Source organism: Glycine max, chromosome 9, assembly GCF_000004515.6.
Source record: "Glycine max cultivar Williams 82 chromosome 9, Glycine_max_v4.0, whole genome shotgun sequence".
NCBI lineage: Eukaryota > Viridiplantae > Streptophyta > Magnoliopsida > Fabales > Fabaceae > Glycine > Glycine max.
This window is the reverse complement of record NC_038245.2, coordinates 44,839,326-44,978,774: the sequence shown is the minus strand read 5'-3', so window position 1 is coordinate 44,978,774 and position 139,449 is coordinate 44,839,326. Positions and strand designations below refer to the sequence as shown.

Here is a 139,449-nt window from a genome sequence, read left to right as displayed (position 1 = left end):
GTGTGTGTATACACGGGTTAAATTATATATACTAACTTTGTTTAAATACAAACTATAAGTATTTATGGCATCTTTTCTATTAGAAATATAAATCATTTTTCATAGATAAACTTTTAAAAGCATTTCTAACCTCCCATCCAAATAGGCTCACATACTATTTCTTAGTTTAAAAACTTTACATATTTCTTAGTTACACACACAATTGGGCTAAGGTAACAAGAGATTTTGTGTCAGAACTCAGAAGAGGCCAACTAGATCGATCTAGGCTTCAACACTTGGCGTTGTCCAGACACTCCAACGAGCAGTACTGTTAAACCACGTTCTAAGATGCCTGCATTATTTGAACTTAGAGAAACCCTTCTTGTTTGAGCTCTTAATAACAATCCCATCTTAGAACATTTCCAATTACTCCCTTTAAATAAAATAAGCTCTTTGCAATCCCATATTGAAACATCTTCGTTAGCTTAATTTCAATCAAATAAGCTTGTTAACTAATTTATAAACTCTAATTATCTTGTCACACGCATGCACATATGTAATCAGTACGTGTGTTTATTTTGTTATGAAGAATCATTATATATTTAATTTGAACAATTTAAAGTAAATACAACAACAAACCTTAAAATGGTCCTGAGAGAACAGGACTTGCATTGCCAACAAGTTCTATCTTAAATCATATGGTCCCTAAACATGTATGATGCATATACTAGCCGGGCATGAATATATATATATAATTGACTGCTTTAATTTGTTTGTACGTTTCTAAGGGCTAACTTTAATTAGATATCCTTTTCAAGTAGTTAGAGAGAAAAAAAGTGTTTCTCCATCACTTCGAATAATTAAAGATTTCTCAAAACCTTTTTATTGCAATTTCTAATACAAGATTGCTATTTTCTGTTTTCCACTCTTTAATTATTTAATTTATCATCTTAATTGAGCATTGATATCTAGAAAAAAGTTTAATGAGCAAGAAAAAAATTTATGAGCTAGCTTTGTTGTATTCGTCTACAACTTCTTTTTTCTTTCTAATGCATGTTTGCAAACCGTATCTTATATGAGATATACTCCAGTATATATGAGATATCTCTAGTTATTAGAGTGTCATTTTTATATGAGAATGTGGAGAGGTGGAGGGGAGGGAAACCTGAAAGGGTTGTGATCCCTCTGAATTTTTTAAGTGTATCTAAAATCTAAATGCTTGAAAAATAACATTCTGGCCCCCATAAATTTATAAATAGATTTTTAGAAAAATGTGATATCTAGAAATTACCATGTTACTTGAAACTTAAGGAGAGAAAGAGAAAGAAAAAGAAAAAAGGGAAGTATGATATGTAGCATGATAGAAAAAAAAAAGAGATAAAGAGAAATTATAAGTTTTAGTGAAATATTTGTGGTATTAAGGTGTTTACAAATAATTACATAAAAATATTTTATCAATGTAATTTTTTTTCTCAGAGAATTATTTTATTACTTTATATATATTTATTTATAAAAATATGAGATATATATACAATATATTATAATTTTTTGTGTACTTTATGTATTTGAAAATTTAAATAATACATAATGATTAAAAATATAAGATGCCAAATTAGGTTAAAATGATTTAAAATACAATTCAAATCTATTAAAATAATCAAATTGGATAAAAATAAATGTGGTTGAGAGAAAAAAAATTCATTAAAAGTGATCAAACACATTCTCTAGTAGAATTAATCATTGATAAAATTGAAAAAAAAAATATTTTACACCAATAACATATTAATGGAAAAAAAATACACTGAATTTAAATTTTCGATCATCATTGACCACTCATATAAGCTGCGAAACAATAACACAAGATTAAGAGAAATTAAATAGGGTTTTATTAGCTTTACAGAAATACTATCTTCTACGAGGCTTTATAGAAATTTTGCTGACATAATTAGATTTTGACACACGCCTTAGGCTACAAGCTGATCGAATGATTCTTGTTGGGCGTTATACATACACCTATATATATTGCAATAAATGTTTGAACCTTTTTTTTTACTGCGTTTGAACCTTTTATGTGCAACAAACTTATAATTTATAATATCTTGATTGAATTCACCAAATTCATCATCCAGGTTTTTCACAATTGCGTGGCTCATTCCTCTTCATATATAACCGCACGCCTTCACTTTTCCCTTTATCTACTCAACATTTATTAAACCCACAAACCACACTAATTGATATGTTGCACAAACCATACTTATTATAGACATTGTATAGCTGGAGAGATTTTTCTTCCCAAGATATGCATATATGCAACGTTCAACTCAGGAACCATCTTATTTTTAACGTTATAGAGCATTTGATTGTTTAAGGGTTATTGTCAATGCATAATCTTCACAAAGATATGGATGGATAATATTTCTGTTGAAGCCAAATTTTCTGCCAACAACTACTGCGGATTCTTTATTCACCTGTCGAATGAGCCATATCTGCATGTCTCCCTCTTATTTGATCGGTAGACTATGTTACTTTCGGACCCTTTTTTTTTATCATAATTTTAATAGGTCGGAGATGCATGGTAGGAGAAAACTTAAATATTATATCTGTTGTTAATTACTTATCTATATTTTCAGAGAAAAATGATTGCAATTTTAAATAATTAATTTTGGGGATATTTAAAGCTCACGTAGTATTTCTATTTCTGTTTTGCTCAACAGTAATAATAGGCTTAGAATAATAAATTAGTCAGTTCCAAAGATAAACCAGATCTAGATAAGTTTGCTTTGGACTTGGAAATTAAATTAGATAGACATATATGTCATCTGATCTTAATGATTTGAAATATGTATGAGCAATACATGTATTGTATTTGAATATTTTAAGATGAAATTGTGTTTTTTTTTATAAGTAACATTTTAATTTAAATTATTTTTTAACATAAAATAAGTTATGGAAAAAAAACATAAAATAAGTTGGTATGATTATCAATACAAGATACTGGTATTCCCTAAATAACTCCAACTTAATCATGTAAAAAAAAAAAGCACTAAAGATTAAAAAGGTTTTGTTGGCAATTGTAAAATCAATATGTATATCAATTTTAAGCTCCACTCACAAATTTACTTGCAATTCTTAAATCTTACTCATGAGGTATTGTCTGTTTAGGTGTTTGATCGACTATCATAATTTTATCCTTATAAAAGACACTTTAGTGTTTATAAACGACTTGTAGTTTCAACTCCTGATCAATGTAAGACTTTATAATTATTAAAATAAGTCCTCCGGTTGAGATTAAGGAGTAAGAGTGTACTAGAACCTCCTTTTAGCATCAATATTCTGACCTCAAGTCCATAGGCATTTCAGATACTCACCACCACCAGAGTAGAAGAAGTATATTGTTAGGTCGAGAGACATAGAAACTAGTAAGAACACTAACTATAAGTTAATGATCAAAAGATATTTCTTTTTCTACATGAAAAAAATAGCATCAAAGATAATAAAAGAATCATTATCACATGTATATATTAACAAAGATATGTCAAAAAAATATTGTCTTTTGGAACAATCTTTTTAAAATTATGCTAACATAATTCCAAAAAGACTATTCCAAAAGTGTGTTAACATGTTTTTAGAAAGATTATTCTGGAAATATAAAAAAAAATTAGTGTCTTTTAGAATAGTCTTTCTGGAATGAGATAACATTTTCTACCTCCTTTGTCGTCAAGACACCATCACACCTTCATCCCTACACTGTAGACGTCAACGGTGGTGTTGGCTGTTGCAGTGCTTGAATGTATAGGTGGCTTTGGGTGGAGGTGAGACACAATGGTGTCAGGGTGGTTGGGTGCAGGGATAATTTTGTCTGTTGAGGTCTTTTTGGAAGTGCAGGAAGAAAAAAGGGGTTGCAGGAAGTAAAAGCCTCATCTTTTTTTGATAGAAAAAGCCTCGTCTTAATTGTTAGTGAATCAGCAGATCTGCACCAATTCTATCGATCTCTGGATGCAGGCCGGGCCCCTTCATCTTCAAGCACTATTGATATATATAGGCCGACAAATGTGTCTGCAAAATCTTAATCAAATTTGCAAAAAACAATGTTTGCAAAATACCTTTTGGACGTAAGGTGCTTGCTGAGTTACTTGTGATTGGAAAGAGAGAGTTACTATTGGTCCAATGCAAATTACTCTTGGCCCTTATAAGGGGTAGAATTTTTTTTTTATTCCAAAATTATGTTTTCCATGGAATCATGATTCCATTAGATAAAATGCACAACATAATCATGATTTTGTTGTATATTTTTATGTATGACTCAGATATAACAACAAAAATATGTTTTCATTGTATAAAAGGGGATGTAAAAAAATTACACAACAAAAATATGTTTCCATGTACAAAATCCAAAACGGAAACACATTTCCATTGTGTAATTTTTTCGTACCCGCTTTTTATACAACGAAAACATATTTTTGTTAGGTATTTTTTGTTGAAAAATTAATTGTAGAATTAAGTTACTTTTTTATGTGAATTAATTTTGATACAAATTATATTATTGACATCGCACAATACCTTTTTTAATAGTAATCAAATTAATTGTTACGTAAATTATATTTTTTTATTTGAATTTAATTTAATGATGTCATAAATTACTCTTTTTAATTGTAACCAAAATAATATCATGAATTAATTTAATTGCGATTGATAAAGGTAATTCTTATAATAATCAATTTGATTATCTTTATAAATGATAACTTGAATCCAATTAATTTAATTTTAATTAAAAAAAATATTGAATACTATTAAAAATGATAAATTATATCACAATTAATTTGATTACTTTAAAAAAGGTAATTGCATTTATTATTAATAAAAAAATTATTAAAAAAACAACAGAAATACAATTTTTTTGTGTGTCTCAACGAGATTATAATAAAATTGTGTTTTCGTTGTATATTTATTTTTGGTTTTAAAATACAAATCAGAAATATAATTTCGTTGTGTATCTCAACAAAGATTATAACACAATTGTGTTTTCGTTGTGTATTTAAAAGAGAGTGAGGAGAAGGAGGGCACGATTAAAAGGAAGGGGAGAATGAGGGATGAAGTGTTTGAATAGAATGGTAAAATAGTATTTTCTAGGGAATTTGAAGTTTTATAGGAGCCAAAAACAATGTTTGTAGGAACCAATACTAACTTCCTTAAAAGATATGGTCTGATTGGGCTATGGTGCATGCATGATCAAAGAAGGCCTTTTCTTCTACACCCTGCAGATTTTTAACAATTTTAATATTGTCCTTACGTATGGGTCATACGAATTGACAATCTGTATGAATCCATCTGGATTGTCAATCTGTATGGGCTCATACGATTATTCGTAATCTGTATAGGTCAATTCGGATTGCGAATTCGTATGGGTCCATATGGATTGCAAATCCTTATGACCCATACGTAAGGACAATGTTAGAATTGTCAAAAATCTATTGGGTGTAGAAGAAAAAGGATGGGTGCAAGAAGAAAATGCCTCTAAGAATGTCAACGTTTAGGGCGTAAGACTGCGAAAGGGGATGAAGGGGATTGCTATTGGAACTTCCCTCATTGCTATTTAAATCTCCATGTTGGAATTATTTATTATGACAAAAATACCCCCTCACCATGCAAACAACTTTGTTGTGTATTTTAAATAAATGCACAACAAAAAAAGTTTATGTTATTAATAACTGCGAAATATAAGTTAATTTGATAATCAATTTGGATTAATAAGTGGGTGTAATTTCTTTATTTTATTATTGTTTTTAATGAAATAATGAAGAAATTAACATCTTTGCTATTTTTTATTAGCAAAATTCAAGAGAAGAAGATTTTAAGTGCTTTAGAGGAAAAATTGATGAAAAAACTGGAAGAAAAAGCCTTGAAGAAAAATTGGAAGAATTAGAAAGCCCGCTTAGCGTGCAAGACCGGCCTAGCGTGTATTCTCGCTCAGTGCGCTACACACGCTTAGCGCGAAAAAGGCCCACGAAAAAGCCCAAATGCGCGCTTAGCGCGAAAGTCCGCACTAAGCGCAAAGTCAACGTAAAAAGTAAGCTACCTAGTACCTGTATAAAGAGGAGGAAACAGAAGAAAAAGAAGCCACACACTGGATCTATCCCTTAGGGGAAATCCTTTCTCTTTAGTCATCCATCATCTTCTTCCATTCACATCAACCCCCTAAAGTGTAAAAGTCTCTTATGACAATGGGAGGCTAAATCCCCCCTTAGTTAGGGCCTAACAAGCCTAAAAGGCTAGCAGATGTATTATAATGCTTCATATCTATCAATGCAATCAGGTATTTTTTTTCCTATTATCCTTTCTTATTTTAATTTCATGTATCATTCATTCTTGCATCATCTTTAGGGGTTAGTAGCTCGGAAGAGGATAATCTTTAATAGAAATATAAGGAAGGTCTTACATGCATTAGTTTTAGGGGTTATTCATTGGGAAATGCTAATGTCTAAAGAAATTGGGAAAACGCATCTCAACATTGCATTGCTAGGGATAAAGTGACTTTGTTGTGCCTCTGAATACATCTTTGTACTTAATGTTGTTTATGATTTCATCTTTGCAAAGAGATTTGGGAGAGAGAATACATAAATTAGGCTTTTCATTGTGAGGGATCCGGGTTGAGCATATTAATAGATGTAGGTAGAAAAAATTCACCAAATTGGTGGAGAAAAATCTAAAATTATACATCTTAGGCAAATAAGGCATGTTATGCTCCAACATAATTGCATTCTGATATCATCTTTTAATTATCTTTGTTTTCTTCTTGTTTATTATTCCATCTTTTTTTTGTATTTAAATTGTTTATTTTTCTTGTTATCTTTCTTCTCGTTCTTTGTCTTTTTCCAAATTTCACATTTACAATTCTTTGTCTCTATCTTATTCTCTTTCTTCTCATTGCTTAATAATTAAGGTTGCATCACTTAAGTATAACCAAAATTTATGTGGATTCGACACTTGAACTTCTATTTTAATCTTTATTACTTATGATAAAATTGATATACTTGTCAATCTGTTAACAGTTGTGTATAGAAATTATACACAATAAAAACTTATTTCCATTGTGTATTTACTACAATGGGAAAAAGTTTTTGTTATATATAAATATGGTGCACATACACAATGCAAACTTAGTGGAGATACACAAATATTTAAATCGTTGTGTAATTGGAGAAACTTTTAATTGTGTGGTTTGATATTTAATTTCTTTTTTAAAAGGATTTAAATAAAAATAATTTCTTAAACTACTTGTAAAAATTAACTTGATAAATACAAAAGGATGCAAGAATATAGAAGAAATCATACTAAAACCACACTACCTCTATTCTTTTGTATAAGAAAAAAATGACAGTATTTTTTATTCATAACTATAAGAAAAATATGGTTACTTTCAAATGTATTAACCCTTAATTTCCTTTTATACTTTTAATATATTGTGATGTCTATTCACGAATTTTTAATAAAAGTATATGTATTTATTGAACTATTAGTAATATGACTAATACTCATCGCTTAAAAAAATAATTCCTTAAATTATGTGAGTAATGTCATTATATCTAACCACCATTTAAACCAATTAATTTTATGAATATTTTAGAATAAAATTTAAAATTTTAAAAATATTAATTAAAATAAATTATTTTAACTAATTTTATTAATTTGAATGAATTAGATACTTATTTATTATAATATAAGACAAAATGGAGTATTAAATATATGACTTTGTGTGCAGCTAGCTCTAAAATGTTGCAGCATTTAAGCAGAAAATGCACTGCTTCATGCGACCTACGACAGGTTCAACATTACAAATTACCACTAGACGTCTAGACCACAATAATTATTTAGTAAATGCATGAACAATTAATACACACTTTAAACATTATTTTATTCATGCTATTCAACTCTTTTATTTTATAAGTAAATGTTAATTTGTTAAAATGTTAGTTTTATCAAAAAAAGAATCAAATTTGTGATCTTTTTTATTCTCTCCCTTTAATTATTTAATTCATCTTATATCTCATTCATGTTATTCAACTATATATCAACACACTTTTTAATCAGTGACCAACCAACACAGTATATTGATCGACTGTCTAATTTATAAAACATTAATTTTGTAAATAAACACATACTAAATAAAGTATAAAATGGAAAATAAAAAATAGTTAGCTTGCCTCGTTTTTCTCATGAGGGGAAAAGTTCAATAATTATAAAATCATGAGATAATCATTAAAAGTGACAATAATTACAGGTGATAAGTCAAATTGCTTGTGAGAGATATATTTCCTAATCCACATCGAAGTCTCGAGTCTGGTTAAGAATTTTTAGAAACCCAGTATATGAATACATAAGTTTTGAGAAATCTATTATATAAATAGCTAGTTACTTCTTAATAGCAAGTTATAAGTTTGATTTGATGATAAAAAATCATGAGTTCGATTTATTTTAGTAATAAAGAATTAATAATTAATACCTACTATTTGTTGATAGAAAAAAGTTACTTCTGAAAGATATTATTAGATTTTGGCATATTTGCAAAATAATAAAACGCCAATTAAAAAAACGCACCTTAATTCGATTTCTTTCTTGAAGAATGAATCACAATTTAGTTAAAAATTATTGATTTATGTGGGTAGCAACCATTATACCAATTAAGTTATTTTTTTTATTAACACATATATAATGGGTACGTTCTAGGAGAAAAGATAAATGCACAAATGCAAATTAAATGAAAACAATCTAACAATAAATTCGATCGTATGATGTTACAATAGATTCTTAATTATATTACACTCAACTTTAATTCGAAAAGAAAGTGTCGCTTTCGAGTCTGATAATTGTGTAAGCGAAAAGATCTTCTAAAGAAATTCACAGAAGTACTAGGTGTCGTTTGTACTAGGTGTGAGCGCGTGACCTCAAATTGAATCATAGGATATCGACGTGTGTATTGATCTTTCGGTGAGGAGGCAAATAAACAAGTGATCATATATCTCAAACCCATATGCTATTTAATTATTCAGGCTTGCCACTTGGGAATCAACTATGAATAGATGACCTAGCTAGGAAAGGATTGTCAATCTGTGATTATATCAATATCATAATCTGGACAAAGAAGTTATCAGTGATGGAAATGCCAGTCAAAGTGGTCCACTACTACACCCTGATAACACAATATTTCTATATTAATGTTTCTAAATATATAATTTCAGGCACTATCTTTTGTATCTAATCTGTAGATATCCATGATCAACTGTCTTTTAAATAGGTTATGATTATCAGTAGGAACTTTGCGGCATCAAAATGCTATTTAAATACTATATGGTATATAAATGATATTGATATATAAAAGGACAAATAATGAATCGCATAACAGTATATGTCAAAAGCGAAAAATGGTAGTAGATATATATACACTCTATTTATGGGACGTACGTAGGAGGTAAATGCTATTGATCTCTTTAGCGAAGAGGAAAAAAAAAAGAAAAGAAAAAATGTGGTAAATAATAATAATGTGGTAGTAAATAAAAAAATACTATGTAAATATATTAATACCGTAATTAAATAAAGTAAGAGAAAAGTTCCTTCTTTACTAAGAAACCTAATTTAGTTAGTTGAGTAATATTTGTGAGCTATTGTTATTCTTTTGTATTTGAGTTGAATTCTTACGAATTAAAAAAAAGAGAAAAAAATTGCTCTTTTAATTAAAGATGATTTACCAAATAACAATAAATGTACTCTTATTTTTGGGTGGGTTTATTTAGGTGGAATAAGAGTGAGATAATGAGAAAAAAATAAAGGAAATGAGATGAAATAATAGACATGCGGAATGATAAGATGAAAAATAGAGAAAGAGATAAGAAAAAATATGAGATAAAAATGTGATAGAAAAGAAAATAGACATATGATAATATTCTGGTGATTTAATTGAAACAAACTAAACTCACCAAAAGATTTTAGCTCTCCTCAGCCATGTATGAATTTAAAGCTGTTATTTATTTTAATTTTTAATTATAAAATTGTCACATTATTTTTATTTTAAAAATATTTAAAAGTAGTTAAGATAAAATAAAAACAATTTATTCATCATACAGATATTTTAAAATATATAGAGAGTACATACTTGATACTTGATGCGATCAAGTTTTACAGTGAATGATACTTTTCATCAATATGGTGACTTAAAAAACAAGTAACAATATAAAAAAAAATACAAAATAAATGAAATATATAAAAAGAAGGCGAAAGAGAAATTAAAGGAATATTTATAAAAAAAATTGTAAAAATATTTAATCACTCTATCATTAGACAAAAATACCATAAAAGTATTCAAAATGAAAAAGAGAAAAAGAAAGAACTAAATTTATTCAAAATTACACTACAGCATCGTATATTATATATGCATGCAAATCTAACTTAGTTAATTGAATAAAATTTATGAATTATAATAAACACTAGTATTTATTTTGTATTCTTATGAATTAAAAAAAATACATGCAACTATTCTCTCACATTCGGATACATTGCATACTGCCTGAAATATCCTGCAAAATCTATTATATGAGAACATGAAACACCATACATTTGTTTCTCTCCCAAAATACTCCCAACAACATATCACAACTTTCATTAATTGATAAAAAAAAATGAGAAAAAGATAAAGGAAAGATACATTTAATTCTGCTCCCATAATATGTAGGTAGCTAGCATTTCAAGAAGTCCGATTTGAATATATATATATATATCCGCAAGTCATGGTGGTGGTGTTTGATGTCCCACCCCGGGGCTATGACCTGGACTTGTTGGACGAAAGGCATCATCACCCGTTTCATCGTTCCTGGAATACCACAAATCAAGGGAAGGAGGTAGAGGACTCTTCAATAAGACTCTAGGGATAGCTGGTGGAGGGTGAATGTTTAGCATCCTTGATGCTTGCACTGATAAACTAAAGTTATGTTGCACAATAAGGAAGACAACAAGACATGTCAATAACATGGTTTTCTTTGCCATGAATTGGAAGCTAAGAAAAAAAATATATTAATGAGGCTCTTATTAAAGGAAGTGAATTAACACTTGCCGGTAGCCACTCTACTGAATAACTACTGATGCCTGTGATTGAGTAGTGAGAGCAGCTAGCTAGGGCTATTTAACGAGACTGCTACGGTCCCACGTGCATTCATGATATTCAAGTAAATTAGCCTTCAACATGAACATAAAATAATTAAGCGTTTGATGCACATGGTGACGTCTCTTTGAATATTGGTGAAATTGCATAAATAGAAAGAAATGCATTGGAATATTTTCCAGATTAAGCAAGTCTAGTGTGCATTTCTTGACTGCTCTCCTAAATTTTTTCTTACAACCATTCATTAGAATGATCATGTATGATTTTAAATTAAAGGGCATTGATCGTGATTAGACAACACTATAAGTATATAGTTGGCTTTAACAGTTAACTTTCCGATTTGCTATATTATATATTGGGAAATCTACAAAGATTTCTTCATGAGTATGCATTCCAATTAATTAGTAGGTTTTATAAAAGAAAATGCTTCTTCCACTAATTAAGTAAATTTATCGGAAATGGTTGATAGTTGATACAGACATCTCCTCCGTGGAGTGTTTATATGATCGATTCTAGCTCCATTGTCACTTTGATTGAAGTGCTAGCTATAACCATTCCAATAATTATGGTTTATGTTACTCAATTTGGAGAAGATCAAAATGACCAAATATATACACTTCGAATTGAACTGATCTAATTATATATATGAAGAGACAAGAGCCAGGTCTACGGAATTATTCTCAAAAATGTATTTCAACATAAGTATTCAAAAGTTGCGACTTATAGGACGTATACATGAGCATCGACAAATTAAATTAAGCTCACAATGCTATGGAAAGGATCTTTTATGTACGGTGTTTTAGATATTCAACGTCAGTTATAAATGGTCGTTGTAGTAACTAACATAATGTGCATAATGGCATAGAATGAAAAAGATGTAAACTTTAATGCATGCAAGCCCTTAAGTTCTGTATGAATCATGTGATCCTAAAATCATGTAGCTAGCAAGCTTATATTGGACCATTGATTATGTGCCTATATACTCAATAAAGATTAACCTTTCTTTAATATTTACTTTATATCAATATGTTTGTTTCGACTTTTATCTTTACTCTCCTCCAAAAAAGAATTCTCAATTTGAAATTTTTTATTGGTCTTCAATGAAATTGACAACTTTAAGACCAAAATATTTATGTCGGTGAATAATTTCATAGCATTCAATAAATTTTTTCCCTTAAAGTGCTTCTTAAGAGTATCACATACTCTCATTTATTTTCTCAAAATTCACTTGTCAAGAAAATTCACTTTCACTTATTAAGAATTTTCATTCCAACTAACTTTTGAAATGTGAGCATAAGGTAATAAAATATATACTCTTTCGTAATAATATAATATCAATGCTATGATAATTCGTAACTTGTAAATTCAAATCTTTAAGTACAAGAGTATAGAATTACAAATTTTATATATGAAAGATAAACATCATAATAAAATAGATCATGCTTATGGGTATAGAAATATCCTATCATGACATTTAGTCCTTAACTTGTTAAACTATTACTTTTCTATCGGGTCAAAAGTAATAATTCATTTATAACATTGTCTAGGATGTTATGGTTACTCTGAACGTGTAATTCATATAAATTTTCATAATATGTAAAATAAATGTTATGTTTACTAATGTAAATTATATTGGGATAAAGTCTTACTCAATTAGATTAATCACATAACTTTATGATAAAATTATTAAATTATGTTTCTTTTCTTAATTCTTATGGATAGATTAAAAAATATAATTTGATATTTTATCCTAATTGATTATACAAATACAATAAAAAATCTTGTGAGATAAACATTATATATATGTATAATCAATCACAATATTATGTATAATTCCTCATATGATCTTAAATGATTTAATATATAATTTTAATTAATTAAAAATGTTATGACTAATCAATAATTAACTGATTAAAATTATAAGGATCACTAAACAAATAAAATTATTTCTTCAACAAATAGATTCGTTTGATTTTAATACTAGTTCTTCATACCCGTGAAAAGAATGCGGTGAATCCAAAATTTTAGAAATTAATTCTTAGCCAAAAAGCCACATTTTTCCTATAGAGTAAATGCCAATAAAACTTATACAATATAATGATTGCGATTAAAAAATTCTTAATTATGAGCAATTTCATAATGTAACACGTATAACAGTAAAAATTGAACCCCTTCAATATTTTTAATATGCTTGCAAATAAAACTTTAAAGCAGAACTGAAATCATCAAAATAAAAGATAAGTGCAAGTTCTGTATTCACAAACCAAATTACGTGGACGCATTATCATATATACATCATTGAATAATAACTTATAATAATATATGTTAAAAAGAATTTAATTTTGTATATGCGGCCATAAAATATTTCTTTCTTGGTCAATCCAAATTAAATTTCAATTGAAATTAAACACATTCAATTAAAATGTTTAATAGCAATTAACTTGTAATGAAAATCAACAGTTAGCACAAACAATTAATAACAATTATAAAATGAAAATAACATATTCTCCTCTGGGCAATGCATACAAAAATATATTTTCATTCAATAAAATTGAAATCTGGAATTTATCTAATGATGAGAAAGTGTATGCATCCCCTCCTCAATTATCCTTTTAATCATGATACCTTCCATGAAGCAATCAAGGAAAAGTTCACGGTGCAACCATTCAATTGAAACAACCCAACTTATAAAAGTAGTCTCCTTTATTTTTAAATCACAAAACACAACCTCCTTTGTAATCACTCATCAACAAAACACTATTATTGTGCATCCTTGCAATTAATATGTGAATTTCTTAAAACATTCATGAATATTCAATAGCGAATTGGCTTATTACGGATTTTACCAAAAACAGAAGAACACATCATACTAATCAACAAACTTAAAATTCCTAATTATTTAATAATAAAATAAGCTAAATAACAAGACTAAAAAGATAGGCTCTAATACCAAATGTAAGAAATTTAAAACCTTAGTTTATGATATAAACATGAATAAATTATTGAATAAGCATAAATGCACACAAAAATATATCTCTTGTAACTGCTATCAAGCTGTATATCATATGTATTCTCACAAGTAAAAAATAGAAAGTATATCAATGCTTTTAGATAGAGAGAGATCTTCTAGCATTTATCTTTTCTAAATGTGTGAGAAGCAATGGAGCCTCACAACTCTTTATAGGCAAGACAAGAGACCTCTTCTTAAAATCCAAAATGTAACGATTGTTTTATTATTTGCCTCATCCATCAAAAGCCAATAATACAAAATAAAAATCTTGTAACAACTACTTAAATTCTATTTGAGTCACATAATGATTATATGCTAACAAATTAGATTTGCACAAATTCTGTTGTTAAAACTATTTTTCTAACTAATAAGATAAGACTATCCTCTACTTATATATTCTGATTTTATGTTTAATATTTTTGGACTTGATATATAAACAATATGATAGGTGACCTATTAATAAATCTAGGATTGACTCTAACATAATTTTAATTAGAATGTGAGTTTGAAAATAACTTGATCTAAAAGCTAACTCATAAGATATAAATTATCTTCTATTTATATACTTTATTTTGACATTATCTATATCAAAATCAAGTTTTTTCCTAATAAACAGTAACAACGTTAATATCAACCCCAACTTATAAGCATCACTGCCATAAGACAGTACAAATTGTAGAAGCCACTGTACGTGTCTGCATTCCAAAATCACTTCTAATACTAAATCACATCAGTGGCCCCAATCGTGTTTCATGCCTAAACATTTTCAAATTTAGATTCCATTTTGGCAAAGACATCAAATCATCTCTAAAAATATTAAATATATATACCTTTGAAGAGAAAAGAATAGGATAAGGGAAAAAAAGAAAGAAAATATATAGTAGAAATAATAAATAATGTTACAATATATATATATATATATATATATATAATAGAGTTGAATCATCACAGCTTACTTTCACATGTGCTTTTGTACGATAAAAAATATTAGCCTCCGTTTCTTATGCTTTCAAGGATATACATAACCTAGGCTAACCCAAATCAACGTTGTGGAGCAAATTAACCTTGTATAGTTTCATTGCTTGCCCAATTCCATGCCGGGAAGCTTAGCAGTCTGCACCATCACAACCATGTAACCTATTATATTAGAACATGGATTATATTTTGGAGCTTTCGGCCTTAATTACGCCATTCCTAAAAAAATAAATTCATACATAAATAAATAAAAGTTTCAGAAACACTTAATAATCAATAAGTAAAGACGTACAAAACTTGCTTATATAATCAAACAGTACTAATAGTATACAAGTGTCAATTATACGTACGCAATAAATTTGTAGGGGAAAGGACTGATTAAAGTTCAATCCTTGTATAAATCATTCTTAGAAAGTGTACATTAGGGCACAAATTGATTAGAGGTAGTTGCATAATTGATTAAAAATTAAAATTTATAGAGATCTTATCAAGAAAGATAAATTCTTATTATAGTATTTACCAAAAAATATATTAATGTATGAACATTAATTATAGCTAATTTCAGTCATCATCTTGTGTACCATCATTTTTCATATAACTAAATTATAGAAATTCAAAAGAGCTTAAATCACATCAAGAATTCATATATCAATTTATATAGATATTATAATAGATAGAAACTAGTATGAGTAGGCCAAATGACCTCGTAATAGCTAAACCTAGGTTTCCCAAAATTTGTTACAAGCAGGTGTCAGATTTCAACAGTAATTTAATATTAATTCTTGAAATTAAACTGTGAATGTGACAAAATGGGGTACGGTGACTTTAATGTAAGGTTAGCTAGGTTGACATTTGGCAACGCTTCTATTCTAACTAAGAAGAGATGAAAAAGGTGATACCCACCTTAGAGATTTTTGGTTTCTTTTAGTAGTTTTCGAGAGAACTAATGATAATAAAACAGACAAGAAAGTGTGGCTAATACTAGTGGCTCTCAACATCAATGGCTTTGCAACTTGCAAGTTCTTTTATGAAAAAGAGAGTTCCCTCCCGATGTATTTGTACTGTGGTTGTTAAAGAACAGCAACAAAAAGAAAACAAAATCAGGACATATTTGTGAGAAGCAAATTAAGCATAGTTGCTCAAAACAAATGATGATTTTAGCTGAGGGTTTGTTTAAGTTAATAACGAGGCTAGCTACAAGTTGTTTACCGTATGAATTCCTTTTTATTTTATTTAATTAATAATAAGGTGGTATCCAAATCTGTGGGCTTGAATAATCTCTTTCATACTAGGTCGACAAGAAGTAAAGTGCTTTCAAATGTTGCAACTCCATATCCAAGGAGAAATTAACCCCACTACGTACCTTGATTAAGCGACGAGAATGCTTTAATTAATTCAAAGTATTGTTTGTTTAAGATTATATTATCTTTGATCGTATCTGTTGGTTTTAAGAATTATAAATAATTAAAGAATATTTATGAATATAAAATTATTGTTGCATTAATTTAGATTAACTACATCCCTGTCTGTTTGATAAATACGTTTTTTATACTTCTCTATTCGATATATTTAAAGTTCTGTACATAAAAAAGATACATTGAAAGTTCTGATGCTCCAACATTAGTTTATTGTGACAGAATTTCTGAAAAGAGCATAAGGTTCTGTCTAAAACTTTTTCTTTTCATGTAGAATTGATCTAACTCTATTTTTTCTTTTTGTAACTACATCCCACGTTGCATTCACGTCCCACGTTTCCTTTTTTATTTTATTATTTTGGAACATTTAGTTATTTTGAATCTGGTCCATTTTCAATCCACATTCATCCCATATCTTTCTAAATATATTTGCAACCACCTTAAAAAAACCCATCATTTATCTGTACTGATAACTTCTTATTTCACGTCTGATAACTTCCTATCTCACCTTCTGCTCTCAGTTTTGTATCACTAAATCCACTTCTCTATTAAAAAGATACACTATCTATTCAGAGTGAGTAAGGGTCTGGAAGAACAAAACTGTCTTTCAGATTCGTGTGTGCGTCGCTTCCCGTTCAATTTGCAATGACTGGAGATACGCTCGTAATTCTTTTCTCTTGTTCTCATGCAAGTAGAAGATAAATGTTTATTTGTTCAATTTCCCTTTTCTAGTTCTCAGTGACTGACTCAATAAATTCAGAATGTAATAATCATCATCTCTGGTTGTTGTAGAAGGAAAATCTAGTTTATAAAGAAAATATAATTCAATTGATTGATTAAGATCATGTGCATAGTATATTATTATAGATTTTTTAATTTTTATGGATAAAAGAAATTTAAAAATTTTAATTTTATTTTCTTTTAACAGATAAAATACAAATTCTTCGTTTCTATTTGATAGAAGAATTATGTTTCTCTCCCACAAGATTATTTTTAAATTACCCTCACATTTCATATTTGCGAGTCATTATTTTATGCCATAATTGTGGACTGTGCGTGGGCAGTGTAAAAATATAAAGGTGTGAAATCAAGAATTTAATTTTAATTAATATACTTATGTAATAAATATATTTATATTTTCAATTAATTAAAATTACTTTGTATATATCTTTTAAAATATTATTATAAAAATTAATAATCTTATTATAATATCACCATGATGATGATAGTATAAAATTATATTCTTATATAGTATACAGGGGCACACAACAAAAAGTTGGGATGTATAGTGCTAAAGCAATTCAAATGAAGTCTGACGATGAATAATATAAGTTCCCATCTAAAGCGAGACAACACCGGGAAGCAGCACAAAACCTCCAAAAAATAATAATAATTATTAGGTGGTTTTAGTAATTAACTAACCTCCGATGTATAACTAAGTAATAGAATTATTAATTATTTTTTGTAATTCAAAACTTAAACACACATTATCTAAAAATGAGTTATAATTATAAATATATAATAATTTTTTTCTAACCCGTCATCAAATTTTTCACATTATTTTTAAAATTTTTTACAACCGTTAGATGTGATATTATAAAAATCGAAGGGTTGAGAATTTTTATTATTTTTATTTTTATTTTTTCATTATTTTTTCTCTCTTTCTCACTTTGCCCTTCTCTTCTCCTTCAACTTCTCCCGGCAATAGTTCCCAACGCCGCCGGGCACTGTCGCGGGCTCACAATCGCCGCTAGATACAACACTCTAATGCTGAGTCCTGCCGTGACGTTGTTCCACACGTCGTCGATGTCCCTCAACACCGCGATCCCGCTCTCGATGTCAGCATAGAGCAGACCATGACGCCGAGGCGGTTTCCGAAGGCGCCACCAGAGGGGTTGCGGCAGAAGGCGGCGCCGACTTGGTAGCCGCGGTCGACATAGAAAGTGAGGTTCTTGTGGCCGGACGAGTGCGAGGAAGCATAGAAGGTTAGGTTGTTGTCCCTGGAGGACCGGAGGAAGAAGAGGAGAGAGAAAAAAAGGGGGTAAATGTGGAAGGAGAGGGTGAGGGAGAAGTAAGGAGAGGAGCGGAGGAAGGTGAGAGTTAATAAAAAAATGATCTGACAAATTTACTAATATGTTAATAATTAAAGATTGATGATGTACATTTTATCTATCAGATTAATATCACATTATTATTTTATAAAATAAAATTTTCAGTATTAAAATGAAAGATACAAAAATGTCATATACTTAGATGGAAGATACAAAAATGTCATAAATAAAATTTAAGTAATAAAATAAAAATTACTTATTTTTTAAGTATAGAAAATAAGAAAATTATTTGCTTGCATGATAGGAGAGAGAGAAAAAAAAAAGAATTGTATTTATGCAAAAGACATAAACGACCTTAATAAAAATGAAATATAATAATTTTGTTTATATATGATATATTTATGAAAGATATAATAGTAATTTTAAATTTTACTCTTATTATTGTAGCTTTCTCTTCATATTGGAAAAACACTACTTATGCGGATTCCAAAGTTATTCTTCCTCCTTTTGGTTTTAGGTTAAATGGTAAAAGTAAGTATAATTAAGGTTTAATTACTCATTTAGTTTCTATAGTTTTTAAACTTATCTATTTTAGTTCATATAGTTAATAAGTGATTTTTTTAGTCTCTATAGTTTATCTTTTAATTCCTAGTCAGTCTTTACCATTAAAATTGTTTAACACACCGTCAAATAATGTTTGTCAGGACCTTTTCATTGCTCTTCTCGCATCGCACCGATGACAGGTGTGTTTGCTCTTCTCGCACCGCATCGACCTCCCTCTGCATTTTCAATTAGAAAATCCTGTAACACACCGGTCGTTGGTGCGGTGCGAGAAGAGCAAACACACCTGTCATCGATGCGCTGCGAGAAGAGCAACGAAAAGGTCCGGGCAATTTTAATGGTAGGGACCTATTAGGAATTAAAAGGTAAACCATAGGACTAAAAAAGTCGCTTATTAACTACGCAGACTAAAATGGATAAGTTTGGAAACTATAGGAACTAAATGGATAATTAAACCTATAATTAATTAGCTTATAATTTTAAAGGCAACAAAAACTATAGACATTCAATATTTTAATATAAAAATCTCAATTTATAACACTTCTTTGAGTTTTTTCTTTCATACTCTAAACGCGATCTCAACTATCATTCTAACTTAATTGGTTAAAGAAAATATGTGGATACTATAAATCTTTTGATATCGGATTCAATTCTTACCAATAAAAAAATATATCATATGAAACACTAATTCTTGCATCCTCCTCAATCTATTTTTCATATTGAAGGACCTTACCCATGTGAGTTGCAACAACATTATTAGCATTGTTCTCCTTTATGAAACTCATTGTTGAATTGACAAGAGAATCTGATAATCTCAACAAAAAGTCCCGCCAGTCAAGAGGTTTAACTCCTCCATTGGCCAAAGCCTTGGCGATGATTACTGTAGCTTCCATGACGCATGAAAATGGTTTAACATTAATTCTAGCAACTTCTATTGTGAGTTCATTTGAATCACACGTTAAGAGACATGTTTTTCAAATCCACAACTTGGCTTTAGAAAAACATGCATGACCTTTTTTTTCCCTATTCTACTGGATAACTTTTATTTTATTTTAATAGACATAAGCTTACATTTGGAACGGTCAAATATGGTTGCATTTCATATCCTTAAAACACAATGAATAAATCCTTTCTACCATTTGTACCACACTTAGGAGTTTTTGATTTATATTGGACAGATAAAACATTTGAAATATAGTTAATACTTGAGAAAGTTTTAACAAGAAACACTTCCTTGTCTTTGACATCAACACGTTCTCCATTCTAGGTCATGCAATTTGTGCACCCACTATTTATTAGTCATGTTTCTTTGCTACTACTAGGTGAATAATAGTAGTGACAAATTGCTGTTTCTCATCTTGTTGGTATGCTCAACAACTTGAACTTGTTGTCCTCACTGGTTTATTTTTGCAAACCTTTTTCATATGACCAAGCTTATTGAAGGCCCAACATTTAACTCTTTGCTTGACCAAAAAATATTTTCAGAATGATTGATCTTATTTCTGAGTCATTCATGGGTTGTTTAGTAAAATACTAGTAGGTGGATTGCTACCATTTTTCCACCACTTCTCAGAAACTCTAAGCTCCAAGTCCTCGTTTTCATAGCCCACAAACAATAGTTTAAGCTAATTAGCCCATGATTGAGTAGAGAAAACAACACTTGAGACTAAACTACAAAAATAAGCATCGCTAGCCTACAATTAGCTTTTTTCTAAACACCAGCAAAACCAACTTCGCGTGCAGTAAAAACTATATAGACATTCAATATTTTAATACAAAAACTATATTCGGGAAGGAATTGCATCATTGATTTACCCGAGTTCACAAGATATGATTGTGTGTTTAGATACACGTCTCTAACTCAAGTCTTAATATTCTTTTCCCGTCAGTTGTGAGAAGAACATAGAAAATACTCTTAAGCTTCTGCTTGAGGTGGTGGATCCATTGCTAATAGGTGAACTGAATTGTGGTCAATTGGTCATTCAATAAAGAATCTAACTATGATTGGGAAAAACTCCCAGGTTTTATTTGAAGTTCGAACTCAAGGCTGGCAGATGCTCATCATGTGGGGAACTAGTGATTCATTCTTGGATGCTTTTGATTTGATGAGAAAATTCTAGCAGCTTAAAATTTCTCCATAGATCCTTTAAGATCCTCACAGTTTGTGTTAATTAACTAGTTGAGAATTCAACTACCGCAACTCTGCAAAATACGCCCGTTTAATCATAGCTAGCAGCAACTTGTGCTTTGCTTTTAAGCAACTTGTGCTTTTCTTTACTCTGTTGATAAAAATTATCAACAAAAAGTATGAAGCCAAATCCTTTATTTATATCCCCTGTGACCTTCTTCCATTGATTTTAATAAATTTTTGTGATGACCGGATAAGGAAGGGAAAGGAAATTTTGAAGACTCCAAACAAGGTGATTGGTTAAGAGGTACAAATGCACAACAAAGGAAAGACCAAGACAATTGCATATTCATCCTAATATATACAGAAGAAAAGTAAGTATTGGGTACATCAATTTTTTTTATGTGTATCACACTTGTTATGATACTCACTTTACATGTAAGTATGTGAACATCATGTTGCCTAATTCAGCTTAGACAGCAAAAAGAGGCAACTAGAAGAAAGGAGGACAGAAACACAGAAGCAAAGCAAATCCACAGGAGTGTGTATAGCAGCCTTCTTACTTTTGTCAAACAACCCAATCAGAAGCAGCATCACTATGACGTGACCAAGCTTGGTTTTCAGTTCATCCACAGTTTTTATATCCAGCCATTTTGGTCGTTCCTGAAAAGGAGAAACAACACCGAGGAACTAACATCAACTTACAGATTATTATTATTATTAAGAAAAAGAAAAGCCATCATGGAATGTTTAAACTAAATCATGTTCTCTATTAATCTATTTAGGGCATGTTTTAGTAAACAGCTGAATTGAACACTTAGTCACTTACTCAATAATCTCTTATTAAATAAGAACTTAGTGATAAGTTTGATTATGAAACCTACTAAATAAACTACAAGTAAAAAGCTTATTTTAATAAGCTCTCTGTCAAGATTATTGAAATAAGTTATAAAAAGAGGTTCGAAGAAGGTCACAAGGCACTTTCATAAACACAAATAAAACTTAATATAACCTCTTCCTAATGCCTCCTTAATATTATCTGTTCACAAAATTATCTACCTACAACTTACAAGTGTCTAACTGCAGTAGTAACATTAAAAACGTTTAAAGTTGCATTAATATAGAACTCGTGCCCTGCCCTCCACTGAATTAAAGCTCAATATATCCGTTAACAATATCCAACAGAATAATTGCCCAAGAAAACAGGTCCCCTAAAAGTAACCATCTTGGAGGATTTCAACCAACATTAATCATCTTTTTAGCACACTACAGTGCAAAGAACTGCATATAATAGATCAATCGAATAAACCAGAGCTAACCTTTAGAGTGAATAAACCAAAGAGACTTGATCTGTGAGAAGGTTTTTGATCCACTCCAAGATTACTGACAAAGAGCTCATAGAGACCCATTCCAAAGACCAGCATCACAGTTCCTAAGAGATAGACATCTAGTTGAAAAATAAAGTAGAAGTTAGCAAAAAGAGAAGCACAAAGATGAGATAAGAAATCCTATTAGAACTATAGAACAACAAATATCCAAACACATAAAAGAGAAACGAAAGCAAAAAGAAAATAGCTTAAAAGAGCTCTACAGCACCTCTGCAATAAACCTCAAAAAACCCTTTCAAAGAAAAAACCCCCTTCATAAAACAAATATGCTTATTGCCTTACCTAACATTATGCCAAAATACCCTTCTGTGGAAATTTTCAAATTTAATTTCATTGATGACAGGGACTAATGCAATTTATCATCAACGACAGTAAAATGAAGAATATGTCATATACTCATATATCTAAGATATAATAAGATACGAATAATCCAATAGCTCAAACTTATAGGAGTTTAACTTTAGAGACACTCACCAATAGCTTCTATTAGCGTTTGGATTACTTTACTGCGGTTTACAAAGTATTGCATAAACGATGCTGTGACAAATGTACATCCCTGCGTGTTGAAAGGTCAATAAAATAAAATTATGCATTAAAACAAAATTCATCAGACATAGCATATAACGATTCTAATGTTGCTTAATTATTTGAAATTGATTCAATTAACTCAACCATACCATTTTAAGCAAACAAAATATCTTTTTAAGCATATTGTTATTCAATTTTTCATTTCAAATGTACAAACTTTCATTTATTCTTCCCAACTTCCCATGTCCCCTCCTCTTCCACCCATTTCATTTTTCCACTTACGCTTTCATCTCCACATAGAAATCTGAATGGATCAGGGGAAGCACATATACATACAAGAGGCTATTTTGTATACATTTTCAAAATTGAAAGGAAATGTTAGGAAATAGACAAGGAAAAAGACACCAGTGACCAAGCATTGCTTATTTAGTTGAACCAAGGAAAAAGGTGAGCACTACCTTCAATTTAGCTTTCAACTTTAATCTAAAGAAAGGTTCAAGGCTAGCATGTATTTATGAACTGGTCGAGATTGGATACATGTTTAATAGGACCATTGAGACATTTCCAATGTAACTGGTTGCAGTGGTTATACTAGATTTGGTGTCTGTGTCTGAATGAAACAACAATCAAGTATGTATAACCATTGCGACCAGCACTTGTTGGCGACTGAAGCATTCCTATAAAATTCTGATATGATGAGAGGATTTACAATTTTTCTTAACAAATTTCTCATTAAAGGGCAAACAATAATTTTGGTAAGAATGTATAAAAGGCATACCTTGATAAAACACAGAAATGATCCAGTTAAAGACCCAAATACTCCCAGAATAGCCATAAACCGGCATCTATAAATCACCTATAGAATCAATCAACAACCATGCTTAAAACATTCAATTCAAACAACCAAATATTGCAGCAAAGAATAAACTCTTGAAAACTCAACTCTCACCTTCTCAATGCCTTCCTCTAAGGCCTCCAACTTCCCTGGCAGCTCCAGAGTCACCGCAGAATCATATCCAGAATTGGAAGCAACATGAGGCAGCGGCGAAGGATTAGTCTCTTTCGCCGCCGCCGCCGGAGAAGAAGAAACAGCGGATCCCGAGTTGCTACACGCGCAACTCGGGAGCCGGAGGCTTTGGTAACCCAACACAAAGACCCTTTTGCCATTTGAGGACAAGATAGAATTTTGAGTGCGGAGTAACGCTGGTGATGTTGTTGAGAAGGGTGTTCGCACCAATGCCTGTGACAGTTTCATTGTCTGTGAAGTTATGAGTGTGTTGTATGTGTGAGCCACAAAAGAAAATGGAGTTGTAGTACGTACAGAGAATCTGGGTTCTGCCACTAGTCGCAGTGTGAGAGAAAGACTGAGACTTTCACCAAACCTATCTGTTACACCTGGAACTCACGTACAGTTCACCCATCATTTCGTCCAACCAAAAAAATCTCTGCACGGACCTACAACGTTGGAAACTAGGAATTTAATTTAGTTTACCCCGTACACGTGTTTAGTTAACTTTCGTCACTGCCGCCAAACTCAAGATAAAATTGGAAATTGCTGAATAAAATGCTATGAAGTTATGAAATATAAACGCTTTTTTTTACATGCTTTTCCTGATATAATTTGTATCCTTAGCTAGCGGAAATATTTGTGTGTTTTCTTTATAGTTGCAGATGAAATATTTATGTTGGTTCGTGTATATATATTCTAACTATCGGAAAAAATCTAAGTCTTCTGTCAGCTAAAGTTAGTACTAAAATAAGAATATATATCTTATAAACTAATTCTATAATGTTGAACTAGATTTAATCCTAGTGAATGTAGAGTTGTATCTTTTACTTATGTTAAGTTTATTTTTTCATATTATGAAAACATAAATGAACTTGATTCTTTTCAAGACTAATGACTAGAAAAGTAATGCTTTATAGGCACTTATATCCTACATTTTCATTATTGCATTGGACACCGTTCATTATATTTTGAAAAGTCCATTCGAAAAAATAAATTTAGATTTCGGAATGGACTTTCTAAAATATAATAAGGTGTATGATACAATTGCTTGATTTATATTTTTGGAAGCAAAAATGTCAGAATTTTTTGTATTATCTTGTAGGAGTATATTTTAGGCCTGAAACTCATTTGGGCCGGGCCACGAAGTCCGAATGAATGAGACCCAATTCGGATCATGACTCTCAATCTCGCATTGGAGGAAGTGATGGACCTACGTTGCTGCTAAGCACTGATGTGAGATACACATGGGATTCAGGGCACCAATTTTTTTAATTTTTTTTTTAAGTATAGTGATTCCAATGAATTTCAATGTAGTTAAAGCGTTAGCTTTTACAATAATGTATTTAGCAAATCATAAAATATAACAAATAAAAAATGTTACATAAATGTTTTATGGTTTATTAAAATACCAGACAGTATATTCGAACATGAAAAAGTACTAATTGGTTACTGCCTCGTCTAACTGCGAAGCCATTCCTGATTAAAGATTTAAAGCCAGGAAATGATCTGCAAGGAAAAGAGCAGGTGACCCGGTATTTGGCATGCAAGTTTGGTATTTACTTTTTGTACAATACTAATATTTACAAACAATTTTTTGCTTTATATTATTATTCTTGCACCATTTTTCACTTTGAAGTAAATAATATCTCTCATCAGTCATCACAACGCATTCACTTTTTCGTTCTTTTTTCATAATCAAGGGTAAGAAAAAGTGTAAGAAAACACATGTAAAACTAATTTTACTCGCCTTACAACAACATTAAAGCGCAAGATACCTTGTTGGAGAGAGCTGTGACCTACATAACAAAATAAAGAAAGGCTTTTGCTAACTATCTTATCCATATAATATTAATTAGTTAAAAAAATATAAAAAAGTCATAAACAAAAGTACAATTTTATACATTTTAATTAAAAAATTTCTATTTTAACTCTTTAGTCAACGTGTAAAGGACAAGGGGCATTACTAGTGGTAAAAAAATATAAAAAGTGGCATTAATTAGCACAAGGTAGTAATAGGAGGAGGGGAGACAAATGCTTTAAAGGTAGGAAAGGAAGATACCAAAACCTCTCCACGAATGAGAGATAAAGAACCCAAATTTGTTGTGCAGTTCCCTACCTGACTAAGCTTTGGCAACCCCAAACATAAAACTCGGAAATAAACCCTCATGGGTTGATTTTTGAACTCCATTATTGATATATATCCATCTCCATGCCGTCCCACGATCACGTGGCCGAACGCCAGCACCATAGACCAATCAGAAGAAGATTGGTGAACACTCACCACAGCGGCAAAACACACCCTCTAATCTGGCTAGCAGCCATTCTCTGCACCATCATAGCCATAGGAGTGGTGATAGCCGGCATAGTAGTGTTCGTGGGTTACATGGTGATCCACCCTAGAATCCCAGTTATGAGCATCACCAACGCCCACCTCGATCTTCTCAGCAACGACTACGCAGGGCTCCTCCAGACGCAGCTCACCATCATCGTCGTGGCTCAGAACGGCAACGCCAAGGCCCATGCAACCTTCTCCGACATTAGGTTTAACCTCAGCTACCAGGGACAGAGAATTGCGCTCATGCGCGCTCCGCCGTTCGATGTCCCCAAGAACAGCTCCAAATCACTCAACTACGTTGTTCGGGCGGCTTCCATTCCCTTAACTCCCCAACAGATGGAGGAGGTGGACGAGTCGTGGAAGCGTGACGTCATTGGCTTTGACTTGAAGGGCAGCGCCAGGACTCGGTGGAGGGTTGGCCCTTTAGGTTCTGTTAAGTTCTGGTGCAATTTGGAGTGTCAGCTCAAGTTTCATCCTTCTAATGGCTCTTACATTCATCACTCTCGCTGCACCTCTAAGTCTAAATGATTCTTTCTTATTCGACCAGAGATTTCATTCCTCCTCTAATTATTTTCTCCCATTTTGTCATGTAAACAGCAAAAGTAAAAATTGGACAAGAGTTTCTATACCTTCTTCATATTCAACTTCTTCTATACCTTAGTTTTTTTCTTGCTTCCCCCTACGTAGATTTTTACGGGTAATTAATAAATTTGAGTATCTTTTAGATTCTTTTCTTTTGCAGGAGATATATATGTTTCAATCCTGCTATAGCGATGCGACTCTGCATTGGACGCTCTTTTTAGGAAGCTTATATTATGGCTTTGATGATAGTGAATAATTTATAATGTTCTTCATCTTTGTATTGAACAAGTTATCAGTTTAGTTATATATTCACCGGAAAAGACAAAAAGGTTCACTTATCAAACAGTTTGTCTGGTACAACATTCGTTGTTCTTCCTTTAGTGATTTTGTTCATTCGGATTTTGTAGGTAGCTGCCAACATTAGGAAAAGGATACAAATTTAAAGAAATTTTTTTATTAATTTTTATCTTACTATTTTTCGTGGGCAAGATTTTGTTCTTGTAAAAGTATATCTATTATTTATTTAAAGTTATTTAAGATTACTACATATTTTAAATTCATTTTAGGCGTTTGCGTACTCTAGAGGAAAGTAGCAATGAAAATTGCAGAAAGAGCGTAGTATGTACGAAATTAATTTGTTGATGGAAGCTTTGGTTTTTGGCTTGTATGAGGCCATTCCCTTCAGAGCTAAGAAAACCCTCAAAGAGGGAAAATCTTGTGAAAATTGGATTAGCATTTAGCACCACCAAAAATAGAGATTGAACCGGGTGGAAGACGCTAGCTAGAAAATCCAGTCATACCCCCTAATGCAACATTTAAAGGGTACATTGCACCTTTACTTCTTTTGGTACCCTTCTATATATCGTGGCTTTTTTCTCAAGCCTTGTAAGCTTTAGGCGTCAATCGTACCCCTATAATGTACTTTCTCTAATTGTTTTATGTTGCACATCAGTAATACATAATACCCCTTTTAGTTTGTCTTTAAATATGTGTGTTCATGGAATTTGACTTCTGTTGTCTCTTCCCATATTATCTTTGTGTTATCCTTTAATATCATACAGCTTTCATAATTTTTTAAAATTAAATATCATCATTAAATATTATTACAACTATTATATAATATTATTTTGATAATATTTGATGGAACACAGGACAATATGAAAAATAACATGAAAAATAACAGCAGAAAAGTAAATCCATGTTCATGAGGATCACTTTGCAGAAAAATATGATGTAAAGAGTATCGGTTGGAAGCTACCAAAATGTCCAATTACCAGTTGCCAAATGCTAAAATTAAAGCAATGGATATTTTTATGTTGAATGACCACGTACACAGAATGAAATAATGTGCTGTCTCAAAAACAATCCCAATTCTTAGATGATAATTTTTTTCCAAAAATGAAAGAAAGATTAACTCTTCAACTTGTAGGAAATAAGTCACGGGGGAAAATGTAAGAAAGAGAATATTAGTTCTGATCAAGAAGATTCACTCACAGCAACTTGAGTTAAATTAAATGTATGTTTCTCACAATGAAAACAAAAACTGGACTTTGGAAATTGGGAGTGGCAGGGCTGCCAGGCCATGGAGAATAGTAACATATTAGATATGGTGATAGCATATGTTAACTAGAATTTATATTTAAAGAAAAAAAATGATAAATCTCTATTTTATTTTCAGTACAACTCCATAAGATCCAAGGTGGAATTAGACATGACAATGGGGCGGGTCGGGTACGGGTATTATTTTCCCAATCCCTTACCCCGACTCCTCAACATATCCTCACACCTGTACCCGATATTTGACGGGTTTGAGTTTATTGTCTCATCCCCGTACTCGTCGGGTATCCCCAACCCCGTTTCACACACCATTTAGAAAAATATATTTTTTTTAATAAAAATTTGATTTTAGGAAAAAAATAAATTAATTATTAAACATTTATTTTTAACTACTTATATATCAATAAATTTATTATAACACATGTGTCTACATAAATAGTTAAGAAAATAATATTAAATTATGTAAAAATTTTAAAATAAAATTAACTAGTAATAAAAATTATATACCTTTTGATTAAATTATGCAAAAATTCTAAAGATTTTAAGTGCCGGGACGGGTTCGGGTTCGGGGTCGGGACAGGTCTAGTAATCCCATACCCGTACCCTACTTTTGGTTATCGAGAAAAACCCAAACCCGAACCTATACCCGATCAACTTGGATATTACGCGTCAAAATCGAGATGGATTCAAGTGGGTACCCACGAGTACTAATTTTTTAGTCATCTAGGTGGAATCAATTTTACTAGATAAGATCCAACGTGGAATCAATTTTACTAGAAATAGCCTAATTTCTGCAACGAAACAGAGCCAGAACTAAATATGAACACAGAAGAGATCCCAAACAGGGACACTCATGAGAGCTTCAACAAGACACGTAGCTCCCAATCTGGGAAATGACGTGACCATCTTCTTTCTTCAATTAATCCAATCCAATCTTTTATACAGCATGCTACCGTCGTATTAATGGTATGCCTGCTACAATATTTTCTTAAAAAAATTGTTTCTGGATCATATTATTTTAAGCTTTTAGAAAAGTTAAACATATTTTTATATGTTTATTCATAATTTATGAAATCTCTTTTTCTCTACTCACTGCTTTAATTATTGAAATATATTAATTTTTTGATATTTTTATAAGAAATAAGTTTTAGACTAATTTGTAATTTGTGTTCCTTAATTTTCTAAATTCATATTTTGGTTCCATTGATATTATAATATTTAATCTTCAAATTTTATAAATTAATGATTTTTATCTTCTAATAAATTATTAAATAATAATTATAATTAATAGAATTATTAAATTAATTATAAATTGAATAAAAATTATTAATCACAAAAAATTTAATAAAAGATTGTTAATATAGATGTGGTGTCGCTGCCATGAAGTCGTGAACAGTAATAACAATAGAAGTGAAAGATGTATTTGCAAAAAAGAGAAAGATCACAATGTTGTAGATGATTAAGTTTAATAATTTTTTAATTAAAGTTTTAATAATTGATGATTTATAATTAAATTAATAATTTTATTAATAAAAAAATATTTGTTACTAATCTATGGGGAATCAAAATTGATAATTTATAAAATTAAGAAACCAATGTTATAATTAAAAATAACGAAATCATAAATTTAAAAAATTAGATAGAATAAAATTATAATTTAATCAAAATTTTAATATAAAATACACTAAAATTTATCGCTTGAAAAAAAGACCGGAGAGGGAACATTAAATATTAACGAATGTATAAATGGATTGATGTACCTTAACATATGATATATGTATATCTCTTGAGGAGGCTTTACGTGGCAGGTCGAGGACGCTTTCATTGCCACCTATGTCATGCACTCCCTTAAAACTCACATCACACTCTTCCTACTACCACATTACATACATTATCTTTCTTTGCACGCTCTTACTCGTTTCCTTTGTCTTTGTCTTTCTCTTTCGGCTTTTTCTTCTGCTCCACTGTTTCTATCCCTTCCTTTCTGTATGCAATGTAAGTGTTGGTTACTCTCCTCTCTTCCTGCCAATGGATTTCTTTGCCACACATCGCCTTCATTGCTTCTTTCTTTTTTTCCCGGTTTTTGCTTGATCATTTCGGAATTACATTTCAATCTTCTGTTTTCTTTGGTTGGTTGGTTGTTTGGATTTGAGTTTTCAGTTCAAACCCAACTTTGCTTTCACGTTTTCATTATCTGGGCTCTGTTCATTTCTTTTAAAGTTGATTCTTTTTGTGAATTCATGGCCGTGGACGATATTACTAGTTTTGCCTGCGGATGGTTTGTTTCATTATATTAACTTTTTTTTTTCTTTTTTCACATTTAGCCTCGTTCTATCAATCGTTGTTTGGGGAGGTGTTTGTGCTATTTGTGCATCTATGTGAAATGCTGATATAGTTAAGAATTCCCTGTTGTTGCCATTGCTATAATGTACTTGGTATCGGTATCACTAATAGACATGCAGAGGGGTTTTTTATTATGTTTTCTTGTTCCTCTCTCGCCGCTGCTCTAAGTAGATTCTTTAAAAATTGGTTTGAAGTTCTGGCTTACCTTTCACTTCTAATAGAAGTCTGATTCTGGAACTGGGTTCATTCTTTTACTAATTCATGAATCCAGTAAGCGCATCTAGTTGAAGACACTCGGAAATGAGTTTCTGTGATGCCCTTTTCTCAAATGTGGTTATATGTATCTTGAGCAAAGACACTTTGACCTTTGGAAAAAAAAAAGGACATTTGTTTTGTAAGCTTGGGATACAGTATTCTGCTTAAGTAAATATGCTCAATCCAATCAACTGTAGGAATAGTTTTCGTGAACGATGCCTAAGGATTTGAAGTCGGAGCATATTTAAATACTCTTTCACTAGGAGTGTTCAGTGCTCTATGGAAGGTTGATTTGAAAATGTGGCCAAGTTAAAAGCAGAAGAAAATTTGTTTTCTTTTTTATTTAGTGTCATCATTAAAAAATTTGTTTCCGAAACTTGCACCTCTGTATGTCAATGTGTATGTGTGCCTTGATCGGTAGGAAACTTGTTGTAACTTCCATGGAAGCTTGTAAGATTATGACCTTATATTTGCTGCTCATGTTGCCAGTTTGTTTTAGCTGTGGGTTGCGCATTTGAATTAGGGATAAATGTGTTCTCCACCATGGAAAGACTAGGAAAATTAGATGTTTGATTAGTGTTGGTAGTTCAAATCAAGACCAGCTGCTAAAATTGAGGCTAACCATTTGAATTTTTTTAAAATTTTCAGTATATTTCTTCAAGTGATAAACTGTTAGGAATTAGGCAAGGGAAACTTAGAGAGATAGTTAGTTAAAGACTTGAAGGGATCAACTAGATAAATAGGGGGAGTAAGCAAAAAGGAGGCATTCTGTCAGGTATCATTTGAGAGAACTAAGAAGTAGCACTGATGTGAAAGGAGAAATCCTTGTAGGATAAGGAGAATTCTTTCTCCTATATTCTGTTCAATATCATTCAAGCAATAAAATCAATCTCATGGTTCCTAATGTTGACACTAAAAGCCATCAAGTTTTTTTTTTTTTTTTGAAAAGCTTTTAAGTTGTAATGTAATATGGATTTCTTATTTCTAATATGAAGTCTTACAGTTGCATCATTGTCATCTAAGGGCTGTGCTTAAATCTATTTATTCCAGTGAAGATAAACAGTTTTCCACTTGTTTGTTTGCACCATAACTGATTAATCCCCAATAATTTTTTCACATGGATTTATTGACTTTGCAAGATGCTGTGACAAACTGTGTTAGTGCAACATCATGGAACTTTTCAACATGTAATGATTAAGAAGGAAGATCATTCATTTAACTGATTAATGGCACGGATTTCTGAGATAACTAACATAATACTTTTGGTGACAAGGTCTTTTTCTCTACTTAGATTGGCATGCTTGTTTGGTATCAGAATCGCATTAACTGTCATATATACTTGGACGGAGTTGATCAGGACTTCAATTAGCTTCCATGTAAACATAATATTAAGAATGATCACATGGACATTTGGGCTTATCTCCCTGCCTGCAAGAGTTGTGAATGCCTTTCAAAGGGAGAGGCAGGTTAGTTGTGTTTATTCTATTATGATATTTGCCCCTAGCATGATGCAATTCGTTTTTCCTTAAGTTAAATATGTTTAATTTGTAATTACAAGTTTTGATATCAGCATAATACAATTCATTTTGCTCAAAATATCAGAGGTAATAGAATTCCAACACTTTCCCTTTCATAGAGCTGAAGGATGATGGTATAGCTCTCTGGCCAGAACTGGTGCTTCATGAATAGGGTTTAGGTGTTGATTTTTTTTTTCATTTGCACCAAGGATATCCTCCAACCGAAATGATTTTGCCTCTTCCAATAAAGTCTTTTCCATATACATGGCCAAAAATCAAACCCCCACAACATGCTCAAGTGGGTTTAGTGTGTTGATTGAAGTCTGAAGATTTAGCATTGAATATAGTTTAAGATCAGATTAATTTAACTTACCATTGGAGCAAGAAGGCAGAAAACTATATAAGGAACCGTACCTTTGATAGACTAAGTACATGCAAATTTTTGTTTTATTAGGTTTGCATATGTTTTTTTTTTCCTGTTACCAAGAAAGGGGATAGGAATTGGGGATGGGGTAGGCTGGTGCCATTGGAGTGGTGTCTCCACTTTTTATTCTTCTCCCTAAGCATGAAGTTTATCTTATTTTTAGATCCAATGGTGTTATGTTATTATGCAGCTGGAACAAAAACTACATGAAATGCACATAGAGTTGGAGAATCTAGTGTGGGATAAGAAGGAACTTCAAGAACATTTTCAAATGGCTGTCAAAGAGCGCAAAATGATGGAGATACTACTGGCAGAGCTTGAAGAGGAGCATGATATGGCCATTGCAAATATTGAAAAGTTAGAGGGAAAGGTAAAATTTATCAGTTGCTTGATGCTACTAGCTGTAAGACTTTTACGGTTGAGCTTATGATAAGGTGAACTTGCTATATCCTTAATAAAATTAAATTCTTGAGAACATTTCCTTTTATGGATTTTTGTTCAATATTCATTGCATTTAAAAGTCTAATAGATTAACATTGGGACAGACACCAAGGCAACTGTTTTTAATTTATATCCAAGCTAGTAGTGGTTTGTTAGTTCCAGATAATTATAATAATTTTAAGTTTTTACTTCCTGAAAGTTATAAACCCAAAATACATTTTAAAAGAGGCTTCAAAAACAGTATTAAGTACTGCACCTAGTTGTATAGAATTGGCTTCTAGTTGTAGTTGACACCGAATAACAAACAAAATGGTAATATCTGCAATCATCAGAAATGTAAGTATTTGATCAGGTTGTTAAGATTAACATGTATTTTGCCAAAGTCAGATAAAATTTTACTAGAAAATACCATCCATATTCTGTAATTATATCAATGTTCAGATAGCTTTTCCTCATTTGATGCTTTGTTTGTCACTAATGTCTCCTTGACAGTTGCGGGATCAGACAAATGAAAATCTTCGGCTGAAAGAAATTCAAGGAAAGGGATACTGGAGCTCCAAAGACCACAACAACACTGACAGAGTCCAAACCATAGATGACAGCAACTACAACATTTCTCATCCTATACTCTCACTGAACTCCAACTACAACGGCAGTGGAATCACCCTTCAAGATCTTCTAATGCGCAAAGATATTTGGCAAGATGAGAGCAAAACCAGAAGTGAGTTGCTTAAACTCTTGAAAGCTGTACCAAAGTCCGGGCAAGTTAAGTCCGAAATGAGGGAAGCACTAGACCATCATCGAGACATAGCTCTTTCACAATCACTTTTCAGTGCCCTTATGTCACTTGTGGTTGGAGTCACTGCGTGGGAAGCTGAGGACCCTTGCATGCCTCTTGTGGTGGCTCTCTTCGCCGTAGTAGGCATGTCCTTGAAGAGTGTGGTGCAGTTTTTCTCCACCATTAGAAATAAGCCTGCATCTGATGCTGTTGCTCTTTTAAGCTTCAATTGGTTTGTTCTTGGCACTCTAACCTACCCTACCTTACCAAGGGTTGCTCGCATGCTGTCTCCACTAGCGCAACGCCTTATGGACCAAACCATGATCCGGTTTGGTCTCCTTTCCTTAGCTTGACACTGCTTTTTTTCTTTTCTGTTGTGTTATATTATTATGTGCAGTATAATCTGAATTTTGAGTCCTATTTACTGTGGTGTGCGTTTCTTACTGCTTGTAAAATATGATGAGGAATCTCTGTAATTTGGTTGTCTGTGATGAGATATTCTGCTTTCTCTGTTTCAAGCTCACAAACATGAAAAGGAGATAGGAAATCAGTTTTTGTTTTCTTTACCATTTTTCAGAGTTCAGTAAGAGCTATTATTGTTTTTGTTAACTTTGATCAATGTTCTGCAGGATTATTTAAGGATCGTGCATGTTTGATTTATTTACATTGGGAGAGAAGAAAGAAATAGTGATTTTATGATAGTTATATTGTTTCTATAGTTTTTTTTTATCCTAAAATACACTTTTTGTTCCCTCGTCTTATTTTTGTTTCAGTTTGTCTTTTTAAGTTCAAAAAGTTTCACTTTGCCTTTAAAATGTCTTTATTAAGAGAAATTCTTAAGGTGTTCCTAGACTACTATCTGTTCATGGTTTTAACTTATGTTTATATAATAGGTAGTGGTCTAGAATTAATATGACACTAGCAGGGACCATGGTAATACAGAAACACCTAATAATGCATCCTCTAATAGTCCAAAATGGTCCTTCTGTTAGTTATATACACTAACAATGTTGATTTTTGTTGATGCAATATTTGTCATAGTTTGTCACGTGTCACAGTCATCAAGTTAATCAAGTTAGTGTAGTAAACTGGTGAAAAGACCAACTTGTCTAACAGATATGCTTTAAGAAATCACAGTGAAAATTTTTAATCATAAGAAACTAAACTGAAACTAGAAAATAAGATGATAGACCAATGATTGTATTTAGCCTTTCTTTTACAATATTAATTTTTCCTTTATCTCTTTTTATCATATCATTGATATCAATCATGTAATTTTACAATTCTTTCTTTTCTTTTATCTCTATTATTATATACAACACAATTTCTCCTGTTATATCACTTTCATAAAATGAGAAGCTTTATATAAATCCAACCACTATTTAATTTTGTGATACCTCAACTTGTGGCTTTTAGGATGAGGTGCTGAAAGTAATGCGACAGTTAACCTTTACCAAAACCGTCAACCTCTAAGAGTTAGGATTTCCTTGTACTTTATCCAAAAATTTGCAACATTGTACATAAAAATGTTTAGTCAGTTTAGACATTTCCAAAAGGCAATGGCACATTGACACCTGTTAGGCTGGGATATGACTAATTGGTATGTGGTTAAGGTTGGGGTCCCATATGAAGGATACATTTTTCCTTGATTGTTGTATTATTATGAGGAAATGTGGAAGTTGCACATCTTTAAGGCTCTTTATGGTAGGCCTAAATAAAGCAACATGATGAGAAAATATGGCATAAGGTTTGCCTAGTGTTGTAAGAATATTATATGTCTATCTAGATCATTCCACCCCACTTTGCCACTCCTGTCACCATCTTTCTAATATTGAATTAAGAAGTGGATGGTCCACGAGGGACCAAGTTTTTTTTTTGGATTGATTTGTCCTTACAACGTCAACAATCTATTTTTGTAGGGGCTAAAGAAAGCACACAAATATGAAGTCGGTGTTATTTTTTTTTTTTTTAATCAAGCATTATGCCTATATATTCCAATTGAAGCATGTGCTTTGTTTTGGGACACTTATCCATGAAAGGTGAGATGATGAAGGGATTTGATTGATCATATAACTTTGACGTATGTACCGCACTTTGCAAATAAAATACTATAACCCTTATGCTGTTAGAATAACATGAAGGTCTTCTAGTTTTGTGCAACCTACTCTACTTTTGGCATATATTCTATTTCTGTATGGTTTATTATCTTTGAATCGGAAAGCACTGTCTGGTGGTAGCTATTTGGAGTCAGAACTTAGCACCCACAACACAAGTTTTACCACGATTTCAACAACAATAAATAAGTAGGCAACGGTTTTTCTTTTCTTCTCTATTGAACATAGATATGTATTTATGCATGGTCACTAAGAGCATCTCCAATACTAAACGATTGGAGATATTAATCTCTTTTCGGAGAAAAGTTGACAATTTGTTTTTCTATATAAACTCCAAATTTAAAAGATGGGAGAAAAATTGTTTTATTTGTTATAAGGATTAAAATATCTTTGTAACAGAATATCATTTATTTTTTTAAGAATGAAAATATCAACTCTTTTTCTCTTCTTTGTCCTATTTTTCTCAATCTAAATCTAAATTGTACTCATTTTTTTTATTTTGTCATTTCTTTATACCTTGCTTCTTTCTTTCCTACTTCTCATGTCCAAGTCCAACCAGAGCATTAGTGCACCCAACTTAAATACGTTAGGTTCATGCAGAGTTCAGTACACTTATTTTAATGCAAGTCTTCTTCATGTTAACATATATATTAGGTGGTGCTCCCATGATACTATGATAGTGACATTCAACCATTTTTTTTTAAACAAGACGAATAAACTTGCACTGTCATGAATGGCTAGTACTCTGCTATGGTGTTGCCCCATGTGGTGTAGGTAAGGCAATGCCCTGTTGTTAATCCATTCACCAACTCTAGACATCTAACTCCTTGACTTGCTAGAACATGCAAAGGGAAAGCTTCATTTATGCCCTCGTGTTTGTTGGTAATACACATTGTGTGGTGGATAGAATACGTCCTATTATCAAACTAATAATTAATATTTACTGATAAAAAAAAATAATAACAAAGGCAGAAATCAATAGTGTCTCAAGATCAAATAATATTGACTAAATTTAACATTTGTGTCTCAACTCAAACTTGGCATAGAGAAAAGGACAAAAAATTTACTGTATTACAATTAAACACATTAGAGTCGTATGTTTAGTTATACTCATCTTTCAGTTGAAATGTTTTATCAAGCCCCATGTTTTATAAGATGGTTGTGTCTTGTTAGAGATTGAAAAACAAATGTAGTGTTTTGTCGGGTGACGAAAATCCATTGGATTGGAGTAGCACTGGTCAGTGGTTTTCTTGCTCAAATACATATTTAAATATCGGATCGCGTGTCTTTCGATTTGGATTGAAAAATTGTCTCGTAGTGGAGTCTTCAATTACAATCCATCTAAATTAGATAATTAAAATATAAAAATGAATAAAAATTAACAAATTATACCATTTAAAAAACATTTTATCTCGTAAATTTACCCATTAAGCATCAACCCACAAACCAACCCATTTAATCCACTATTTGAACTAAGAAAAGTAAATCCTTAAAAAATCTAGATTTAGATCATTTAATCTTTTTTTTTATTAGACCAAAGATAATCACGTTTGATTTGAATAACATCATTAGGTAACTTTTTTTTTTAGTATTTGATTCAGTTACATAACTGACTCGAAAGACTTGAATCTAAGACTTTTAATTAAACTAGGATTACATTAGTTTTTTTTTTCTTGATCTTAACTCATACAAATAGCAAGTTAATTATACGACACAGTCTATGGACTTAGGTTCATTTATCCAACTTCACCTCTGGGGGCTGAGCTTTAGACTTTTCTATTCGTTTGAAGGCCACAACATAAAAAATCTAGATAGACGAAAGAAAGACTCCATTCCATCACAATGGTTGCAAATTCCAATCGCAATACGAAAAGAAAAGAGAGACGACAAAAGAACTACCTCGGGAACCAGATTTAATTCTTACATCCCCTTCAACTACGATATAGAAAGCAAAAGCAAGACATAATTATTCTCTCCCTTTGCTACTAACAAGGATTTATAAACATAAATTAATAGTTGATTAAAGAATATCCCAGCACGCCTTTCACACAAAATGGATTCAAATCTTTATCTGCCCAAATTGTCAAAAGTTAATCAACCGATCAGGCAATGAAAATATTACAATAGCATAAAAGTGACTTTTACCTCATGAAATTGTCCCCAATTTTTTTTTTCTGAAACTGCACTGCTTTTTTCTTAAAAAAAAAAAACTGCTTTTGGCATAAATTTTAACGCACGCTACATTTACCTTAGAAAAATATTTAATTTTGTCACTTATTATGTGGATACCGTGTGTGTTGGATTAGTTATAAAAATATCATTCCAATAACTTTTTTCTAGAAAAATACAATAACTTTGTAATTGATTATATGAAATAAATTTTATGTTTGAATAGGATAAAGGAAACGTGATTTCAAGATTCATTTATTTAAAAAAATTGTTTTTATAATAAACTTACAAAAAAAAATGTAGGTAGAAGTAATTATGTTTAATGGCATTTTTTATCCCTAATTTTTTAGTTTTTCATAAATTTTACCACCAACAAATTAATTTAACATATTTTACATTTAACTTTTAAGAAATTTGTAAATTTTACCTTTTCAACAGTTCTAAGTGAATCACTAAACCTAATTCTTAGTTTTCTTAGGGTGAGGATAATTCAAGTAACTCTGGGTTAATGGGTTTTGAATCTTCCCGAGTTTACATCAAGCCGTAAGCATCTCTAGTCGATCTCTAAGTTCCTTGACTTTAACCGAATTACTTCAATAATCTTGTATTGGCTATTGTTCTTCAATTTTTGAATGATGAGCTTAAGGCGATATTTAACAAGCCATGACAATAGTGGAGATACATTGTTCGGTCAAGACGTTGCACACAGTGGATGGAACATAAATTGGATTTGTATATGATTTGACATTGGGATTTCCTGGTGGTAGGGTGGTTAATTTTATAAAAGATTTTTAGGGTTTAAGGGTCAAGGAATCAAGGAATCAAGACAATAGTTTGGAATATACTGAAGTAGGAACAATGCAGGTATTGGCCTCATTTGTTCCACTTGAACTAATTTTAAATATAGGTTATTGATTTCCACCTCAACTAATTTAAGTATATATTTTTCAACTTTGGTTGTATTAATCATTTTCGGAAAGATATTTTAATTAGTTTTTAATTTTTTTACTAGATGAAAGACTTACTTAACTATTCTGTAAATAAATTTTTTTAATAATTTCTCAATAACTTTTAATTTTTTTATATTTTCTTTTTTTATCCTTATTATATTTATCAAATTTTCTGTTTATCATTTTTAAATAAATCATAATTTTATTATTTTTTAAATTATTTTATATTTTTTAATTGTTTTAACAATTAATTTTATCGAACAATTATAATTAAATAAATTAGTTTTTTAGTTTTCAACTACTTTTTTATTAGTTTTACCGAGCATAATCTTTATCAATTAAACCTAAATTAATTTCAGTAAGTATATATTTTTTTAGCTTTATCAATTTTACCTCTTAAATGGTGCATGGACTTAAAATAGTGGTGCATGAGATATGAGGATCCCCATTTTTTTGGATTGAATATGATTCAAGTTTTGTAATTCATTTGACCTATTTTAGTTGTGCTCTTACACATCCTTACGATTCAACTCCTCTAAATTAAATAACTCACTTTAAAAGATAAAGTAAATCATCTAAAGTACTAAAGGTTTACGGTTTAATCCACACACTGCTCAATTAATTTAGACTTCTTAGTAAATAAAGTAAGTAATATGACTATTTAAAAAAATCAATAATTATTTTATATAATTGAAATATCAACCGATAATTTTCATCTCAACAGATGATTTTAATTATTCTAGTTTTGGTCACTTTAGAAGATCTCAATTCACACCATTAAAGGTTATTAATCAGTTAAAAAAATCAAAGTTGAAAAGTTCATTTAATACAGTCTCTCTAGGATGGTTATAAGATGACTAATAGGTTGGCAATTTTGTCTTATAGTAATTTATTCTGTGTTACTTTGTTAGATGGTCTTCTTGTTGATTTGTGAGAAATTATTATTTTTGGACTTTTGTGGTATTTTTATTTTTATAAAAAAAGAGAAGAATATACAAAAAATAATAAACATCTTTTTAAGAGAAATTTTTTCAAATATACAAACTCTTAGACTCAATGTCAATTTCAATCATAATTAATTTTGTAAAGTTAAAATCTTCTCAAGCTAAATATATAAATATTCCCTAATTATCTCCCTCCAACTCGACCCAATCCACTATTATTGTGACTTACTTTCTTAAATTAGATCTCGTAACCAATCCATCGCTTTTGACTTACCAAAAACTTGCAAGCACAGATCACCATAACCAATGATATATGTAGCCATCTTTCGATCTAACTCACCTCCCATTTATTTTTCTCTCTGATATGCTTGCCAACTTTGGCAAAGTAGAGCCCAACCAATTCATCACTCAAATCTTGCCTAACTCTCACTGACTATATATAGAAACACAGCCTTTAAATTTTTTCCTTTAAAAAAAGTCCATGAAATAGTTATTTATTTCCCCATATTTATTTATTGTCGAGCAAACGGTATACAAAGTGCAGCCCAAAGCGGCCCAAAACGGCGTCGGCTAAACCGAACGTTACAACAGTGAAAAGTGTGAAAGTCGGGTCAGAAAACACGTTTGCAGTGGCAGAAACACGCGCACGTGCAGCCACGTACTTCAACACAAAACGGCATCACTTGAGTAAATCTTTCCAAAATCCATGTCCAAAATTTTCACGTCTCTCCCTGCCGCGCTTCTTCAGAAAAAATAAAAATAAAAAATAGACCACTTGCACAGTATTAATCGCATCGCATCAGTGAGAGCGTGTTATGCCACGTGTCCATATCTCCTTCGTCTGTGCTCTTTATAAATAACCCCTCGCTAACCCAATCCTCACCCGTTCACCACATAGGGTGTGGGTTGGGGTTAGCTTCGCGATTCTGATTTCTCTCTCACTCTTTCGTCTTCGCGGTTGAAGAGAGAGAGAGAGCGGTGGTTGGTGGTTTTGGTTTGGTGAAGTTCGATTCGATGTGATGCCATGCGATTGCGTTTGGGGATTTTGATTCTTTCTCCCTCACTGTGCGGTCTCTAATTCGCTTGGTGCAGGTCGGGAACCGGTTTTCGCGCGGAATGGAGGAGCGGTCGCCGGCGCCGAATTGGATCCCGCCTTGCATCAACTGAATCGGAGGCCGCGGTGAACCTTTGCTTTGTTTTCCGCTCAGATCTCATCTCCGAGATTCCACTACCCGTAAATTTTATTTATTTATTTATTTTAATCTCTGCTTATCAGATCCGAAACGCTTCTAGATTTAAGTTTATCGTTTCTGTGCGGAAAGCGTGGTTTATGCTATAGATCCCGATGCACAGAATCTACATCTAGGAAAAACCGGTTTCTGATTTGCTTTTTCCTTGTTTGGATTTTCACTTGACGTGCTACCTTTCATCGATTAGATTAATAATCAAGCTGAATTTTTTTTTATTCAAATTGAAAAAATCATGGATTTATTGTATTGGTATAGGTTAAGCTAATTGAGATTGCGAGTCGGTTGGAAAAAAAAAACATTTTGAGGTTTTCTGATGGTGTTTGGGCCTTGGTTGAATTAAACTGCATGCTACGGTTGCAAGTGTTTAATTCGATGCATTCCATTGCGGTGCTTGTGCGTATTCTAGTTCGAGCTATTTCATATTATTTGAAATTGCTTTTAGAACGGAAGCCTTAAGTTTAAGAAACAATTGTAGATGAATTGTGTAGGATATTGAGCAATAATGAATGACCTGTTTGGGGCATGATTTGAGTATTTGACTCTCAGTTTAACTAGCTTCTAGACATAGATACCCAAGTTAAGACTTGAGGATGGTTTCATATTGCATACTAGCTATGCCAAAGTAATTGATCTTATTTGTTTCCATTTCCCTTGAGATTGATTTGAATGTTTGATGCATAAAGCAATGGGACTTTCATATATCAAAATGTTTTGACTTCTATCCATTTTAAATCATGTGAATTGAAGTAACATTTTCCTGTTGTAGCTTAAGATGAATATATCTCATGCAGATAGTATCTATTACACTACCTGGTTCTAACACTCATCTAATAAAAATCTGGTCTTCAAATTCTAATATATTGTCAAATTGAGAAACCCACTTTTGTAACTGAGAATTCATATTATTTCTTGGATGGGGCAGTGGCCTCAAGGATGCCTATTTATGATTATGAGAAATTGAGAATGTGATTGAAAGTCTAGAGATTTATTTATTCTGTGTTTCTTGCCAGTTATGGTGCATTGATTGTTTGTTTCTTTTTTCACGGTTATCTTAAACAGACCGCTAACTTTATAAATTCATTTACTTTGAATGCCAAGTTATCTATATGTTACGATGTATGATTTTTTTCTGATCATTGGATCTCAGACTAATTAATTCTTCAATGATTGATGCATAATGCTATAACAGATAGCAGGTTGACCACTATTCTAAAGTTGTGAAATACACATGGCATAATTTATACTCCACATTTATAGATGCTGAAAATAAATCCCACACTTAAAGATTTTTATAATTAATGATTAAAAATCAGGAATTGAAGATTAATACTTATGTCAATAACAATAGAGATAACAGAGCAGGGTCACAGAGACTAGAAAGAGAACAGAAGCGAGCAGGGGCTTTGCTAGAAAATGCTGAAAGATGCCTGAATACATGTTGGAGAAAAGTGAGTGTTTGTCCAGAGGATGATATAAAGGATTAGAGAGAACCGAACAGAGCAGGTTGCAGAGGTGGGTAGGAAAATGCTGGAAATCATCAGAGAAGAACGGTGTTTGTCCAGGGAGACAACACAAAATTAGGTCACTGAAAGCATAGGGTTTCAGTTTGAACCTTTTGCTTTAATGAAAGGGGATGAGAAATTATGTGTCTGCCCCCTAAACAGCTGTAAATGATGTTATTTACTGCGGTGAAATTGGATTTTTGTTGCTGTTACCTGTCATACCACCTGCATCTTGCTACACAAACCACTATAGTGGTGGTGACCGCTGCATTGCCAAGCTGTAATGCAGATTCTTCTCTGTAGCGTCAAATTGTGTGACAGTGACACCATGCCATGATAGTGGCATGATCTAGCACTATTGACATCTGTGGATTTGTGTGTTAGTTATGGAGAGTGCGTTTAGGGAAGCACCAAGCTCACATTCATCTGAATCTCACGTGCCTTCATTTATTTTTTCTTTATTGTTTTTAATTTTGGAGGTGTTATTTTTTGAGTGGTTGTGTGCAACAGTGATGTGTTGGGGTTGTTTGTAAGACCTTCTTGTTAGTTATGTATCTGATGGGAAAATGCCTAGATACATAGTTTCCATAAGACAAGTTTGTTTCCTTTTGTATATGGTGTTTTTTGTTTTTTAATTACGTATTACACTGAATACAAATGGTCTGCAGCGAGCCTGAGTATCCATGCAAGCATGTTGTTGGTCCGATCTTTAAAAATAAAACGTCCGTGGAAACAACAAATTACTTTTTTAGTTTAATTATAGATTGTAGATTTTTCCCGTGCATATGTGGAAATGTGATTCTTTTGCCCAAAAAACTTGTCTCTCATAGTGTTTTTTCTTAAAAAAAATTTACATATAAGAATAGTGGATTTGTCTTTTTAATAGATGCGCTTACACAATTTATAGATGTGAAATAATTCACATCTGCGTTTACATAGTTTTGAAACAGCTTAAAGTTTTGATAACATTATGAATCTCAAATAACTGTTTTTAGTAGTTCTATTTTTGCTTATGGTAATAAACTTACTTGGGTAAAAGGTGCTGCCTTTCTCTGCTCATCTAGATTTGTGAAAGAACAAAAGTGTGCATAAGTTGTTCATGTTAGTGTGTTTAGTCATTTTGGCATATGAGTGAACTTTGTAGTCAACATTGTTTATAACTTGGTCCTTCAAGTTTCTGTCTCTCTTAGTTGCCGTATTGTTCTTTTAATTTGAGCTATCTCTTGACATTATGGCGTTATGAAATTAAAATATCATGTCTGAATAAAATGGAGGCTTGGAGATTATTTGGAGAAGACCCTTATAGGCTGGCAGCTCTTGAGACTATGTCCTGATATACTAATATAAGCAATATCACTACACTGTGTCTCTGTCCCAGGACTTGCACTTTTGTCTTTTAATGATAATAATAATTATAACCAAATAGAAATAAAATATACAAGTGGAATTAAAGCCAGTAATTATGGGGTGAGATCCCATGCTAATTGGTCTGTCTTATCTTCGCACTGTCCGCAACTGATGTGTGTGATGCCAAATAACGGTGTGTATAATTCAAGAAAAATTGGCCCTCTAGTTCTTTGGAGGGGAAATGATTTAATAGGGAAAAATCCAGAGTTGCATGATGAATCGGGACTTGATATCTGCTGTTTGATTTGTTCAGGAATTGCCTAATTTGAGATATTGATGTAGACTAGTATATATTGGCCTACGACTCAACAAGCCAAAAATGGTATCTAGAGACTACAGAGCATTTAGGGTGGTAAAAAGTGCGAATACTTGGGCCAATCTTGATAGAATAATGACTTCTTTTTTACTCCCTTTTCTCGTGATTATTTCATTTTACTATTGTATAAGGATCGCCTGGAAGGAAACTGAATGTTTTAAGTTTGATTAAAAACCATTATATGCTTTAAATTTTAAGGATTAATAATGTTTATTTTGATTCATGATAGAAAAAGTTAAGTTTGTGCAAACAAAATTGGATTTTGATATGCAGGTATTAATTGTGAAAATTGTACTTATTTTTCAAAAATAATGTATCAGAGTAATTTTTATTAAATGATTTTATTAAAAAATAAACATTTAAAGATGAAACATAATTTTTTTTCGATTTTAATCAAACAAATAAATTTATAATTTTTAACTTATCACATAATTATCTAATATTTAATACATATGATTCATGGTGGATCCACTCATTCGGTGTGGGGGCAAGTAAATTTTTTTACTTAAATATATTGAATAAATATTTTTTTGTCCCATAAAAAAATAGATCTTGTCTATACAAGATGATTTTTGTAATAAGATGATTGTAAATAGTTGTAAAAGATAAAAGAGAGAATATAATGATACTAATTTTACCCATTTTATCCTTTTAAATTTTATTATTTTTAATTTTTTATTACCATTTTTTATGAAATTTATATAATTTTTTGGTTGAGAAATTATTAGACTATTTTTTGTTCTCACTGAAAAGAATCTATGGATCCACCGGTGCATATGGTGATAATAATTTCAATGAAGATATTCATAGATAATTATAATTATACCATATAGTGATTTATAAGATAATTTCTAAGTAGACTTTATAATAGTGTTTTCGATTTCAAAATTAATTTCGATAATCATTAGATTTTGATAGTAATTCTAATAGTAACTAGAGATAGAGATTGCAATATTAAAGGTTTTGAGAAGAGATAGAGATTGAAAAAAAAAAAGTATTTAGAAAGATGCACTAAAGTAAAGAGACATGAATTTATAAAAAGATGGGAATGAATATATACATGATGACCTTTTAAACAATAGTCAATTTCAATGTGCGGCATTGTTGATATTTGAGGAATTAAGTAATAATGATTCAATCTATCGATAAACCGTCAAATGTCTTATTTATAAATTTTTAATATTATGATCAAATTTTATTATTTCGACACTATATAACAATATGTCTAGCAGTATTTCTAGATACACATATCTAATTGTGTAATTTCTTTACTAATATTTTGAAATTCAAAACAGCCTTATTTCTAGTGCTTTTAAACTCCACACACACTCTAATAAAATCATCAAAGTCTATTAAAATGAATTCTTTCCATGACCAACATAACTTCTCAAATTTTATTTTTAATATTGATTATTTTTCAATACACTCTTTTTTTTTCCGAGACAAGTTTATCAAAATCATGAAAATTTTATAACTCAGATAAATTTTACAATATCAGAGTTATCAGTAGGTTAATAATTTTTTGATATTACTAATCTTCTCCTTTATGATATCATTTTGTAAAATTCTCAAAGGCACACATTAACAGAGGGATGGGGGAGAAGGGAATCGATACATACATTTCCGGGTTGACACATTTACAATGTGTGTCTACGTCAAACCTCACGATTGCAATGGTATTATAATCTATTGCTGAGTCAACAACCCTCTGCAGGAGATGCTTATTGATTTGTTTTATATAGAATGTGTCTAAAAATCAATGTAATGGCGATTTTGAATTTCATTTGCTAGGCATCTTGCACACTATTATTAGTTTTTTTTTTTATAAAAAAGAATGCACTATTATTAGTTAGAATAAATAAAAAATTGGAATTCTTCTTCGTTTCTTCGTAAAGAATCAGTCAAATAAAATATACCAGAGCAGTGGGCATGTAATTTTATACAAGTTTCAGATTTCTGTCTGGTACCTTTTCACAGATGTATGTTACGTGAATTTTATGAACATGTAGAAATTTGATGTTCCTACTTATTTCTGTTGATACCGTGTAAACTCTAAACTCTAATTAAAAGGTTTCTCCACTACTAATTTTGTTAGTCCATACATACTTCATACTATTCCTGGATGTATTTCAGTTACTATTATGAATGAAATGAGGTAATTCCATTTCTGTCAAAAAAAAATTAAAAGGTTTCTTTTTTATATAGAAAATGGTCTATCAAGTATTTTTAGTACGGCTTCTGATTCCTTGGGGGAGTAACATTCGATTTCTCGTGTCACTATCTGGATTTCGGTTGATATGATTTAGAGTTGAAAGTTATTCCTTTCGACTAAAAGATGCATGCAAGAGTTGAATTAATGCAAGATATTTCCGGTATGTTGTTTGCTTATGCTGTCCTATTTTATAAATATTTTTTAAATTATGTGACACTGAATTCGAATGTCATATTTCAACCAAAGAGCTGTGCTATTTATGTTTAGCCTGACAATATATTGAATTTCTCTAAAGTTTAGAGGATATAGTGCACAAATTTTAACCCTTTATTATAATATAATGGTATAGTAGTACAAAAAGAGCTACCAATATTTTAGAGGTTTATTTTAACTAATGTAATACTTCCTTTAGTCCTTTATATATAAGTAACAAATGAGTGTATTTCCTTTAAACTTAGATATAAATAAGTAAAAAAAATAAAATTATTTATAATAGACTAAAAAAATTTGTATAATTTTTTTTCTTTTATATATTTATTATTATTTATTTGTGTGAAATAAATTACAACTACAATTATAATGGAATAGACCGACTATATTTATAACATAACTCTACAATCGTGGACATGCCAGTGCACATCTTTGTTGGGTCGTGCAAATTGGAGTATATTTGCTTAATGTTGAGGACTGGGCTAGAGGCTAGCACGGTGTAGTATATCCAATTCTTTTCAGTTATTCCAAAATGGCACTTGTTATTTACACTATCATTTTCTAAGTACATCCCATCTCTTCTTTTTAGTTTTTAATGACCTGTTATACCATTTTTCCTTAAATACACCCCTTGGAACCCCCCCCCCCCTCTTCGGTAAACTCCTCAAAGAAACACAGGTTCTTATTTTTCTCCCATCAATTAATATATTCATCTCTTTAGATATCTTACTAACATGATATTTCATGTTCATATAAAAAAAAGAAATAAAGTTGTGACGAGATAAAACAAACAAATAGTAGTACTGAAAATATCTTTTTAGAATAATGTATATCTATTCTAGAAATATATTTCTAGAACTATGACATGGTGGAGGAAGAGGAGGTGCTAGGGCTTTAAGTGTAGGGAAAATTTTGTCCATTCAGATTACATGGGGTGCAGGAAGCAAAAATAGGAGGTGCATGAGGAAATTTCCAAAAGGCTAGGGTTCAAATGACCCAATTGCAAAACTAAAATAAAAAAAAGGACAATGTTATTTACTCGCCATATTTTTGGAATATCAAAACTACCGCACCTTTAGAGGTATCTTGTAGAACTTTGGGATTCTTATGATGGATATGTTTACCAGAAGAAGACCCACCGATTAAGTGTTTGAAGATGATCAAAATCTTGATAACTTTGTTATAACTTATCCCGGTAATCTTTTGCAAAATTTGGACCATCGACTCATTCCAACAGATGAAAGCATCATTAATTTGAAGCGATTGGAATCTTAATCCAAATGTTGAGAAGTGCTTAGTTTCACTTTTTAGGATTATACTTGTTTTATGAAATCACCAAAAGAAAAAAATGGACGTGGTTGATGTCACCGGGGAGCTTAATCGAATTAGAAAGATCTTCCTTGTTTGTGAGACAAATTTGGATCTTCTTAATTCTCCACATATAACTATAGGACACAATTGTTTTTTTTTCTTTCTTTCTAAAAATAGTTTTAAGTTTAAAAAAATTCCATATATAAATTTATTCTTTATTCCTCTGTTTTTATGAATTATTTAAGAAGTATATGAAGTTTTCCCCTTTAAAATTAATAATATAGTAAAATTGAGGATTTTACATGCTTTATGTGCATTTAGATTTTCATTACAATTGTGATAATTAAACACACCCTTAATTACTTGCCACTAGCTTCGACTATTAAATGGTTTTGTTTAACGTAGATATAATTTGATTTTTCTGTCATCTTGCCACGTTTATAAAAATTCCAATCCTTAAAATGGAATGTAGTTCTTGAATTTCAGGTGTTACACTTGAGAAGAATTAAAGCTAAAATCAAATGTCACAGTTGTTTTGGAAACAGGTGTATGCAGCTTGATGTATTGCCAATAAACTTAAATCGGGTGCAAAATTGTCTACTAATTAATTTGCCCCAGTATTTCTCTAGCCATCTTAATAAACGAATTAATCCTTTATGTAATATATATGATGTTCATAACAGATGTAATACTCCATCCAATTAGTAGACTTCTTGTACTTTCATGATTTTCTAAATTTTTCTGAATGCTCACAAAGTATGATCCATATTAATCCACCAATTTGTTTATTTTTCATAGAATCATATTTCTAATACTGTTGAGAGACCGACCGATAATGATTAAAATAGGTGTTTGATGATTTACGAAAGATTTCCAATTTATATATATATATATATATATATATATATATAATATGATGGAGATTGAGTATTTAGTAACCACTTACCCTTGAAACGGCCTATTGGTTTCTAAATTTCACTTTCTCATTTAGGCAATATGAGATTGTTGATATTATCTGTCAACCCATTTGCTGTTAGGAAAATTTACTTCCTAGGTATGTGCCTGCGTTGATCAATTCATTAAAAAGAAAGAAATCAGGCTCCTTTTATACAATGACAAATATTTGGTATGTGTTAGTTTTCTCGTTTGCCCTACAGCTTCCCATCGTAGCTTCAGTTTGAACATCTTAAAATGTGTGCTAAGATCAAACTAAATGCACCCTTGATTGTTAACTCTGCAGAACAAAACCTCTATCTCCAATATAAAACCACAATATATGGACCAAGGATTGTGTATTAGTTTGCTTCTATTCTTACTGAGAATGACATTAGGATTTATCCTAGGAGAACAATTTGTCCCAGGAGAGCAATTTATCGCCACAGGTGAATTAGGATAGCTTAAAGAATCCTCCTGCAAGATATTTCCTATTCTAGACGTATGCTGAAGGCTAAATTTCCTAGAACTCTTGGATAGACTTAATTATGTTTTTGGTCTCCTTAGTATTTTTTTGTTTTTGGTCCAAGTTTATTTTTTTAATTTTAGTCTCTGTAAATTTGTGTTTTTTTAATTTTGATTCATATAAGATATTTTATTTATTTATAGTCTGTGTAAGTTTACGTTTTTTCAAATGGCGTCTCACATGACATATGTGAATTGACATCTTTATTTGGTTGTTAGAATAAGAATGTTTGTATGTTATTCATGTATCTGATGTACAAATGCCAAGATACATGAGTTTCCAAAGATTAGATTGTTTCCTTCTTGTATAGGGTGCTTTTGTTTTTGAATTGCAAATTACATTATGCAAATAAACACATGGTCTGCAGCGAGCCTGAATATCTATGCAAGAATGCTGTTGATTTGATGTTTAAATATAAAATGGTTGTGAAAACAATAAAATACTTTTATAGTTCTACCGAGGTTGTGTAGATTTTTCCCCCACCTCTGTTGGTGCATGTAGAAATGTGATTCTTTCCTCCTGGACACTTGTTTCTCAAAGTATTTTTTACTTTCTAGGATTTCTTCAATATAATGAGCTATCAGTATTTTTTACATATAAGAATAGTGTATTCTTCTTTATAATAGACGGGTTTACATAAATTTGAATCAGCTTAAAGTTTTAATAGCATATGAATATCAAATCACTGTTTTTAGTAGTTTCCTTTTTGCTTGTAATAATATACAGAACAACTTAATTGGGAACAATGTGTCACCTTTCTCTGCTCATCTAAATTTGTGAAACAACTTAGTATGATGCCAAATGACGGTATTCAAGAAAAAATTTCCCCTCTAGTTGTTTGGAGAAGTAATTTAATAAGGAAAAATTTCGAGTTGCATGATCAATTGAGGCTTGATATCTGCTGTTTGATTTGTTCAAGAATTGGCTAATTTGAGATATTGATGTAGATTCTATAATCTATATTATCCTAGGACTCAGCTTGCTAAAAAAATTATCTGGAGATAATTTTTGGTGGTAAAATAATGCAAATAATGGTCAGTCTGGATAGAATAATAGTTTTTTTTTACCGCATTGCCTCTCATGTTGCTTGGGCTCCGTCGTGGGTCTTCATGTATTGCTTAACGCACAATAACTTTTTTTTTTTTATCGCATTACCTTAGTTAGGACTTGGTAAAAAGTTAAGAGATGTATTATATATTTCATATTTATCAATGCAATTTTTTTTTCTATTATCATTTCTTATTTTAATTTCATGTATCATTCATCTTGCATCATCTTTAAGGGTTAGGCTTTCGAAAGAGGATAATCCTTAGTAGAAATACAAGGAAGGTCTTATATGCATCGATTTTAGGGATTGGTAATTTCTAATAAAACTCAAAGGAAGGGTTATTTTAATAAAATCATTGCTAGACATAGAGTGATTGCATTATGTTCATGCATCAAAGCAAATATCTAAAGCTAGAACTTCATGCATTTTATCTATTGAGTCTTCTCAAAGACATTTGACAAATAAATAGATAAGATAAACTTATTATCGCGAGACATCAGGGACAAGTATTCTAATATACGTGATAGAAAAAATTCATTTAATTGATAGCGAAAAATCTAAAATAATACATAATAAGACATGCTAGGTCCCAACATTATCACATTTTAGATTCATCATTTTATCATTATCGTTATCTTTTACTTTTCTTATCTTATCTATTTTATCTTCTACATTTCTTATCTTTTACTTTAATCTCTTATCTCTTAATCTTTTATTTTAAATTTCTTATCCTTTCTCTCTCTTAATTTTTTTAAATTTTATTTAAATTTCTTATCTCTTGCGTGTAAATTGTGTTTGCATCAATCTAAGTACAAACAAAATCCTTGTGGATTCGACACTCGACTTCCAAGTACTTTACTACTTGAGATAAATTGATACACTTGTCAACGAGTTAACAATATCCACTTTTTCACACTCTTGGATTATAATTCACACAAATCATAATACACTGGGAGAGCCATATTCAAAGAAACACCCAAACTACAAAAAAAAAGTATATAAAAAAATTAATTAAAGGGCTCAACAAGAAAAGAGGAAAAACCTTAAAAAAAAAGGTTTGAAAGAGATTTATCCTATGAGAGAAATTTATTGCCACAGGTGAATTAGGATCGCTTAAAGAATCTTCCTGCTATATATCTAATATTCTAGATAATATGCTGAAGTGGGATAGGGTTGGGTGTATATGGGAAAAACAAAGAGCTACGTGCGAGAGACATTTCCCTTATTACAGACATTATTTTGAAAATTCCAACTGTAGTTATGTATGAAAATAATTTTTGAACACGGTGTTCAAATTTCATGATGATCTAACGGTTAACGAGTCCGGGATCTTAATATTATTAGGACAAGTTTGAGTGTATGCGAGAAAAGAGAAAGTTGAGCGCGAGGGACATTTTTTCCACCATAGACATTATCTTGAAATTCCCAATGGTGGGTCTTTGCAGAAATAAGTTCCAAACCTCGTGTTCAAATTTCACGACAATCTAACAGTTAACGAGTCCGAAATTATTATTTTACTGAGATAGACTTGAGTGTATGTGGGAAAAAGAGAAAGTTTTGAGGGAGGGAGAAGTGAAAACAAACTTGAGAGAAACATGAAACATAGAGATGTATATCAGCTCAAAACTAACCTAATAAGTTTCTTTTTATATCTAGGGTCTCTTAGTCTATTATTTATTCTATTTATTGTTTATTTGTTTTTTAAAGACGAATTCTATTTTATTTTCTATCAAATGAATAAATAAAATATCTTTTTTATTTTCTTTTAAATTATTATTTTAATTAATAAATCTATTTCTCTTCATTTATTTAATTATAAAAACCTTATCATTTTTCTGAAATTTTATTTATTTTTAAATAAAAAATATTTTTTAATTTATTTTATGAAAATTGGGTGTTACATGTAACACCCAGAAATGTTTGAGTATCTAGTCTTAAGAAGCTGCAAAAGTGTTTCTGCTCCGTCCAATAATAAATGATCATGAGGATCGAACTGGGGATTTTCCACAAACTTGTTCTGCAATTCTCTCTTTCCATGAGAATATAGCTGCTTCCAGTCTATTAACAGTCAAGGACAATATGATTAGCTTTCAAGTTGAGAGATTAATTTAAGCACGTCTTCTCCGGAGCTTGATTCTTGTGTCGTTCCAGACTGTAACATAGAAACAGATTTACTGATTTGGTAATAAAGCAATGAAGATCACAATTTAGTTTATCAAGTGTACCCTTTGATTATGATTACTGTAAAGTTCTTAGTCAGCGATAAAAAGTTTGTCATGGTCAGGTTATAAAAAGATGCAATTTTCTTGTTCAAGAACTTAAGCTTATATATTAAGTGTCAACGATTAAAGGCCTTAACTACATTAAAGTTGCGCAAGATTAAATGTGCATAGTTTCAATTCAATTCTTATTCAAATAATCAAGTGTACCCTTCACAAGTCCATCTTGAATACCCGACCTACCACTATACATTGGTAAAGAAGCCTCTTTCTTGTAGTATACGAAAGACAACTGTTTTGTACTTGGGGTGATGGAAGCCACCTGGCTATGCTTTGCATTTCTGTTCCTTCCAATTCTGCCTGGCTTCCTCCCTCTGCATACCAAAACTTCGTATTCATCATCAAATCTAGTGCCTCCTGTCAGCCAAAACTGATGATGTAGCCTTGTAAGTTAGTTGCAACTTGAAACAAAGTTCCAAACATTGATGAAAATAAAGAGATCACAATGACATACAATAGAGTGTTAATCGAAGATTAAATATCATGTGAGGAATGACACTAACTTCAGAGCATACGAGGACATTGAGCCTTGATCATAGATTAAATGTTGCATCTTCTTGACTGCACTACTCTATCTGCATGGAGAAGAAACAATAGAAGCAGCAAACAGCCAGACTCTTACTCCAACTGTTAAAAGGTGCTTAGTTCACTATTCAAAATTGGACTTGCTTGTTCAGTGAAATCACCAAAAGAAAGAATAAATATGGTGGATGTCACTAGAGAACTAAGCAAAATCAGAAAAGCCTTTCTTCCTGGTAAGATAAATGGAAATGACTTAATAATCCACATATTGATAAAGAACAAATGTAGATGTGTCACATTGTTTCTTTTTCCTAATAGATGAACTGCTGAAGTAATCCAAAACCATCTAACTGAGTAATTTGTTCAAGCAACTTTCACAATATAATGGGTGCAAGGGAATGGCTTGACTGGCTCTCCATTTATTCAAAGTTTACTCAATGCTTCCTGTAAGCGTCTTCTTGTTGCTGCTAAAGACTGTATTTTTTACTGGTAAATGTCTAACTAGCTTCCAATATGAGAATGATTTGTTTCAGAAAAACAGCATAAAAAATTAGGAGAAAGGCATATGAAAATTATACAATTAGATTTTTTAGAAAAGAATTTATTATGGTTGAACATGTATATATTTTTCTTCATCCTGAGGTGTGATAGAGTGGCTTTAACCACGTGCAACCAGTCCAGACTTTCTACATGCACAACCTTTTTTCCTTTACATTGATCATATTGTGTAACATTCTGGTTGCTTTTCGTTATATTTCACCCTTATAATTCTCAAATTATCATATGCATCATGTACGCCACAAAATATACATTAATGTTGATGGATACAGGATTTATATTTATTTTAAAGTAAATGCACCTTTAAACTTCTCTGTTCTCACTTCCTCTCATGTCATGGGTTTGGAACTGATACCAAACGGTGATAAGATATATAATATGCTTCAAGCCCATTTTCTCTGACATATATAACTACAAATAAATAAAAACTGATCTAGCCGTGGTAAAATAGACTGACAATTATTAAAGGCAACACATGAAAAATTGTCAAGACCAAACTTTTCAATAGCATTAGATTAAAACACCAACTCCACTTGGTAGGGGCTTATATAAAGCTGGGCATGTGAAGAGTCATACTACTAGTGATGGAAAAATAGACAGGTACCATATTTTTCAATAGCAATAAATTAAAACACCAACTCCACATGGTAGGAACGTATAAAGCTGGGTTGATGGTAAAATAGACAAATACCATGGCAAAATAGACAGGTACCAACTTTTAAATTGCATTAAATTAAAGTTCCAACTTCACTTGGTAGAGGAAGGAACAAAATGCGCTTGTTCTATGATCATATTCAATCTAGCAGCCTCCAATTCCTCATCAAAATGAAGAATTCTTCTCTCATGTTACTTGCATTTTGGTCTGTATATGTCCACCTGTTTTGTCTCTTCATGTTAAACTCACTATGCTTTATCCCAAACATGACTACGTTTGCCTCAAGAAATGAGATTGACCATTTGGCACTACTCAAATTCAAGGAATCCATATCCACTGACCCATATGGAATCTTCCTCTCTTGGAATACTTCTAATCACTTTTGTAATTGGCCTGGAATCACATGCAATCCCAAGCTTCAAAGAGTTACACAGTTAAACTTGACAGGATACAAGTTGGAGGGATCCATATCTCCCCACGTAGGAAATCTCTCTTATATGATAAAGTTAAACCTAGCAACCAACAGCTTCCACGGGAAAATCCCACAAGAACTGGGACGGTTGTCACATCTGCAGCAACTCTCTGTCGCAAATAACTTATTGGCAGGGGAAATTCCTACAAACTTGACAGGTTGTACTGATCTCAAAATCTTATACTTACATAGGAACAATCTGATTGGCAAAATACCAATCCAAATTGGTTCACTTCAGAAGCTTGAACAATTGAGCACTTCTCGTAACAAGTTAACTGGAGGAATCCCTTCATTCACAGGTAATCTTTCGTCCCTAACTCTTCTCGATATCGGTAATAACAACTTAGAGGGAGATATTCCACAAGAAATATGTCTTCTCAAAAGCTTGACATTTTTAGCATTGGGTCAAAACAACCTGACTGGAACATTACCTCCTTGTCTATATAATATGTCATCTCTTACTATGATCTCAGCCACAGAAAATCAATTAAATGGTTCTCTTCCACCCAACATGTTCCACACCCTCTCCAATCTCCAAGAATTTTATATTGCTGTCAACAAAATCTCTGGTCCAATCCCACCTTCCATCACAAATGCATCAATATTCTTTTTAGCACTTGAGGCCAGTAGGAACAATCTTACGGGACAAATTCCAAGCCTGGGGAAGCTACAATATCTTGATATCCTATCTCTGTCATGGAATAATCTAGGTGACAATTCAACTAATGATTTGGATTTTCTAAAATCATTGACAAACTGCAGTAATTTGCATATGATATCTATCTCCTACAATAATTTTGGAGGTCATTTGCCCAATTCTTTGGGTAATTTATCCTCCCAACTTAGTCTACTATATCTCGGAGGTAATCAGATATCAGGAGAAATCCCTGCAGCAATAGGAAATCTAATTGGCTTGACTCTTTTGACGATGGAAAATAACAGCATTAGTGGGAATATCCCAACAAGTTTTGGGAAGTTTCAGAAAATGCAAAAGATAAATTTGGCTGGAAACAAGTTGTCAGGAGAGATTAGAGCCTACATAGGCAACCTTAGTCAATTGTTTCACTTGGAATTAAATGAAAATGTGTTAGAAGGGAATATTCCTCCAAGTTTAGGAAACTGCCAGAAGTTACAATACTTGGACCTTTCTCATAACAACCTTACAGGAACCATACCCTCAGAGGTTTTTATGCTTTCCTCTCTAACAAAATTGTTGAATTTGTCACAAAACTCATTAAGTGGTAGTATACCAGACAAAGTGGGCAACTTAAAAAATCTTGATTTACTAGATATGTCTGAGAATCGTCTATCTAGTGAAATTCCTGGAACCATCGGAGAATGCATAATGTTGGAATACCTTTATCTGCAAGGGAATTCTCTGCAAGGAATCATACCATCCTCTTTGGCATCACTCAAAGGGCTTCAACGTTTAGACCTCTCACGAAACAACTTGTCTGGATCAATTCCTAATGTTTTGCAGAAAATTACAATCTTAAAATATTTCAACGTATCTTTTAACAAGTTGGATGGTGAGGTGCCTACTGAAGGTTTCTTTCAAAATGCAAGTGCGTTAGTGTTGAATGGAAATAGTAAGCTTTGTGGAGGAATTTCAAAACTACATCTACCGCCATGCCCTCTCAAAGGTAAGAAACTTGCAAGACACCAAAAGTTCAGGTTGATAGCAGCGATAGTCAGTGTGGTTGTTTTTCTTCTCATGTTATCCTTTATTCTAACTATCTACTGGATGAGAAAAAGAAGTAACAAACCGTCTTTGGAATCACCTACAATTGACCACCAGCTGGCTCAAGTTTCATACCAAAGCCTACATAATGGCACTGATGGCTTCTCATCTACAAACTTGATAGGGTCTGGAAGTTTCAGCTCTGTCTACAAAGGAACTCTTGAGTTTAAAGACAAAGTTGTTGCCATAAAGGTCCTAAACCTTGAAAAAAAAGGAGCCCACAAGAGTTTCATTACTGAATGCAATGCACTTAAAAATATTAAACATCGAAATCTAGTTCAAATTTTAACATGTTGTTCCAGCTCAGATTACAAAGGTCAAGAATTTAAAGCTCTAATTTTTGAGTACATGAGAAATGGAAGCTTAGAGCAATGGCTGCATCCTAGCACACTAAATGCAGAGCAACCGAGAACATTGAATCTTGATCAAAGATTAAATATCATGATTGATATTGCTTCTGCAATACATTATCTTCATCATGAATGTGAGCAATCAATCGTTCATTGTGATTTAAAGCCAAGCAATGTCCTTCTTGATGACGACATGGTTGCTCATGTGAGTGATTTTGGCATAGCAAGACTTCTCTCAACTATCAATGAGACCACTTCTAAGCAAACAAGTACAATTGGAATAAAAGGGACTCTTGGCTATGCTCCTCCAGGTATATTCTTGTTTTTTGAATCATTAGTGTTTCTTTGAATTCTCTTTTTTTGTGTCAACTTGTTATTTATTAGTATTGTGTATCACTATTGATAGTTTTTTGTATTTATTTTAGAGTATGGAATGACTTCTGAGGTGTCAACTTATGGGGACGTGTACAGCTTTGGAATTCTTATGTTGGAAATGCTTACTGGAAGAAGACCAACAGATGAAATCTTTGAAGATGGTCAAAATCTTCGTAACTTTGTTGCAATTTCATTTCCTGATAATATTTCTCAGATTTTGGATCCACAACTTATTCCAAGTGATGAAGCAACGACATTGAAAGAAAACCATCATAATCTTAATCCAAGTGTTGAGATGTGTTTAGTTTCACTTTTTAGAATTGGACTTGCTTGTTCTATGGAATCACAGAAAGAACGAAAGACAATGAATGATGTCATCATGGAACTTAATCGAATCAGGGAGGTCCTTTCTACCTGTTGGTGAGTTAAATGAGGATCTACTTGAATTTTCCACATATACTATCCAGATTTAATCATTTCACTTTTATATAAGATGTTTTTTCTAAGATATGCCCTCTTGGATGTAATACTCGATAGACTTATTGTACTTCCATATTTTTATTTCATATACGACTTGTGATTTTCCAAATTTTGCTGCCAAAACATCAAAATGCTCTAGAACTATGATGCACATATGTAGCATTCCAATTTGTTTCTTTTTCTTCTGGGTTCGGGCCTTCGGTGGAATCCATAAACTCTAAAGTAAGTGCAGAAATAATTAGCTGAGATTTTTTTTTCTGGCTTAGTTTAGGAGGCATTAAATTTAGATAAAAATTTAGAAAGCCAAAACAGCAAACATAAACAGTAATAATATTTCATATCAAATCATAATAAAAAAAAACTGGAATTTTTAGAATTCTTCTCCTAAAATTCAACCTCCAGCATGAAAAACTCTTAATCAAGAATAATAATAAATCTAATAGACAAAGGTTCTTGATCTCAAAAATCCCTATTAAAAATACTCTTATAACAATTAATAAATACAAAAGAAAAAATGAATAGAAAAAAGTTTAGAAAAGCTTAGATTGAAGTGCACGATGTGTTCTCCTTAGAGAAAATACCGCTCTACACTGGTGGAAAAAATAATATACTCTTCTCTCAAGATATATCAACCTATCAGACCTAAAGCAAAGGATCCTCAAATTAAAGAACATCAATGCTCCCAAACACAATTAAATAGTAATGGAATTTTATAAAAGAGAGATATAGGCAAAATATTCACTGTTTTGTTGTCCAAGGAATATATATATATATATATATATATATATATATATATATATATAATTTTGTTGTCAAAAAGAGATTCTACTAATAGAAACCCCTGTCATCCAGAGGATAATACTTGCTCTATCCTTTCCAAAAATATTCTTAGTTTCTATTCCTTTCAGTTGCTCACACTTCTCTGATTTCAGTAACCAACTGCTTCAATGCAACATGACAAGAAATTCTCACTTTCCACTCCCCATAGAAACAACCGTCAGGGCCATGAGAAAATAGGAGTATAGAAATTATTTTCGTAGTAACACGTAATATATGATCTGTTAAAACCACAATATATGATCAAGGATTGTGCATAGTTAGTTATAAAGCCAACCAAAATTTATGGGAAGGCAAACCTATCAGTTTGCTTCTTTTCTTACTAAGCATGCCATGTAGTAATAACAATAACATTTACAAAAGTGGCCAAACATAAGCTACTATGGAGAATTTAGAGGAGACACACTTTTACAAGCCTCTCTACTAATGCACCAGACAGTACTCCTGTTTGGTGTAGCTATTACAGAGCTGGATTTTATATCAATAGATGGAAGTTCTAAATCAGAAGTACTATAGCAGCTAGAGTTACAATATTGCCGATCTGCCTTGTTGATCTTATCAAGTAAGGACTGCTTGATATGTGAACTGACCTCCCAAGTTTGAGAGAGATTAATCCCAGGAGAGCATTTTATCGCCACAGGTGAATTAGGATTGCTTAAAGAATCCTCCTGCAATATATCTCCTATTCTAGACAGTATGCTGAAGGCTAAATTTCCAAGAACTCTGGAATATGCTTCCAAAATGGAATGTCCAATATCCTATGGAAACCGTAAAAGAAAAACATATTAACACTGAATTTATGCCAGAAATCTCACAACTTGAATAATGAAAAACTTTTATGCCTCAACGAATAGGATTTTTCAGTTTTTTGGGGGTAGGCAGGAGGGTAAATGAAGCAAATATCATAAAACCTAAAACAAAGAGATTTATGAAACCTTACAGTGTGCTTGATACTTTGATTTCTATTTTTGAAACCTGTTTAATTTTCAAAAATACAATTAAATAAGGTTGTTCAAATAATTGGTGGAGGGTGGTACAAGGCACGAAAAGAGTGTGGAATTGAGAGAGAGGTTGAACAAGATGAAAACAGAAGAAGACGATGAGTAAACACCTCTAAGCTGTTTTGTTTCTTTATTTTTAAAACATTTGTTTTCGAAACAATTTTCAAAACTTTTCAGATTTTAGATAAGAAATTGAGCACTTGGTAGTATGAACTTTTTTAAAAAAAAAACAGTTTTTAAAATCAAAAACTGAAAAGGGAGAGGTTGAATACGATTATAACAGAAGATAATGAAAAAACATCTCTAAGCTGCTCTTGTGTTTTTTTTTTTTTTGAAATGCTGTTTTTTTTTTAACATTTGTTTTGGAATCAATTTTCAAAACATAATAGATTTTAGACAAGAAAATTCATTGCTGGATGGTATGCAACTGTTTTAAAAAACAGTTTATAAAACCAAAAACAGGAAAGGGAATCAAACAGACCATTAGTGTGTCTTCTCCAGTCAGAATAATTAATGAAATGCATTACAAAAAAACTCACCTTGCCATATTGAACTTTGGTAGCATCCAGAAATGTTTGAGGAAGGTTTGGATATCTGATTTTAATCAGCTGTAGTAGTGTTTCTGCACGGTCCAATAATAACTCCAGTTTATCAACCTCTGACATAGGATCCTTAACAAAAGGCGACCAGGAGGATCGAACAGGGGATTTGCCACTAACTTGTTCCGAAATTCTCTCTTTCCATGAGAATATAGCAGCTTCCAGTCTATTAACAGTCTCAAGGACAAGATTTTTAGATTTCAAGTTGAGATATTTAAGCATGTCTTCTCCAGAGCTTGATTTAGCTGTCAAAACCTTGTGCAATTCATGTCCAAGGTTTGTCTTTCCAGACTGCAACATAGAGGCAGATATAGTAATGATGCAATGAAGATCACAATTTAATTTATCAAAGTGTACCATTTGATTATGATTTCTATGATGTTCTTAAGCTGAGAATGAAAAGTTCCTCATGGTCAAGTTATCAAAAGATGCAATTTTCTTGTTCAGGAGTTATATTCAGTGTCAACAATTAAATTCCTTAACCTTAAAGTTGCTCAGGATAAAATGTACATAGTTTCAATTCAATTCAGAATGAAGTTACTCAACATTACAAGATTATCACCTTTGCAAGTGCATCCTTAATAATAGCTGGCACAGGCATTTCAAGCAACACACTTTCATTGATAGCTTTGGCAGCCTTGAATACTTGGCGTACCAACCTACCGTGATGAAGTAGCCTCTTTCTTTCAGTATCAGAAAGACCACTTTTTGGTACTTGGGGTGATGGAAGCCACCATCTTTTGCTATGCTGTGCATCTGTGTCCCTCCCTTCTGCCCGGTTTCCTCCCTCTGCATACCAAAACTCCGTATTTATCATTGAATCTAGTGCCTCCTGTCAACCAAAAATGATGTAGTAGCCTAGTAAGTCAGTTGAAACAAAGTTCCAAATTTTGATGAGAAAAAAAGACCACAATGTGACATACAATAAGCATAGAGTCCAACTTCTGGAGTGCTGGAAGATTCATGTGGATGTCTGCACGAGCTTTTGGGGTCATTATCTGTTTGAAGAAAATGACTCTCTTATTTTATTGCAATATGATGTTAAAAATAGTCCATCCTTTCATATCATAGCTCAAATGAAAAATACCTCAAAAATCCCACCATTGGAACTGCTTTGCTTAGCAGGAACTAGCTCGACCATATAGTTGGTAGGAGACAATAACCAGTCCATTTCTCTCTGCCATTTTCTCTTCCTTTCTTCAGATAGTGGTTCCAATTTCCACAGCTCACCAAAAACGGACACTGCATATGATCATTAAGTACTTAGATTCCTTAAAAATAAAACCAGAAGAAAAAAGAGAAATGAATAAGAAACAGCCATTTACTCTTGCAAGTGAAATTTTATGATTATATATAAGGTTTAGAAGAGTATCATAAAAGCATTACAAGTCATTCCTTTTTTGTGATAAACTTCACCACTTTCATGTAATTTTTAAAGGAACCAAAACCAGATAGTTGTAATTTGTAAAATGGAGTTAGAGCAGACCTGATAGATTTGTGATGGCATTAGACAGTGCCAAAGCTGTACTGAGGCCCTTAGTTCCTCCTGTAACATCTTCACCTAGTAAAAGCTTTGAAAAATTTTCTTTCATGGCTTCAATATCTGAATGTTGGATAGCATAAGGCTTCTCTTTGACACAAAAATGTTGAGGACTTTCTGAGAGTTCCCATTCTTCAAGTCCTTTATCATCCCTTTTCATTGTCAAACATTTTGAAGAGAATGATCCAAAAGCATCTTTGCTGGAGGAACAACTGGAGTCGTCGTCATCAAATGAATCAGTTATGCATTCATCTCCTCTACTTGTTCTGCTCTCATCTTCATAAGACTGGTTATTCAGCATGCAACTCTCAAGGCCGTTATATGTCATAATCCCTTTAAAATTCCATTTTATACATTAAAACTATGATTTCAAAAGGTGCTATACTTAAATTTAACAATATTACAATTTACATGTGGAAAAAATGAAATCCCCCTGTTATTTTCAAAATAATGCAAGAATATATTCCCTCTGCCATTTGACAAATCAGCAATGCAGGCAAACATCCAAAAGTAGCATATGAATAAACAGCATTTTACAATTAAAACCCAAATATAAATTGTCACATTGGTATTGGTACATAACTTCAATTAAGTGATAATATTTTTTTTCTGAATTCTTCCATATCTACACGCATATACAAGCTACATCGGAAATAAAAATCTAAATTATTTGCTTTTGTTATTCTCAAGTAGTTCCACTCGACACATCTAAAAATGTAATTCATAAATACTCAAAGACTCCAAATTTAAATAAATAAATAAATAACTATCTCTAATGGTTAAGAATTAATTGTATCACGGAGAATGAATAATTGAGATTCCACCGTATCTCTGTCACGGATATCGTTAACTTCCTAGTTTGTATAAAAAATTTATGCCTTCGCCCAAGGTTAAGTATCACTGCAACTGCAGATCCTCCTCATAGCAAATTAATGTGACCTATTGCAAGATTTGCTGACCAGAATATATGTTATTTTTGCCAAAAGTCATATTTGTTTATAGCCCAATACATAATATCTAAAGCACATGACAAGTTGAGTGCTGATAAACTTTTGATTTTTTTTAGTCTTTATTATCCACTATATATTATTGTCTTAAGAGTCTTTAAAAATGCATGGTAGATCTCTCACCAACAAGGCGATAACATTAAGAGAAGGGCACAGCCATCACTCAAATCTGTCCTGAACTCTATATTAATATAATGGATAATGAAGCATACATTGTCACATGCAAGTGTCATCAGCGAACCTTTTTTTTTAATTTTTAATTTTTCATTTTGGCGTTTGGCAATACAACATGAGTTCAGAATAAGATGTTTCAGCTTGTTTTCTGAACAATAATAACGCATCAACCCTTCAATAAGATAACGGAGTCGAATTTAAATTCAGATTTCTGAAGAAGAGCCTATTTAATCGACTTGAATGAGCAGCAAACTTCACCCTTCAAGCATTTAACTCAAATTGAATAAGATCACTATGAGTTACATCATACTAGTGATCCACACAATAAAATATTTACCATAATAATCGGGTAGCTTTTTATATTTCATATTTATGATGATTTATGCTTATTTTTGAAACATGAAATCTCTTGTGATTATGTTCACTTTAAATTTTTCTCAAAAAATGTTCACTTTAAATTATTAAATTTATATATATTAAAGTCGGGTCCTATAATTTTTTAAGATTTATTATATTTCCGTGTCCATGTAGTATCATATCCATGTCTTGTAATATTATATGTATGTACTTGTAAACTAACCAAAATGAGCCAGGGTTTGCACGGCAAAGATTCGAACAGAACAGAAAAGCTTCCGAGGCTATTGTGGCTATGACAGGATAGAACATCAGCGGCATCGAATTAAAGCTAAGGACAAAAATGCCTCAAAAGATATGTAAGAGAATCCCCACAAAAGAATCACATCTAAACCGCTGGAAAAATATTTTAAATTCTTTCTTTCTGAGGGCCAAAGTAGGGCAATGAATACATGGTGCAATGTGCATCCCCACTCTGCACCCATTTACTTCAATTTGTCAGCACCTATCTATCAAGAAGAGTGGCACAGCTAGTAGTTAAATAACATCACTCCCTGTGGCCCATGGTCAACAAACATGTCGGTCAAAGATGTTCAGATTCAGATTTAATATTTGAGATTGAGAAAGATAACCACCACAATTTCTGTGATTTTATCACACTCCACGCCCCAAAACTTCACATTATTCATTCAATTCTTCTAACACCGTCACAATTGCTCAAAACCAAAACAAGACCCATGTCACATCTAAAATAATGGAACAAAGCAAATGGTTCAAATTGTGGGATTCCACCATCTTGTTTAGGAAAAGGGGAAAATAAAAGGACAGAGAAAGCTCAACAATGTTAGTCTTATTTATATCATAAATAGTACGAAAAGATTGGAATTTTTCAAAGCTCAATGTGCTAAGTTTGACTTAAATTTCAGGATTAACAATAAATAATCGATAACCAAAATTCAAGTGGAATAAGTGAAGACTACTGTTTATCGTTTAGCTTGTGGCATTTTCAAGAAGAACGTGGCAATAATTGATCAGCATACAAAATTTGAAAATATGGAAGTTCCTTTCGTTGGTTCACACACATGACCGCAACAACCAGAAAATAACTACCTACTCTGAAAATGGGTATTTCTGACCAGGGTTGAAATAAAGCATAAGTTATGATACCAAGTTTCCTTTCACAAAATTTATTAAATGGTAGTCATATCAACATGTATATTTATCAATTCTACAAATATTTATAACACCGGCATTTACTTAGATCCAATGGCAAACCATACTTATCGTAAATAAATTTATTTTATTTTATTTTGTTAATATCGTTTACACAATTTTTACAGTCTAATTTGTTGAAGTTAATTTTACAGTTTTAATCATAAAAAATCTTTAAAATTACTCAGCCAAATCAATGGTAAAAAAAGCACATAAACAGAGTGAGAGTTTGACTAGTATGAACTTACTTTCTTGCTCATCATGATCGATGCTAAATTTCTTTTCCCTTGTGCAGCATGCTAGTCTTTTTCTCATCATCAACATCCCCTTCAATTTCTTGCCTCTTTACTACTCCACTGTATCAGTGTTTGATTGAGGACAAAGGCACTGACTCACTGCGGCTTCAATAACTCTTTACTTGACTCTTTCACCAACAATATCACAAAACATTACTCTAAGCCATTTTCAACACTCACATTATGCCCACACCTGATAAAATTTCGAGATTAATGCAGGCTGAGGACAACATGGTCCACCAGTGTCACCTCTACCATTCCTAAGCATTTAATTTGACGTACCACCAAGTCACGCTTGAAATAACTTCCACTATAATGTCCAGAAATTTTAGAAAGAAAAATTATACTATTCCATGAGTTTACACAATTTGTTTTTTTTTTATAAGTAGGAATGGAACTAAAGCACACATGCTCCTCAATCAACTGACTTAGATCTCTTTTCACACAATTTGTTTTACAACAAAAGAGATAAAACAGAGAGAAAATTTGAACATCTCTAAAAAAAATTGAAATAAAATAATTAAAGTCATAAACGAGATAAAAAGATACTATTATAATAATATTGGAAGAAATTATATTAATAATATACCTCTTTTAATAAAAGCAAAAATCACATTTAGCAGCAATGATATCTTGATCCGACTAGAACTAACTGGTTTGAATCCCGCAAAAAAGAGGATTATTTTTTTTATTTAATTAAAAAAAATGAAAATGAACTTTCTTGTGTGATTCATCGGCTACACGTATATATCCACCCCCTATTTTCTTACTCAAAGTATCATAAATTACGGGCCATGTTATACGGTATAAACATACGTATTATTATACATTATGAGATAAGAAACAAAGAATAGATGGACGTTGAGCATAATTACTTAATTACAAAGTAATCAGAACTAATAATTAATTAATCATAAGGGGGGGAAATAATACTAAAAGAGCACTGGGGTGGAGTGAAGTAAAAGGCGTTAGTTATAGTAACTTTACGAAGAGATGGTCAAAAAAGTAAGAGAGGATGGTCTTCTGAAAAGTAAAAACAAGGGTCACGCAGATAATCAAAAGAAGGTTTCTTTTTATAAACGAAAGTGAGGATTGAGGAAGATCCAATAAGAAGAAAGGTGAGTTGAAAAATTAGGGGGGAAAAAAAAAGAAGGAAATATTTGGTTCTAATTAGTTCTAACATGTGTTGAAAGTGAAAACAGAAGAGGTTCCTATAACGGCAATGTTAACGTACCTGGGATGGCATTGTTGTTTGGTGAATGGCGATGGCGAGCATAAGCAAAGAGCAATGGCACCGTACAGGGAGTATGAGAGAAGGAGAAGCAGAGTGAGGTTGGAGCTGGAGAGAGAAACTAGCAATGGAAATGGAGTGTGCGTGTTTAATAGCAAAGAGAGAGAGAGAAAGAGAGTAACTATTTTGGGCCGTTGAATGTAGTGGGGCCCGGTTCCCTTTCTGCGGTTTGGATTGTGAGCCCTATCTATCAAGATCATCCTTAAGTTGGAAATCATCTTCTCATAATCAAGATTTTCATTTCAATTTTCAAATTAAACTTGTTCCTATAGTCACTACTCCCTGCATTATAGCTAAATGCACTTTTCTACTATTTTTTTATAGGGTATATTATATTTTACTTTAGTATACTTTTTGCATTTTTTTAACAAGTTTCTTTATTCTTTTATTATGAAATTCTCTTTTTTTATATAACTAAACTTTCTTTATATGCTATTTTTTTATAGGGTATAATATATTTTACTTTAGTATACTTTTTGCATTTTTTTTAACAAGTTTCTTTATTCTTTTATTAATTATTATGAAATTCTCTTTTTTTATATAACTAAACTTTCTTCTCTTATTTTTCTGGTGAAGTTCTTCTTCTCTTATTTTTAGATTTATTTACCTTAATTATAATATTTTACTTTAATTTTAGGAGAAGTTAATGATAAAATAATAAAAAATATGAAATTAGAAGAAAGTAATCTATCCTTTTTATCGTAGACACATAATCATTAGAGTTTTAAAATTGAAAAATGGGAAAAGAAGAATCGGATCAGGCCTTCCATCGAGAAATGAAATCTATGGAATAAACTGATTTTGTGTAAGAAATACTATACTTTTACTGTTCTTGTTGGGGTTGTTCCAATGATGACCCTCCCTTCCTTGAGATTCCTCTAATCATGGCTAAAGGATGGTGGGTCATATGGGTGGATCCTAGTAAAAAAATATTGACAAATGTCTTTGCATATAAAATATTTTTCTCTCGTCTTTGTCTTTACTAGACGAGGTAATTTCTATTGTTAACCGATAAATATGATGTTGTGCTATAATTATAGTGAATTAGAAAGTCATTTGAGTGGTTCAAACTACTATATGAGTAGCATTTGTAGAAATTTTATAGCTTTAGTATTTTTGTTTTACTTTTGTGTTTTGTATAAATATCTCTTATAATTTTGTGGTGATTTTTTTTAATACAATTGATGGTTTTTTATTACTATTTGTAAGGAATTTTGGAAGGGTGAATGGAAATTGAAAAAAGGCTTTTTAATTGTAATCATTAGTTAGCATTGGCACATTCGAGTCGAGCAAGTTTGGATACAACGCAAATCTTGTTAAAGATTCTTAATTTTAACTTTTATGTCTAATTATATTCTCCCTTCTATAAATTATAAAAAAATGACTAAATTAACACTAATTTATTTTGTGGTGGAGACTTTGTTTAATTTATTCGTGCACTAAATTATGAGAAAAAAATGAGAACTAATTACGTGTTTGGTCTAGGGAAGTAACTTAAAGGAAAGAGAAAAAAAGAAGTAAAAAGTGACATAATTTTTTAAAATTATTTGGTAAAAAAGAAAGTTAAAACTTTTTTTTCTTTATTTGCTTGACAAAAATGTCCCTAATAAATGAGAAAATATGCAAAAATAAAAGTACCAAATGGTAGAAGGAAGAAAACTAATTAACGATTTATTCCCTCTCTTGCTTTTGCTGTTAAAGAAAACTATAACTCTATTTATTTTTTTTACATCAAATAATTTATAGCCAGAATACATTGATAAATAACAGTAGTTATTATCTAAGAAGTTTCAAACCAACGATTTCTTTTTTAAGAAGTTCACGTGCCTGATTCAAGTTATTGACTTTAGGATCCATCGTCTCCATTCAATATATAACTAAACAAACAAGCTAGATTCACGTGTAAGAAATAGAACTAGATGTTATGAAATTAACACTGATGTTAATCATCATTATTGTTCAAACACTGGGAACGAATCTAAATAGTTAAATAAAAGTTCAGAATTCAAACTTAAAACATGGTATATTAGTAGGGATAGTTGTCATTTGTCAAAGCCTATGTGCCATGAAATTAGAGATGCGCCTGCAGTCCTATGCCCTTATTTTCACTTAATTCCCCCATTTCAGTTCCATGAAAAGCGCCGGTACTTAGGGCTCCTGTCTCTTAATTTGAACTCTCATTATACTATTCACCAAAAGGGTGGCATATATGCTAGTATGCAGCAGAGCCAGAATATCTCCATCAATCAAGTGATCCGATTCCATGTTTGAATTTTGATTTTGAGTATAAAATCAATTATATTTTTTAAAAAAATATTTGTTTTATAGGTGTTTAGGATATTTGATAAAAATAAGTCAGTGTTTTTAATATTAAATACTTTGTACCAATGTTGATAAAGATTAAAAAAAAATACAATCACTCTCAGAAATTGAGCATGATGTATAATTATTCTTGTTATAAGTTATGGGCAATGTTTGGTACAAATATCTTGATAATATAAATATTAGTATTTTCTTGAAGTTTATATATTTTTATTACCAAACCTAGATTTACAAAAGTACATAGAAAAACTAAAAAGAAAAAGAAATTGTGCTAGATAAAAATTCCGAACTAGAATTTTACAAAACCTAAAAAAATTAACTAGAAATGCTATGTTTTCTAGTAAAAGGACCACCAAGTAGAAACTAGGGAGCAGGGCCAACATTCATTCTATTGCGTGCAGCTAGCTGTTAGGAAAATGGGGATCGATTATGAAGTGGCTGTATCTAATTTGTCTCCTTTTGGAAGTGGCACCAAAGTAGCTTGCCTTTGCCGCTCCTATTCCTATCATCACACACTTGCTATGCTAAGAAACAAAAAGCTTAAGAAGTTAATTGCATGCCCTACTGTATATCATATAATTGGCAACCCCACCACCACTACATTTTGTCTCCATTTTGCTATGTACTATCCTTGTGCTTGGGATAAAACTGATAGAAGAACATGGGGATTATATATGGTGCCTCTTCTTGGATTTTGATGTTTCAATGTAGGGGCATAAAATATGGGACAATAGTCATTTGTACAACCAAGGAACAACCTTTTATCCATGCGTTACTACATGAAAACATTTTCCGTTTAACCTCAAAATTTACTCTAATGTTAATCGGCTGTAATTGTGAAGATCAAACACCATGGTACAATTCAGTAAAAAAAAAAAAAAAAACCCACCATGGTACAAATATTATGTGAGTTACAATACTAATTAAGAGCAATTTGTGAGGATTTTATCTGCAATTTGAAAATACATTATTATTGTTTGATATGCATTTCCATTATAATTATAGCAAAAGTTTAAGTCGTTTATGGGTCCTGTAGGTTTTCCTTATTCATATCGAGGATTTGACGTATTCCATGCTAAAATTTCTAGTATTATCAATTTATTATACTTATTGTCATGTTTCGCTTACTGTCTATTTTAAGTTCATGATAGAAAGTGTGGTGGCATTTACCAATAGTTCAAAGCTCTCAGCTCTCAAATACTAAGGAATCATATTCATAAAAAATTTGTTAGTATACTTTGTGGTTGTAACGTTGTCAAATCTTGCACATTAGAAGAAAAAAAATATTCTTGCTGTAAAAAATACAACACGGTAGATGTGAGAGGATATTCTCTTTTATCTTGAGGAGTGCTAATAAACAGTAACACACTCTTTTTAATACATATTTTTCTATTAATTAAAACTTATTGAAACTATAAAAAATTAAAAATAGAAGAGAGACTCAATGCAAAGTAAGATTTACCCAAAATTGTGTTTTGAAAAAAATTCAATCAATGGAGGATTATTTAAAAGAGTGCTACCATTTCTCTTTCAACCAAATGAAAAAAAAGCTTTGAGCACTCTGCAACACTTAGCATATGTATTTCCTATTCACATGCATCGACACCAATTAAACCTGCCTAACTTCACATTGACACAAACGTGCGGCATATTTAGAATTCGGCCAATCCTTTGACTTTCTTTTAGGAGGAAAAATTCATACATGAGAGCTTGGTACCATTACATATATATAGTCAAATTCACATGTCTCAATACCTGAATCGTATCAATTTCAAAGAAGGTTTTTGAAAAAAGCAAATGCTTCACATGCACATAGCATCTAAAGGCAACGCCATTCCATCACAGATTGCCAGATTGGTTGTCTCTCTCGTGACAAGAAAGCACAGGAACATGATAATTCTTCTACAAATTATCAGTACAGTACCATGCTTTGTAAGATAAAGTTAAATATAAAATATTTTAAATTTTAATGTTTCTAATTAAAACTCGAAGTGTTATAGCAAAAAATTAGTAAAAATATATAATATAAAAACATTGCATTACAAGTTTGTTGATTTTTATAAAAATTATTTTAAAAATTATATTTATTATGATTTCTGATTGATTAATAATATAAAACTAACAATCAAAATTAAACTCTTATTTTAATCATATTTTTATTGTTTAAAATGTTACTTATTTTAAATCTAAAGCAGGCCGGCTCTAAGTAACATTATTTTAAAGTGTGTTGCTCTCACTTTTCCTTTATCATAACAGCAGTGTTACAACATGGACCTATTTGCCATTTTGTTGCACACAAGTTCACAGGGACCTCACTGTGATCTTCACTAGTTCAAAGAGGAACTTCTTCATGACATGGTGTGGCAACAAAATTGGCACTACAACCCAATCCTCACCTTCACTATCTCTAAACCGTCCATAAAAGCTAACAAAAGGTATAGCCCCTGCAGGTCCTCCGTAGCTAGGACTTCCCCACCCAAAATCCACATTATAGAACCTCACATGAGAAGTATCCCAATAAGGTAATTTCCTTTTATCTTATACTTGGGCCGACCCTTGAGAACCATAAGATCCACCACAGAACTCACGTACTCCGCACTCATTTAGGCCTTTTCCTTTTTTATTAAGCCCAATGCATTCTCCAATGGGCTTTGGCACAAAAGTCCAGCCTTGGAAAGCGTGATTGGGAAGGCAAAGGCATGGATATTGTTAGGTGCACCCAGCATTTTATTAAAATACCAAAACTGCCCCTACGCTTTTTTTGCATTTGTGATGGGTGTGTGTGAGGGTGGTCCATAAATCGTAGGGATCAAGTTGATCCGTAAGGTTGATACGGATCAACTTGATTTGTAAGCCTTTTACGGAACAATACAGATCAATTTGATCCGTAGAAGTCTTACGGATCAACTTGATTCGTAAAAAGCTTACGGATCAACTTGATCCGTAAAAAGCTTACGGATCAACTTAAATGGCTTACGGATTAAGAATATTTTTGTCATTTCACCTTAAGTGTTGGATGCACCTAGCAACACCCCAAAGGCATTGTCATGGCACCCTTTGTGGAAATGCCGCACCGTAGCACTTGGGCTTGAGCCCAATGAGATAGTGGGCTTGTCACCTTTCATCACTGGGAGTTGTTTGGGGCACCCATATTTTTGTTGGTACACCCAGCAGTTTTTTAAAATACTAAAACTGGGTATTTTTTTATTATAAATAGCATATTAAATTTTTCATTTCTACAATGCCTTTTTTTAAAAAAAAAAATTATACTCCCTTAGTGTAACTTGTTTCCGTTATCGTCCTTTTGTGAGTATTTGTTGTCGTTAGTGGTGCATGTGCGTTGTTTATGGATATACGGTGAAGTTCGGTGGTTTTTCATCACCGGAGAAGAAGAGGTGCATATTTTTTTTTCAAAACATACGGACTGGCAATCCATATGTTTTGAATTTTTTAAAAATTATAATTTATTTAGATTTTTGTATACATTTAATTTATTTACAAAATTTGATAATTAAACAAATTTGATATTTAACTAAATATTGTATTTAGATGTTTATTACAATAATTAATAGTTAAAAGAATTTGATATTTAATTTAATGATGTATTTGAAAGTTTATTACAGTAATTGAAAATTAAACAAATATGATATTTAATTGAATGATGTATTTAAATGTTTATTACAACAATTAATAATTAAACAAATTTAATATTTTTTTTATAGATAAATTTTTATTAAACCTATGATTTTTATTTACAATTTATATATATAAATAAATTAATTATTAGATAAAAATTAATTATCATAAAAATTATTATGTAAATTTATATGTACATTAAATATTAAAAATTGTATTGATATACATAACAATATTAATTATTTTATAAAATAGTTTATGGGAAATATGTTGGGTGTCGCAAACAATTCTCTCTCCTTAGGTGGAAGGTGATTCCGAAGGGTTGCAATCTCTTTGGGGCCGTAGAAAAATGACTCGTGGGCCATTTGGTCAAAGTCCCTTGATTGTTTGTTGTTGAAATGTTTGATTTCATCATATTCGTGGTGTGCATAAGTGATTCTTGGTGCGTCTCTTGCATTGAATAGTTCTCTTTGCCATACAGGGAACGGTGATATAGGAGCACCTCTTGCAATCTCACCCACCATGGTGAGAAATTGGACTAGCCCGAGCGAGTCACAGATTGTGTGCTTCATGCGTGCAGCAAAAACAAATCCTCCACGTGTTAGACGGGTTACCTACACAAACATCAAATTAACGTGGACAAATTTAATGTATGTTAGCGTATTTGTGGCCTGTGTCATAGTAAACCCACGTTTTCTGTTCTAAGCACGGTGCATGGAAAATATATATTGATGATCAATATATATATATATATATATATATATATATATATATATATATATATATATATATATATATATATTCAATTGTGGCTCCGATCAAGGGCGTAGTGGTGAAGGAACTGGAGTGGATGGTGGTGGTGACAGTGACAGCGGCAGAGAAGCATAACGGGAATCTGAGCGTGAATTTGAGCAGCGAGGGGAGTTTGGAGGACAATGATTCGATGGAGAATCAAAATCTTCAATGGGCGCAGGGAAAGCAGGGGTGGATTGTGTTCATGTTGTGGTGTCTGAGGAACACGGTTGGGTTTTCGTGGGATCTATGATGGTTTCGGTGGACCTGATGCACCTGATTACCTTCTACCCAATCGCTACACAGTGGTGCATAAGGAGCTTAAAGGGTTGTTATGGGATGACGAGTCTACACCGGAAAATTCGATGATAAAGGAGGACATGTTGCAAGATGTTACTGCAAATGTTACAGTCACTAATGAAAATGATGCTTGTTCTCACTGTTAAACTAGCTCCTCCGTCGTGCCAAACTTTCAAGCCACCACGAAATGCTTTGTAGTTGTTGCATTCGCGAATGGCAAGCGAGTGTTCAGATCTAGGTTTTTTCAAGTGGGCGTTCTTGATGTTTTTTGTCTTTCTTTTTTTCTTATTCGATTATTGTATTTTCCCCTTTCGATCTCAGTAGCTTGTGATAGCTACGATGGTTCGTAGGTTTGATTTGTGGTGCGTGTTGAACATTGCTTGTTGGTGTGGATTGGATTTTTAGGAAAAAATTCCAGCAAAAACATTGAAATTGCTCGCTGGTTGTGATTTGAATCATTTTCTTTTAAGAATTGAAAAAGCATACATGGGTTTGAACGGTTGGATGAGCATGGTGTTTAATCGTTGGTCTCCCTTTTTCGAATCTTGTCTTAATTCTAAAAAATATTCAGTGGGTGGTTTTGAAATGAAGGGAGAACACAGTCGATCGGTAATGGAGGAGTACAGTGGTCACACATGTATCAGTTATGTGTTTCACACGTCATCACAGAGATATCTCTGAAAAATTTTAAGTACCCAACGAAAAACAATTTTTTTTTAAAATGACTAAGTTCGAATATATTTTAAGAATTTCCATTATATTTAAACCTTAAATATTTATTAAATATCAAAAATATATTTGAGTTTATTTGTTATTATAATTTTATGTCATGATTGCATCAAATGGTTCTTATATCTTGACTGATTTCTTTTAGAGTTGATGGTGATCATGCGACAAGTGTGTCATTGTAAAAAGAAAACAAATGGATAAAATATTTGCACACTAGAGCGATTGTTAGAAAAAATAAATGTTCGTACGAGGAGTAACAATAACATATATATCTCGGTCCTTCTTGTTTGCATTCTCTGATTTCTTACTTTCTATTTCTTCAACAGCAGTAGCAGAAGCTTATAGTTGCATTCATAATCAAAATGGTATTCTGCTTGCTTTTAAATGAAATACATGTAAGTTAGACTAAGTGACTAGCTGCTACATACACTAAAAAAAAAAAAACTTCTACAGGAAAAACATTAAAAAGGAAAAAAAAAAAACAACATGCATCATGAAGAAGGAAAGGATAAGAAACTTCTTCCAGCATTAATTGGTAACAATATGGTAGTGTATAATTTATACATTTACATTTTGTACTTTGTGGTTGTCATGTAGCCAACCTCAATTGATCTTTCATGATGAAAAGGAACTTTTGATCAGATTGAGCTCCCTAGTGACATCAACCATACTCATTCTTTCTTTTGGTGACTCCTTTGAACAAGCAAGAGCAATCCTAAAAAGGGAAAGTAGACATTTTTCTACTTCAAGATGCATAGGGTTCAGGTTTTGGTAATTTGAAGCCTGCTTTAATTCCTTAGGGAGAATAGTCGGGTCCACAATCTGGGAAAGGTTGTGTGGAATTGAAATGTTGACATAGTTATGGAGATTATGACCATCTTCAAACATTTCATCAGTTGGTCTTCTTCCAGTTAACATTTCCAAAACCAGAATTCCAAAGCTATACAAGTCGCCTTCCGTAGACACCTCTGAACCCATTCCATATTCTGAAACGTAATGCACACGTTGGTTAATATGAATATATATCCAAATTAATCGTCATAACATAAAAGTAAAATATCAAAAAATAAAAGCTCAAGATTTCACAACTTAATTCAAAAGTATACCTGGAGGAGCATAACCAATTGTTCCCTTTATTTCAATAGTGCTAGTTTGCTTTGGAGAAACTGCAATAGATGAGAGCCTTCTCGCTAAACCAAAGTCACTCACATGAGCTACCAAGCAATCATCAAGAAGAACATTGCTTGGCTTCAAATCACAATGAATGATAGCTTGCTCACATTCATGGTGAAGATAATGAAATGCAGAAGCAACATCGATGATAATATTCAACCTTTGGTCAAGGCTCAATGAGAAAGTATGATTTGCAATTTCTGTTTCTGGATGCAACCATCTTTCTAAGCTTCCATTTGTCATATACTCAAAAACTAGAGCTTTGAATTCTTGGCCTCTGTGATCTATGCTAGAACAACATGTTAAAATCTTAACCAAGTTTCGATGCCTAACATTTTTCAATGCATTACATTCCGCAATGAAACTCTTTTGAGCTCCCTTCTTTTGAAGGTTTAGCACCTTTATGGCAACAACATCATTTCCTTCTAACTCAATAGTCCCTTTGTATACAAAGCCAAAGTTCCCAGATCCTACCAAGTTTTTAACTGAGAACCCATCAGTTCCATGGTGTAGGTTCTGGTAGGAAATCTTACTCATTTGGTCAATTATTGGCAAATCAAATGATGTTTTTTTCTCGTTTCTTTTCCTCATCCAGTAGATAACTGGAAGTATGAGAAGAAAAGCAACCACACTAACTATCATCATTGTTATGGACATGAAATTCAGGTGTATTGCAGATTTCTTACCTTTGATAAGGCATGGTGGTAGATGCAGCTCTGAAACACCCCCACATAGCTTGTTGTTCCCAATCACTGCTAACTCACTTGCATTCCCAAAGACACCTTCCATTGGTACTTCACCCTCCAACATGTTAAAGGATGCATTGAAGTATTCCAAGAAAGAAATTTTCTGCAGATCCTTAGGAATTGATCCAACCAGACGATTTCGTGATATGTCTAATACTCGAAGACCTTTGAGTGAAGCCAATGAGGATGGTATGACTCCATCAAACGAATTCCCTTGCAGTAAAAGGTACTCCAAGCTTATGCAGTCTCCAATGGTTTCAGGAATGTCACCAGACAAATTATTTTCAGATAGAGCCATCCTCCCAATATTTTTTAACCGGCCCACTTCATCAGGTAGACTTCCACTCATTGAATTTTTTGACAAGTCCAACAAGTTTGTTAACGAGAAAAGGCTAAAAACCTCTGAAGGTATGCTTCCTCTAAGGTTGTTGTTATAAAGGTTAAGGTATTGCAACTTTTGACAGTTTCCTATACTTGGAGGAATCTTTCCTTCTAACACATTTTCTGCTATGCCCAAAAAATACAACTGAGTAAGGTTGCCTATAAAATTTGGCATATCTCCTGACAGTTTGTTTCTACTCAATTCCAACCTTTGTAACTTCTGAAACTTCCCAAAATTGGCTGGAATACTTCCTTCAAAGTGGTTAATTTCCATGGTTAAGATAGTTAAGCTAACTAGATTTCCTAATTCTGCAGGAATTTTTCCTGATATTTGATTACCCCCAAGATATAGTTGACTGAGTTGGGTGGATAAATTTCCCACAGAATTTGGCAAACTACCTCCAAAATTATTATAGGAAATCGAAACCACTTGCAACTTGCTACAATTGGCCAAGGATTTTAAAAACTCCAAGTCCTTTGTTGAATTGTCACCTAAGTTGTTGTAATACAAGCTTAGGAACCAAAGGTGTTGTAGCTTTCCTAGACTTGGCACTTGGCCCACCAACTGGTTTTTACCAACATCAAGTGTTTGTAGGATTGAAGCATTTGTAATGGAAGTTGGAAGTGGAGCTGAAAAATGATTCCCGCCAACTAGAAATTCTCGGAGATTAGGGAGAGTGTGGAACATGTTTGGCGGGAGAGAGCCATTGAATTGATTGTCTGCTGCTGAGATTGTGGTAAGACATGACATATTGAAAAGACAAGAAGGAAATGTACCTATCAGCTTGTTGACATGCACTGATATCAATGCCAGGTTTTTGAGGTGGCAAATTTCTTGTGGAAGGTTGCCCTCCAAGTAATTAACACCGATTGAGAGAGAAATGAGGGATGAAAGATTCCCTATGGAAGATGGGATTGCTCCGGTTAAATTGTTTACTCCAAGGCTCATTGCTTGGAGCTTTCGAAGAGAGCCAATTTCAATTGGTATTTTGCCAATCAAATTGTTACCAGATAAGTGTAACACTTTGAGATTAGAGCAACTTGTCAAGTTTGTAGGAATTTCTCCTTCCAAGGAGTTATTGGTGAGAGATAAGTTTTGTAATTGTAACAACCGACCCAGTTCTTGTGGAATTTTACCACTGAAGCTGTTGTTTCCAAGGTTAAGACTTGTTAGGAAAGAGAGATTTCCTAAATGAGGTGATATGAATCCTTGCAAGTTGTTTCCTTCAAGATTCAACTGTGTAACTCTTTGATACATGGGATTGCATGTAACTCCACGCCACTTACAAAAATGGGTGGAACTATTCCATGAGGCAAAGATTTGATGAGGGTCATTTGATATTGATCCCATGAATTTGAGCAACACCAAATGGTCGCTCTGGTTTCCTAATATAGAAGCAGTTGTGTTTGGGACACACAAGAAGGAGTTAATAATAAAGAGAACAAGCATGGGAAGGCATGCTACAGACCCAAATGGAGGTACCAGGAGAAAAAAAGTGTCCATTTGGTTTAGAGTGAAAGGGTGTTAGATTGTGGAAATGCTTTGGGTAGGTATATACCTGGGATGATCAGAATAATTGTCTTTTGTTAGAAAAGGGTATAACAGTTTGATTATTGCCTCTGACACAGGATGGACTTAAATAGTAGAGTTCTGGCATGCTGGGAATTAATTTGAATTTTAATGCCCAATAGGATTAGGTAAATAACATATGCGTCTTACTTCTAAATATATTCGTTAAAATATAGTTTTGGTTCCTGATAAATATTTGTTTTTTGTGTTTGATTCCTAATAAATTTTTGCTTTGTGATGGGTCTCTAATATTTTAAAAGTTTTGTTCCAAGTCCTTACCGTTAGTTAGAATTCGTTATCTACTTACGTGATCGTTAACAAATCACACATGCATGTCAGATGTGATTTTTGTCTGACTAGGATTTTTTTAAAAAAGAAAAAAGAAGTAAAAAACGATATAGCTACGACTATTTTTCCAAAACCCCTCAAACCACCCCCACCAGTTCCTGACTCACTCCTCCAGCTCCACATCGTCGCTGCTTATCCAAAACCCCAAAATAAGACCGATTTGGATCTCCCAATCCAACAGTTACAGATCGTGGTGACAGCAAAGTCGACGTTGTGTCTTGGATCAAATGGACCCACCTTATTCCTTCCTTGAAATCCCACGACAACAACACAAAAATTAACACCAATCCATTTTCTTCTTTTTCCTTCTCTTCCGTGGCGACAACAAATCTCCTTCTCTCAAAAATCACTCATGGACCCCCTTCCCCAAAGAAAACCCTCCTCTTTGTTTTCATCATCTCCTTCTCTTCTCTTCACCTACAACACACAAGTGGGTTTGAGGCCCAAGTGTGAGAGAGATACAGAGAGAAGTTGGTGATGGCGGGTGGCGATGGCGCAAGCAGTGGCTGGTAACGGCGTGATTGGCGGCACTAACAATGGTCGGTGGTTGGGTTGGTGGTGACCATGGAGAAGGGAGAACAAGAGGAGACAACCATGGAAGTAAGGATTTGCGGAAAGAGCTCGCGACTACAAAACATCGACGACAAGTCCCAGCACCACTACCCCATTCAGTTTTTCGTGCTCTACGCATTGGACTGAGTAGAATTGCGTTTTGGGGTAAGGTTCAATTGACCCTGTTCTACCCATGAAACTGTTTTGATGTGTTCTCTTATAAACCTTATCTATGTGAATTTCTTGAGTTGTGAGTTGACTTAGTTTGATTTAAAAATGTAAAATTGATTGAAAGGTCTTGAAAATCGTCGGGAAGGACCTGTTCGCCTTGGATCTTCATGAGTGAGGAAGTCATAGTGATAGATCCACAAGGAAGGTATAGAAGAAACTATAATAGATTGTGTGAAAACATAGAGGGATGTTGAAGAATGATTATGTGATGGCAAAGGGGCTAAGGAAAACAAATAAACAAAAAGATTGAAACCACGCAATAAAATGATGTCATTTTTTACTTTTTTATATAAAAAATCCTAAGTGTAATCTCAGTCAGACAAAAAGTACACGTGACATATATGCGTGGTCACTTAACAACCACATAAGCATATAACGGATTTCAACTAAGAGCAAGAATCTCAGACAAAACTTTTCAAATATTAGGGACCCATCACGAAGCAAAAATTTATTAGGGACTAAACGTAACTAGCAAATATTTATAGAGACCAAAACATATTTAAGCCTTAAAATATTAATCAATAATTTTTTTATTAAAATTATGATGAGATTACAATATTGAAATTTATGATGGAAAGCATATGCTGACATTTTCTTATATATAAAACCTTTCACTTTTAATATTGTTAACCCTTTTCATAATAGTATTGGATAAACTTGACAAAATAGAATTATCAGTGAGCCTAGGTGCGTTACTTTGTGAACTTATCATCAAATATTTAAATTAGCCTTTTAACTTTGGATTGGACTAACTTATTTGCTACTCGTACCGATTATAATAATATAATCAGCACTGCTCTTGATCAAGGAGATGGTCCATATAATCACGATCTTCATTTAACACTGTTGCAAAGCAAAAACGCGGCATATCATTTTCAAGCTCGTACTTTCCAGGTTATTATCATTGTCTTAGCAGACACAGATTTTGTTTAATACAACCATCAAGGAATCGCATTTGAGGATTTCTGTCGTCATACATAAAGAATTACGATCCAAGCAAGTTTCCACTAAGGGAAAGTATTTTGATACATATCATAATAATCTTTTAACACTTCATCAAATCAGATTGTGCGTACAATCCCAAAACAAACATATATATTTCAGAAATCGCCCATTAAAACAAACACAATCTAGTGGTAAACAAAGAATGTAGCTAAGTTGCCAAACTCTATCTACAAGTACTTATTCACCGAATCACCAATAATATAAAAAAAAAAGAAGACAAAAAGTAAAATAGGAGTCGGCAATCATTCTTAAATAATAACAGATCCAACCTCGGGAGCATTCACAAGGAGATAGCTAGCACAACCCTAACATTCATTTTCTTAATTACATCCATTTTCTATTATTTTAATTTCCATTCCAATAGCAGGATATTAACGTGATATATGCAACAACACCAGACCATCATTATATATATAAACAACAACAACACAATGACCAAATCAAACAAATAGAATTTGCCCACTTACAAATAAGTCATATATTTCATCATTCATAGTTCAGAAGCAATTAAATTATATACACATGCGGAAAGAGACGACATTCCATGCCTTTCTACATTTTTAAAAATAAAATAGAGAGAAAAGGAGGAATTAAATATAAAATGAGATTTTTTTATGTAGAACATAAATATTTCATATCTTGCACTTAAAGACAATCTTGTTTGAGTCGCAAAGGATTATTATCAACGAAAATTCTTCTTCTAAATATTTAAGGCAGTTACATACACAAGACTTTAGAAAGTAAAATGAGAGTTTATACTTTGCATACCCATGAAATAATTTTGTGCTAGTTGATCTAGACGCTTGGTGATAAATACAAAATGAGAGTATGTATCCTGTATGTAATTTTATTTTACAGGAAAATGTGAAAAGCAAAAATTCAGTTATGATATAAGGAGTGTAGGATTAGTTTTCAAGCACGGTTAAAGGGGTAAATGTTTAAAGAAAAGTGAAAGCCACAAGAATCCATCGTATATCATTATATACTGTTGATAATTTAAAAATCCGTTCTGACCCGGTTAGTCAGACCGGTCCAACTAGGACCTAGTGGCATTACTGTATCAATTTGGTTATTGAAACGGCCAAACCCGGCCAGGATAAATCCGACGACCTAGGTCAGTTTTTAAAATTCGTTTCACGTAAAAAATTAACAAAAAAAAAACGCGTCAAAAAATAACTCAAGACTTGAAGAATTGTGTTATTAAATTATTATTTGTAAACTTGTGTTATCAACTTTAATACTTTAATTGTTATTTTAAATTTTATAATATGAATGAACTTTTTTTAAATAATATTACTTATATATTTACATACAATAGATATATATATAATATTAAATTTTTTTAATATATATATATAGAATCAAATCAGACCAATTACTAATTTTTGATTCAACTACTGACCAATTACTAATTTTTGATTCAACTACTGACCCTCTAACTCAAACACCAGATTTCTTGATATTGTTACGTAGATAGTTAATTAAGAACCCGAATACTACTGGTCTAAAGACGCAGTGTGAAGAAAGATGCTCTTGAAAGTGAAAATATGAACACATACAGTACAATTTGGAAGTGACCGCTTCATATGAGTTGAGAGCAAAAGACAAATTAACATGAGAAAAAAAAATTCGTCATCCATTGTAAATGCAAAATATAATTTATATATTAAGAGATAGTTATTTATCATACATTTCAATTATTTAAACATTATTCGTTTTATGCAATACACATGTTAAAATATTAGAATCACATTCTCAATCACACTTTTTTAATTATATTCCTCTTTATTGGTCGACGTCATTTTTTTTAAAATCACAAGCTGTCTAGGTTCATGAAATAAAGATGAGTGTGATTAAGAGTATGACCCCAACAAAGTAGTATTCCTCAAAATAATACCATAACTCTGAATTAAACAACCAAAAATATCCAATTCTTTCGAAGACAAGACAAGAACAACCATAGTGACTTCCGGTGTTAAGATCACTTAACCAACGAATCGTTGGAAATAAACACTTAATTGGAACCATTCCTTCCGCCATTCAAAAATCAATTTAGCAGTTTAGCAGCATTATCATTATCTCTCGTTGCATTGGCATGATGAATTTTTCTAATACAAATTAATAGTGACATTGAGAAGTTGGATTATGCCAAATCAACTTCTCCAAGTGCCGTAAATCAAAACATATTAAAAAATTTCAGTTGCAATAATTAAATAATAAATAATTTATTTACAACAATATATAAATATAAAAACCCAATGAGAGATTGAGATCTATTTTATCAAATTAAAGTACTCGACCATTGAAATTCTCCTTCACGCCAAATGCAACAGGCGTGTATTATTTTAACAATACGGCTTTTTGGCACACATGTATCACATTTTACTCTTTTAGAAGAAGAAAAAATCATTCCATTAAACTTTCAAAATTATTTATCCAATGTGCTACTTTAACTGTTGTTACCTTTTGACACACTTGTATTTTTTTTCTTAAAAAGAAAGTGTCATTATACTCCAAATTCTGGTTTATTTATTAAAGCGTGCTTCTTTAATTAATATGTTTTTTTCTTCGTTTACCATAACACCAGGGGTGCATCTTCCTTGGAACAGTGAGTACCATACCATAGCTCCAAACCTTTTAGAAAAAGCAATTTTTGGTAGAATTACTCCACTCGATATTATTTTTTGTATCTTAAATTTTAATGATTTGGTGAATCACTCCAAATTTATGGATTTTGTATTTGGTTTCTGAAAAAAAAAATTGTATTTCGTCACTATCATTACATTGGCTCTATTAAATGGTCTCTAAAATATTTTTGATTTTTTTCTTTAATTTTTTTTAATCACAAACACCAATATATTTTCCACCAAATATGTTGGTGTCTCAAGTTAAAAGAGTCAATATAATGGCAAGCACCAATTACAAAATAAAAAAAAATTAGGGACCAAACTTTAAGAATTTTTTATTAGAAATCATATATAAAATTTATTAGACATCAAAAACATATTTAAATTCTTTTATTCTTATATTTCATGGTCACTCACGGTTATATTTTGAGACACGATTGACACTTGTTTGGGGAATTTGAAGCCTGTGTAAGAAAAATGAGCAATGGTTGTAAGCTTCAAATTTTGAACTTGAACTTTATCTTAATTAATGTTTTTTATCAACAAATTTTAAATATTAATATGTTAGTTTGCTATCAGGAGAGATCAAATTTGTGATATTTTTTTCTTTCATTTTTCTTAATTACTCAACCAATCTTATATATCATATATGGTTGTAATTGATATTGTGTGATAATAAAAAAAATTTAAGGCCTGGACAAATTTTTAAAATGAGTATAATTTGATATAGCTGGTTATTCTTTTTAAAAAAAATGTGTATATAACTAGTTATGAATAAACTAGTTATATAACCAATTATATCCAAAATCAAATACATAACTTGCTATGAAGGAATAAAATAAGTTATTTAAAATACTCATTTCTATAAAAACTAGTTATAATTTTATAACTATAACTATTTTAAATTGGTTATAGTTTTATACCTACTTTATATAACTAGTTATATAAAACTTGTTTTTTAAGCCCCCAACATTAATAGAGTTTCCATAAATAACATTTTGAATTAGAGACCCAAGTGTTACAAATTTTTTAGCTATTGAATGGTGTCAAATAGCATTATACCTTCAAGGTTTTGATGCCCCATTTGGATGAGTCACTCATTAATTCATAAAGTACATAGTTCCACTTCCATCTTCACTACTAAATCTCAATAACAGTTTGAATGATACTATGTGTTTATATTGGGGAGGTGATTGAAGAAGTGCATGAAAAAGAGATTAAGTACTTTCACTACTAAAAAAATGATATTAGAAAAGGAGAAAATCTCTCCCTAAATTGCTAAAAAAACAGTCACGTAACATATTTGTGACGAGTTAAAATTCAATATTAATAGGGCCATCGCAAATATTTATTGAGGGAAAATTGATGTCGTCACAAATTTGCGATAGAACAATTCCTTAACATCGTCGACACAAATTGCAAGATTAAAATTGATTTTAAAACTATAGATACATCACAAATAGTGAGGAATACAATTCATCATTGTTAGTGATGGATATAATACCTGGCTAATAGAGAATGAATTGTTATTCGCATTCTTAGTGATGAAATATATCACTGTCAAACCGATATGGAAATATATATATATATATATATATATATATATATATATATATATATATATATATTATATCACAAGTTCTGATGAATTTTTGAGAGAATTATGATAAGTCACTATTAGTGGTAAAATAATTTCTCTCTAATAGAGAAGGATCTTGTATTTGTCACTAACACTCATGAAAAAAATACCAGAGGGAATCAAATCCCTCTCTTTTCATGACAAAATTAATATACCTATATATATACCACAACTTTAAATATTTATCCAATTTTGTACGAAAAATATATTCCAAATTTTAGTAAATGTAACTTTTAAATAATTTTTTTTATTTTGTAATATCAATCATTCAAAAATAATAATCCCAATACCAAGTTCAATTTTCATCTACGAATAATAAGCATTCAATAACTAAAGACCATATTTCATATACTAATTCAACAATATTTACGAAGTTCAACATAGTAATTCAAGTCAACAAAATACCAAAGTTCAACATAATAATCATTAATCAAAGTTAAAAAAATACAAAAGTTTAACATCATATACCAATTTCAACATAGTAATCAAAGTTAGCAACATATAAATTTTGAAGTTTCTTTTTTTTTGAGATTTTTTTTAAAGTTTCTAAAAAGATGTTTTTTGTATTAAAAAATTAAAAAAGGTCTGTACGAATAGCAAAAAGGGTTTGCAAATAGCATCTCCCAACATACAATTTTTTCGACCCAACACAGATCCTTTGATTTGGTCTAGTCTAGGTTGTCTATGAATTGTGATAACTGCATTCTATTACTACCCACAGTATTTCATATTGTTGAGTCTGATTGTGTAGCACAAACACCAATAACGCTTGGAGATCGGTAAAACAAAATTGAAACTTTATTCTTCCCTCAACAGTGGAAGTGCGAATTCACATTATTTCATTATAGTTTTCGCTGATCCTCAACTGGATCGAACCAAAACATGAAACTTCGATGACCCTAATGAAATTTGTCTCATTTATTTATGCAGCTTCGTTGGGGGCATTGAGATGGGTTTGCCACGGTTTGGGCGTCCTAAGAATGACGGTGAATTGAGTTCGAACCTTTTCGTGGCCAATTGTGGGTCCGCAGTGGGGCTCTCTGACGATGACATTGCATCTGTGTTCTGCAAATTTGGAGAGCTGAAGGGAGTTTATGCAGCAGATGAGAGTGGGACACGTGTCATTGTAGCTTATGTTGAAGAGGGTTCTGCACAAGCTGCCTTAAAGGCATTACATGGACAATCATGTCCTGAACTTGGAGGTCGATCTTTGCATATCCGTTACTCTGTGCTTCAGCCAACTCCACAGGTGCTGCCACACATTTTACTAAATTGGTTTGTGTCTATGTTTGGGGCTGGCTAATTGTATGTGCATACCTCTAGTTACATTACATTTAGGGGATTCCGGGAATTAGGTTGGAAAATTTAGTTGCCCATGTTTGGTATCAATTTTAAAAAAATAACATTCCTGGGAAGGAATGTTTTTTAATCCGTTTCTCACGAATACTTTCCCACGGGAGGGGTGGGAATCTTACTTTCCGGAGTAATTTTTCATTTTACTTTATTAAATTATTTAATGTAGTAAAAATAATACATAACTCTTTTGATTCCTAGGAAACTTATCTTAAGATTCCAATAGTCAACTAAACAATTTTTATTTATTCACAGGAAACATGATTTCCATGATTCATGATTTCTAGGCATGAAAAAACTTTTACCCTACCAAATGTCCCCTTAATGTAATGTAACTAAAGCATTCTCTTTTATTAGAATATTTTGTCTACTTTGCTTATTTTAGAATAAATAATACATGCACTATCATTCAATCACTATCACAAACCGACATGTATGGTAAATTTGATGACTTTTATAATAACTGCTTGAAAAACAATATTAATAGTGATTTCTTATTGATTGACAATGTAAAAACTTTACACTAATTGTGCATGTCACCCCTTATTTTATGTATTATTCTTAGAGTTTAATTTTGACACAGTATTAGTGTAAAGGTTTTTAGACTGTCGCCTAATTAAAAATCATCTTAACCTTTAAAGTGATTATTACAATATTTTTAATTATATTGCAATCCATGTTTGGATGATAATGTACAAAACTTTAAACTGTTGTGTATTCCGATTAAATTCTTATTCTTATGCTTTGACACTTCAGTATTTGGAAAATTATACTAACTTCCCCTACTTCCATGTACAGACCGTACCCTTAAGTTTCTTAAAATTAGTTAAAATTACAAAGTAAGGAAGGTGGTATAATTTTCTAAACAAGAAATGGTGGTTCATGGAATTATCCCGTACGCTAGTACTTATGAGTCTATATGTCTGTTCAGGATCAAGCTAGTGACTTGGTTCCTGTATCTATCACAGCATCAGATGTGAGCATTCCAGGCCTTTTCCTAGTGCATGACTTCATTAGTGCTAAAGAAGAAGAGGTTATGAATCTTTTCCTTTTGTATCACTGCTACATTGTTTAGCTTACCGTGTTTTCATTTTTCTTGCACTTGTGTTTCAAATCATTTTTTACTTATGTTGTTGCTTCATGCCTAAATTTTGGCCTTTTCTGTCTTCTCAGGAGTTGCTTCAAGCTGTTGACTGTAGGCCTTGGAACAGTCTTTCAAAAAGAAGGGTTCAACACTATGGTTATGAGTTTCGTTATGATGTGAGTTTCAAGGATTGTTTGGGTTTTTCTCATTATATGGTGTGCCTAAATTAGTGGAGATCCAACCTTTTTCCAATTTCCAGCCAAATAAATAATTATTTTTATGAAATTGATTGTCCTATTCCAAACTAGTCGGAAATGTGTTATATTATAATTATAATATAACAAATAGGTTGCTGACTATCGTGAGAAGATTGATTAATCTAGACTCTCCTTTCTACTTTATTTGGCTTCACAGATTAGGAATGTTAATACCAGACATTGCTTAGGTGAACTTCCATCATTTGTTTCTCCAATACTTGACAGAATCTCATCATGTCCAACTTTCGAGAATGTTAAAAATATAGTTTTGGACCAACTTACGGTATGCAAACTTACTACTGTACTCCACAATTTTTTAATCCAATGATAAAATGCTATTATTGTAAAAGTTAATTCATGAGGAAAAAGATTAGTTATTGTATATTAGTAATAAATGAACACTGTTTGATACTTTTAGATGTAAGCATTGTTTATGATGTTCAAAGTTTAAATGTTACTATGTTACAGGTAAATGAGTACCCACCTGGAGTGGGTTTGTCCCCCCATATAGACACTCACTCTGCATTTGAAGATTTAATTTTCAGCCTTTCATTATCAGGGCCTTGTATAATGGAGTTCAGACGATATGAAAATGGTGATTGGCTTCCCAGAGTTGCCTCAAGTGCTGTTGCAAAAATAGAAAATCCAGAAGACCAATCAAATTTTATAAGAAGGGCTATCTATCTTCCCCCTCGATCTTTGCTTCTCTTGTCTGGAGAAGCACGTTATGCATGGCATCATTACATTCCACACCACAAGGTGTGATGTTTTGGAAATGATTATGCTTTGCCACCTTTTGGATGTTGAAAGAAATTGTTACATTTCAGAATCCTGTTTTGCTTTCATGGTCTGGAAGTGATTTGTGGTCATTTAAATGGAAAAATCATGAATAGCATATCTTAAAAGGCATGAGAGTGGAAAAGCAAAACAATCATTTTTTGGTTCATGAGCAAGCCAAAAGTTTCCTCAAATTTTATATATATAATTTGCAAAACAGACCATTTTCCAAAAGATCCTTGTTTGAGAATTTCTATGTTTAAGATATTAAGTTCATATGTATTTGACTTGTTAGAAGACAATCTGTATTTCATTATGCTGCATTGCTGCTTCACATTAAGATGTTTTGTAGCTCTCTCACATGTTCTGTAATAGGGCAACTTTTCTGTCCTAATTTCTAGCATTTTTTCCAAGTATGGTGTATTCTGTTGTTGGCAGAAAACCTAAGTTGATCCTCCCTGCTTTAATTGCATTTAATTGTGTTTTGATAGTGTATATTTTTGCAACTAAATATATTTTCTCCCCCGACAGATAGACAAAGTGAATGGCAAAGTCATCAGAAGGGCTTCAAGAAGGGTATCTTTTACATTTCGAAAGGTGTGTGGATGTTATGGTCTTTTTTCTGCTCTTCCTCTAAACACCATATTAAACCCCTTAGTAATTTTTATTGTGAGTGATTCAGTATCTAGTTGTTCAGCACAAGAGGAAAATAAAAATTGCCATTGGTAATGGAATTATTTCGGTAGCTACGACACCTGCTCTTGAAATCCTTCTGTTGTTAGGGCTTTTCATAGTTTATATGATCGGTTGATATAGTCTATAATTTTCCTGTACAATATTCCTTTAAATACAATAATTAGCATATTTGAAAAAGAAAATGCTTTAGAAACACTTGGAACAATTTGTATTCCCACAGTTTAGTGTATGTCTTGAACCAAACTATCCTAAAATAAAAGCTTTAATTGTTAGATGAAAGCACCTGAATGGTTTTATAAGTCTAACATGCCCTCTTCACATACGAGCCATTTGTGCTTGAAGCTTAAACAAGACCCACTTACTTTAAGATGAATTTCAACATATTAGAACAGGGGTGATAATAATCAAAATCTAAACCACACTTATAATTGTGACAGGGATACTACTTTGAGAGAGAGAAAAGAGAAGCATATGCTGACAATTGTGTTTCAATTGCAGTACAGACTTGATATTTTTATAATGTAAAATCAAATACAAGGATACATTTTCCTATTACTATGTTTACATGATGCAATCAATCTAGATTTCTCCTTACTAATATACATTTGACATTGTTGAAATCCTAAGAAATATGTCTCTGCCTGCAACTTCTCAGTTATAATAAACTAATTGTTTGTTCCAAGATTTTTCTTTCCTGTCTGCATGTTAAAATTAACTTTTTGTGTATACCAGGTTAGAGAAGGTTTGTGCAAATGTGAATTTCCTCAGTATTGCGATTCTCGAAGATAAGGTTTCACCGAGGTGGCAAGAAGGTTTACAATGTAATGCATCAAATATTTCTCATTGAGATATTCTGCATTTGTTTGTTGTTCCTTTATAGACCACCAGTTCTCTGCCACCACAGCTTCATTCAGTAATCTTTATCATCAATCGATGTGAATACACTTAACATGGTAGAACTCTGACAACCGCCTTGGCTTGTGGCTTCAGGCTTCAAATCATGTTATCCTCTTGCCTCCAATTTCAACTTCCAAGACGCAACATTTCTATTTCTACAAGCCCGTAATTGGATTTTTGTTTCCCTCTGATTAGTGTGGAGTTCTGCATGAAATATATGCTATAACTGTTAACTTGTGGAATAGGGATCAAGAGCGATATGTGGTTGACTGCTGAGGATAAAAACTTCTCTATAGCTTATACCCATCCATTTAAATATTCTCAATCCGATAGGCATCGTCTCATTTGTACCGGTACACTCAGTTGTTTATGTAAAATTTCTTTGTGATGAATTGGTTTTACTCGAACAAACATTAAAGAATAACAATGAAGGTAATAAATAACAAGATGGGAAGATATAGAGACTTGAGCTAATTTTGCGCAGATAAAGATCAATTGTCATTTCTTATTTCGCTGTTTTTTTTTTTTGTTGTTGTTGGAGTCATGTTTGTTGCATAATTATGCAGATATTCCTCACCCAAGTATTCCTATCATTTTTCAGTTGTAGCCTCACGTGGCTTCACTAGTATATTGACTTTTAAGGATCAGATTTATAGCTTACTTGCTTAGATTACATATTTATGTCAATTTTGTCATTGAATCTTCTTACATTTATCTTGCGAGCAATTATACTGACTTAATTTGCCATAACAAAGTTTTGAAAATAAAATTTATATATGGAAGTAAATGAAAGAATCTCAATGGAATTCAAATAGTACCACTGGTATTAAAGTTGTGTTAAATTCAGTATCAAACTTTAGCAAAGCTGCTGCCCTTGTTTGAAAATATCTTAACCTTGCCTTTCCTATGGCATTGTTAGCTGAGAGTTAACTGCTTGTAATTTAAGCTTTGCACTCTCCATGCTTGGAGGACCAGACGTATACTTTCATCGCCTTAGTGATTCAGTTCAGTGGCTGAATAGATTTTGAACCACCCAAACAAACACATTTAGAATAACAAAGTCTAGACAAACTAGAGACATATATTTGCTTTTTATTATTGCCAACAAATTTCTTCATGAAATTTGGCCATCCATAATCACATTTCATAACTGCCAGTTTTATCGGTTAGATAGATCAGAAGTTGGAATGCCGTAGAACTTAGACTGGCATTACCAAGCTTGCAAAAAGCACTGATCTAATATGGTACGGTGCTGCTTGGGGGCTGGCCACCTCTTGAAGGCTGTCAATATTATATATAGATGATATTGTTACAAATGGCATTGTACTGCCACAAGGTCATTACGCCCCCATGAAATGGCCTACAGTTAAAACGTGAATTTTGCCGCCATTATAGATCTGTCATCTCACCTGCAAGAATAGCTAGCTATAGTAAACATTAGACGGAAAAATATTTGCTGAAGGATAAATAATAAAACTTGATAACAACGATTTTGAAATTATGAAGCCCGCTTGAAAAGACATTCAGTTTCATTATAGTGAAAGAAACTTAATCAATGCTTCAGGCATAATTTGTATCAAACTTGGAAATTCTCTGACTATACAGAATACCCTGAAAGTGATAGTTGGGCATTTCCATGTAAACAAGAGGAAAAAAAATAATTGGGGCAATGACATTGGAGAATACCATGCTTTGTGCAAACAACCACATAAAAAGAATATTTCCCACATAGATTAGAGTAAATTCTAAGGAACCTTACCATGCATGCATTTGACAAAGAAATCCAGTTCGGACCAGCAAACATTTGTCTGCAGCAAAGATGGTTGCTGATAAACAAAGAATGAGAAGTGTCGGCGATCGGGGTCATTTCTGGGCTTCGCAATCTCAACCAATTTCTTGTACCCTTCTCTATCATAGCAAAGGAGTGCATTCTCTCCAGCAGCCATCAACCCGCGATCCCAAGCTGAGTTTAGCACCTGAGAAAACATATAACATACAATCATCATCATTGATCCAAACATCCTCGGTCCAAGTTGGCCGAAATAAGTTATGCAAACTCTTTAATAAGCATCACTACTGCCTTCATGTAAGTAACTACAGAACTTGTCAGAAGAATCATTCTCATGAAGGTTAAGAACGTAGGAAAACAAAATTACCTGCCAACTCAAACCCTCTGGATCAATCAATGATTCATTAGCTTCCTGGCTGGAAAGATGAAATCCTAAGCAGACAAATTTCATGGTGACAGCATGTTTTCTCAGAACCTCAAACACAGGAGAATATCCATCCTGATTTGTTGGATTGTGATATCCTGCTGTCAACTCTGCAGCATGACTAGGAGTCTTATACCACCAGTATACAGCGGGAACCTACATGATATCGTTGTCTAAGATATTTATTCATTAATTTAAAGAAAATGATATAATATCAGTTGGTATACTTGTACTTTTGAGGGCAGCATATGATTTTTTCAGGAGATGTAATGGCCATGTTTCATAAGGTCAAATACCTGCTAAATGTTAGTTTTTTTTAAATCTGTTGTCATTTTAAATCTGAGATTAAGTTTCCTTTGCGATATTCATATTATCTTATTTCCCAGTTGATTTCATCACAAGGATTCACTCTGTTCCTCTTTTGGTTTTGCTATTTCCCTTTTTTAACCAAAATTTTTATTTATACACCCACATTATAATTTTCAAAGATAAGGAATTATGCACCATGAGAAGTTTCTCTCTTTAAATTAAAATGTGTAGTAAATGCAATCCCAGTTTTTAAGGGGATACCAAACTGACCCTGAATACACTCAATGCTGGCAGTAACTAACATCATCCAAATTTAGTCATACAACCTAGACAAAACTAAACTAAACTAGCGTACCTCATTGCCCAGAGGCTCTTCGCTATGCGAAGGTATGAGGGAGGGATATTGTACGCAACCTTACCCTTGCATATGCAAAGAGGCTGTTTCCGGATTCGAACCCATGACCAACAAGTCACCAAGGCACAACTTTACCGCTGCACCAGGGCTCGCCCTCAACCTAGACAAAACTACTCTGGAAAAAAAAACTGATATACCAGGAAGACTACCTTGACAGTTATCTTTGTTTCCTCGAAAGCAAGTGTTGCAAGAGACAAAACATTATCTGCATGGTCTATTAATGTCTGGGAGTACCAATGTAAGAAGAAGCGTCCATAATAGTTGTCATAATCACCTCGCTCACAAAAGAATCCAGTTTCATGTGGCATAGAATTGTAATGTCCAGCATTATCAGGTCCTCTAGCCCAGAAAGAGTGACCACGTAATTTGGCTGCTCTGCGCAGACTATGCTGCAGGTATTTATCATAGCACTGCCCATAGAAGATGAGACAAAAAACAGGACTACTTTATAATATGATAGCATATACACTATTTATGTTACAGAGGAATGCAACAACTTTGCAACAGGGCCACAATATGAGGTACCTGAAACTCACCGATACCAGGATACCTCCATCCCATTCTTTCTGAGAAAGAAGGATATTTTAGCTCTCCAGATGCTCCAAGTCCAACCTCCACAGCAGAAATCAAACCTTCTGCAAACAGGTCATCAAACTCTGTCCGAAAGCTTCTCATCATATCAAAATAGACCTGCATATTTTTTGAGAAGGCTAATCAGTAACAAACACACAGCAAATGAAAACGCATCTAGATTTCAATTGAGGAATACTTCAAAGAATATAATCTATGTTCACATAGAATTGCACACATACTAGAAAGAAATGTTCTTTTTTTAAGGTGAAATGCACAACTATACTGGAAATTAGCATGTAAATGTAACTAACAGAAATTTGACAATAAAGTGAATATCAAATCTTTGAATCTAGGAGTGTTGCATTCAATATTTTCATACCTCAATTCCAGTTCTGCCTTTGAGAACTCGTTCTTTGTCAATCCCCCAAGAAAGGCATTCAGTATTCCTCCGTCCTTCACGATCTGTGAAGAATATATCTTGGTTGTCTTTTCCAATATCCAAAACCCATTGTGGGAGGGAAATTAATGCATCACTAGAATCATTCCCTCCACATTCATGAAATGCCATAACAACCTTCAGAATTTGAAACAAAAATCAAGAAAGGTTCTACAACAACTTCAAAGATGCTTCCCAATTCCCATAACAAAAATACACATCCAATTAGAGAAACCTCTGACCTATTTTGAAATAATATGGTATTTCAAATAGCATGCAAGCGAGGGAACAGTTTTATGTATTGAATTGAACTGCTGAAGAAACGGACTTTTAAGAAATAATACTACTCAAATCATCTGCTAGTTATTATGTCAAAGTTTCCATATCAGAAATAGATGTCATAGAGTTGAGTTGACAACATCTACTCATTATGAAATACTTTGTTCCATATTATGCCCTTCATGTTTTTTACTTGTTTCAAGAATTTAATAAGCAGGACTTCTATCAATAATTCAAACCAAAATATGCACCTCTAAATGACTTGGGGCCCTATTACTGAAATCCCAGACATGCGCCACATAGTACACATAGAAAAAACATACTTGAGTTTGATAATTCTTTTTTAAAGGAGATCAATGCATGTATAGGATTATATGAGCAATTAAAATTATACCTGTAACTTCAGTTTGAATTCTCTAATAATGTTAAAAAGCTCCCTATAACCAGACCACACATATTTCTGTGAGCTCCAGCCTTCAACAATGCCCCACCAACAATCCACAACAACACCATCTACATTTAAAGACTTGATATGGATGAGCTCCTGCTTTATGCCTTCAGGATCAATCAACTGGCAAAATTTGTTAATAATACCAGCCTGCAATAAAAGACTAATTTTTGAAACCTTATAATGAAATACTAGGAAAACAAAGTACTAAAAGGACACACAAAATAAAGTTGTAAATGTATAATTTGTTGTATAGAACTACAAATCAAACAGGATCAATGCTAGTTATTCAGCAAGAAGCAAATAGAAGACACTTACTGGAAGCTTTACATAAACAGGAACATATGGTGTGCCAGTAAAGTTATTTTCATGCACCCCAGAATGAATATCTTGCATAAGCTGCATCAATAAATTACACTATCAGCTGGTCCTGGATCACATATTCTCATATATAAGGCTCCATATAATGGATATTGATGCATAAGTTAAAAGCACTTAATTAATACAGAGAATGATTTAGTTTCAATCCCAAAACTATCTAGCTTACCACCAACCAACACAAAGCCATTGAGGAAGTGAGATTTGCAAGATTAGCATCAGTTAAGTAAGTTCAGGTGCAATATTTTTTTTTCTATATTGTTCTATATCAGCATTGTCATCGTCAATTTTTTTCTTATGAAGAATTATAGTGAATTTTAATTATCTTGATATTCAGGTTGTCCCTTATGGTTGTGAGTTTCACACACCAACATATCTAGCAATAATACTTCCAAATCAAGGGGAATATATTTTAAATATTAAGTGTATTTGTTAATAACACACTCCATGACTTCTTTCATTTGTTAAAACCATATCTCATGTATATTGGAATCAACATCAAATATGGTACAAGTCCACTAGAATTAATCACTAAATCACCTGATCAGCCTCCAAGCAGTCAACTGTATTGATGGGGCTAGCATTTGTATATTTCTCAGTCTTCGAGTCCCTTTCTGCAATTACAACAGAATCAATGGATGCAGGCGACAAGCATTCATCAATTCTAAGCACAGATGTCTGATTCTCAATCGTTTCCTTAACAGAGCAATTCCTTAAAGAACCACCAGAGAGTTGACTTTCAACTGATCTAGCCGCAAATGACCCCTGCATCATAACTCATTACATTACACAAAGGTGTAAAAAAACAAAACTTAAAATCAACATAACAAATCATTTTCTCATTACATCTCAGGTTTAATAGGTACGCACTGTAAATGTAAAATGTTTTCCCTATCAACCAATAAAAAAGCATCCTTAGTATGATTTTTAAAGTCTTGTGATTGAATGAAAGTGTAAAGAAACCTTTACATTGTCAATGTGTCTATTATTTATTCTTTCAATTTTCTTTTAATCAATCCGAGTAAGTAAATTCAATCGCATTGCCACAATTGGCTACATCTCAACTTCCAAAGCTTATAAACTATCAACAAATTGGAGTATTCTATAACAAGCAACTATAATCATTTGTTAATTAAAGCTCAAACACGAAATTTTGAGAGAATTGAAAAGAACCATGTGAGAAGGAGGGGGGCACTGGCGGTAGGTGGTGCCGTCGGCGTCGACGACCCAGCCAGCCTCACGCGCGAGCGCGGCGAGTACGTCGTTCATGTCGGCACGCGCTGGCAGGGGGAAATTACCGTACTGGCGGAGTCCGGCGAGCATGCGGCTGGTGATGGCTCGGCGGTGTCGCTCGCGGAGCTTGGTGCGCTCCTTCTCCTTCTCCCTCTCCTTCTTCCCCTTGCCGGCGGAATTGGTGGTGGCCGCCGCCGCTGCCGCCGCGAAACCCCGAGGACGGCGGGGCTGAGGGTGGGGTTGGGGGTGAGCTAAGTAATCGGAGCTGTGGTCGCTCTGAGGGTCGAGATCTTGGGTTGAAGCGTCGTCGTTTACGCTCTTCATCTTCACAATTCAATTTTCACGGTTCTCACTCAACTTCTTCTTCTCGCTTCTTCATACACTAATTCTCTGACGACTAAAACTCAAAGCCGTTTCCTGATTGTTTGTTTTCTGGCCCAACGTAAACAACACCACCTGCTTAGTGCTTCTTGGGCCTTTATTAAAAAAACTTTTTAAATAATTGCTGTACTCCAGGGTTGGATATATGCTATAACAAACCACCTGTATTCACGTTGGAAACATATAATGTTATACTAACATGTATCATGTATGTGTATCTTATTTGTATATAGTGAATCAACATTCTTGTTTTATTTTCTATGATTCTAATTTCATTTCAATTTTCTTGTACTAAACTAAGAAAGTCAAGATTGTTCGATTAAATAAGATACATTAATTGTTATAAATTTTATGATATATGTCTTTAATTCTTATGGATTAAAAAAAAACATCGTATTAAATTTAATATATGCATCATGTGGTGCATGGAGGAGTAAATTAAGATTTGTTGAGGTAGGAAAACGTCACATAAATTAGAAAGCAATGTGAGAAATAATAGTGTTCTCAGCTCTATTTAGAGGATTTAGACCAAAACAAAAAAACTTGGTATAATACTAGGCTCAATCACAAGACTATAGACCTAATACCTCTTAGGATCTAACTCTATCAATGGTCGTGCAAATGTGAAGCATAAGAATTGATACTTGAATCGTTATCAACTAGCAGTGAAAATCACAAGAATTACTCCTATTCTCGATCATATCTCGAAATGATTGCAGCAACAAATGACATGAAAATAGGACTCCGCGACCGCTAGTAAACATCTCGTCTTTCCTAATAGGTATCATACTCCGTTACATCTAAAGGATCAGGTATGAACAACTCTCTAAACATCTTCATCTTCTCCTTTTCATACACTCAGTCACTTGATTATCCAAGTCCTTGCGCTATTATTGTTGTTGTGCATCGTCGAATTCATATCTATTATATTTCCTTTTCATACACTCAGTCACTTGATTATCCAAGTCCTTGCGCTATTATTGTTGTTGTGCATCGTCGAATTCATATCTATTATATTTCCACTGAACAACTTTAGAGACACTTTTCACGTAATAAGAAGAAAAAAAATTAAAAAGAAAAATCTTTACAAAGATGATCAAATAGACTTTTTGTGACATAAATTACTCATTAGTTGGTTAATGCTTCGTACCATTGTATGATAACCTAAAGTTTTATTTTGCACGTAATAATAATTTCATACATTTTTCCTTACTTGCTCTTATTGTTACTATTAACTATAAGTTCAGTAGTAACTGGTTGAAATTGGATTACATAATCTCAAAGGATACTGCATAGTGTGCTGTGGACTGACATGTATGAAGTGCCAATGACTGTCAATACTAACTTGTCACCTCTGTATGCGTTGAGACTTGAGCCTACCGATGGCAAGCAACTATCAGCTCACGAGGCAAAGCCATGCTCATTGCTCATTTACAGATCCGAAAACCAACCATACATGTGCTTTGGGCCATGTGAACTACTTGAACCAATGCCACTTTGCATGATCATCTATCTAAACAATTTTATTATTTTTTTTACGAGACTTCAATCATCTTTTAATATTTTGAACTCAAACTCTAACAATTTCATTATTTGAACATTAAAAATTAATATAATATATCATTGTATATATCTTAAACTTACTATTTTCTATTTTATTATTATAATAATAATAATAATCTGATAAGTGATCTTAACAAAAGGCTGAGGACAGTGAGTGGCTGCACTGCAACATGGAAAATGTACAAGGTTCCTGCATTAATATGATATAAAATTATAAAAATATTAAGCATGTAAAAATAAAATTTGACAGTTCAATTAAGATAAGTGGGTTATCAAAACAGTAGTAAATCATCCTATAACCACCCCTGCATCATGATCATGCATTGGAAGAACACAAGGTAGACAAATTGTACAACAAAAATCAGTGTAGCTAGTGGTCTTTTTAGGTTTGTTAGGAGACAACTACCACTTGTCTCCACAATTTACACTGCAATTGAAATGTTTCTTTTCCCTTTTTCCTCTGAAAAGTGAAAAGGATATCATCACACGCATGCACCACTGCTTATAGTTTTGAAGCCACTCAGTTGACTGGTCTACAGCTAAAGAGAATGATTCGGTCAAAGATGCTTGAGCCAATCTGCAGTTTCCTCCATGACCAAAAGTGCTCATTTGAATGATGCTTTTTTTCCAAATTGTGTGTTAAACAAGAAGTGGGGCAAAACAAAAGGTTGTCGGATACATCAAAAGAGAACCTTTTTTTGTGAAACATGTTGGAAAAATTCTTCATTAAACAATACCTCCACCCCACCTTTTTTGGGCCATCTGCTTCACTTGGTGATAGAGAATGAGCTAGTAGATCATTCTATTTCTACTATGGTTTGATGTTTATTCAGAAATTGGAGTAAATAATCATTGACAGCAATGAGAGTGCTTCTTCTGATGGTGTCACATCAGCTTATGTGCAATGAATGATCAAAGGAGCCATGAGTATCTCAGAAGGAGATATTGATTAACAATTGGCCACCTTAGTTCTCCCTTGGCAGTGAATCAGATACACAGATATCCCCTCGACATAGTGGGCACACCCTGTGTATAGTAATATAATAAAAGTTAAAGATACACATTTCGAAGCATCTTTAGCACATGAGTTGCATGTAAAGATATTAACATAAAGATCATATGAATAAAGGACAAGATGGTACATTGGGACATATATAGCTCGATTTGAAGATGCAAAAGAATTTCATCAATTTTTACAGTAGGGTCTTATGAATTGCCAAGAATTAAAAGCAGTAGAAAATCCATAAAATCATGATGTCAGACGGGCATTTAAATCTTTCATTATTCATCACAGAATATCATGGTGATTGGACCACAAGTTGAATAAATTGTAGAAAATATGGCAAAAGCTCATAAGATGGCACAACATTCAGTCAGTTTTGTCAATCTCCAAATTTTACCATCATATAGTTTTGCAAATATCTAGTGTTTACCAGCATTGCTTTACAGTTTACTTATTAAAGTGCTTCTAATTTAAAAATAGACACAAAATTCACTTATCTACTTTATTCTTTTGTGCTATTTACTAGATAGGTTCCACAGTACCAGATATGAATTGATACACCACAGCAGTAAATTTTATATAGATTTGAAGTTTTTAGCCATATAGTTATCCAAAAGGACTCCCAACTCCCTATACCCACATACCTGTGAATCTCCTTCAGCCACTTGTCTACACATGTTGTATGAAATTCATGATGACAAGGCAGAACTCGCATGCTGTCTCCATCCTCATACTCCACAAGGCATATATAACATCTTCGATATTAAAGGATTAGCAATGGAAAGAAAAAAAGAAAAAAAAAACTGTTGGTACATTCCATGCTAGAGAAATGCCTAAACTAGTTTTTAGTTTATTAGTACAAAATAAATTTAAAAATAAAATGCACAGCATGGTCATTAAAAAAAGTGAAAGAGGACAAAGGCCACACTCCACAAATAGGTACATATAAATTCATACACCTCAAATTATTTTATATATTATATAATAGTTAAAGCTAAATATAAAGCAAGTGATGATGACAACAACCGGGTACAGAGGTGGGAAAGCTTCACGGAATATGGTATCAGTTAACATTTTCTCGCAAGACATGACTAAATAGTGTAGTTCACTGTTTGCATTCTCCTTTTTAAGTTTTCTTACATAAAAGTCACATATGGTCTAAGTTTTGTTTGACATGTCACTCAAAATAGATGCCAGAGAGAATTATTTAAATTAAAGAAGTGGAAATGAAAGTGGACAAGAAAAATAGAAAAAGAAAAATCCAAAGGCATTTGAGAAAATGAACAGTGAGAAGGATGAGCCTCAATACTTACTGTACAGGTTCTTCTTGATGTTTGTGCAACTTTGTGTATAATTTGACAGGCAAGGATTCCACAACGTCATTAGGTGCAGGAACGGAACCGATAGATGACACAGAAGGGCGAGATGATAAAACCACAGATTGCTGGTGAATTTCATCCAGAACCTAATTAAAATATGTACAAATATTCAACTTGTATAATTATAAAACGATGGCCACCAGAACAACTAACACAGTGCATTGAACTTACCTCAAATAAAGCTTCAGCTAGCATAACAATTCTTGATATGCTAGCTCTTGCATTGGTATCATCATTTGAATTGGTATCACGACTATTGATTCTGCATGCACAACGACCATTTCTATGTTGACCAGATAAGATACATGATCTGTCATGTCCAGAAAGATTTTCAAACCGGCTACCCAACCTCTGAAGAGCACGGACCTAAACCATTTTAAATGTGCATCATTAACAATGAATAAAATGCAGGGATGGGGAAAGAGAACAAGTACAGATGTTTCCAGAAAAGAAATTACAAGTCTTACAGATTTTTTTGTTAGAAATGCCTCAATTCAATTATTTAAACCAATATCAAACCGTTTCTTAGCTCTATGTGGATGTACCACAGCCCACAGTTACTGATTACCTACAAGCAGAACATCTTGGCTTTTTTCCCTTTTTTCTTTTCATATTATAAGGGTATGCTTTTTGTTTGATAACATATTTTATCAGACCATCAGTAGTTATTCAAAAAATCATAGTGTACAAACCTGGGACCGTATTCTTCTTCTCCGTTCGAGGAAATTGGACCTATGCTCCAGTAGATCCTGATACCTAGTTTCTCTAGATTGTGAAGTCTCAACTTCATAATCTTCGATGCCAAACAAGGAGCTAGGTGTACTGGGTAGAGGATATCTAGGTGTAGAAGAATTTGCAGCATTACGACCAGATGGTGACACTCTTGTGTCTCTCTCCCCTGTCCGTCTTCCATTATCTTGACTAGCATCTCTCTCTCGTTGCAAAGGGCAAAATGTGAAGTCTGATACTGTTGATCGGCGGAGAACCCTGTCACGGAGCCTTCCAACACTTAATGTCCGGCTAAAACGAACATTACGTTCAACAGGCTCTCGAGCTCCATTTCGTCTATCAGTAAGTCTAGGCTCAATGTTTTCTGAATCAGTATGAATTCTAGGAGAAAACAAGTTCACATCCAGCACTTCTCTTGTACCATTTCCATCTCTGGCAACATCCTGAACAGAAGAAAGTGTGCGACTGCTAACCAAGTTGCCAGGGGAAACCAGTGTCGGGGTATTGGATCTTAAATTATTGGAAGCTTCTTGATGACACTGTATAGGCACTTGACTAGCAAGAGATGCATTAAGCAAGTCACTACGGTGTTGAGTTTCATTTCTATTGATCAAGCTGCCAGGAAGCCCTGGAGGCAGATTAAGCTCATCTTCATTGTTAAATATTGAGAGACTCTCTGAAGAAACCGGGCAAGGCCTAGATGACCCCAAACTTGTGGTTCTGCTAAGTCTGAAGCTTATATTACCAGGAACAAGGCTAAAGCGAGAAAGGAATCGGCTTGAAGGGTTCAAGGACTGATTTGAAGAAGAATGTGCAGAGCTGCTACCAGTTCTGGATGTAGTGTGACCCCACCCCTCAAGGTCAATGTTAGAAGGCACACAAGGCACTTCATCAGATTTAACCTTTCTAAAAGACTCTGTCTTCCCCTCATCTGAATCTATTTCATTGCCACTGCTGTATGTTACATCATCTCCATTTACTTTATTCTGATCACAAACCTAAATCATGTGTTTCAAACTACAGTTAGGCAGTTAGTACCACAAAAATTTGACCAAATCCAAAACTGTTTCAATGCATAACAGTTATACGCGGAAACAAATGGGGTAGAGAAACCATTCCAATATATTATTTTCAAAACAACCTGAAGGGCATGTCATAGCTTAAAAACAGAATAGGGCCTCATTGGACAATGGGGCTAACAATAGGACAAAGGCGTAGACTTAAGAAAATCCTGATACGCCACCACACCAGAATCTTTTGAAATTTATAAATTTGTAACATGAACTCATTGTAGATCCTCTAAAGTGGGTAAATCATTTTAGAAAGTAATATCAGCCATTAATGAGAAAATCAATGATTAATATTACATGCACATGCATAACAAATCACAGGTGTATTGAAATATCACCAACAGTTGATTTTATTAGCAATGACTGAGATTACTTACTTTTGAGAAGCCAAATCCCTCAATATATTATTAGCTGTAGCTTGATTTTAAGTTTGTTAAATCACGTCATTTCCTCGATTAAGAATCGATTTATTATGAGTATCAGCATTAAATTAAAAGGCAACACGTCAAGGGATGAACTGAAAGAAAATCAATAACTTTCAGTTTCCACATTTTAGATTTTATTATAAATGTATCGACACCAAGCATCAGTGCAATAATCTTCATAGTAAGCAATGCCGTTATAAATGCATGTTGCTTAAAATAAAACACAATGAAAAGTAACGGGAAATTCAAGCACCGAATCCAGAAAACACAGGTTTATTAAAGCTAGAAAAAGAAATGTCTTCATACTTGATATTTTTTATAAAAAAAAATTATGAAAATATTAATCCTTTAAATAAAAATCTAATTGACGTAACATTGAAAAGGATGCGAAAGAGTTGAAGTTTAGAGTTACCTGGTCGTCACTATCAATGCCACGAGATCCAGACGTGGCTCCCAGACAATACGATGGGAAACCTCGGTATCCCTTAGATCGACCCTTCCTGAAACTCCCCGAAGACGACGACGACGATGAGGACGAGGCCTTGCTGGCACTGGACCCCATCTTCTTCTTCCGCAAAACGAATGCGTTTCGGGATACCCAATGAGGCGAAGGGCAAGACCCAGAAATCAAAATGCGGTTTTTCTTTTAGATCCCGGGTGGTTCAGATCTGCAGAGAATGATGGAAAAACTAAAGTGGGATTTTTGAATGGTGCATTGTTAAGGTGGTTGAGTGATGAAGCGTTTGAATAAGTAATAAGAAAAAGAGGTTGGGATTGTGATATGAGAGAAGAGGGTAAAGCCGGAAAGAGAAGAATGGTGTGGTGGTGAGAGTAGCTAGCTGGGGGAATGAGACAAAGCAACTCGCAGGGAAACGGGAAAGGAGGCTTTTTTTGTAAGAAAAAAAGTGAGCAAGAGAACATAGAATAAAGTTGGAGATGTGCACTTTAGTTTATTAAATAATAATGATGTAAAACAATTTACAAATGTGACTTGTTTAAGTGGTGTTTTTATGAGTTTAATGGGTATCTCCTTGTATCCTATAATAGTTTTTAGAATATTATTTAGTTATAAATTATTATAGGATAATTATTTTAAAAATTAATAAATTTATTACATGAGTTATGATGAGATAAAGATAAATAAATGCATTTGGTGTTAGTTAATACTATAAGAAAAGAAGAAAAAATGGATAATGGGATAAAGAAAATGACATTTATTTATTTTGTGTGTGCCCCCACGAATTTGGGGATTCAAATATAGGTATGGTGTGGTGGTGGTACGCTCACTGCTTAGTGTCTTTCAATCGCATTCAATTTGACAGTCAGGTGGAGCTGCCCCAACTCCTATCCTCTCTTTGCCCTTTTCTTTTCTTTGTTCCTTCGAAAATCAGAAAAAGAACTCCTATTATCTTTACCTTTTTTGAATAGTGAATCTCTCCCGTGTCTTTTGTTTTCATGCCAAGAACCTACTCTCATTTTATGCTAACGGTAACTGGACTCTGAGTCCGTGTACCTCTTTAAAATTACATATTTACCTTAGAAAAGGAAATTAAAGGCGCATTTTGTAGTGACCAGTGAAAAAAGAAAAAGGATGGACGGTAAAAAAAATGTATATATGTAAAAGATAAAATGAAAATTACGATGTTTATTCAAGAGAAATAAATAAAAAACAAAGAAAGAGAGATGAATAAAAATAAAATAAAAAATATTATCCTAATTCCAATCTATTTCTATTCAACTGAACAATTAGTATTATTTTCACTCTCCTTCAATTTTCATGTTACCAAACAGGGCATAAAGGGAAAAAAGAAGATGAAAATATTAAACTTTTTCGTATATGTAAAAATAAAATTAAGGATAAGGGAATTGTGATTTCAATTTTTTTTATAGTGACTAGTCATTTTTTAAATAATTGTCACCTATAAAACCCAAAATGATTAATTTGACCTTCTTTGTATTATTGATTAATGTGTTACCGAGCAAGAGACGGACTGGTGGCCGTATCCTTCAAATATTTTCTTCCTATTCCATTCCACCTAAAAAAAACGTGTCAAGCATAGAACATATGATAAAGAAAATGTTTGGAGAAGTTTTCAATTAATATTTTTAAAATTAATGAATAAGTCTCACATAATTTTAAATTTTTTAAATAAATTTATAAATTTATAATTAGATTTATGGAATAAAGTTTTGTTAATAGATAGTGAAGTTAAATCAAATTTTGTCATTTTGATTATGAATTTTAAAAGCATGAGAATTTATTTTAAAAAAGTCAAATAGTTTAAATATTAGATTAGTATGATGAATGAATAAGAAAATTATTGAACTACTTAAGAATTTCTAAATAAATTTCTATATTTTTCAAATTTATAAATGAAATTAAAAAATATATATTTTGTTTAAATTTAAGAAAAAAATGAATTAAAAATGACTTAAAACTTTTTGTGACATAACAATATTTTTTCAAAATTCATTTTTTTAAATCTCAAATAATTCAATAATTTAATAATTAATTTGACCTATCTTTTTTGTGGTTTTCCTACTAGGATGATTTTTTTAGTGTCACACCAAATTCAATAGTAACATCAAAGGCATAGAAACGTAAAGTCCAAATCAATCCAATATGATGGATTAGATAATATATTAAGGTGGTCTACACGAATTATTTTATAATTCTGAAATAATTCAAAAAAAAATTACTGATTAAATTAACCTTTCTTCTTCTTCTTTTTTTTTTTTTTGTGGTTTCCCTACGAGGATGATTTTTTAGTGTCACGCCACATTCAAATAGTAATACCAAAGGCACATACGTAAAGTCCAAAAATCAAATGCAATGATACGTAAAGTCCAAAATATATCCAATATGATGGGTTATATAATATATTAAGATGGTCTGCATGATCTTGAGATATGTATGTGTGAGTGTAACCACCAATAATATTTTTTCCCACAATTATTTTTTTCAGATCCACAAAATTTAAATTTAAACTCTTTTAGATGTGTTCACTGTATTTTTTTAATTTTTTAATAAATTAAGTCTATTAGTAATTAAGCAATTCAAAAAAATTTGTCATATGAATAATAAACAAACATATTAATCAAGGTTCACATATTAGATAAATCAACCTATATTTAAAAATGAAATATCTTAATTAAAAAATAAGTGACTAAAATCGTAATATTTTTAAAAATAAAAATAAAATGTCTTAATTAAAAAATAAAAAGACTAAAAGTGTATATTTGAGAAAATAAAAAGACAAAATTACATTTTAACCTAAAAAAATATTGATTTACTAACAAAAATGATATTAAGAATCTTAATACGTTCAAATTAGTATATTTAATATGATTAATTATATAGTAAATTAATGCTACTTTTTATGGCATTTTGATTATTATTTGTAATTTATCCCTTTTTTATCCAGTTATTCATTTTAGTGATTACTATAAAAATAAAAAATAAAAATAGTGTTTCAGCAATGTCTGTGACGAATGGATATGATACTAGTGAATCTGGATGCACATTGTGTGTAGATAACCCATTTAAAGCCTCATCGAACATCCAACAAAGACGATGTCACTTGTATAAGCAACTAAAAGAGACATGAAAAATTGAAAATGGTCATGATCTTTTTTATTTTTTCCCAACTTGAACCTTCAAACGTATAAGTATAAAAGAAAGAGCAAATGAATGTAGTCATTATTTGATGACCAAAACAAAAAAGTATCCGCTAGCTAGGTACAAGTACATGTAATTGATAATTGTGAAATTTGAATTAATTTGATAGTTAATTTTGATTAAAAATAATCACAATTTATTTATTTTACTGTTGTTTTTAATAAAATGATAAAAAAATTAATGTAAAAACATGAAGAAAAAAGTTGAAAATTAAAACAGTTGTCAGCGCGCAAAACAGGCGCAGCATGTCTTCTTATGGTTAGTTAATGTTTAACACGAACGAGGCCCGAGACCCACTAAGAAGTCCAAAGATATGCTAATCACCTAATTTCTAAAGAACTCCGAAATGACATGTAAACAATTCATTGTGTTGTCTCTGCATGTATTTTCGTATGCAATTCATTGTACTAAATGGATTTTGGAAAAAATAGATAAATTAGACTCTTGATCATGAGGAATTATGATTAAGTGTCTTAAAAATATAGGTGAAAATTGAAAGAAAAACATGATTATTGCATCAAAGGTAGTTATCTTTTTTTCATCATCTTTATCTTTTATTTTTCTTATTTTTACATTAAAATTTCTTATTTATTTTATTTTCTACTTTTTTTTTCTTTTATCGTCTTTTAATTTAAATCTTTATGTTATATTTTATTTTTCTTTATCTTCTATTTTAAATTTCTTATTTATTATTTGTAAATTAGGTGTATATCAATCTAAGTACAAACAAATTACACGGTCACACTTCTAATTACTTTACTACCTTTGATAATTTAGTACACTTGACAATAAATTAACAATTATGGATAGAGAGATATTCAACGTGTAGCATTGTAAAATATCCCAGGATTGCAAGTAAGTTAACACAAGATTCCAGGCTAATGGAACTTCACACCTGTTGAATTACAAGATCAGTGTGCCCCAAAATCACAGGAATTGGGATTAGCATAGTCATAACCTCGCTCTAACACGCACAGTAGACGTCTCCTAAATTAATCAGTTGAGAAGTTCAAAATTTGTATTAGAAACTTCCAGCAATTGTGCTTTTCAATTCATGGATTGCTAGATATACTTAAGCAATTAGTGTAACACCGTAACCTCTTTCAATTCTCCTCCACTGACATCTTAAACCAATGTATAAAGTTCATATTAGCCATATAGAGTACAGTTTATTATCGCTCAGCAGTGCACAACCAGAAACAATCATCCTACATGCTCCATTAGTAGCAGAACCATCACCCAACTCTCCTTGAATCCTATCTACTTACCTAGATACGTGGGAGAATCCAGCAACTTAAGAGTATATTTTTCAAAGTTGAGCAATTTTGCAGGAAAAAATTCCATGCTTCACAAAATTAAATGTTTTTCGTAATACAGGACATTCAAAAAGAAGCTCAGCAGAATTACCAGAACATCCCCTCCCCCAAAAATAAATCAGTAAATACAAATATAGGCCAAGTAACTGCAGTAAAGTTCAAGCTTACACTGATTGGATCTCATTATGAAGCTCTGTCTGAAGTTTATTGCAGTCTGTATGAAGTCAAAAAGTGATCAATTCAATGGGATTGGCTTTTATTTCATCTTGTTCTGCACAGCCAGCACCCAATTGATTAATCCATATTTGTAAATAATAAAAAGAAAAGGACAAAACTTAGATTCAGTTTTTTAAGTTCTGTTTGTACTGTTCTTTAATTATAATTGAAATTTCACCTCCATAATCTATAGTCCTTTAATGCAAACCTTTATTCGTAGATCATTGAAACTCAACTCCAATTCTGATTGGAGAACAGTACAACTACAGACTCTGCTAAAAATTCGTATTGGAAAACAACACAAACATCCAAAAATCCAAAATAGCAGTTCCTCCACAAAGTCAACCTGAAGTTTACCGGACAACAATTGAAAGAAAAAAAAAAACACGAAACTTCAACCACTGACAATACCAGAAGAAAATTTTCAAACAAAACCCAAAACGTTTATAATCTCAAAAAACCATATTAAACACATTGTTCCAGCCATTTCATTCAGGTAAAAACATAGTTAAAATGTTAACAGCAAACTGGCGGCTCATACAATAACTACAAGACCCAAAGAAACAGCTTCTGCATAGCAGATTTACTGTGAATAGAGTCATAGACCCTGTGGTACTAACTACTAACAAGGGTTGTGGTCCCATGAAATGAATGGTGATAGAGTTAGTGTCGTTATTGCTTAAAGAATTAATAAAAATATTTAATGTAAAGATTATAAAAGAATGTAAAAATGTTATGGATCACACAATTTTGTGTATTTCAGTAAAAAAAAATATTTTTTTAAATTTTTTAATAATATTCTAAGGATACTTTTTGATATTTCTCATTATGATATTAACAACAGACAAGAAAGATAATACATTATCACTATCAGCTTGGGAAACTACACCAAGAATATGTCAGACAAACAATAAGACAAAATTCACATCAGTCAGAACTCACAACTCATAAACCATAAATTCATAATTAATCCTTCTTACATGGAAAACAGTAGGAGAGATGGTCCAGCTGTGTCATATACTCATATTTAATCAAAAAAGCAAACCAGCTTTTATAGGATGACCTATAAGATGCAAGGACCATATAAATAAATGTTACCCATATGCAGTATTTATGAATCAATCATTATAATAAAAAAAATGACAGCTTTAAATAATATTTATGCTTACCAGAAGAACCAACGTTAGTAGAAGCCCACTGATCCCGCGACTAATGCACACAAGTTCAATCCACTGTGCCTGATGAGTGAATTAAAGAACGAAGCGAAAAGCTAAGTCTAAAGTTCAATATCATAATTCATGATGCTATGGAGCATAATATAGTGGGGGGGAAAATGGAATCCCATCTATTAGATATTGCTAGGCGTGGAGTGCTACTGGACACAATTGTTCTCGTTAATGAATCGCAATTGACAGAACACGGAACCCGATGAATTCAGTAAGAACAAAATTCAGACATACTTGTGTTTGTACTTTGGTCCCCAGTGAAACGAATTTGTAATAGATACAAACGACATGAATGAAGAAGGCAAACGACACGATTCCGGCGAAGGTGAGTTCAGTTCACAGCGGCGAGTAACAACGGCGATCGAAGAATTACTAATCAGTTTATCAAGACTCGAATTTCGAGATACGAGAATTGAGAAAAGACAATTGCAATCGCCAATAGCTCGCGTGTTTAATGTTACGACGAATTGTTGACTTGTGAAATGTACAACTATTAAATTAAATATTAATCAATAAGATATTTTAGAAACATAATGCTTCGTTGTTTCAAAAAGAATGCATGATAATTGGTATAGTTAGTTGGTTTCTTATTAAGGTTGCTATATATTTGCCATAGATAATAAAAGCATGAAATTTCACTTGGAACGAAAAGCATTTCTTGGCGTTTGAGTTAGGTTATGTTTCGATTAAAGTTTTAAAAAATACAATGCAAATTTCAATGCATAACTGCGAATATTGCAACTTTAGCTTAGCTCACCTTGTTTGTTAGTTTGGGAAAATTGGGCTTTGTAGCTGATGCATCTGATGTTCCTTTCGCGGTCACATTTTTCTAAAATTCACACAACATATAAAGCTCTTACACATTATGAAGTAACATCATCATAGAAAGAATATAATAGTACTAATTTTTATTAAGATTAAATGATAGTACTAAACAATGATGGAGGTGCGCCCGGCACACAATTAAGTTTAGTGCAGTGGCGGCATTTCCTTGTAATTTTGGTGGCCTAATAATAAAATTGGAGATCATATTTTCTTATTCAATCCCATGCTAACCAATAACTAATAAGTGTGTGTGGTTTTTATAAAAATGATAGAAATAAATGTGTGCTAGATTTTGATGAAATGAATATTTCTATACTCCTGGATGGTCGTCTTGTGGATCGAAAACACGGTTGTGACAAGTGGGGTTGCAAGGGTAAGGGCAATCTATCTGATGGAAAGGCCTTCTTTCATAAAACCAATCTGCTACAGCCTTTGCAATTGTCTGAAAAATTTTATGCAGACAAGTCAGCTATATATTCATATGTGATAGGTTTAAATATCTTTTTAATCTATACAAATATACTAGTTTTTGCTTTTAGAGTTTTTTTTATGATAATGTCCAAACCTTCTGGTTTTTCCTCTCATTAATCTCCATTACAAAAATGTTTCAGTGGCTTCATCAGGCGTTGACACATGATGTAAGTGTTTTTTGTAACATGGCGTTGTCACGCTACAACGCCTAATGGAATCAGCAAGCTTTTTTGTAATGAAGACTGATAGGAAAGACAAAAAACAGGAGGTTTGGACATCACAAGGATCATAAAGAAGTAAAAATTAAAGGAACTAAAAGCAAAAAGCGGTTATATTTGTAGAGAAGAAAAAATATTTATGAGTATGATATATTAATGCAGCTTCTTACTGTCTTTTTCAGCTCTGGAGAGTCACTTCTCAACCATGTCTCCTGCATTTCAGTTTGGCAGTGGGCATAGCAAGAGTCTATGAACATTCCTTTAGATGAAGAGTTGCCTAGCACAGTTATAGCCCTTAAAAATTCTGTCCTGAAGCCTGTAAATCAAACCATCCATAAAAGTGAGGTCATAGAACTGCTGTGATCAGGAATTTCATAGGGCCCTAAAAGCTTTTACCAAACTTCAGAAGGATATGACAACATTTGATGTTGTGACCATAGTAAGCTGTTTTTATCATGGCAATATTTTTAAGGGCCATAAACACTTATTGATAGAGGTATGACAAACTATAGACAGCATTATTATAAGGGTGTGGTTACAAACTTAGTAAAATTCTGAGTTTGGATTTCGGCATTATTCCATGAGACACAAATAATTAATATAAGAATATTCACCTTGCATTAGATCAAGTTGATCAGGTGAGCAGTTGTTTATATCAAGCTTGCAGCTATGCCAATGGCCTTCAGGATCAGCAACACCCGGTGCCAAAATGTTCTTAATCTGAATCAAGCAACATCCTGAGGATCAGGGAAAAGACTAGAAAAATATCTCCAGTTATTAAGGGATAGTAGCAAAACATCAAATGATAGCTCATTATGGAGAAAAGTTATCAACAACAATATAGAGTTATTCTTTTTTTTTGGGGGGGGGGGGGGGGGGGGGAAAAAGTTCATACTAACTTTCATATTGAATCAGGAAATCTTAAGAACAGAAGAGTACGTGGAATAAGTTTGAGTCAATTTCTGATAGTATCCCAGTTGATTTGCATAAGAAACAATAAGTTTTTACACTTTTTATTCGGGTCAGTATCATAGGACTAGTGTGACCAATACAATAAGCAAGGAACACCACTATGCACATAAACTGATGTATCTTGAGCAACAGAATTAACTGACCTGCCATGAGTCGTAAGCCGCGTTTACAAAGAAGATTGGTGTAGTGATACGTGACACCAAATATTGTGGGAAAAAGCACTACAAGATTGTTCAGAAATCAGAGATATTAGTAACACGAAAGAAGAAGTTGCAAAGGTAGAAAGATAAAACTAATTCATAAACCTACCAGCCTTGGGCTAAGTCTTGAAGTGCACGATTGAGGCAAATTCCTAGCAGAGCCCTAATAAAAGGAAAAGAAAAATCAGACTTGAATATTTTAGATCTTCCTTGAATGAAAGTTTCGCAAAGTATCTTTCAAATGAAAAGAGCGAAAACATTAGTGGTTGTTTTTTTGTTTAGAACACAACATAAGCTAAAGTGGAAATAGATAGGATAGAAAGGAAAGGAAGGGTACATGTGTGGCAACAACTTGACTGAAGTACTGTTCAATGTGTTGTTCTCCCAAGACATCCTTTCTGTTAACAGTAGCATATTGAATCATAAAATGAGCTAAGGAACTCTAAATTTTAGGAAAAGGCTAAGTAAAAAATCATATTAAAGGAACTTACCCATTGATAAAGTAACCAGCATCTGAGAGGCATTTCACTCTAGCTCCCCTAGGTAATAGAGCTCGAAATCGATCACAATGCAGTACTGATGTTAATCCTCCAGCTGAACATCCCGAGATAATAGCCTGTAGTTACAAGTTCTGGTGAGTGAATGAAAAAAATCAATAAAGAGGAAGAAAAGAGTGGCAAATCATCAACCTCTCTTACATTTCGAGCATTTTTCATTCCTTTTGCTAGTAAATCCTCCATGACAGCATTGAAAATCCTACCTCCTCTGAAGTGCAACTTAGTCACCTGATTTCCACATCACAATATTAAAATTTAATTAAAAAGACTAATTACTAGTATTTTCCTTAAATTTAGATGTTGAAATTCCTTTGGATTTTGCTGAACTTACTGGATTCACTGCTTCCACATCACCAGTAAATGATGAACCATCACAATACCTAACCTTGATTCTGTTCCAGTTGTAGAAATCTGGAATTCACAATACTCATTAGAAAGTTAAAGAAAATATTGGATTCATTAGGAGAAACAAAATTGTGTGGACTAGTGGGAAAGACCTGGATTAAACATTTCCCTGTTATTCAAAATTCCTGAAAAGGCAATTAGCTTGGCCATTTGCTTAGATGAACCTAAACGATTGGTCTTGCGAGCAAGGCAAGTAGTGACATTGTTGCACCATCCTCCTCCCTAGTAGAAATGAAATAGATTAAGATTAAAAACGATTGAAAATAAACCTTATATGATTTGTCCAAAAAGGTGAGGCAAAACAATGAACCAAATTTGATTTATAAGACTAATTACTGATGGAAATTTGTGGAGAGTGGCATACCTCAAATGCAACCAACCAATTGTTAATCCCTGATCCAAATCCCCTATCAAAATGATAAGCTGGTGGACTCCCATCCAAACAAACTGCATAATATGTTGAATTTCAATATCCCAAATATCATTGAAAATAATAAGCATTAGATTAAGAACATGATTAAATATATGAAAAGACACAGCAAAAATTCCTTACCAGCTCCTTTTGCTACCGCGTTCTGAACAATAGTGATTGGCACATAAGAAGCTTCTGATATCAGCAACAGCAGCGCACACACCAGAAGGATCAACCACTGGCTTATTCTCGCATTCTCCATTCTGCACAAGTCCAACAAATAGAAAATGATAAACATATGCATAGAGAAGATTTTTCCGTCCATAAATCAACAAAAATACATGATAAAGGAAACCCTTCTACCGGTGAATGAATGAATGAACTATTCATTTCAACTTTCCAACTCTTTTTTCACTTCGACCTAACACTCACCGATATAAGATCTATATCTATTCATGTTGTTGTTATTTCAAAAATCATAGAACCAAACAGTATGAATTCTTATAGAAAAAATAACTTGAGGATGTGAATTATATGTGAACATTGGTTTCCACAGTGAAAAATCCCAATGCTCCCATTCACATTCGTTTCCACACTAAAAATTCCATAAACTAGCATTTTTACTGAGGTGGTATTAAATTGCAGCTGTGGTTGCAATCCTTGATATTGCGAGAAATTATGAACAAATGTGACCACAATTTGCAGTTGAGTGACTCAAAAACTTTGATATTGTGGACAAAATCGCGGACATAGATCGTTTACTAATCAGTTATATCAGAATCAGAATACAACACAAGGAAAACCAAAATGTCAACCTGCACTTCACGTATCTCACATAAGTGGCACAAAATGAATCACAAAACTCACTGATCCCATTCCTATCCAATAACTCTTCCTAAATTCTAAAGCCAAAGGCAGAACAGAATCTTCATTCCAACCCCACAAACATTCACATGATCAAAGCTGGTAAAAAAAAAAACAACACATTTTTACAAAATGGATGAAGATGAATCTTATTAGGTGTACCTGAGATGGAGAATGGGTTATGAAAACCAAGTGGTGGGACTTTGAAGAAGGTTTGTTAATGAAAACCAGTGGAGGGTGATGATGACTTATAAAGTGGCAAGAAACAGAATGTAACTAACAATGGTTAACAAGTCAGTTTCTGTGACAGTGTTTGGACTTTGGAGGAAATAAATTCTTAATTTTTTCAGTTGAAGTAAAGAATTATGGTGTCAGTTTATGTGAAACTGAGAGAGAATAAGTACAAAGGTTTTTTCAGTTTAGTCAGAGAAACCAAGAGCCGACACTCATTGGCTCAAAAACCACACCAAAAAAATGTGCGGTAATATTTATAGTCTTGTTCTTTAGTATTTGATAGTACTACATTTTCTAAAAAATAAAATAAAATGAAATTATTTCCAATAAAGCACAAATGTGAGTGACAGTCCGACAGAGCGAACTCAGTTGCAGAATGTCCCTAAAATTAGGATCTCAGTCAGTTGAAGATAAAATTTTAATTTATGAAAATGAGAAAGCTCTCCATGCTCATGCTTTCTCCTTTTGGGTTGTGAGTAATTAATTAATTAATTGGTCTGACTTTAATAGATTGTGAATTACTTTTGAATTTACCTTATATAACTATTTATCATCAAATCAAGTTAAAAATCTTGAAATCATCATTTCATTGATAGTGTAGAAATTTTCATATAAAAAAGAATCAAAATTAAATAATCAAATGAGTAATTTTAATTTCTAACGTATATTTAAAAATTATAAATATAACGAAAATTAACGCTTATATTAATATTAAGACCCGTTAAATTTGTAGATCAACTCATACAAAACAAATTGTTTTAGATTAAAAAGTGATTTCATGTTCATAGCCTAAATATGCAGCTACTTTAAAAATTGCTAATACCAGTAAAAATATAGGTGACATGTGAATAAAGAATTTGATAGACATACATAATTAATATAAAAATTATTTATAGTAAAACTTATAAAACACTTATTATAATATTACAAAAGTCATCAAACATTTTTTTACTCATAAAAGTCAACAAACATATATACTAATATAATGATACTTTTTTTACTGATAAAAATATAATAATGATGCTTTAAAAAATACTACTAAACAAAGTTATTATATACGTCACAATTTGAAATTGGGTGTTTGCATATCAATTCGGGTTAAAATTTAAGACTCAAACTAATTACATTTGATTGATTTGGTTTGGTTTAGTTTTTATAAATTTTTTTGAAACTTAACCCATCTAAGTTCGAGCCAACGAGTTACTCATTTAAATTTAATCTTTTTTTCTTGTTATAACTATTATTTTATATCATGATTCATCCAAATATCCAATACAATTAACATAATATTATAAAATATTTAAAAGTAGTAAAATTAATTTATTTAATACCATCAACATAATAGTCTAAAATAGAGTAATACAAATTAATATATATATATATATATATATATATGTTTTATAAACTAATCTTTTATAATAAACTTTGTTGAAGCCAAATTTATTACACTCATTGAAACAAATGAACAAAATATGATCCATTAATATTACAAATATAACATAAAAATAAATATGAAAAAAAAGTAAAATAAATAACAATGTACCTCAAAGTAATATATTAAAAAATCTCAACACTTTTTGCTCTAACACTTGACACTTGGAGTCTCAATATTAGTCTAGCCATGTTTAAAGTCAAACTAAACAATTCTAAAAATTTAAACACAATCTTTAGCACAAAAATTAATTCTACTATTAATATAACATGTTTCGATATTTGTAACCTCCAACATATTATTGTCAATATTTTATTAAAAATACTAAATGAAATAACACAGTATCATACCTTCCTTACCTATCAAAATATTGTTTTTAATATGTATATACAAAATAAAATTTATATTTTAATTGTGAATTCACGAATTAAATTAACGTATCTATAAATCTAAACATGTGACTCAACTTATACATAAATATTTTGATTAATTGAATTCGATTTTAATTCAAATAAATAAATGACACAAATTAACCCAATTTGCATATGAACATGTATATGTAAACACCCTGATTTAAAATGAGACAATACTTTGAAATGTGAATGCATTTGATCTATGAATAAATTAGCAGTTGTTGTTGTTGTGAAATTTAAGAAAAATCTTAAAATGATTACTATTACTATTATATGAATTTTGGCAAAAACAAGATAGATTGATGCTGTCTCTGGGGCTCCGTGGGGTCCAACCCGAATGCCAGTGACAAAAGCGAGCGTGTCGCCTGCACCAAATCTTATGGTTGTTTAGGATTCCCACATTAATCAATGCGTGAGGGTTCAAATGTGCAAACCTCAACCTTGGTGGAGCCATACGACCCTGCGGACGCTCTTATTCTTATCATCCTGAGCTCGTCTCTCCTTTCACTTATCTTTTTTAGTCCGTCAATTTGAAATGTATATATATTTTTTTTAATTCTTAAAATTTCAAAATATTTTCTTTAATTTTTAAATTTTGATCAATTATTTTTTTAATCCCTCGCATAATAAAAAGATGCTTTACATCTGTTATTAACCATCATAAATTGATTTTTATATATTTTAGAACCATCTAAAAAATTAAAAATTATCATAAAATGTTAAACTATTATGTGGAACACTAAACATAATAATTTATCAAAAATTAAAATTAAAAAATATTTTAAATATTCAAGGCACTAAAAAAAACACGTTTCCAAATTTAGGAACTAAAATAACAATTAAGCTTTTATATATTTTTTATAAACAAAATGTGAAAAAGGTTAATTGTTTGCAGTTTGCGTCTGAGTTAATGCATTCTTCACCAAATTATTTACGCAATGAGCAATGAAATTTTTGAAATGAGTTCTTATGATTTTATATAGATGATTTCTTCTGCAATGATTTTGCTCAATAGTTTCACAAAATCATAACTAAACCTTGCTTTACATTAACAAAATATTTTATTATTTGAATTTTAGGTTTTTAATTTTCACAAATAAAAAGCTCGAACATACACTCCACTTGGTAATGGTTTGTAGCATGATATATTTATATTTATATATTGTGTCATATCAATCAATGAAAGATATCTTTTATAAAAGGAATTAGTTTCTCTTAATAAGGTATTCTTATTAAATTTGACTGAATTCTCTTATGATAGTATTTCTTCTTGTATTGTTTCACTAACTATACTTGAATGTATTTGCGAAAATACTCTAATACTAAAATTACCACGCAAAGATAATAACAAATATCTTAAAAGGGGTTGAATTAGAGTTTATTTACTTAAATCTTAATCATCCTCTTTTATATAAATGAAATTGAATAATAGGATCTCAATTTTTCTCATAAGACAATATAAATATAGGAAAAATATAATTTTATCTTATATTTTTTTCTAATAATAAATAATATATGATTTTCTGGGTATATCTTTATCTTTTTAATGAAAGTTAAGTTTTTTTATCTTAATTATATGTGACAAATTCTTTAGATTGTGAATAGACTATTCACCGGTTATTATGGAAGTTTACCGAATCTAAATAATACATAGACTAAAGTTTGAACTATGACTTAAAAAAAAAGGTACTCATATCTAATGCGCGAGTATATATCCTTATTGAATTGTCTATGATAGAAGAAGAAAAAATCGTTCCTTAGATGTAGATGCACGATTGAACATTGGTCCCAAGGCGTAATTAGCTTCACATTTATCTCATGATTCTCTTTTCTACGTGATCTATGCCACACCTTCCTTGATTACATGTTTGTGAAAAACATCATTCGAGTTTTTACATGTCGATTTGATGGAAGTGTGCATGCCTCTCTCTGAAATACCTATCACTGTGATAATTTTCCAAGATTGTCTTTGCGGAATAAAGGTAAACATGTATTGATTTTTCATTGACTCAAAAAAAGTAAATGATTACTTTTTGGGAGAGACACTTCGGCATGCATTCGACTTCATATATCAATAATGAAGCCCGAATTTACATGCTAGAACTAGAGAGGCCAACCATCAAAATTAAATTTCATGGTGCTAATAAAATGATACTCTTTATATATATGATGCTAATAAATAATATAATAATATTTTAAAAATATTTATCTGATTAAACTAAAATTTTAATTTAATTATTAAATAAATTATTTTCTTATATAAAGATTGAAACATTTATTTGTGTGATTTTATAAGTTTAATATTAAATTAGTAGTAAATTATTAATAATTTACTTTATTAATTAAGGTAGATATTTAATATTGATAAAAAAATAAGCATTTAGTAATATTCTTTAACTTTTAGATAATATGAAGTAATATTTTTTTTTAGTTTTAACACGTTAATAAAAAAGTAATATAATATTTTCTTTCATCATTTATAATTTTAAATTAATTCTAAAGTAACATATTATTGTCAAACATAAGTTAACATGAGTTAAGAAACTTTTTTCTTATTTTATTCAAATGTCCTAATCAAGGTTGATCTTAATAGAGTTCAAACTCAGTTATATCTAGAGTTTAACTTATTGATTAATCATTAATTCTATAAATATTTAATTACATTCAATATTCATCCTAAGAAATTAGGTGTCTAAAATTAAAATACAATAAATAACTTATGAATTACTATGATAATATCATATTTAAGGAAACTATTATGTTTTTTTTTAGAATTTTTTATTAACAATTTAAGGTAATAATAACATTATTCATTAGGAATTGTCAATTGAGTTATTGAATGATGACGGTCATATAATCTAATCTATATGTAGTTTAATAAATGAAATTTATTTATCTTTATTTAACAAAATCATTACATATTGTTATATCTAGATTATTGGATGTAATCATATGATCAAAATTTAAATTAAAATTATAAAAGACTTATTTTTTATTATCATAATCTCTATTATAAATTAATAAGTTAATAATCTTAGTCAAATTTTTTATCAGATAAACTATTTTATAATAAAATATAATAATAAATTTTTAGTAATATTTTATTATTAAAATTAGAATTAATTACATAATATTAGGCATACATACTTATCAAACGTATAAATTAACTAACACATAAATGTTTCAACTTAACTAATAGATGTGAATTCAGACGGAAGAATACATAGTACCTAAAATTGTGCTTAGTAGAAAAAAAGAAGAAGTTTTGTTAATGGCAGCATGAAACAGAGTTCATGGAGAATAAGGTGAATCCGGGTATAGCATAGTTTTATCCTCCATGTACACATACATAAGGAATGTGAAGCCCAGGATTGGAATAGAGTTTACAATTTGTTAAAGTTGAGCTACAATACAACTGGCACGCGATTGACGGTGATTTCTTAAATGCCACATCACCGTTTCACTATTAATAAAAAAGCTGTCATCCAATGCCCACCTAAAGGGCCAACCTCCTTTTCTTGTCTTTCCTTTGTGCGCCAAACCCAAAAGCACTTTCTTATACCTTTCCTCCCTTCAAACCATAACCGCGTCCCAATCAACTCATAAGGAAAACGCAACCATCTTTTCCCCAAATCAAAACCTTTCCAATTACATTCTGACTATAACACTAATTTTTAAAGATTATTAATTTTCTATAATAGAGATTATTAACAAGATTAAATTTCTTATGTATAGATAAGCACATCTATTGTATTTGTATTTATTTTAGCGTCTTGATACAGGTCTTTTTATATCAAGAAGACTTTTTATTTTCTCTAGCTGCGGTCCCGTTTATTATTGTATCATTTTGGATTTAATATAATTTACATTTTTTCCTAAAAAAAAACCTTCCCAATTAATTTAATTTATACTTCACTCCTTACTACTTAAAGTTTAATGAATAATCATATGATTGTGCATTCATATGTTAAAAAGTGATATTATTATGTTTAGTGGAATTAGTTTGAGAAACTCTCGTGATTTCTGATTCACGATGAAAAAAATTACAATTAATATATATATATAGCATGTAATACATTATGAATTGATGAGTTTAAATATCTCTCTTCATCACTCCAATAAGAGTCAACATTGAGGCTCCTAGTTTGTTCACTACTTGACTTTATGATGAAATCATCGATCACCTTGCCTTGTCTCCTTTTGGCCGGTGAACAACCGGTGAAGTCAACAAACGAGGGCGGGTAAGACCATCATGGAGTTCTTAGAAATAAGAATCTGTTCTGATGAATTTCAACAATTGAAACATACCCAAGTGGCTACCAAGTGTACAACTTGTTCTTCTTATATAAAACTGAGTTCTTATATAAGAATTGGGTTTTTAATAGTAAAATATTATTTTGCTGATTAGAACCAATAAAAAATTATAAAGATGTAGAAAAAAAGCATCTCCGATGATGAACTTATCTATGGATTCTTAACTTATGTATAGTGGACCCTATACTGTAACACACAGAATTTAAGAACTCTTAAAAACTTGAAATGGGTCTCACAAATAACTCTCACTTTGCTTACCAACAGAGATAATTTTGCATAACATGCATGGTATAAAAGTACAACATACCACAATTGAACGCGTGTTTTAAACGAGGTAGAAGTAACCAGTTTAACATTTAACTTCTATATATGCAATTGTATTAATTATTAAATATTGGAAAAGAAAATTTTGTAATTCATTATAATCCTATATATCATCAGCTCAAACAAAATTGTTTCTAATAAAAAATTTACGTAATCTAAAAAAAATATACATATCTCAACACACTAATTATAAGTCTAATACAGTATTGATTCCTCTCGAGAATCTTCCATACAATAATTAATTACAATGATTTGTCGAAACAAAACAGATAAGGATAGGCAAATTATATGAGGTAACCACATATGCGTGAACATAGTGGCAGCTGAAAAATTCAATGTGCATCGCATGGGGCATGTGATGGCGAAATCTAATTAATTAATATGGAACAACCGCAAGTTCAGAGAACGCGAAAAGCAAACACTTGAAAAGGACTTTGTTTGGATAGCATTTGAAGCATTTCATAGAAAGTTGGCAATTAAGAAAAAACCAATCACAAAAAGCCATTAGAAAAATAATGTGGATGGTGAACCTAACTGCCTTTCGTCACTTAATTTGTTTATATTCAGTTGGTTTAACTAACTAACGGTGCTAGTAAGGAAGCCAACAACTGCACCTGTCAAGTTATTGCCTAATACTTAGCTTGCATCGAATCATCTTAATTAACCGTAATTAGCAAATGGTGTGTTAACATTAAAGAAAGGAAACGTGCTTCTGAGAATTTGTGTGGTGCCCATCATGCATGCATTAACTACTTCTGAATATAAATTAATAACAGCATTCACTGCGGTCGCGATCTGTCTTATCTTATGACACCTGTTGTGAAAAGACATTGCAGAAGATCAAATTACTCAACTTAGAAATTTCAAGTTAGTGATTATCTTAACATAACATAAGAATAATGGAAAAAAGAGAGAGTACAAAAAGAAACACTAAGCTTAATTAGTAATAATTCTTAGAAGAATTACAAATTGTATCATAATGGTATCCAATCTAACAAACAAGAATCCAAACTGTTCGAACTTTTTTTTTAATTTTCCAAATATAAATATTAGTTTCGTGATGAATTGAATTCTTAAAAATTCATCGAATTAAACATTGAATTTAGTCGCTTGTTACAGACTGGTATATTGATCCTTTAGTTTATCTTGCATTGCTCAATTAATATCCATGGCAACTTAACTTTGTAAAAAGGATTGAAATATTCCCCGTACTCCCTTTTTAGTTTTATCTTTGCCGAAGGAAAAAAATACATATGCTTATTCTGTTATTGTGTGGTGGTGTTTTGTATCAGAACTGATCTGGTTCTATCTTTATGCATATTAATAGAATCTACTTGCTTTACGCAAACAAACTCTGCATAAAGTAATTGTGTCATTTTCAAAACTCAAATTAATATATATATAATTGAAAATATATCCAAGTCCCACATCGACTAAAATCCCACATTAGAATGTATAATTGAAAAATAACTCTCATCCTTTGAACTAGTTTTGGGATTGAGTTAGGTTTTCATATTATATTTTATGAGATCAGAGCTAGAATAGCTCTGATCCTGTGACCACGCTTCTTCAGTCCTTACTTTATGATAACAAGTACAACATCCTAAGATATATAAATATATTTAATTAATATTTTAAGTGGATCGATATATTAATAAAATTATATTTGATCTTATCGTAATGGATAATAGAATGCAACTAGAAATTGGACACAGCCATGGAATATAGCTAGTTGATGACAATTTCATGCAATTTGATTAAAAACACAACGTATTCTAGATCTAAATCCTAAATAACAATGCTAGATAGATAAACGTCAGCTCAACAATATAATCAACATGTCATACAGGAAATTTGACTCTTCGATTGCAATATTTTGCACAAAAATGGTTTAACGTGATCATGATAACGTACGATTAGGTTTAGGTCCACTGAGCTTGTTCTCATTTTAGAAAAGAACAACATTTTCCACTCTTTTGAACGAAATTTGGAGACTGGTTTGATACGCAAGTGGAAACTTATCTATTAGAATTGACGAATTGCTTCAGCTTTATCAGCTTATCCACAAGTTAAGTGAAGTCATGTTATAAAGAAAATAATTTATTTAATAAATTAAATTAGTGGATTTAATTTAATTAAATAAATATTCTAGTAAAATATTATTATATTTTTTATTAGTATTAAAAATATAATTAATAAAAATAAATAATCTTTTTTATAAATGTGAAAATTATACATAAATAAAAATAAGATTTTATTATTATGATTAAATTAGTTATCATAAATAGTTATGTGATTATTTAATAATTATTTTTATCTTAAATTAAGAAGTTTATGAAAATAAAGAGATATGAAATAATTTATATTTTTAAATTATAGATAAAAAATTATGAAATTATTTTAAATTAAATTTATTTTTTAAGATTTGAATTTATATCTCTTTAAAACTGGAAGTAGAAGTATTTGTCTGAGAATAAATAAAAAAAATTAGTAATAAAAATTAGTCTCGACATAAATATAAATAGAGTTTTTATATAATTAAAATTCTTTTATTGTTTCAAGAACCCACCGGTTACACAATTCTAAAATTTGTAATTATTATTGCAGTATACTTTAGAATGAAATAGATCTCTTATTTCGCAACAAGTGCTTTAAAGACTCCCTTATTGTCAGTGTTATGAACAGCACTCACTGTTTAACTATAAATGGCCTCACTTCTCACGTATCCAATCAAAATACTAGCTAGCATGGTTCGGTTTTTCCGTTTATCATCATCAATTCATCATTGAAACTTCATGTTTTGATTTACCCTAATAAATCATTGGGCAAGTGTATATATACATAAATATATACATCCTTGGTGAAAACAAAATAGGTGGCTTAACCTTGTTAAATTCGATGAGCTTCTAGTTTTTATCACAAAAATAACATGGTTATTGAAATTTGAGAAATGTTATCTGTATACAACAAATTTTAGAACTAATTAATTAGAGAGATGTATGGAATATGATAACTGATGTGATGAAGAAAGATAATGTTGCATAATATGAATGATTGCATGAATAATATATTGCTTAAAATTTTAAAAATATGCTTCTTCTTCGACATTAATATTAAATTAAATGTCTTACTTGTATTCGTCATTTTCCGAGTTTGAACCCCTGGCGCGACATTTATGTTAAGTGAAATCTCTGCTCTTAATATTTCTTTTTTATCATTGAGAAATTAGAAAAAACAGAAAGGGAATTACAACCTAAGAAATGATGTAGGAGGACATTGATTATAAATATGTAAACTATCTCTTTGTAGAGATCCTTGCCTAGCAAACCAATCTCCCCATTGGTCTCCCTCTTAATTGACAACAAGAGAGAGAATTTAAATAATAAAAATTTTGATGATAAAGATTTTCTCGGAAGAGATTCCAAATGAAAATTTTAATTGAGACAATCCATTCCTGCCATTTTTGGTTATGAAATTCTACATATTTCTTATATTTATTTATTTGTTTTTATCTTTTTACTTGTTAAAAAATAACTTTATTTGATAAATAATTGAGTTATTTATTTTTCTTAGAGATTAATCGGTTATAGGAATATATTATTTTTAATAAAAAATTAATAAAAATATTAATTATTATATTTTTTACTGTGTCTTTATTTTTAAATAATTTAAAAACAAGGTATTAAATTTGAGTTTTGTTACTAAAAAAAAATATGGTTGTAAACAAAAATCCTACTACAGGGATTCCTTAAACACAAGTCTTGAACGTATTAGATGGAAAATAAGACTTCCTCTTTTTTTCATATTTGTGTTTTTGGTGGGAGGTCAATACGGTGTAAATAGATACATACAATTTTATTTATTTGTATATATAAATAAATAAAATTCAGAACTAATTATAATTCCAAAAAAAAAAGTAGTATTACAATAACCATCATTAAATCCAACAAACAAAGTAGTCGTTGTTTTGGTCCTTTAGTTGGGCCAGTCCATTGAACGTTAGAATTGGGTCTTTCTTGAACAAGTTTGGGCCAACAAAAACTGAATTTTTATTTTTAAAAAAGACGGCACTGCCGCATTGTTTTTATCGCCTGTGCAAATCTACGAAAGAAAGAAGCGATAGATATGCTAAAAGCAGTGGCTGCGTGTGCAGTGTTATGCTCAAACTCTTCCACTAGGTATTAATATTTTGATCATGCTTAAGCATTCAAACTCCAATTAGATATGGCTTATATGTAATGAATATGATACTCTGTTCTGATTCTGAATGAAGCAGCGCTATAAGGAAGATGAGTAGTTTCTCGCCTGCGTTTCCCAAGTTCATATCCGTAGAAGGCGCAGACATACATTCCAGAACTAAACCTGACGGTAACTAACCCAACCTCGCTTTTCGATTCTCATTTTAACTTTAATTTGCAGCACCAACATTCAATTCACTTACTTATGCTCTTTCGCTTCTGATTTTTTTTTCCTCAGGCTTCAGATTCAGTCTTGTTTCGTATAACATTTTGGCTCAGGTATGCTAACTGTAACCGTTTCGAATATTGTACGGACGTATATACGGTTGCCGTTTGTTTAACCTTTTTTTTAAAAAAAAAAATTAAAAAAGAAAGGATTTTTATTTGTAATGTAGGCTTATGTGAAGAGCTCACTGTTCCCACACTCTCCTTCCCCAAGTCTCAAGTAAGTAATGTGCTTTGTATCTTAAGTTTCTAACTAATGATTGTAAAATTTGTATCTGTAATTTCACTATTTTGATTTTGCTTGATGTAGATGGAAGCTTCGTTCAGACACTATTTTGGCAGTTCTCAAGAACTTGGGAGCTGATTTTTTCTGCCTACAGGTTTCTTTTTTTCTATCATTTCTTCTTGTCAAACGACTGTTAGTGTGTTTGTTTTTGCGTTAGAAACCTACTAAACAGACAAGGAGAAGTAAGAATTTGTTGCTTCTCACAAAACTGTGCTTTGGAACACGTGCCCTTGTAGTGAAACAGGAAAAAACAGACATGCTCTGTCTCGCACTAATATTTGCCATTAGTATAATTTTAGCATTTACATTGTGCATTGTACAAGATACATGTTTGCTTTTATATAATTAAGATTTATGATTTATAATAAATAAGTATTTTTGAATATGCAAATTATATTATGATTAAGGAGAGAATATTGGGAATGCTTAATTGATAGAGTGAGAAGAGTGAGTCTCGGTCTCCAATATGTGTATTCTAATTTATAATGTAGGAGTATATTTCAGCTTTTTGATGAATCATTTCAGGAAGTTGATGAATTTGACAGCTTTTACAAAGGGAACATGCAGGACCTAGGATATTCTTCTATTTATATGAAGAGAAGTGGGCAAAAGCGTGATGGGTGTGGGCTGTTTTACAAGCATAACCGGTATGTTCAACTTCTGTGTAAAACTCATGCAACTTGTAGCTTTGAAAGGAAAGAGGCAGTTTATAATGTGGATTTTACCTAGAGTTACAGGACCTGTGACAAGTGAGTGGCTTGGATTTTGCACCTGGATACAAGTTTTTTTAATAGAGTTGGGGAGAACTAGAATAACTTTGCTAATCCAAGGTCCAAAGTCAGTGTCTTGTTTGGTTTATAATGGAAAATTGGAAAGATTCCAACTTAAAACTTGCGATCCCTTGGACACTGTTAATATTGTTCTGATGCAAATGTTAATATAGTTAATGATATACTTATAATGCAAAGTCCCCAATTTAATTTTCTGGTAATTAAAACCAGCAACAATGCTACTCTGCTAGTTATTGGTTAATTAATATTTACATAAGTATGGTTCTCTTTATCTCTTCTCTCTTTCCCATCTCATCTTTTGGGGTTAATTGTTAGTTAGTTTTGTCTCCAAAAGAATTTAATGGAGGTGATTACATATTCATTGATGCTCTTTCAGTTCTTGGTACCTTTGTCTATTATTTATCCTTACTTTTTTACTGTTTAGTGCAGAGTTGGTCTTAGAGGAGAAAATTGAATACAATGATCTTGTAAAGTCAGTTCCCGATGGGAACTCTTCAAATAATGATGAACACACCAATATCCAGACAGTTCAGCCAGATAAACAAAAGGATGTGCCCCCCAAAAATGGTAAATGCAAAATAAAAGTACATAATTCTGTTTGAAATATAGATTTTCTTCTTAATATTAAGGACGGTCAATCTTGACTCTTGAGCATATACTGTTTTGACTTTGTTATAGACTAGATGAACTGGCAGAAGTTCAATTCTATTTCTTCTACTTCATTTCTATTGCTGCAGTGTTCCCCTGTTTTCCTTTTTTCTATATATTTTCTTTTGGTATGTTTTTTTTTCTGTTTTTTTTTTCCTGCATTCATTGTTTTAATACACAAAGAAATTGCAGTTACATGGATGCCTGTACAGTGTGCTATTTCTTCATTAACTGAATTTCTGACCCAGGATCTAAATCGAATTCAAAAGATCGTGGAGATCCCAATGATCCTTGTGTCAGACTAAAGCGTGATTGTGTTGGAATTATGGCTGCATTCAAACTCAAAGATCGCTCTCATCATATTGTTATTGTGGCCAACACACATCTTTATTGGTAATGAAGTGACTTGTGTAGTTGTGTGTGTTTTACTTCATTTTTTCTGTTGTTGACTTTTATTGAAAATTTGACTCAATGTGGATTGAGTTATGGGAACATGGGTTTACTTAACTTTAGTGATGGAATTTATAAATTATGTATATTTCTGCCCCAGGGATCCTGAGTGGGCTGATGTCAAGCTTGCACAAGCTAAATATCTTCTATCCCGCTTAGCAAAATTTAAAACACTGATATCAGATAGGTATGAATGCATACCTGAAGTCATTTTGGCCGGTGACTTCAATTCTATGCCAGGAGATATGGTACTAGCATTCCTAAAATCTCAACTCCCCTATTTCTTATTTTTGACTAAATTATAACGTTCCTGTTTGTTATTTTCCTATCTTGCCCAACTCTTGTCTTGTTATTTTAAGCTAGGTGCTAGATTAAGATTGTTGTTCCACAGAAATCCTGTGTGATGCATTAATCTGCTAGCAACTCATGGTTATTGATTAACCTTCAATCTCAAAGGAAAAGAGATGACATAGAAATAGTTGCTGGGAAAGGGAAATCGCAAAATGTGTCCAGAGATGTTATAGTTGAGTGCTGCACACTTGACCTCCTTTCCCAAAAACAAATGACAGATACATTTTTTTTTTTAATAAATTGATGACCAAACTGTGCTAGTAATCTTTAAGTACAAATTCTATGAATTTGACAAAAGATCTTGAACACAATTCAATGTTAATGGCTATTGATTGAAAACTGTTTATTCTGTTCAAAATAAAATATAGAACTCTTAGTATGATGACAATTAGCTAAACCAATTTAACACAACAAAAGATATTTTAATATGTAACATATAGCAGCTTTTAAGTTTATTTTTAATCAGCATTAGAATGAACAGTGCAATACTGTGAGTAATTTGTATTTCGATATCAATATGTCTGTCCATGTTGCTTTTAGTCATGCTTGAGCTCTTGCTTATATCTTTGGATGTGCTTTCAAAATATGAGATGTATTCCCTGCTATGTTTTACTAATTTATCAAATCTCCCATTTTTTTCAGGTTTATCGGTACCTTGTATCAGGGAATCCTTCATCAAACCTGATGCCGGACTGTTTAGAGGAGTCTCCTATTCCCTTATGTAGTGTCTATGCTTCTACAAGAGGAGAGCCACCATTTACAAACTACACACCTGACTTCACTGGAACACTCGACTATATATTATTTTCCCCTTCTGATCACATTAAACCAATTAGTTTTCTTGAACTTCCAGACTCCGATGCAGCTGATATTGTTGGTGGACTGCCAAACTTCATTTATCCAAGTGATCATCTACCAATTGGTGCTGAATTTGAAATCATCGAGGAATAAACGTTCTTGTATGCCAGGTGTTATTTTGAGTAATCAGCTTTCATGTTCCACCTCCTCTCCCCTTTGTGATGATTGAAGCAAGGTTCTGGAAGCAAGTGCACAGGCAATTGGCAAGAAGGACAACAGTTACCAAAAAGCAAACATTTAGAAGTTTTTGTTGCAAATGTGCCCATAACAGCTGCAACTTCTTTCCTAGTTTTTAGAAGTTTAATTTTACATTTCAAATATTAGGAGATATTAGGAGTTCTGATTCTGTTTTTAAATTTAAAATTATGCCCTTATGTCTACAAATAAGGGATGTATAATTTATGCTCTGTGCTCTTTATTTAAAGCTGCTTTAATAAAATAATTGATACTTCTCTGCACATTATTTTTCTTCCTCTCATAAGCCCCAAAAAACAACAGTTTTTGTTTTATGACGAAAATTTCATTGAGTTTGACTGACTTCGCCCCCCCAAAAATTTGCAGCCGAGTCTTTCCGAAGAAAGAAGGTTGTTGTGTTCTGAGACTTTGACAATTTAAAAAATTTAATGTAATTTTCTGATTTTGGTGAACATATATCTCATTTTACACAATATATTGTTATGTATTATTTTTTTAGATAAAACATTTTTGGGATTAAGTGAATGTCATTATTTATTTCAAAGGAAAACTGAGGAAAAAAGCATCTATGCCAGTTTTCTTTTGATGTCGAAACTAAATGATCAATTTTGCCTATCAGATGTGTCCTTTCAGGCCATTATCACTTACTGACCCCTTCGGTATTACGACCATGATCTTTTTGTTGGTTGTTATTATTTTTTCATGATTGTGGTGCAAGTTCTGAAACTGTCCATACTAGACAGAAACTTGATGATCATCATAATTGTGGCCTTATGTGATGGCCCTACGATAACGACTGGCAGTTAAACTGTAACCAGTTGATTTAAGAAGTCAGTGTTCTTTGCCTATTCTCTTGTCAGATTGTATAGATCACTGTTTTCCTCCATAACACTCATTATACACTTGAAAAATGTACACTCCATGTGCTGTTTGACACTAGAGAGAGCGAGAAAAAGAAAGAAAAATATAAGTACAATAGGATTTATTTATGACGTGATGGGAAGAAAGATATAAAAAAATAACAGAAGAGGAGATATTTGTTGCAATATTTATATAGAGTGATATTCCAAATTTGATAACAAGTAGTAAGTGTATAGAATAATGATACACAAACATCTACTTATTTTAAATATTCTACCAATACCTTTCATTTCTCTTTATTTTTCTTCTTATTATATCATAAATTATATTTATATTTTTTTTTCTCTTTCTATCTGGGTGTCTTATAGTATAATAGATGTCCCTGAAATATTTCTCTTGTACCAACAGAATCCAATATGAAGTTGGTTCAGTAACTAACTAGCTTTTTTTTTTTAGTGTTGGTTTAACAATGAAATCTATTTACTTGTTTTGCTAGTCTAGGGAGTCTTGAAATTACACAGTTGTTTCATTGCTAATTCTGCTCCTAAATGGACGGCGCTGTCCATTCGATTGATGCTTATTGCTTAGGACATTTTACTGTTATCATCAATGCGTTAGATTGAAGCAGGGCCCTCACGAATTGGCACATGATTGGAGCAAAACGTTTTAAGAGTGGGCCATGAATACTGCAAGTTGCAAGTCGGGAGGGTATGGGTACGGGTAGGTTTAAATTTGTGTTGTGTTCTCTGTTTTCATGTTTTTAAGGCTGGTTAAGTTAACCACGCATGTTGTTCTGTGTCAATTAAGTTAGCTAGATAATCTGTCAAGTGTCTAGATGTGTTACACTCTAGATGCATCAACGCAAGCTTAATTCTTAAAGAAGTTCAAGAACAGTAGTATCATACATATAAGCCCATATATAATGGTTATATGTATTGCCAAATGAAATCATTAAAAGTTTGTAAAGGCAAAGTTCATATCCAAAATAAAGAAAAGCTTAGATATAACATTAGATTGTCACATTTTTCTTTTTTGGTGTCTTTAGATTGTCACATGGTCATATGAGCCATTAGATAACATATACTTGTCCCCGAAATCTGAACCAGATCCAAATGAAAGTGGGGAAGTGGGGCTCATAGATCCTTGCATATTCGTCTTTAGATGGAAGGTAAATGTATTTTTTCCCTCATGACTTGGGAAACTCTGTACATTTATGGCTTTATCCCCAGGGTCAGCATCACAAACTTTAATTGGGATGCCGTGTGAGGTACATCAAATATTTGAAATTTCAACTAACTTTTCAATGAAGCGGAATCAAGCCGGAACTAAATAAATTCTAGAGGTAACCAAAAATAAATGCTCAATACAGTTTGACCAAATTCATTTTTTCACTGGATCTTGATTAAATATTGTTGTGCTAATGCATATGAAAATCTTTTGACAAATTTCTCAAATTCATTATTATTATCAAGAGAAGAAACTTCTATATTTATGCAAGTTTATTGGGACGGAGAATTTTGTCGCCCAATATTATCCTATTTGACACGAATTACTTATAGTGAAAATACTTAAGATTTCGACCAAAAAAATTAGGCAAGTTTATCATAATTTCCATTCAATCAGACCGAAGTCTACGTATGCTGTAAACTGGGCACCGAGTTTTCAAGCTTCCCTTTAACACATTCATGATTCAAACATTTCAATTTAATCTTTTGCTGTGCTATGTTCCAAATCTGCGTTATTAATCTTTATTTCTCATTTTGGGTGGTGGTGGGGGTGCATGGGGACGTTGGATCTCATACATGTTCTTTTTTATTTTTTATATATAGTTTTTTAATTTGGTTCCATGCTTCACTGTCTTTAGAAACACCGCTGCTGTAAAATCAAAGCAAACCCATCAAGGTGAGTGGTGACAAATTCATGACTCATCTCAGTGGGAACTTTGGCACACATGTTGATATGATGTTCTGGAATTTTCAACACATCCAAGTGAACCAATTTTGACAAAGGAATGGAATATATGTGGGCTAGCTGGCTAATCTCACATTTAAGTTTAGTTTGGAACTATGTGAATGCGCGTGTCTGAATTGAATGTTCTGGAATACGTTTGCTGATCTGATCGAATAGATAGTTGATCTTTGTGCTTGAAACAATTCTTGAAAACATTGTATTACTTTAAATATCTCGACCCTTATAAGCAATGTTGAAACATATTAATAGTACCTACTTTATGTTTTAGTAGTGCAATTGGTTAATTTTACTCTTAAGCACATATACTGATGTAGTAAATTAGTAGCACCAGCTTTTGGCAAAAAAGTGACCATATGTAGAACGAAATACTAGTAACATTATGTTCAAAGTTTATTTATTACATCATTACATGTTTATCAGTTCCCAAAAAATGTATTTTTACTTCAAAAGCTAGCAGGGAACTTCTTTAAGAAACCTGCGCATAGAAGTACAACTCTAGCCAGCAACATAATTACGAAGTTCTACTCAATTTTAATAATAATATAAACATTCAGATAATTAATATACTAGTGAACTAGACACATATCGAGAACATGTTGCCACTACTAGAAAGGAGGAGCTTTGTTAATTTGGAAGAACTGGCACTGAGAAATATGCCTCAGTAGGTGCTTCAATGCCCATTTTGGCTTCACCAGTAACATCTCCAAGGAACCCATTGTAGAAAGCTTTAACCTTTATGACTAAGTAAAGAAAAGATGATGCAAGGTACGAGAAGCCCAACCTGTGAAGCTTTTGTGCTTGTTGTCTACCTCGGTTTGTGCCACGTTTTGCACCATTTTCACATCCCAAGTTATTATTATTATGATTATGATGTTCATTGAAGTTCTCTTCTTCGGGTTGGATTGGATGGTATCCATAGTTTTGGCGACGAGACAGTGAACAATGGCTTCCTCTTTCTCCATAAGAGGCTGCACAGTGCATTAGTCTCTTGCATTTTACATCCCTAGCAAATTGGGAGGCCATGTTAGTGTTTATTAGCAAGGCTTTAGGCTAGAAGGGTTTTCACAAGAGTGTTTTTGTGATGTGTGGAGCTCAAGGAGTGTTCTCTCTCACTCTCTTCTAAATTCTAATTGAGATTTGTAATGATAAGAGGACCTTTATATAGAGAAAGCCAACATGGAATCATGAAGATATACAGGGTGTGATTTTGAGGCCAATATTTATCTTTTCACACCCTTTGCTGTGTTACACCCACTAACCGACAAGTAGTAGAAATTGTGATAGAAAGAGACCTGAAGAGGGCATAAAAAAAAGGTGTAAGAAAATTGGGACTCTCCTAAGATTAGGGATAGAAATGAATTTAGTTAAACTAAACTTTATAATATTATCTAAACCTTAACAATATTTCAAATCTAAGACATCAACCCTCATTTATTTATCTAATGTATGTTTCTGTTTTTAAAATTGTAAGTTTGGACTAAATTAATTTATTTTAAAAGCTTATTTTATAGCTATATTTTTTTAAGAGCTTAACAAACTATATTTAAATAGACTAATAGACCTAAAATATGTTGGTCAATAGTGTGCCAGCCGTTAAATAAGTAATAACTATACAACATCAACTTTTTTAAAAAAAAAAAAACTATACAATATCAAAATATTAAAGTAAATTTTTTTTGGGTACATAAAGTAAAAATTTAATATAAAATATAGCAAGAGCTGCAAAATATGGCGAAATAAAAGTGGGGTCCATGAGAATTACGAATAAGTTCATGGCACGTGAAGTGTAGGACCTAGCTATCAGGACAAGCGGGATAGAATTGTTATATTCATTCAATTTCAGTGACATGCAAGTTGGGTATGGGATGGAATGGATCACGTAATTTCATGGTTAAGGAGCGTAATACGTACCTCACTCTCAACTTGCTTGTGGAATCAGAGTTTCAATTCAGAGAGAGGATTGAAGATGATCAAGAGGTTGGATTTTAATTTCAGTACTTCTCTCTTTATTTGAATCACACATTTTATATTATTTCATCGGCTTCCAAATTAAAGATCCGTTTGTGGCAGATATATATGTGACTTGTGCATTCATTTAACATTTCAAATTAGTATACCTTTTTTTTTTTGTTTTCCACTAATATTCTCCTTCATGGGCAATTTTGTTTGAAATACTATCAAATATTAAATATGAGTATTTCTCCACCAGAAATTTGAATTTTGATTCGTCACGTGGAGTTATTAGTTCCTCGTGTAATAAAATTAATTTATGTCAGTTAATTTTATAATCAAACACTAAATTATGTGTGTCATATGACAGCTTCAATATGAGCATTGTGTATGTCAAAACATATAGTTTTGATCCTTTTTGTTTTGTTTTTCGGGCAAACAAAATCTTATATAATATGAGATACAAGGGATTCCCAAATCCCTTTACACACTTAGTGAATTTAGCCATACCTTTGCACACATAAGTCACTTCTTATAACAAATCATCTGCATAATATGTTCCTATTACTACATGATGAAGACCTTTTTTCGGTAACTACAATGATTAGGACTTTTGCTGATAAGAAAAAATTGTAATTGTAATTTTTGTTTTTTTTATTGAATTCAAAAGGTATTTTCACAAATTTTGGTTTAAGTTGATCGGTTATGAGACTAAATTTTTGTTCAAGCTTAGTCATACTTATAATTTCCTGTCCCTCTTTGAGTTCTGCAGGAATCAAACTGATCAGGTTATTACACATTATCAATTTACACTATCTCAATCATGTATTGTGATTATTTCACATCTATTGTCCATGAAAATTTTAAAAAGAGCTATATGGGACACAAAAGTTATTAGTTATTCGACAAAGTTCGATGCTAGGATATGAAATGTAATACCTTTCTGTTCTATTGATTGATAATGTGTTTTAACGAACTGAAAACAACAGCACATACATGTTAAATTCAGATGGGAGAGAGTCAATGAACCCAAAGACAAGTTAAATGGCACACAGAACCTAAATTTGGAAATAAAAATGGACTTGAAATGAAAGGGAACAAATAAATTATGGGGGTGTTGTGCTTCTGGCGGTTTATTAATTTGTCTTTACTTCATTCCATAATTTGGAAGAGTTTTGATTATATATACACTCTATATGGATGCATAATACTAATGTGCATGCTGTGCTTCATGGTATGGCGAATTCATCCTTTACTTCACCCTTCTAAACTCTTTGATTTTATGATTTACTAAACAAGAGAAGAAAGAAAAAAAAATCTGAGACATAGTTTCTTTAATTTAAAAGAAGAATTAAAAACCAAGGCTTAATTACAAAATATTCTCCCTTTCATGATTTCGCAAATTTGCTTATTTGTCTTCCGTATTTAAAATTAGATTAGTTTAAATATGTTAGTACTCATTCATATATTTTCTGATAATTTTTTTCTTTATTTTTATTCTTTACTATTTAAAAAAAGATTTTTTTATTTTTATCTTTAAGATTTTTCTGTTATTTCGTGACCATTAACATTTTAAAAATATGAGTTGTGAAAAGCGTCGATGTTTATCTTGAAATTAAAATTACAATATTTGGCACTAAAAACCGTATCCATTTCGTTTTCTCCATCATTGTGTCAACTCAAATCGAACATAAAATCAAGAAGACCATATGAACTTGCACAATTGAAACTCTGGAACAACATGAACACAATGCATAATCGAAACAAAAAAGAAGAACATAGAAACATAGGAGATGGACGAAAAAGAGAAAGAAAACGCACGAGGTGGTGCAGGCGGCACGGCGGCGTCGTTGAAGGTGCAAGGGTGCATGTGTTTGGAGGCGAAAGGGTCGCGCGCGATCAGATCTGGAGGTGGAGGCGGTGCGCGACGTCGAAGGAGGGTGGCGGGGTTGGTACACGACGTCGAAAGAGGGAGGCAGGTCTGGTGCGTGATTTCTTTTGCTTTCTTTATTTACAAATTTTGCCATGTTTTAAAATTTGTAGAATTATATATTTTTAAGATAGATTCATGTTGTATTCTTGAGTTTGTGTGGTGTTGTTGGCTATCAAGTTAGAGATGTCAAACAAAAGCAGAGCACTCAGCTTTAATACTCAGCCAATTTCTCATAGTTCCTTCTCATTTCTCTTGCATTGCCATCTCAAGCTTAGTGCAATAAACGACCTTTGACACTGCTAAAGTCATGTCTTAAGAAATTGGAATCATAGACAAAAAGTGCTCCTTAGCATGAGATGCAAATGCGAATGTTTGTGGTCATGCTTTGAGGTTTCGCAGTGACAAGCATTAGTTTGTGATTGTTTGTAACCAGGGTTCTCCAAACACATTGGTAACTAGAAGTATCTAAGATGAAGTGCATGTTTAGATTAACATATGCAAAGATAAGTTTGAATCAAAAGTGTGTTGTAAACTCAAGTTTGACCCAATTTTCCAGCCCATGTCTGCTTCCCATCTTCAACTCTAGCATAGACCATTGCTTTTGTCAACAATGGTTTTATATGATTTTATATCAGCATTGCCATTGTCAATTTTATTATTAATAGGTATTCCAGCAAATATTGTTTATCTTGATACTTAATGGTTGTGTAGTTAAACATACCAATATGTCAACAAATAATACTTTATAAACAAGGGGGACATATTCTGAATACCAAGTGTGATTTACATACCAATGTCAGTCACTGCGCCAACTTATACGGTTACATTCCACTTTATTTTGGCCCATGTTTTAGGTTTATACTCATTAATTTTTTTTTTTACCTTTATGAATTTCACGTCTGATAAACCACTGTTAAATTTTTTTTGCTACATAGCTCTTTAACATTAAAGACAGGTTTATGGATCCCCAAATAAAATACAATAAAAAAGTATTTTAATGCTCTGCATTAAAATTTGGAAAATCATGGGAATAAAAATAAAGGAAGTAGAATAAGTCTATTACTCAGAATCTCAAATGGATTAATGATTATACATACATTAAGTATATATGAGAGATGTTACTTGAAGGATGGATGATTCATTCATATGAGTAGATAATTGGGAATATAATTAGACAGTACAAAATATGGCCAACAGATCAGTTGTTGAAATGTGTGTGACATTTGACCTCAACTTTGATTATTCAAGCGTCAACACCTGAAATTTGAGAAGAAACTGGTTAGTTTCGTAGTTTTGGAATTTTGAAACACAACAAAATGGCTGAAAATGAAATTGTATTTGTTAACTATATAAGCAATTAATAACGTACAAATCTCAATTTCATTATATTGTCATGTTTCAAAAGGAATACTAATATGTGTGAAATAATTAGAAAAAGGGACAAAAGAATATTATTGTACATCAAACAGATATTAAAATTTGGCAGAGAAAGTAGTTTGATACATCTACACTTGTTCTCTTGTAATATGAGGATAAATAAGTCATTTTTCATTTATCTTACCGGTAAGAAAGGCTCTTTTGGTTTTGTTCAGCTCTTTAGTTACATTCACCATATTCATTCTTTGTTTTGGTGATTCCACTGAACAAGCAAGTCCTATACTAAAGAGTGTAACTAAGCACTTTTGAACAACTGGACTAATATTCTGATTGTTTTCTTCTTCTATTGGTGCTTCTCCTTGTTTTAGTACAAGTGATGGGTCCAAAATCTGTGAAAGATTACCAGGAAATGAATTTTCCACAAAGCTACGCAAATTTTGACCATCTTCAAAGATTTCATCTGTAGGTCTTCTTCCAGTAAGCATTTCCAACATAAGAATCCCAAAGCTGTACATGTCGCCATTCATAGACACCTCAGAACCCACTCCATACTCTATAACATATAGCAAAAATTTTCAATGCATTGAAGTTAGTAAATAACAAGTTACTAGAAAAGAAAGGGAATTCAAAGAAACACTTATTCAATATCAATTTAGAACATACCTGGAGGAGCATAGCCAATAGTCCCTTTTATTCCAATTGTACTTGCTTGCTCAGAATTAGTACCATTACTGGTTGAGATAAGTCTTGCTATGCCAAAATCACTCACATGAGCAATCATATCATCATCAAGAAGGACATTGCTTGGCTTTAAATCACAATGAATGATCATTTGCTCACATTCATGATGAAGATAATGCAATGCAGAAGCAACATCAATCATGATATTTAATCTTTGGTTGAGGCTCAGTGTTCTTGGATGCTCTGCACTTATTGTGCTAGGATGAAGCCATTGATCTAAGCTTCCATTTGTCATGTACTGGAAAATTATAGCTTTAAATTCTTGACCTTTGTAATCTGTGCTGGAGCAACATGTCAAAATCTGAACCAGATTTCGATGTTTAATATTTTTAAGTGCATTGCATTCAACAATGAAACTCTTGTGAGCTCCTTTATTCTGAAGCTTTAGGACTTTTATGGCAGCAACTTTTTCTTCTAACTCAATAGTTCCTTTGTAGACAAAGCTAAAATTTCCAGACCCTATCAAGTTTGTAGCTGAGAACCCATTAGTTCCATTGTGTAGGCTTTGGTATGAAACTCTAGCCAGCTGGTCAATTGTTGGTGAATCTAAATATGGTCTTTTACTCCTTTTCCTCACCCAGTAGATAGTTAGAATAATTGACAGTATGAGAAGAAAACCAACCACACTAACTATCACTGCTATCAACCTAAACTTATGGTTATGGTGTTTTGCAAGTTTCTTACCTTTGACAGGGCATGGTGGTAGATGCAGTTTTGAAATACCTCCACAAAGCTTACTATTTCCAGTAACCACTAACCCACTTGCATTTTGAAAGACACCTTCAGTTGGTACCTCACCATCCAACATGTTAAAAGACACGTTTAAATATTCTAAGAAAGACATATTTTGCAGAACATTAGGAATTGATCCAGACAAGCGATTTCGTGACAAGTCTAAACGTTGAAGACTTTTGAGTGATGCCAAAGAGGATGGTATGATTCCTTGTAAAGAATTCCCTTGCAAATAGAGGTACTCCAACATTGTGCATTCTCTGATAGTTCCCGGAATCTCACCAGACAAATGATTTTCAGACACATCTAGCAAATTGATGTTTTTTAGGTTGTTTACTTCTTTTGGGATACTACCACTCAATGAGTTTTGTGACAAATCCAACACCTGTGTTAGAGATGACAAATTAAAAATCTCTAAGGGTATGGTTCCTCTAAGGTTGTTTTGCCTAAGATATAGATATTGTAACATTTGGCAATTTCCTATACTTGAAGGAATATTTCCTTCTAACTTATTTTCTCCTAAACCTAAATGAAACAATTGACTGAGGTTCCCTAGGAAGGCTGGTAAATCTCCTGAAAGCTTGTTTGCACTCAATTCTAAAAGTTGCAATTTTTGAAACTTCCCAAAAGCACTTGGGATAATCCCTTGAAAATGGCTCTGTTCCAAACCCAAGAGAACTAAGTTAATCAAATTTCCTAATTCAGTAGGAATTTTTCCTGATATCTGATTACCCCCAAGAGCTAGTTCACTAAGT

The 139,449-nt window shown here is 32.1% G+C and overlaps 13 protein-coding genes, 1 long non-coding RNA gene and 1 other non-coding gene across 33 annotated transcripts in view; 7 read left to right on the top strand and 8 right to left on the bottom strand.

Annotated features, from left to right (window-relative positions):
* Window positions 1-21,595: 21,595 nt before the first annotated feature.
* LOC100527423 (uncharacterized) lies at window positions 21,596-24,577 on the bottom strand. Its single transcript, NM_001248938.2, has 5 exons — window positions 24,134-24,577; window positions 23,963-24,040; window positions 23,131-23,212; window positions 22,588-22,715; window positions 21,596-21,931 (listed from the first exon to the last, which is right to left on the bottom strand). Exons 1-5 carry the CDS (start codon window positions 24,437-24,439, stop codon window positions 21,731-21,733), a joined length of 795 nt encoding a protein of 264 aa, NP_001235867.2. The 5' UTR covers window positions 24,440-24,577; the 3' UTR covers window positions 21,596-21,730.
* Window positions 24,578-26,143: 1,566 nt separating this feature from the next.
* On the top strand, window positions 26,144-27,447 carry LOC100787678 (NDR1/HIN1-like protein 12). Its single transcript, XM_003533428.5, has one exon. It carries the CDS (start codon window positions 26,403-26,405, stop codon window positions 27,054-27,056), a length of 654 nt encoding a protein of 217 aa, XP_003533476.1. The 5' UTR covers window positions 26,144-26,402; the 3' UTR covers window positions 27,057-27,447.
* A 3,070-nt stretch (window positions 27,448-30,517) lies between these two features.
* LOC100787149 (uncharacterized) lies at window positions 30,518-34,994 on the top strand. 4 transcript variants are annotated; one of them, XM_006587603.4, is made up of 4 exons: window positions 30,518-30,662; window positions 32,539-32,731; window positions 33,397-33,576; window positions 34,140-34,994. In XM_006587603.4, coding segments are annotated over exons 1-4 (1,014 nt in total). In that variant the 5' UTR covers window positions 30,518-30,660; the 3' UTR covers window positions 34,779-34,994. The 4 variants fall into 4 exon arrangements, with proteins under 4 accessions (XP_006587666.1, XP_006587668.1, XP_006587667.1 ...); XM_006587605.3 differs by having other exon boundaries at window positions 30,533-30,662; window positions 32,581-32,731; XM_006587604.3 differs by having other exon boundaries at window positions 30,535-30,662; window positions 32,557-32,731.
* Window positions 34,995-41,663: 6,669 nt separating this feature from the next.
* MIR168A (microRNA MIR168a) lies at window positions 41,664-41,788 on the top strand. Its single transcript, NR_048589.1, has one exon. It is a non-coding gene; the product is annotated as a microRNA MIR168a (primary transcript).
* Window positions 41,789-55,453: 13,665 nt separating this feature from the next.
* On the top strand, window positions 55,454-59,412 carry LOC102664380 (probable LRR receptor-like serine/threonine-protein kinase At3g47570). Its single transcript, XM_006587601.4, has 2 exons — window positions 55,454-58,205; window positions 58,320-59,412. The coding sequence occupies exons 1-2, from the start codon at window positions 55,502-55,504 to the stop codon at window positions 58,691-58,693; spliced, it is 3,078 nt and encodes a 1,025-aa protein (XP_006587664.3). The 5' UTR covers window positions 55,454-55,501; the 3' UTR covers window positions 58,694-59,412.
* A 456-nt stretch (window positions 59,413-59,868) lies between these two features.
* LOC100778067 (rop guanine nucleotide exchange factor 14) lies at window positions 59,869-67,158 on the bottom strand. Of its 4 annotated transcripts, none has more exons than XM_006587598.4 (8): window positions 67,004-67,158; window positions 65,722-65,962; window positions 62,673-63,059; window positions 62,274-62,428; window positions 62,110-62,184; window positions 61,749-62,018; window positions 61,127-61,477; window positions 59,869-60,344 (listed from the first exon to the last, which is right to left on the bottom strand). In XM_006587598.4, the coding sequence occupies exons 2-8, from the start codon at window positions 65,795-65,797 to the stop codon at window positions 59,967-59,969; spliced, it is 1,692 nt and encodes a 563-aa protein (XP_006587661.1). In that variant the 5' UTR covers window positions 65,798-65,962; window positions 67,004-67,158; the 3' UTR covers window positions 59,869-59,966. The 4 variants fall into 4 exon arrangements, with proteins under 4 accessions (XP_006587661.1, XP_006587663.1, XP_006587662.1 ...); XM_006587600.4 differs by having other exon boundaries at window positions 62,673-63,012; XM_006587599.4 differs by having other exon boundaries at window positions 62,673-63,002.
* A 7,812-nt stretch (window positions 67,159-74,970) lies between these two features.
* LOC100786600 (probable LRR receptor-like serine/threonine-protein kinase At3g47570) lies at window positions 74,971-78,752 on the bottom strand. Its single transcript, XM_014762326.2, has 2 exons — window positions 75,946-78,752; window positions 74,971-75,825 (listed from the first exon to the last, which is right to left on the bottom strand). The coding sequence occupies exons 1-2, from the start codon at window positions 78,641-78,643 to the stop codon at window positions 75,455-75,457; spliced, it is 3,069 nt and encodes a 1,022-aa protein (XP_014617812.1). The 5' UTR covers window positions 78,644-78,752; the 3' UTR covers window positions 74,971-75,454.
* A 7,038-nt stretch (window positions 78,753-85,790) lies between these two features.
* On the top strand, window positions 85,791-90,567 carry LOC100777529 (alkylated DNA repair protein ALKBH8 homolog). Of its 4 annotated transcripts, XM_041005109.1 has the most exons (9): window positions 85,791-85,932; window positions 86,042-86,360; window positions 87,396-87,497; window positions 87,638-87,724; window positions 87,963-88,088; window positions 88,274-88,564; window positions 89,114-89,179; window positions 90,011-90,099; window positions 90,269-90,567. In XM_041005109.1, the coding sequence occupies exons 2-8, from the start codon at window positions 86,061-86,063 to the stop codon at window positions 90,065-90,067; spliced, it is 1,029 nt and encodes a 342-aa protein (XP_040861043.1). In that variant the 5' UTR covers window positions 85,791-85,932; window positions 86,042-86,060; the 3' UTR covers window positions 90,068-90,099; window positions 90,269-90,567. The 4 variants fall into 4 exon arrangements, with proteins under 4 accessions (XP_040861043.1, XP_003534335.1, XP_040861044.1 ...); XM_003534287.5 differs by having other exon boundaries at window positions 90,011-90,567; XM_006587596.3 differs by having other exon boundaries at window positions 85,809-85,890; window positions 90,011-90,567.
* A 671-nt stretch (window positions 90,568-91,238) lies between these two features.
* Window positions 91,239-96,954, bottom strand: LOC100777004 (beta-amylase 8). The gene is made up of 10 exons (XM_003534286.5): window positions 96,400-96,954; window positions 95,767-95,991; window positions 95,167-95,247; window positions 94,795-94,998; window positions 94,065-94,259; window positions 93,638-93,802; window positions 93,262-93,522; window positions 92,332-92,544; window positions 91,935-92,151; window positions 91,239-91,584 (listed from the first exon to the last, which is right to left on the bottom strand). Exons 1-10 carry the CDS (start codon window positions 96,781-96,783, stop codon window positions 91,565-91,567), a joined length of 1,965 nt encoding a protein of 654 aa, XP_003534334.1. The 5' UTR covers window positions 96,784-96,954; the 3' UTR covers window positions 91,239-91,564.
* Window positions 96,955-98,634: 1,680 nt separating this feature from the next.
* LOC100786091 (E3 ubiquitin-protein ligase MBR1) lies at window positions 98,635-103,938 on the bottom strand. Of its 2 annotated transcripts, none has more exons than XM_006587595.4 (6): window positions 103,422-103,938; window positions 101,478-102,512; window positions 100,957-101,151; window positions 100,720-100,850; window positions 100,051-100,161; window positions 98,635-99,429 (listed from the first exon to the last, which is right to left on the bottom strand). In XM_006587595.4, exons 1-6 carry the CDS (start codon window positions 103,569-103,571, stop codon window positions 99,369-99,371), a joined length of 1,683 nt encoding a protein of 560 aa, XP_006587658.1. In that variant the 5' UTR covers window positions 103,572-103,938; the 3' UTR covers window positions 98,635-99,368. The 2 variants fall into 2 exon arrangements, with proteins under 2 accessions (XP_006587658.1, XP_003533473.1); XM_003533425.5 differs by having other exon boundaries at window positions 100,720-100,871; window positions 103,422-103,937.
* Window positions 103,939-107,503: 3,565 nt separating this feature from the next.
* LOC100776478 (pectin acetylesterase 8) lies at window positions 107,504-114,848 on the bottom strand. 6 transcript variants are annotated; one of them, XR_005886411.1, is made up of 18 exons: window positions 114,533-114,848; window positions 113,648-113,769; window positions 113,459-113,541; window positions 113,187-113,316; window positions 113,021-113,100; window positions 112,831-112,917; window positions 112,624-112,748; window positions 112,470-112,530; window positions 112,242-112,295; window positions 112,076-112,153; window positions 111,575-111,680; window positions 111,131-111,276; window positions 110,588-110,713; window positions 110,204-110,275; window positions 109,390-109,458; window positions 109,201-109,283; window positions 108,173-108,275; window positions 107,504-107,956 (listed from the first exon to the last, which is right to left on the bottom strand). XR_005886411.1 is itself a non-coding variant. In XM_006587593.4 (16 exons), the coding sequence occupies exons 2-16, from the start codon at window positions 113,766-113,768 to the stop codon at window positions 108,261-108,263; spliced, it is 1,353 nt and encodes a 450-aa protein (XP_006587656.1). In that variant the 5' UTR covers window position 113,769; window positions 114,533-114,848; the 3' UTR covers window positions 107,504-108,260. The 6 variants fall into 6 exon arrangements, 2 of the variants coding, with proteins under 2 accessions (XP_006587656.1, XP_040861042.1); XR_005886410.1 differs by having other exon boundaries at window positions 107,504-108,275; XR_005886409.1 differs by lacking the exon at window positions 109,201-109,283.
* A 10,310-nt stretch (window positions 114,849-125,158) lies between these two features.
* LOC100775932 (carbon catabolite repressor protein 4 homolog 4) lies at window positions 125,159-129,392 on the top strand. Of its 2 annotated transcripts, none has more exons than XM_003534284.4 (10): window positions 125,159-125,265; window positions 125,364-125,455; window positions 125,564-125,604; window positions 125,721-125,770; window positions 125,861-125,930; window positions 126,362-126,483; window positions 127,052-127,194; window positions 127,524-127,668; window positions 127,826-127,973; window positions 128,719-129,392. In XM_003534284.4, exons 1-10 carry the CDS (start codon window positions 125,213-125,215, stop codon window positions 129,025-129,027), a joined length of 1,173 nt encoding a protein of 390 aa, XP_003534332.1. In that variant the 5' UTR covers window positions 125,159-125,212; the 3' UTR covers window positions 129,028-129,392. The 2 variants fall into 2 exon arrangements, with proteins under 2 accessions (XP_003534332.1, XP_006587653.1); XM_006587590.4 differs by having other exon boundaries at window positions 125,182-125,265; window positions 125,361-125,455.
* Window positions 129,393-132,317: 2,925 nt separating this feature from the next.
* On the bottom strand, window positions 132,318-133,099 carry LOC102662465 (uncharacterized). The gene has a single exon (XM_006587589.4). The coding sequence runs from the start codon at window positions 132,982-132,984 to the stop codon at window positions 132,586-132,588; it is 399 nt and encodes a 132-aa protein (XP_006587652.1). The 5' UTR covers window positions 132,985-133,099; the 3' UTR covers window positions 132,318-132,585.
* A 2,405-nt stretch (window positions 133,100-135,504) lies between these two features.
* LOC121172778 (uncharacterized) lies at window positions 135,505-136,614 on the top strand. Its single transcript, XR_005886407.1, has 2 exons — window positions 135,505-135,895; window positions 136,115-136,614. It is a non-coding gene; the product is annotated as an uncharacterized lncRNA (long non-coding RNA).
* A 267-nt stretch (window positions 136,615-136,881) lies between these two features.
* The window catches only part of LOC100785561 (probable LRR receptor-like serine/threonine-protein kinase At3g47570), a 3,841-nt gene continuing 1,273 nt past the window's right edge, over window positions 136,882-139,449 (bottom strand). The window contains exons 1-3 of one of the 3 annotated variants that reach the window (XM_014762324.3): window positions 137,885-139,449; window positions 137,625-137,774; window positions 136,882-137,101 (exon numbers count right to left, since the gene is read on the bottom strand). The exon at window positions 137,885-139,449 is cut by the window's right edge and continues 1,273 nt beyond it. In XM_014762324.3, the coding sequence (XP_014617810.1) occupies window positions 137,088-137,101; window positions 137,625-137,774; window positions 137,885-139,449 (1,729 nt within the window). In that variant the 3' untranslated portion in view covers window positions 136,882-137,087. Of the gene's footprint in view, window positions 137,775-137,884 lie in introns of all 3 variants that reach the window. The other 2 variants (XM_006587588.4, XM_014762323.3) reach the window with 2 other exon arrangements.

Coding starts and splice junctions, on each gene's coding strand:
- LOC100527423 (NM_001248938.2), bottom strand. CDS start 24,439: ATGAAACTGTCACAGGCATTGGTGCGAACACCCTTCTCAACAACATCA. Junction 22,716..23,130: donor AACGCTAATAGAAGCTATTG/GTGAGTGTCTCT, acceptor TTTTTCAACTAG/ATGTCTATCTCTTAGGAACT. Junction 21,932..22,587: donor TTGGTTTATTCACTCTAAAG/GTTAGCTCTGGT, acceptor TCTCCTTTTCAG/GAACGACCAAAATGGCTGGA.
- LOC100787678 (XM_003533428.5), top strand. CDS start 26,403: ATGCCGTCCCACGATCACGTGGCCGAACGCCAGCACCATAGACCAATC.
- LOC100787149 (XM_006587602.3), top strand. CDS start 32,492: ATGGCACGGATTTCTGAGATAACTAACATAATACTTTTGGTGACAAGG. Junction 32,732..33,396: donor CCTTTCAAAGGGAGAGGCAG/GTTAGTTGTGTT, acceptor GTTATTATGCAG/CTGGAACAAAAACTACATGA. Junction 33,577..34,139: donor TTGAAAAGTTAGAGGGAAAG/GTAAAATTTATC, acceptor TCTCCTTGACAG/TTGCGGGATCAGACAAATGA.
- LOC102664380 (XM_006587601.4), top strand. CDS start 55,502: ATGAAGAATTCTTCTCTCATGTTACTTGCATTTTGGTCTGTATATGTC. Junction 58,206..58,319: donor TCTTGGCTATGCTCCTCCAG/GTATATTCTTGT, acceptor TATTTATTTTAG/AGTATGGAATGACTTCTGAG.
- LOC100778067 (XM_006587598.4), bottom strand. CDS start 65,797: ATGTTGATGATGAGAAAAAGACTAGCATGCTGCACAAGGGAAAAGAAA. Junction 62,185..62,273: donor CCAATGGTGGGATTTTTGAG/GTATTTTTCATT, acceptor TTCTTCAAACAG/ATAATGACCCCAAAAGCTCG. Junction 62,019..62,109: donor AGTTGGACTCTATGCTTATT/GTATGTCACATT, acceptor TTTGGTTGACAG/GAGGCACTAGATTCAATGAT.
- LOC100786600 (XM_014762326.2), bottom strand. CDS start 78,643: ATGGACACTTTTTTTCTCCTGGTACCTCCATTTGGGTCTGTAGCATGC. Junction 75,826..75,945: donor AATTGGTTATGCTCCTCCAG/GTATACTTTTGA, acceptor ATTACGTTTCAG/AATATGGAATGGGTTCAGAG.
- LOC100777529 (XM_041005109.1), top strand. CDS start 86,061: ATGGGTTTGCCACGGTTTGGGCGTCCTAAGAATGACGGTGAATTGAGT. Junction 86,361..87,395: donor TGCTTCAGCCAACTCCACAG/GTGCTGCCACAC, acceptor ATGTCTGTTCAG/GATCAAGCTAGTGACTTGGT. Junction 89,180..90,010: donor TATCTTTTACATTTCGAAAG/GTGTGTGGATGT, acceptor TGTGTATACCAG/GTTAGAGAAGGTTTGTGCAA.
- LOC100777004 (XM_003534286.5), bottom strand. CDS start 96,783: ATGAAGAGCGTAAACGACGACGCTTCAACCCAAGATCTCGACCCTCAG. Junction 94,999..95,166: donor CTGTTTATGTAAAGCTTCCA/GTAAGTGTCTTC, acceptor CTTTTATTGCAG/GCTGGTATTATTAACAAATT. Junction 92,152..92,331: donor CAGAGGGTTTGAGTTGGCAG/GTAATTTTGTTT, acceptor ATGTTTTCTCAG/GTGCTAAACTCAGCTTGGGA.
- LOC100786091 (XM_003533425.5), bottom strand. CDS start 103,571: ATGGGGTCCAGTGCCAGCAAGGCCTCGTCCTCATCGTCGTCGTCGTCT. Junction 102,513..103,421: donor GCATTGATAGTGACGACCAG/GTAACTCTAAAC, acceptor CACATGATTTAG/GTTTGTGATCAGAATAAAGT. Junction 99,430..100,050: donor TGGCTGAAGGAGATTCACAG/GTATGTGGGTAT, acceptor TACTATACACAG/GGTGTGCCCACTATGTCGAG.
- LOC100776478 (XM_006587593.4), bottom strand. CDS start 113,768: ATGGAGAATGCGAGAATAAGCCAGTGGTTGATCCTTCTGGTGTGTGCG. Junction 113,317..113,458: donor ATTGGTTGGTTGCATTTGAG/GTATGCCACTCT, acceptor CATTTCTACTAG/GGAGGAGGATGGTGCAACAA. Junction 113,101..113,186: donor CAGGGAAATGTTTAATCCAG/GTCTTTCCCACT, acceptor TGTGAATTCCAG/ATTTCTACAACTGGAACAGA.
- LOC100775932 (XM_006587590.4), top strand. CDS start 125,213: ATGCTAAAAGCAGTGGCTGCGTGTGCAGTGTTATGCTCAAACTCTTCC. Junction 125,266..125,360: donor TGCTCAAACTCTTCCACTAG/GTATTAATATTT, acceptor TTCTGAATGAAG/CAGCGCTATAAGGAAGATGA. Junction 127,974..128,718: donor ATTCTATGCCAGGAGATATG/GTACTAGCATTC, acceptor CATTTTTTTCAG/GTTTATCGGTACCTTGTATC.
- LOC102662465 (XM_006587589.4), bottom strand. CDS start 132,984: ATGGCCTCCCAATTTGCTAGGGATGTAAAATGCAAGAGACTAATGCAC.